The sequence below is a fragment of the Pan paniscus genome, chromosome 10 (genome assembly GCF_029289425.2).
Source record: "Pan paniscus chromosome 10, NHGRI_mPanPan1-v2.0_pri, whole genome shotgun sequence".
NCBI classification, from domain to species: domain Eukaryota; kingdom Metazoa; phylum Chordata; class Mammalia; order Primates; family Hominidae; genus Pan; species Pan paniscus.
Genome location: NC_073259.2, coordinates 86417495 through 86561673, shown reverse-complemented (window position 1 = coordinate 86561673; position 144179 = coordinate 86417495). Strand labels below are relative to the sequence as shown.

The 144179-nt window shown below is 36.9% G+C and overlaps 1 long non-coding RNA gene across 2 annotated transcripts; it reads right to left on the bottom strand.

Annotated features, from left to right (window-relative positions):
- Positions 1-50866: 50866 nt before the first annotated feature.
- On the bottom strand, positions 50867-130906 carry LOC117975491 (uncharacterized). 2 transcript variants are annotated; one of them, XR_008620446.1, is made up of 5 exons: positions 130747-130906; positions 61711-61835; positions 61280-61454; positions 58056-58263; positions 50867-51210 (listed from the first exon to the last, which is right to left on the bottom strand). It is a non-coding gene; the product is annotated as an uncharacterized LOC117975491 (long non-coding RNA). The 2 variants fall into 2 exon arrangements; XR_004665756.3 differs by lacking the exons at positions 61711-61835; positions 130747-130906 and adding an exon at positions 103229-103303 and having other exon boundaries at positions 50907-51210.
- Positions 130907-144179: the final 13273 nt, after the last annotated feature.

Below are 144179 nucleotides of genomic sequence, written 5' to 3'. Positions count from 1 at the left end.
GATTTTATTTCTTCTTCACTTACGAAACTTAGATGGCTGGATATGAAATTCTGGGTTGAAAATTCTTTGTTGAATATTGACCCCCACTCACTTCTGGGTTTTAGGGTTTCTGCAGAGAGATCCACTGTTAGTCTGATGGGCTTCCCTTTTAGGTAACCTGACCTTTCTCTCTGGCTGTCCTTAACATTTTTTCCTTTGTTTCAACCTTGGAGAATCTGACGATTATGTGTCTTGTGGTTGCTCTTCTCAAGGAGTATATTAGTGGTGTTCTCTGTATTTCCTGAATTTGAATGTTGCCCTGTCTTGCTAGGTTGGGGAAGTTCTGGATAATATCTTGAAATGTGTTTTCCAACTTGGTTCCATTCTCTCCATCACTTTCAGGGACCCCAGTCAATCATAGGTTTGGTCTTTTCACATAGTCCCTTATTTCCTGGAGGCTTTGTTGGTTCATTTTCAGTCTTTTTTATTTCCTAATCTTGTCTTCACACCTCATTTTAGTAAGTTGATCTTTAGTCTCTGATATCTTTTCTTCTGCTTGATCGATTTGGCTGTTGATACTTGTATATGCTTCATGAAGTTCTCATGCTGTGTTTTTCAGCTCCATCAGGTCATTTATGTTCTTCTCTAAACTGGTTTTTCTAGTTAGCAGTTCCTGTAACCTTTTGTCAAGGTTCTTAGCTTCCTTGCATTGGGTTAGAACATGCTCCTTTAGCTCAGAGAAGTTTGTTATTACCCATCTTCTGAAGCCTATTTCTGTCAATTTGTCAAACTCATTCTCTGTCCAGTTTTGTGCCCTTGCTGGAGAGGAGTATGATCATTTGGAGAAGAGGGGGCATTCTGGTTTTTGGAATTTTCAGCCTGTTTGCGCTGGTTTTCCCTCATCTTCACAGATTTATCTAATTTTGATCTTTGAGTTAATCTTTGAATGGGGCTTCTGTGTGAGGGTTCCTTTTGTTGATGTTGATGTTATTGCTTTGTTTGTTAGTTTTTCTTCTAACAGTCAGGCTCCCCTTCGGCAGGTCTGTTGCAGTTTGGGGGAGGTCCACTCCAGACCCTATTTACCTGGGTATCACCAGCAGAGGCTGCAGAACAGCAAAGATGGCTTCCTGCTCCTTCCTCTGGAGGCTTCATCCCAGACGGGCACTGGCCTGATTCCAGCTGGAGCTCTCCCTTCATGAGGTGTCTGTTGACCCTTGCTGGGAGGTGTCTCCCAGTCAGGAGGCATGGGAGTCAGGTACCCACTTAAGGGGGCTGTCTGTCCCTTAGTAGAGCTCAAGTGCTGTGCTGGGAGATCCGCTGCTCTCTTCAGAGCTGGCAAGCAGGAATGTTTTTAAGTCCACCGAAGCTGCACCCATAGCTGCCCCTTCCCCCAGATGTTTATCCCAGTGAGATGAGAGTTTTATCTATAAGCACCTGACTGGGACTGCCACCTTTCTTTCAGAGATGCCCTGCCCAGTGAGGAGGAATCTAGAGAGGCAGTCTGGCCACAGCCGCTTTACTGCACTGTGTTGTTTTTGGCCCAGTCCAAACCTTCCAGTCTTCTTAGCACTGTCAGGGGAAAACCGCATACTCAAGCCTCAGTAATAGTGGACTCCCCTCCCCCGACCAAGCTCGAGTATTCCAGGCCAACTTCAGACTGCTATGCTGGCAGCAAGAATTTCACGCCAGTGGTTCTTAGCCTACTGGGCTCTTTGGGAATGGGACCCACTGAGTGAGACCACTTGGCTCCCTGGATTCAGACTCCTTTCCAGGGGAGTGAATGCTTCTGTTTTGCCCCGGTTCCAGGGGCCACTGGGGTATGGGAGGAGAAAAAAAAATTACTGCAGCTAGCTCAGCATCTGCCCAAACAGCTGCCCAGTTTTGTGCTTGAAATCTAGGGCCCCAGTGGTATAGGCACATAAGGGAATTTCCAGGTCTGTGAACTACAAAAACTGTGGGAAAAGCATAGTACCCCAGGGGGGCCAGGTATCACAGTCCCTCATGGCTTCCCTTGGCGGAGAAAGAGAAGCTCCTCTGCTCCTTGCACTTCCTGGGTGAGGGGATGCCCCACCCTGCTTCTGTTTGCCCTCCATGGGCTGCACCCACTCTCTAACCCGTCCCAATGAGATGAGGAGGGTGCCTCGGTTGGAAATGTAGAAATCACCTGCCTTCTGCATTGGTCTCACTGAAAGCTGCAGACCAGAGCTGTTCCTATTCTGCCATTTTGCCAGCACCAACAAACTCTGTTTTTTTTTCCCCCAACTCTTTGCTTTTAAAGTATGCATGTGATCAGGTCGGACTCACTGGATAATTTCTTTATTTTCGAGTCAACTGTACCATATACATAACTTAACAGAAGTAAAGTTTATCAGGTTCACAGATCCAAGAATTACATAGGCTGTGTACACCAGGGAGATGGGAAATCTTCAGGGAAAACTTAGAATCCTGCCTAACATACCTGGTGAAAGATACTAAATTTCACACAAACTGTATAACATACAAACTGTGAAACTCTAAAACTTCTTGAAGGAAATATAGGAGAAAATCTTCCCAGTCTTAGGGGAGGCAAAGATTCCTAAGGCAAGGATACACTAAAATACTAACCTTAAGTTTAAAAAATAAAAAATTTGACTTTATTAACAAATACATTTGACTTTAATGATTTTAAAATTATTAAAGTTTTTAATTTCTGCTTGTTGGGAGACATTAAGAAAAATAAAAAGACAAGCTAGAAGCTGGAAAATTATATTCACAGTATACCTGACAAAGGCCATGTATTAAAACTATATAAACTCATGTTTCAATAATAAAAGAATATGAAATTATACTCACATAAAACATACAAATGTCCATTAAGTACATTAAAAGATGCTAAAATTAAAGACTTATAGTAATCATTTTGAAAGGTGGCCCAAATATTCCGTTTTGGCATAAGAATCATTTTGAGTTAAAGGCACTTAAGAAAATAGCAGATGCAACAAGGGCAATCTGATCTTCCTTTTTCTTCTTGAAAGCAAGAGATGAAACTCCCATGTAAAAGATAGTATCCCTATATCAGGAGGAAGAAAGATACTCTTATCACCAAAGATGGGGAGTCTAGGCCAAGGAAAATCTGCACAAAGCAACCTTGGTAAACTAACCCTCAATATCTCTAGTCACTTCTCCATAATTAAATATCCTAGCCCATGTCCCTGTGTTTTGTCAGGTTTTCACAATTTGCTACTCGTCCAATTTAGTATGTAAACATTCAGCTCTAACTGCTTCTTTGGGTCTTCATTTTCCTATGGGTACTCCCACATACATGTAAAATTCTGTATATTTTAATAGATTTTCTTTAGAGAGTCTTTTTTCCTGTTAATCTGTTTTATGCCAACTAAATCCTCTGGCCTACTTGGAGACCATAAGAGGGTGGAGGTAAAGTTTTCCTCCTTTAGAATGTCATGACGATCCTTACTACATGCCCACAAAACAGCCTAACATAAAAAACACTGACAATACAGTGTTGTCAAGGATGTGGAATAAATGGAACTGTCTTGCATCGCAGATGGGGATACAAAACAGTGCAACCACTGATTGGCAATTTTTTATAGAGAAAAACATACTCTTACAGAGTGACTCAGCAATCCCATTTCTACATATCTATCCAAGCAAAATGAAAAACAAGATTTAAACAAGAGTTTATTGTAGCTTTATTTACAATAGCCCAAACTGAGAGCAACTCAAATATTCATTAACAGGTTAATGAGTATATTAGTTTACGATTGCTGCATAAAAGTTATCCCAAACACTGGTGTAAAGCAGTGTCTATCTGTACATCATGTTATAGTTCTGTAGGTCAGAAGTCCAGACAGACTTAGCTAAATTATTTGCTTAAGGTCTCACAAGGCCAAAATCAAGGATGGACTCTCATCTGAAGTGTCTGCGAAAGAATCTGCTTCCAAACTCATTCAAGTCGTTGATAAAATTCTATTTTTTTTTTTTTGTAATTGTAGGAATGAGGTTTTTCCTTTCTAGCTAGCTTTGGGTTGCTGTTGGTTCCTAAAAGCTACCCCAAGTCCATGGTATGTGTCTACTCCTTCTTTAAAGATAGCAATGGCAAGTTCAACCCCCTTGCGTTTTAAATCTCTGACTTCTGTAAACCAGCCACTAAAAACCTTCATTTAAAGGACTCTTGTGCTTCAATTTGACTCTCTGAAATAATGCCCTTTTGCCATGGAATGCAACATAATTGTAAGAGTGATATCTCCTCATATGCCCAGGTTCCACTTACACTTGAAGAGGAGGGAATTTTTACAAGAGTGAGGATCTTTGGGAGCCATTCATAGAAGTCTGCCTATCACAATGAGTAAAGCAATGATAATTCTGTACCGTGAAATACTATTCAGCAATAAAAAAGAACAGACTACTGATACATATAGCAATGCTTAAACTGTAAAACAGTCTGCTCCATGAAAGAGACAAGACATAAAAAAGAGTACATGCTCTATGATTCTATTTTTATGAAATGCTAGAAAGACAAATTTAACCTACAGTGACAGAACATCAATGTTTGCCTAGGGATGGTGGAAGAAGTTGACTCACATGGTGCATGACAGAACTCTTGAAATGAGAGGAATGACTTTTATCTTGATGGGGTGGTGGCTACTACCTATTTTATGTTTCATATTAAATTTATAATATTCATATTTCATATTAAATTTATTTACAGTCATGTGTATTTACAAAAAAGTTCTAAAAAACACATAAATTTTGGGGTGTAATTTGGCAGGTACTAGAAAAATGACCCCAAAAGATGTTCACCCCTAATCCCTAGAACATCAGAACAAGGTAAAAAGGACTTCATAGATGTAATTAAGAAAAAGAGGGGATACTGAGATGGGCTATTAACCTGGATTATCCAGATGGGCCCCGTGTAGTCACAAGGTTCCTTAATAGAGAAGCTGTGAGAATAAATATAGAGTATCAAAATGATGCCATGGAGGTTCGAAGATGCTAGCTTTGAAGAAGCTTGCTTGGAAGATGTAGGAAGGGTCCAAGAGTCAAAGAATGTAGGGAGACTCTAGGAGCCAAAAAAGGAAGGAAATACATTATCTCCTAAAGCCTCCAGAAGGAACTCAGTATGCCAATACTTGATTTTAGTCTAGCAAACCCATTTTGAACTTCTGACCTCTAGAACAGAGGTCTAGACAATAAATTTGTGTTTTTTTAGGCCACTAAGTGGGTGGTAATTTGTCACAGTAGCAACAGAAAACTAATTCAGTTAACTGACAATACCATTCACCTCTTCTACTGTTGCCATTGTTGTATGTTTATTATGCATTTTAATACCTGGTAGTGCAAACCCTCCAAATCTATTTTCCTTTAAAAGTTTTATCTTGGTAACTTTTATTCCTATTTTAAAAAATTATACTTTAAGTTCTGGGGTACATGTGCAGAACGTGCAGGTTTATTACATAGGTATACACATGCCATGGTGGTTTGCTGCACCCATCAACCTGTTATCTACATTAGGTATCTCTTCCAGTGCTATTCCTCCCCTAGTAGCCCCCTACCCCCTGACAGGCCCCAGTGTGTGACATTCCTCTCTTTGTGTCCATGTGTTCTCATTGTTCAACTCCCACCAGTGAGTGAGAACATGTGGTGTTTGGTTTTCTGTTCTTGTGATATTTTGCTGAGAATGATGGTTTCCAGCTTCATCCATGTCCCTACAAAGGACATGAACTCATCCTTTTTTATGGCTGCATAGTATTCCATGGTGTATATGTGCCACATTTTCTTTATCCAGTCTATCATTGATGAGCATTTGGGTTGGTTCCAAGTCTTTGCTATTGTGAACAGTGCAGCAATAAACATACCTGTTCATGTGTCTTTATAGTAGAATGATTTATAATCCTTTGGGTATATACCCAGTAATGGGATGGCTGGGTCAAATGATATTTCTAGTTCTAGATCCTTGAGGAATCATCACACTATGTTCCACAATGTTTGAACTAATTTATACTTCCACCAACAATGTAAAGCCTTCCTATTTTTCCACATCCTCTCCAGCATCTGTTTCCTGACTTTTTAATGATTGTCATTGTAACTGACATGAGATGGTATTTCATTGTGGTTTTGATTTGCATTTCTGTAATGAACAGTGATGATGAGCATTTTTTCACGTGTCTGTTGGCTGCATAAATGTCTTCTTTTGAGAAGTGTCTGTTCACATCCTTTGCCCACTTTTTGATTTTTTTTCTTGTAAATTTAAGTTCTTTGTGTATTCTATTAAGTTTTTTGTTAGATGGATAGATTGCAAACATTTTCTCTCATTCTGTAGGTTGCCTGTTCACTCTGCAGAGCAAAATAAACTATTCCTATTTTTTACAGAAAAATTTTATAAACATTTTACAAAGTCAATATTAACATGACTATTTTAATTGAGATGGCATTAATTTAGAGGAGAAAGTCTATCTTTACTGTTGAATATTCATAGAATACCCTTCATTTAATCAAGTCTTCCTTCATGTTAATCAGTAAGGTTTTATTGTTTAATTTTACTTGATTTTTTTCTTAAGTTACATTCTTTTTTGTTTGTTTGTTTTGAGATGGAGTCTTGTTCTGTTGCCCAGGCTGGAGTGCAGTGGTGTGATCTTGGCTCACTGTAATCTCCGCCTCACAGGTTCAAGCGATTCTCCTGCCTCAGACTCCTGAGTCTGTGAAATAATCTGATTCCAAGTTCATTCAAGTTGATAAAATTCTGTTTTTTGTAGTTGTAGGAATGAGATTTTTCCTTCCTAGCTAGCTTTTGACTTTGGGTTGCTGTTCGTTGACTCCTGAGTAGCTGGGATTACAGGTGCGTGCCACAACGCCCGGCTAATTTTTGTATTTTTAGTAGAGACGGGGTTTCACCATGTTTATCAGGCTGATCTCGAACTCCTGTCCTTGTGATCCACCCACCTTGGCCTCCCAAAGTGCTGGGTCTTCATTAAGTTACATTCTAATGTTATGGATGTGAATAGAATCTCCCAAGATTGCACAGTATGTAATATCCTGAATGTACCATTTTATATTTTGCCATTTGGACATCTGAGTTAGCTTTAATTGTTTTGTTAGTACAAATTCTAATGCTATTTGTATCTTTGTACTTTTTAATGTGCCAGTTTTTCCCTTAGGTAGTAAAATTTCGTACTATTTTAAATTTTAATAGAAACTGCCAAAATCACTTCCAAAGTATTCTTTCTTCCATCTGAGACAATATTTAATATATCAAAATATTGTCAGCGCTTTAAATTTATTGTCAGTCTGATAGAGTATTACCTTGCATTTTTCTTATTACTAGCTTAGGCTGAGCATGTCTTTATATTGTTACTAGCTACTCATATGACCTTTTCTAAGAGTTGTCATTTTTCTAGTGGGTTTTTCATTTTCTTAGTGGTTTAGTTTATTTAACAAATACACATTGTGGTTATTATGTGCCAAGTACTGTTCTAACAGCTTGAAAAGTATGAATTCATTAAAACTTATAACAACTCTGTGAGGTAGGTACTATTACTATTTCTATTCTGCAAAATGAAGAGACTGAGCCTAGAGAAGTTGAAACACTTTCTCAGGGTTATACAGATGGTAAGTAGCTGAACTGGGATTCAAACTCCTGCGGGTGGCTAGAAAGTCTGTACTCTCATTTACTATCTTATATACAAAGGTTTTCTTTAAATCTATTGTCTGTTTTCTATATCACAGATATTTTTCACAGTATATTTGTTTTTGAATATCATTTATGTTTTGACTTAGTCATATATTTAAATCACATATCAGTCTATTTAATTACACATGCCTATTTTGATTTGATCACACACCAGTCTACACAGTGTTTTATTTAGGAAGGAATTATCTACTGAAAGTCAAAGATTTTCTTCAATATTTTCACCTAATTTTTCAGTTTTGCTATTTATATATAGGTCTTTAATCAACCTCTTCAATAGTGTGACATATATTGATTTTTCTATGTATACTTTGTAATCAACCAGTTTGGAGACTGATAGAATAGCTTTTCAGTTGATTATTTTTGTTTCCAAGTGAAGACAATTATTTTATCTGCAATGATAATTTGTGATCTCATTCCTACTGCATTTTCTTTTTTACTGCATTTTATGGAACTTTTGGAACACTATTGAATGATATTAGTGACAGTATATTTTTTATTGCTGAATATATCGAAAAATATTTTCAGTAATTCAACATCAAATATGAAGCCATGTTATAGTCTTTTTTTAAATTTAATTTATTTTATTTTTTATTATTATTATACTTTAAGTTTTAGGGTACATGTGCACAATGTGCAAGTTAGTTACATATGTATACATGTGCCATGCTGGTTTGCTGCACCCATTAACTCGTCATTTAGCATTAGGTATATCTCTTAATGCTATCCCTGCCCCCTGCCCCCACCCCACAACAGTCCCCAGAGTGTGATGTTCCCCTTCCTGTGTCCATGTGTTCTCATTGTTCAATTCCCATCTATGAGTGAGAACATGCAGTGTTTGGTTTTTTGTCCTTGCAATAGTTTACTGAGAATGATGATTTCCAATTTCATCCATGTCCCTACAAAGGACATGAACTCATCATTTTTTATGGCTGCATAGTATTCCACAGTGTATATGTGCCACATTTTCTTAATCCAGTCTATGATTGTTGGACATTTGGGTTGGTTCCAAGTCTTTGCTATTGTGAATAGTGCCGCAATAAACATACGTGTGCATGTGTCTTTATAGCAGCATGATTTATAGTCCTTTGGGCATATACCCAGTAATGGGATGGCTGGGTCAAATGGTATTTCTAGTTCTAGATCCCTGAGGAATCGCCACACTGACTTCCACAATGGTTGAACTAGTTTACAGTCCCACCAACAGTGTAAAAGTGTTCCTATTTCTCCACATCCTCTCCAACAGCTGTTGTTTCCTGACTTTTTAATGATTGCCATTCTAACTGGTGTGAGGTGGTATCTCATTGTGGTTTTGATTTGCATTTCTCTGATGGCCAGTGATGATGAGCATTTTTTCATGTGTTTTTTGGCTGCATAAATGTCTTCTTTTGAGAAGTGTCTGTTCATATCCTTCACCCACTTTTTGATGGGGTTGTTTGTTTTTTTCTTGTAAATTTGTTTCAGTTCATTGTAGATTCTGGATATTAGCCCTTTGTCAGATGAGTAGGTTGCGAAAATTTTCTCCCATTTTGTGGGTTGCCTGTTCACTCTGACGGTAGTTTCTTTTGCTGTGCAGAAGCTCTTGAGTTTAATTAGATCCCATTTGTCAATTTTGGCTTTGGTTGTCATTGCTTTTGGTGTTTTGGACATGAAGTCCTTGCCCATGCCTATGTCCTGAATGGTAATGCCTAGGTTTTCTCCTAGGGTTTTTATGGTTTTAGGTCTAACGTTTAAGTCTTTAATCCATCTTGAATTAATTTTTGTATAAGGTGTAAGGAAGGGATCCAGTTTCAGCTTACTACATATGGCTAGCCAGTTTTCCCAGCACTATTTATTAAATAGGGAATCCTTTCCCCATTGCTTGTTTTTGTCAGGTTTGCCAAAGATCAGATAGTTGTAGATATGTGGCATTATTTCTAAGGGCTCTGTTCTGTTCCATTGATCTATATCTCTGTTTTGGTACCAGTACCATGCTCCTTTGGTTACTGTAGCCTTGTAGCATAGTTTGAAGTCAGGTAGCATGAGGCCTCCAGCTTTGTTCTTTTGGCTTAGGATTGACTTGGCGATGCAGGCTCTTTTTTGGTTCCATATGAACTTTAAAGTAGTTTTTTCCAATTCTGTGAAGAAAGTCATTGGTAGCTTGATGGGGATGGCATGGAATCTATAAATTACCTTGGGCATTATGGCCATTTTCATGATATTGATTCTTCCTACCCATGAGCATGGAATGTTCTTCCATTTGTTTGTATTCTCTTTTATTTCCTTGAGCAGTGGTTTGTAGTTCTCCTTGAAGAGGTCCTTCACGTCCCTTGTAAGTTGGATTCCTAAGTATCTTATTCTCTTTGAAGCAATTGTGAATGGGAGTTCACTCATGATTTGGCTCTCTGTTTGTCTGTTATTGGTGTATAAGAATGCTTGTGATTTTTGTAGATTGATTTTGTATCCTGAGACTTTGCTGAAGTTGCTTATCAGCTTAAGGAGATTTTGAGCTGAGACAGTGGGGTTATCTAGATATACAATCATGTCATCTGCAAACAGGGACAATTTGATTTCCTCTTTTCCTAATTGTGAATACCCTTTATTTCCTTCTCCTGCCTAATTGCCCTGGCCAGAACTTCCAACACTATGTTGAATAGGAGTGGTGAGAGAGGGCATCCCTGTCTTGTGCCAGTTTTCAAAAGGAATGCTTCCAGTTTTTGCCCATTCAGTATGATATTGGCTGTGGGTTTGTCATAGATAGCTCTTATTATTTTGAGATACGTCCCATCAATACCTAATTTATTGAGAGTTTTTAGCATGAAGGGTTGTTGAATTTTGTCAAAGGCTTTTCTGCATCTATTGAGATAATCATGTGGTTTTTGTCTTTGGTTCTGTTTATATGCTGGATTACATTTATTGATTTGTGTATATTGAACCAGCCTTGCATCCTAGGGATGAAGCCCATTTGATCATGGTGGATAAGCTTTTTGATGTGCTGCTGGATTCGGTTTCCCAGTATTTTATTGAGGATTTTTGCATCAATGTTCATCAAGGATATTGGTCTAAAATTCTCTTTTTTGGTTGTGTCTCTGCCAGGCTTTGGTATCAGGATGATGCTGGCCTCATAAAATGAGTTAGGGAGGATTCCCTCTTTTTCTATTGATTGGAATAGTTTCAGAAGGAATGGTACCAGTTCTTCCTTTTACCTCTGGTAGAATTTGGCTGTGAATGCATCTGGTCCTGGACTCTTATTGGTTGGCAAGCTATTGATTATTGCCACAATTTCTGATCCTGTTATTGGTCTATTCAGAGATTCAACTTCTTCCTGGTTTAGTCTTGGGAGAGTGTATGTGTCGAGGAATTTATCCATTTCTTCTAGATTTTCTAGTTCATTTGCGTAGAGGTATTTGTAGTATTCTCTGACGGTAGTTTGTATTTCTGTGGGATCGGTGGTGATATCCCCTTTATCATTTTTTATTGCATCTATTTGATTGTTCTCTCTCTTTTTCTTTATTAGTCTTGCTAGCGGTCTATCAATTTTGTTGATCCTTTCAAAAAACCAGCTCCTGGATTCATTAATTTTTTGAAGGGTTTTTTGTGTATCTATTTCCTTCAGTTCTGCTCTGATTTTAGTTATTTCTTGCCTTCTGCTAGCTTTTGAATGTGTTTGCTCTTGCTTCTCTAGTTCTTTTAATTGTGATGTTAGGGTGTCAATTTTGGATCTTTCCTGCTTTCTCTTGTGGGCATTTAGTGCTATAAATTTCCCTCTACACACTGCTTTGAATATGTCGCAGAGATTCTGGTATGTTGTATCTTTGTTCTCGTTGGTTTCAAAGAACATCTTTATTTCTGCCTTCATTTCGTTTTGTACCCAGTAGTCATTCAGGAGCAGGTTGTTCAGTTTCCATGTAGTTGAGTGGTTTTGAGTGAGTTTCTTAATCCTGAGTTCTAGTTTGATTGCACTGTGGTCTGAGAGACAGTTCGTTATAATTTCTGTTCTTTTTCATTTGCTGAGGAGAGCTTTACTTCTAACTATGGTCAATTTTGGAATAGGTGTGGTGTGGTGCTGAAAAAAATGTATATTTTGTTGATTTGGGGTGGAGAGTTCTGTAGATGTCTATTAGGTCCTCTTGGTGCAGAGCTGAGTTCAATTCCTGGGTATCCTTGTTAACTTTCTGTGTCGTCGATCTGTCTAATGTTGACAGTGGGGTGTTAAAGTCTCCCATTATTATTGTGTGGGAGTCTAAGTCTGTTTGTAGGTCACTCAGGACTTGCTTTACGAATCTGGGTCCTCCTGTATTGGGTGCATATATATTTAGGATAGTTAGCTCTTCTTGTTGAATTGATCCCTTTACCATTATGTAATGGCCTTCTTTGTCTCTTTTGATCTTTGTTGGTTTAAAGTCTGTTTTATCAGAGACTGGAATTGCAACCCCTGCCTTTTTTTTGTTTTCCATTTGCTTGGTAGATCTTCCTCCATCCTTTTGTTTTGAGCCTATGTGTGTCTCTGCACGTGAGATGGGTTTCCTGAATACAGCATACTGATGGGTCTTGACTCTTTATCCAATTTGCCAGTCTGTGTCTTTTAATTGGAGCATTTAGTCCATTTATATTTAAAGTTAATATTGTTCTGTGTGAATTCGATCCTGTCATTATGATGTTAGCTGGTTATTTTGCTCGTTAGTTGATGCAGTTTCTTCCTAGTCTCAATGGTCTTTACATTTTGGCATGATTTTGCAGTGGCTGGTACTGGTTGTTCCTTTCCATGTTTAGTGCTTCCTTTAGGAGCTCTTTTAGGGCAGGCCTGGTGGTGACAAAATCTCTCATCATTTGCTTGTCTGTAAAGTATTTTATTTCTCCTTCTCTTATGAAGCTTAGTTTGGCTGGATATGAAATTCTGGGTTGAAAATTCTTTTCTTTAAGAATGTTGAATATTGGCCCCCACTCTCTTCTGGCTTGTAGAGTTTCTGCCGAGAGATCAGCTGTTAGTTTGATGGGCTTCCCTTTGTGGGTAAGCCGACCTTTCTCTCTGGCTGCCCTTAACATTTTTTCCTTCATTTCAACTTTGGTGAATCTGATAGTTATGTGTCTTGGAGTTGCTCTTCTCGAGGAGTATCTTTGTGGCGTTCTCTGTATTTCCTGAATCTGAATGTTGGCCTGCCTTTCTAGATGGGGAAGTTCTCCTGGATAATATCCTGAAGAGTGTTTTCCAACTTGGTTCCATTCTCCCCGTCACTTTCAGGCACACCAATCAGACGTAGATTTGGTCTTTTTACATAGTCCCATATTTCTTGGAGGGTTTGTTCATTTCTTTTTATTCTTTTTTCTCTAAACTTCCCTTCTCGCTTCATTTCATTCATTTCATCTTCCATCACTGATAGCCTTTCTTCCAGTTGATAGCATCGGCTCCTGAGGCTTCTGCATTCTTCACGTAGTTCTTGAGCCTTGGCTTTCAGCTCCATCAGCTCCTTTAAGCACTTCTCTCTATTGGTTATTCTAGTTATATATTCATCTAAATTTTTTTCAAAGTTTTTAACTTCTTTGCCTGTGGTTTGAATTTCCTCCTGTAGCTCAGAGTAGTTTGATCATCTGAAGCCTTCTTCTGTCACCTCATGAAAGTCATTCTCCGTCCAGCTTTGTTCCATTGCTGGTGAGGAACTGCGTTCCTTTGGAGGAGGAGAGGCGCTCTGCTTTTTAGAGTTTCCAGTTTTTCTGCTCTGTTTTTTCCCCATCTTTGTGGTTTTATCTACTTTTGGTCTTTGATGATGGTGATGTACAGATGGGTTTTTGGTGTGGATGTCCTTTCTGTTTGTTAGTTTTCCTCCTGACAGACAGGACCCTCAGCTGCAGGTCTTTTGGAGTTTGCTAGAGGTCCACTCCAGACCCTGTTTGCCTGGGTATTAGCAGCGGTGTCTGCAGAACCACGGATTTTCGTGAACTGCGAATGCTGCCGTCTGATCGTTCCTCTGGAAGTTTTGTCTCAGAGGAGTACCCAGCGTGTGAGGTGTCAGTCTGCCCCTACTGGAGGGTGCTTCCCAGTTAGGCTGCTCAGGGCTCAGGGCTCAGGGACCCACTTGAGGAGTCAGTCTGCCCATTCTCAGATCTCCAGCTGTGTGCTGGGAGAATCACTGCTCTCTTCAAAGCTGTCAGACAGGGACATTTAAGTCTGCAGAGGTTACTGCTGTCTTTTTGTTTGTCTGTGCCCTGCCCCCAGAGGTGGAGCCTACAGAGGCAGGCAGGCCTCCTTGAGCTGTGGTGGGCTCCACCCAGTTCGAGCTTCCTGGCTGCTTTGTTTACCTAAGCGAGCCTGGGCAATGGCAGGCATCCCTCCCCCAGCCTGGCTGCTGCCTTGCAGTTTGATCTCAGACTGCTGTGCTAGCAATCAGCGAGACTCCGTTGGCATAGGACCCTCTGAGCCAGGTGCGGGATATAAACTCCTGGTGCGCCATTTCCTAAGCCAGTCGGAAAAGCGCAGTATTCAGGTTCGAGTGACCCGATATTCCAGGTGCTGTCTGCCACCCCTTTCCTTGACCAGGAAAGGGAACTCCCTGACCCCCTGTGCTTCCCAAGTGAGGCAATGCCTCGCCCTGCTTCGGCTGGCGCATGGTGCGCTGCACCCACTGACCTGCGCCCACTGTCTGGCACTCCCTAGTGAGATGAACCCGGTACCTCAGATGGAAGTGCAGAAATCACCCGTCTTCTGTGTCGCTCAGGCTGGGAGCTGTAGACTGGAGCTGTTCCTACTCAGCCATCTTGGCTCCTCCCCTACCACCTATAGTCTTTATTAAAATAAATACAGTGGTTCAATTAGTTGAACAAAACTAAAACATAATTTTTCTTCCTTTTAAATATAATTCTTAAGAATTTCTATTTACCTACATTGTTTGGCTGGTTCTAAGATGTGTTATTTACATGAATTTGGACAAGGTACATAATTATTCTGGACTCTTGCATCATCTACAATGTGAAAAATAATCTAGATCTAAAGTATTAACATGAAAAATGAGAAAGTACTTTATAACTGGAAAGCTGTACAAATGTTAGTTTGCATTATTATTATTACATGCTAACCATTCCAACTGTATTGTATGCTAATGCAGTTTGCTTAACAACCCAAATAATTGAATCATGGAAGACAGAATCTCAGCAGAGTTGTTTTAGATCAGAGAATCTTTCCTAGCCATCCCTCAAGCTCATATTATAGACCATCTTATGTGGTGCTGACTCCAACCACAGGAGTGAGTAGGCAAGCCCTCAACAGTAGTGAGCATATGGTAAAATAGAGGGGTAACGACTAAGTATATGGGAAGAGTAATACATATTACTTTTTATGTGCATATGACCATATTGCAGGATGCATGCCATATTCTTCCACTGATTCTTTGGATCCAGTATTTCATCATTTTCACTTTGTGCAGACCTGCTTGTATCTTGGAAATTTGCTCCTCCTACTCCTTCCTCTATCCCTTACTTGGTAGTTCCAGATCTTTCTTGATAAGAAGATCTATTCTTATATCTCGATCGATGTTTTAATGTTTAGATTGAGTCATTTGATCTGTGGTGTTTTACTGTGGCAGTCTTTTGAAATTCCTCTACGTCCATTCTTTGAACGGCCTAGATTGTTCAGAAAAACCAGCCCTTGTACTAGAGGCTATAAAACAAGTCATGTTGCAGAGTTATACTCTCCTCCCCTGTTCACCTAATCCTATTTTTTGAAAATAATATGTACTTCATGTTGTATTCTTAGTCAGTATATATTTCTCTACATATTCAAAGATGTCCCTGATGGTAAGAAGAGGATGCTAAGGTTGCACCAATCATGTATTCCTTATCAGGCTGAACACTGCTTAGGAAAAAAAGGGAAAAAAGGTTTATTTTAGGACATCAAGTATTTGTTAGTAGGCCCATTTTTTTTGACATGTTCAATGTCTTACATTTAAATAGAGAGATTCACATTAAAAGATGTGATTAACTATAAATATCAGTTCATTATCTGTGAAATTGAGTCTCTTATGTGTGTTTCCTGGGTTTCAATAGGTTCTTTAAAGTTCACTTTTAAGAAAGATGATTATTCATCATGCTGTTTTGTTCAAAGTACTAAAATTGTTCAAATGTCCTCTGTAAAATGATTGCTTATTGTACATGTTTGTTGTTCATGTAAGAATATTTGAGAGGGAGTGAGCGAGGGAGGGCAATGAGGTAAGAGAGGGAAGAAAGAGAAGGACAGTCAGGTCTTAGAAAAGAAAAATCCCTTATAATAACACTGCTGCTATGTGGTCCACGAATGTCTTATTTCAAAGTCCATCTACTTAGTGGGCACTCAGATATTTGTTAAATTATTGTACAAACTAATAAATGCCATTTCCACTATAGAACACTGAAGAGAACAAGATAATTAAGAAATTGGATGAGTAATAGGATGAAAAAATACATTAAAGAGAAATTCTAGACTTGAATGAGACTGTAACTGAGGGGAAAAATCAGAATAGGAAAAACAATCAGGTGGTTTTAAATTTGAATTTGTTTGCTAATTTCAATATTGTGCCACCATAACAATCTCTTTCACAGGCCCCTTTTCATTGATTTCACTCTAGATGTACAAACTAAGACTGCCTTTGCTTTAGACTATTATCAGTTATATATGTCATTTATAATATAGTACGTGATTATTTGGCAGTTGTATTCATATGTGCTAAATGTCGAGCTACCACTATATCAGGGTTTTAAAAATATAGTCAGTCATGTGATAGTAGCTTCCTTGAATTAATATACTCTCAGGAAATACATTACTGCAGTTTATACTTCATTTCGACTAAATATATATTTTCTTGCAATCGTTGTGAAATAAATATCCAGGCTTTATATCTGTGAAAGTCTCTAAAGGTTCTACTGTCAGGGAGATCTATTGTAGAAAATGTCAACAGGAACATTTTTATATGTTCACGGACTTTCAGCAATTCTCAATTAATTTCATGATCAAAATTTACCATTCTTCATCCCTTATTATAGAACACATGGCATAGTCCATTTTAAGAAAGGTAAAGGGGATCAAAATTCTTTCATTCCACAAAGGTTTATTTATGACATGGAAAGTACAAAGTAATTTCAAAACAAGCTTTTGAAACACATGACACTACTTAAGTAATTTGTATATTTCTTATTGGCTCAACAAATACATGTTAACTAGCTGCTAAGTTTTAGATGCTGTACTGCACACTTTGAGTACAAAATAAATAAAATCCTGTCCAAAAGATATCCATAATAAGAGACAGGCACATCACAATGATGAAGAAGACAATAATTCTAATAATTAATATATGTTATAGTTTACTTGTATTAAATATATAAGTAAACTTAATATATAGAATTATATAGAATATATAATATCTATTGAGAAAATGCTTTGTTCAGATACTATGATAATCCCTTTCATAAATGATCTAATTTAATCCTGATGATTCTGAAATTTAGAAAATATTATCCACATTTTACTACTAGTAAAAATGAGGCAGAACAGTTTAATTTCCTTCTTGGCATTGAATGGCACAATGCAGGGGTTAAGTATGTGGACTCTAGTCAGAGTGTATGGGTTCAAATCCCTGCTCCATAACCACTTTATGCCGCAGAAGCCACATGGGTAAAGAAGGGATGATAAGAGAACTAGCCTTATAGGGTTAAGTACAAGGAATATGTAAGTCAGAACTTGCAATGTGCTTCAAGCAGGTCCTCCCATGTAGGACAAGCTAGTTGATATTATTTCTCTAAGAAAAGGAACAGAAGTAATTGGGTTAAGTGAATGAGGCAAGAAGGATAATTACTGCATAGAACAAAAGAGCTGTGAAAAGCTTAAGTTTTCTTTTCCTTAATAAACTATCAGGTAAAGGAGTGGCTGATACACAGACAGGGGCAAAGTGAATAAGGGAGCATATATTGTACAGGAAATTGACTGGGGTAACATATTATAAGGCCAGCATGTGATTAGACTGTGATTTTTCATTTGTACTTTCTGCCATTCAGATAGAATTAGCACTAAATGTGGATGGCAGAGAAGCATAGAAAAAAGAAAACCAATTCTATTTTGCCAACTTTTTATTTTTTTAATTCCAGAAACACTACTCTCACTTTTTATTATAAGGAAAACTGCCTTTAGTTTATATTCTCTGTTGACTACAAACAACAGTCATGGGATCTAAGATTTCTGATGTATCTTATGGCTTTTTATGCACAAAGAAAGATTTTAATAGTTTTTTTTCCATTAAATCAATCAACAAGTGACTGTTTTACGGTCCATAATTGAAGGGTGAAACAAAAAGAAACTTAGTTGAATTATTTCAAACAGATGTGGGATTGAAAAGATCAATGCAGTTTTAATCTTCTAGGCCACTGACCCTGTGGTGGCAGTATTTTGTTTGAATAAAGATGTATACAGAGAAAAGAGTATGGGTTTTGGAGCCAGATAGATCTGGATTCAAATTGGCCTTTGACATTTTCCTACTGTGTACTCTCAAGAAAGTTGATTAACCTCTTTGGTTTCCAATATTCTCATTTGCAGAATGGAGATATTCATTCTCGTAGTTGGTTAGAAGGTTGAATTGATGTGCGCATATAAGTCATCCAGATCAGTGATTGTCAAGTAGCTTTGGCTTCATACATACTAGTTTCCTTCACCATCTTCCAATTCTTAGGATGGGATTTGTTTCTCTTCAATAACTTAAAAACATTTTTAGATGATAACAGCAAGGCAGAAAATCATAGTATCATAGGAAAAATAAAAAAGACATAGTAAAATAATTCATTTTTTTCTTTCTTTCTTTTTTTTTTTTTCAGACAGAGTCTCTGCTCTGTCGCCTAGGCTGGAATGCAGTAGGGCAACCACAGCTCAATATAGCCTTGAACTCCTGGCCCAAGCCATCCTCCTGCCTCAGCATCCTGAGTACAGGCATCACCACCACATATAGCTAATTCTTAATTCCTTGTAAAGACAGGGTTTCACTATGTTGCCCAGGCTGGTTTCAAACTCCTGGCCTCAAGGGATCATCTCACCTGGTCTCCAAAAGTGGTGGGATTTCAGGACTGAGCTACTGCACCTGGCCATTAATTCATTTTCTTATATTCAGCCAAGTTTAATTGACCTCCATATATGTGTGTGTGTATATATACACACACTTGAGGTTAATCAACTTTCTTGAGTGCACACGTGTATGTGCGTGTGGAAATACAGAGGCAGAGACAGGGAGGAGGAGAAAGGGGGAGGAGGAGAAGGAAAATAAGTAGTTTCTATGCATTAAATCATTAGAAAAGTAAGATCTCAAATTTTAGAACAGTATCAAAGTATAGTCATAACTAAGTACACCTATCTATCATTAGTACATCTTTTAAGAAATATAAAGTCATGGCAACTTTATATTTGACTCTATGCCTTACTGCAATAGGAGTATCTAAATAATCCAGATAATCCAACATGCCTAGACTGTCTGGTTTTCCAAGCCTTCCATAATCCTGGCTTTATTTTGCTGATGGTTCTTCATGCCCACTAATCTATGATATGTACTTTTTGCTCAAATAGTTTCACCCTCTCATAATCCTACAAATGTGCCAAAAATTTGTCTTGATTCTGTTTATTAAAACATTTCATTTTTCTAACCTGAAACATCTTCTTATCTTTTCTGTTTACCAAAATTTAATCTGCTAGCAAAATCAAGCTTAATATGTACATAAAATAATATTACATTATTTTCAACATACAATTTCTCAAACGTTTATCCAGGGTAATTTTTTTACTAACATAGTGAAAAATAAGAACAAATCTTTTCCAATAGTCTATCAATATAAAGATCTAAGTAATAGTCTGGTTTTTATTATTTATTATATCTGAGTTTCCAAATAAGTTTTTATCTCGGGTTTTTGGAGACAAAACTAATTTCAAATATCTGTTTGTGGTCCCCATAAACCATTAAAATATCCTAAAAACTCCATCATTACAGCACTTAAACTACCTTTCCCAGACAGTTTCTCATATCCAGTAATGGCACAAAAATAATTTATTGGAACATGGGTCCTGATTTTGGTTTTGTAATATATGGTTATACATTTATATAACACAATACAGTAGTTTAAAATAGATGGAACTTGCATAATTTGCACAGGCTTGCATGCTTGCCAATATCCTCAGGCTCTTTTGTATTACCTCCTTTGTATATTAACATTGCATTGTTTAGGAATTATACCTAGAGTTCATCTGGGATAGAACAGACCCCTACTAGTTGCTTGCTGATTAACTAGATTGATTATTGATCTGATTGGATGGAAAAACAGAATGAAGTTTCTATTAGAGCAAAGCTTCTTAAGGTCAATGATTTTATGAATATAAATTTAATAATATAAACCATTCTGAAAATGGCTGAAAATATCCAGCTAAAGTAACATAGAAGAAAATAAAACATCAATTTCTGATTCCATGTTTTTCTGAAATTTATGAATTTTTTGATCATCTTCTATAAACAATGAAAACTACTAATTTGTGCAAACTCAGAACTTTATCCCCTCTGCACTAAGAAGTGATCACTTCTGTGCTCTCCAGGCCTCACACCAAATTGATAATACGCTATGCTTGCAGCAAAAAAATGGTTCTCCTGCTTTCAGGGTTACATCAGAAATCTTTCTTTCTCATTTCAAAAATAGTAAAAACATAGCCTAGAAAATTGCTTTGGAGGTGAAATAACAAGACCTTTGTTTATGAGAAAAAGACCAAGTATGTCATTCTCTTGCTCTGCCCTGGGCCAAACATGTTTATGTGCTGAAAGGGAAGAATCCTCTTCTTCTTACCTAAAAATGTATAGCTTTGTACATGTGCCCTATCTAATATCCCCTTGGGTTAGAACTGCTCTACGTGCTCAGTTTGACTGTTTTCACTCAACTGCTTCCTATTATTTATATATTTTTTAAAAGCCAACGCAGTTTGTGCATAATGTTAAAGTCTAATGGAACATTCATGTTTTATATTATATAAATTTGCTTATAGTTTTCTCTACATCAATGGTATCTCTCTCCTAATAATTCCCCAAATTTCTAAGAAATCATTTTTAAAAGGAAAATATTTGTTTGAACTGAGACTGGGATCTCAAAGACAAGATGTATGAAATATCTTAAGAAAGCAGTTTGGAAAATTTCTTGTCAAGGATGATTCCATGACCTTTTCTATTTAAAATCTATAGGAGGGCTTGTCATTTATCTGAATTAGGAAAATGATTACTTGAATGTAGAAAAAAAGAAATGTTGCTTGTTAAAATTCATGATTCATATAAATAATAAATTTATATTATTTTCTTGTAGGGTTTAGTAAGAGCCCTATGATTATACTGGGATAGACATTATATTGTAAACAGTATTAGTCAATTTAATTGAACCAATTTATTACGAAAATGTCAAAGACTCTTTCCTTCCTGTTGGAGAAACAAAAACTTCATGAAGTTCTATACTAAGAACAAGCTTTTCTATGTCCTGTCTGAATTGTAGAGATTTATATGAAACAGTTAATCCCAGCAGATACAAGTAAAGTATATGGTTTACAAACCTTGAGGCAAATCTTAAAATACGTGGTCTATGCCATGTATTTAAATTTTACCCAGATTTTATCCGATTGGTTTAAAAAAACAACTGATTATCCTAGTTGACTGGAAAGACAGCTCTATTTTATTTTATTTTACTTCTTAGGATTCAGAGTCTTGCTCTGTCACCTAGGCTGTAGTGAAGTGGTACAATCTTGGCTCACTGCTACCTCCACCTCCCGGGTTCAAGGGAGCCTCATGCCTCAGCCTCCCGAGTAACTGGGACTGCAGGCGCGTGCCACCACACCTGGCTAATTTTTTGTATTTTTAGTTTCACCATGTTGACCAGGCTGGTCTCAAACTCCTGACCTCAAGTGATCTGCCCACCTAGGGCTCCCAAAGTGCCAGGACTAAAGGCATGAGCCACTGCGCCTGGCCAAGAGCTTCTTTTAAAATTATTCCTCCCTAACTCATTTTATGAGGCTAGCATCATCCTGATACCAAAGCCTGGCAGAGACACAACAAAAAAAGAGAATTTTAGACCAATATCCCTGATGAACATCGATGTAAAAATCCTCAATAAAATACTGACAAATTGAATCCAGCAGCACATCAAAAAGCTTATCCACCATGATCAAGTGGGCTTCATCCCTGGGATGCAAGGCTGGTTCAACATACACAAATCAATAAACATAATCCAGCATATAAACAGAACCAAAGACAAAAACCACACGGTTATCTCAATAGATGCAGAAAAGGCCTTTGACAAAATTCAACAGCCCTTCATGCTAAAAACTCTCAATAAATTAGATGTTGATGGGACATATCTCAAAATAATAAGAGCTATTCATTACAAACCCACAGCCAATATCATACTGAATGGGCAAAAACTGGAAGCATTCCCTTTGAAAACTGGCACAAGACAGGGAGGTCCTCTCTCACCACTCCTATTCAACATAGTGTTGGAAGTTCTGGCCAGGGCAATCAGGCAGGAGAAAGAAATAAAGGGTATTCAATTAGGAAAAGAGGAAGTCAAAATGTCCCTGTTTGCAGATGACATGATTGTATACTTAGAAAACCCCATCGTTTCAGCCCAAAATCTTCTTAAGCTGATAAGCAACTTCAGCAAAGTCTCAGGATACAAAATCAATGTGCAAAAATCACAAGCATTCCTATACACCAATAACAGACAAACAGAGAGCCAAATCATGAGTGAACTCCCATTCACAATTGCTTCAAAGAGAATAAAATACTTAGGAATCCAACTTACAAGGGATGTGAAGGACTTCTTCAAGGAGAACTACAAACCACTGCTCAATGAAATAAAAGAGGACACAAACAAATGGAAAGAACATTCCACGCTCATGGATAGGAAGACTCAATATCGTGAAAATGGCCATATTGCCCAAGGTAATTAAAAGATTCATTGCCACCCCCATCAAGCTACCAATGACTTTCTTCACAGAATTGGAAAAAACTACTTTAAATTTCATATGGAACCACAAAAGAGCCCACATTTCCAAGACAATCCTAAGCCAAAAGAACAAAGCTGGAGGCATCACGCTACCTGACTTCAAACTATACTACAAGGCTTCAGTAACCAAAACAGCATGGTACTGGTACCAAAACAGAGCTGTAGACCAATGGAACAGAACAGAGCCCTCAGAAATAATGCCACACATCTACAACCGTCTGATCTTTGACAAACCTGACAAAAACAATCAATGGGGAAAGGGTTCCCTATTTAATAAATGGTGCTGGGAAAACTGGCTAGCCATATGTAGAAAGCTGAAACTGGATCCCTTCCTTACACCTTATACAAAAATTAACTTAAGATGGATTAAAGATTTAAATATTAGACCTAAAACCATAAAAACCCTAGAAGAAAACCTAGGCATTACCATTGAGGACATAGACATAGGCAAGGACTTCATGTCTAAAACACCAAAAGCAATGGCAACAAAAGCCAAAATTGACAATTGGGATCAAATTAAACTCAAGAGCTTCTGCACAGCAAAAGAAACTACCATCAGAGTGAACAGGCAACCTACAGAATGGGAGAAAATTTTTGCAATCTACTCATCTGACAAAGGACTAATATCCAGAATCTAAAATAAACTCAAATTTACAAGAAAAAAACAACCCGATCAAGAAGTGGGAGAAGGATATGAACAGACACTTCTCAAAAAAAGACATGTATGCAGCCAACAGACACATGAAAAAATGCTCATCATCACTGGCCATCAGAGAAATGCAAATCAAAACCACAATGAGATACCATCTCACACTAGTTAGAATGGCGATCATTAAAAAGTCAGGAAACAACAGGTGCTGAAGAGGATGTGGAGAAATAGGAACACTTTTACACTGTTGGTGGGACTGTAAACTAGTTCAACCATTGTGGAAGACAATGTGGCGATTCCTCAAGGATCTAGAACTAGAAATACTATTTGACCCAGCAATCCCATTACTGGGTATATACCCAAAGAATTATAAATCATGCTGCTATAAAGACACATGCACACGTATATTTATTGCGGCACTATTCACAATAGCAAAGACTTGGAACCAACCCAAATGTCCATCAGTGATAGAATGGATTAAGAAAATGTGGCACATATACACCATGGAGTACTCTGCAGCCATAAAAACGGATGAGTTCATGTCCTTTGTAGGGACATGGATGAAGCTGGAAACCATCATTCTCAGCAAAGTATCGCAAGGACCAAAAACCAAACACCGCATGTTCTCACTCATAGGTGGGAACTGAACAATGAGAACACTTGGATGCAGGAAGGGGAACATCACACATCAGGGCCTGTCATGGGGTGGGGGAAGTGGGGAGGTACAGCATTAGGAGATATATGTAATGTAAATGATGAGTTAATAGGTGCAGCACACCAATATGGCACATGTAAACATATGTGACAAACCTGCATGTTGTGCACATGTACCCTAGAACTTAAAGTATAATAATAAAAAAGATTCTTCTGGCAAAAGATATTAAGAGGAAATGGGCTTCGGAGAACCCAGTACATGAAGATGTGCAAAATGTCTTGTATAGCCTTTTTTAGTTTGCCTTTATTGCTGTATTGTAATAGATATTAAAATTGATATTGATGAGTGTCAAAAAAAACCTTAAAATAAAATAAAATTATTAATAAGGCATGAATGGGCAGATTGTCCCAAAATTTAAGCCAGGCAGCAAGTAGTAATACAATGCAAGTTTTCACTTCAACTAGAAACAAATGGTAGGGAAGCAAAAGTGGTGAGCTTCTAGAGGTTGTTCCAAGGTTTACAGGAAAGGAAGCTGCTTTGGGAAGCAAAAGAAGAAAATCTCTAGTTTCTTTTTCACCAAATTTTAAGATTAAATGGAAGATATAGTAACAAGTTCAACCCACTCAAAGGCACATCCACATTTATCTATTTAATTTCTACTATGTACATGCAGTATCTAAAATCAAAGCAAAATAAAACAACTAGTGGTAAGACCCATAAACTGTTTAACAGTATGTAGTGCCCTTTTATCCTCAACCTAAAGTTGAAAAAGTTGAGTCTTTATTGCCTTTTCCCCCAGGAGATAATAGGACTAGGTGTTCCAGTGTTAGAGAAACAATGGAAGTCAGAAATTTCATGTCCCTGCACCTTTCTTCTGCTGTCTCTAGCTTATGGGACTGTAGGATTTTCCCCAAAAGTTCCCATTGCTCTAACCAATTGATGACGGAGGTTAACAGTGGAACAAAGACACCACTCATATATTTCCCCAACCACTCATATATTTCCCCACTTTGTGAGATTGACAATCTTATTAATATAGAGATTTTTCAGATATCTAGGTAAAATATTTGTGTTACTGAGTTGACTTTGGGTAACTCTGCAATACAAGAATTACTTTTGTTACAGAGTACACAAATATATTTAATGTTAACATATTAAAACTTATTTTTGGCCAGGCGCGGTGGCTCACACCTGTAATCCCAGCACTTTGGGAGGCTGAGGCGGGCGGATCACGAGGTCAGGAGATCGAGACTATCCTGGCTAACACGGTGAAACCCCGTCTCTACTAAAAATACAAAAAAAAAAAAAATTAGCCAGGCGTGGTGGTGGGCGCCTGTAGTCCCAGCTACTCGGGAGGCTGAGGCAGGAGAATAGCATGAATCCGGGAGGCAGAGCTTGCAGTGAGTGGAGATTGCGCCACTGCACTCCAACCTGGGCGACAGAGATTCCATCTCAAAAAAAAAAAAAAAAAAAAAACTTATTTTCTTATAAAGCTTTAATTGTATGAAAAAGATTTAGAAATAAATCCTCCCTCCCCAAATTGCACATAAGTATAATAAAAATCAGCAAAGAAGTTAAATTAAAAATGTGTCTATAAAGAAAGAAACTGCATTTTATGGCCAACTTATTTCTCCTTATAGTGTACAGGGAACAACGTTTACTTTTACCGCCACAAACACTGACAAAATATCCCTCTGAGTTCTGGGATGTAAGGACTCTCTTGAAGACTTTATTAAAAACAAGTCCACGCAAAAATCTATTCCAATACACACATGCCACTGGCCCACAAGGTCACTGACTGTTTTTTAGAACACTTTAGCAAAAGGAATTCAAAAAATGCCTGCTGAATAACAAAAACAAAACAAAATGAAACAAAATAAACCATGAGTTATAGTTTGATAGCTAGTTTTGTCACATTCAAAAAAGTAAATGAATTAAATGATACATAAAATTACAACCATTTGCTTGTTTGATAATTTAGACTGTCAAAAGTGGTCAACATTCATGAAATTTATGTTTAGTGTGTCTAATTCTTGCAATCTAGATTTGTAGGTGCCCTTCCCCCCAAATTTCACAAACTAACATGTATGGATTGGAATCAAAATGAACTCACACATTTCATTGTTCCCACTTATAAAAGTAAAATATCTCTGTGGCATATACTATCTTTTGTATGTATTAAATATTAAAAATTGTTTAAGAATAAATAAATTACATTTCATTTCCATAGGGAAATGTGGATACTTCATGATCTTGAGAAGAGAATCCAAACCAAGTATTAGAGTAAAATGAAAAGAAATAGAATGTGTTATCTTTAAAATTACATAAACCGTATTTAAGTAACATCATAGGGATCCCCTCATGTGATAGTTTGATTTATTTTGATCGAGAAAATATACAATAATACACAACTACTAGAAATGTGTACTTCATTAATCGCAGCGACATATACAAACATTTAAAAATAATAGTTGAACAATATTATGAATACAGTTATATTGAAATTTTAAATTACATTTAAATCAGTGGATATCTGAACCCCTAGAATAACTGTTGTCAGTCTGAGGCCAAAGGTTGTGGATTGCAAATTTGGAAGCTTTGCTGCAAGTGAGAAACTATAGTTGTTGAAAAAAGATATTTCCCACCATTGCTTAGCACTTTGTGGTTCCAAGACATTAAGTGAATGAATTGGCCATGTACAGTGTTACTGTGGATTGAAGATGCATCAATACAAGTACATATTCAAAAGAATAATAAAATCACAAAGAATATTTCTTTATTCCCCTCTTACTTGATTTCTCTGCAGCATGTAAGAGTAAACCATTGTCTCCTTTTTGACACTGCTTCCTCTCCAGGCTTATAAAATGCCATTTTAACTTGGTATCCCTCCCACTTCTCTGAATCTCCTGTCCATATTTCTCCCTCTCTACCTTGTTTTTAATATTGGGGTTCCAGGGGCTAATCATGGACATTTCTTCTCATCTCTCTCTGCCATCACCCTGTATGTAATAACATAAAATCCATTGGTTTTTTTGGAAGAAAACAAAGCACCATTAAGCATAAACATTTATTCAGAAGACCAAGACATGTGATTGGGAGGAAGAGCAGAATTCTTAAAATCTTTAGCAAAGAAGGCATCTGAAGTTCAATTAAGTTTCAGGAATAGTTGATAAAATTGATTCTCGAGAGAGGGATGGTTCTTGTGGTTTAATAGCCACTGGTTTGGTAATTTGAGTTTGAGAGGGTGGGACGGACAGTTAGTGGGTAAGGTCAAATTCAAGAGCGGGTAGGAAAAAAGAGCTGCAGGTTCCAAGGGGATGCAATGGACATAGTAGAAAAATGTTAATCCCTCTAGGTGTCTTTCAATTTAATTGTCATAATCCTACCAAGTACCAATATTTATTGCTTCCATTATACTTCTTTTCAGCTATTTGTGTTTATAATCACTTAATATGTGAGCAGACTATTACAGTTTAAGTAGAAACTAATTTCTTATTGGGTTTTGCTCTGTAATATACTGTAATTAAATGAATTAAATAATTTTATTCCAAACACATTTTAAAATCACCTTGAAAGAAACAAGTTTTGATCTAAAACAATATTCTTGTAAAACGGATATGCACTTTATATATGCCCAAAGCGCTGGAAAATTATGACAGTTAATGATAGTCTCCTGGTAAAAATATGAAAAGTAGTGTGTGTGTAGAAGTCAGAGTGTAAGGACTCAAGTAAACTGTGGGTAGTGAGGAAGTGCAGTAAGTATAGACATTTATGTCTGGTAGAGAAGAGAAAAAGATTGGAGTAATAACTTAAGGAGTCAAATGGAAATGTTTCTTAGAATAAAGGGGTATATTCGTGTTATTAGGCAAAGGAAAAAGAGGTTGACGGGTAGAATAGTTGATGGAGTGGTATCTCAGCAGATATAGGAAGTGATGAGAGCAGGAACAACAGACGGATGCAACCCATGTCAGATGAGCTTCATCTTCTTAGAAATGCTGTCAGTAGAATCATTTTCTAAGAGTGAGAGAGGTAGCGGAGGGGAGTGAAACCTTGGGAAACTGAGTAGAATGGGAATAAGCAACAGATGTCTTTGAGGGTCCTTTTGAGAGTCACTAGTTCAAGCTGCATGTTGACTGCCAGCTCCTGTTAAATAAGGACCCGTTTGAAGCACACAGCAGGAACCTTTGTATGGTCCAGGAAAATAGCATGCTAAGCAAATTAATAACAATCTAAGGGTGAAAACTTTGAACTCATAAAGCTATACTATAATAAACATGGCAATAGACAATGATTATGTTCGTTTCGGCTGATTCTGTGGTTTGAAACACCTAGGCAGGATCCTCAAGATTCTAGGAAATATAGGTATATATCCACTTTTCTCTATTCCTGTAAGCAGTGTATGTATTTCAAGATAGATAGAGACTAAATTTCTTCAATGTTTGATAGCTCCCACTATGGCACGTTAATCTCCCACCAATGCACACATACACACATACACTGACTTTTTGTTATATATTAGCTTTTATTCAATGAGTTTAAAGTTATCACCTGGTGACTCAAAACTTAACGGATGCATATCTACTTTCCACAACATATTGAGTAATATTCTAATAGCTGACCCAGGGATAGTCTTTATGAATGTTATAGGTATTATAAATATCTTACTAAAGTTATGCATAACAGCATATTCAGTTATAGGTATACTATCAATAGAATGCAGAAACATGATTCAATGTAACAATCACAGTTAATTCTGAAAGGAGATCACATAAGAAATATCAGCATATTTTTCATAAGGAACAGTTATGACAAAAGACCAAGGCACAAATATGGTGAGGACGACTTAGGGGAGGGGGTGAAAGTGGATGCAAATTAAACCTTGGACCTCCTATAATGCTCTGAGACATGGAGTTCTTCTTTAAACCTCTGGATGTGAAGGGAGAACAATAGACATCCTTTAAGATATAAGCCTAGCTCATTAGTATCCTTTAATTTATTAATAAATCTATGCAAACACAAATGAGAAGCTCCTAGAAAGTCATGTTTATACCACATAACCTTACCCCTATGTTCAACTGTATTGAACTCATTGTACACTTGACCCAAGCTTCCCTCTCCTGGGTTTTTCTCCCTTGAGAATCTGGAATTTAAAAATAAGAAATGCTCATTTAAAGTAAGCTAATTTTATTTTATTTTTATTTATTTATTTTGAGATGGAATGTCACTCTGTAGCCCAGGCTGGAGTACAGTGTTAGGATCTCAGCTCACGGCAACCTCCCCTACCAAGGTTCTACCGATTGTCATGTCTCAGCCTCCCGAGTAGGTGGGATTACAGGTGCCTGCCACCATACCTGGCTAATTTTTTTTTTTTTTTTTTTTTTTTTTTTTTTTTTTTTAGTAGAGACGGGGTTTTTCCATGTTGGCCAGGCTAGTTTCAAACTCCTGACCTCAAGTGACCCACCCACCTTAGCCTCCCAAAGTGCTGGGATTACAGAAGTGAGCCACCACGCCTGGCCAAGTAAGCTAATAAAAAAAAAAAAAAGTCCTTGATATGCCTTTCAGATAAGTCTTTCCATATTCATTCATAGATACAGGAATAAGAAAGGGTTCAGTATTTGTTGTATGTGGTAAAACATAGACAAAATGCACTATATTGTTTGCCTAAAAGGTAAGATTAATGCAATCCTAGCAAACATATGGCTGCTCTATGAGAAGTTTCCACTTCAGACCACTGAAAAATTCAGACTTGGCATTCTTAATGTGCTGCATATGCTTGTGCACACACACAACTGTTCTGAGTACAAATCATTTCACAGGGATATGAAAGGAATGGATCACTGGAATGTTTTTGAGGAACGGATCCAATTTCTTGATGAGATGATCACCATTTATTGCTTCCACTGAATGTTAAATTGTAGAGACATAGACTCAGCAGGATTAAACACCAAAATAGGCTTCAAATGAAATTCTTGACATATCTCTCCTTGGAGGCCATTAAGAGGACTGACAAGTATTTAACTTTTAGAAGTGTTCAAAGCTGATGAATACCTGGGGAAGTGGATGAAGCAGAGTTGAGATAATATAAAAATGTTTAAACATAATTTTTCCACAGTTCTTTAAAGTTTATGGTGAATAACTTTCATCTGTTAAGCTCATAATAGTATTAATTTACTAAAAAATACTGAAATAAATCTTGGATGTCAGCAAGACCCCCATCTCTACAAAGAATAAAAAAAGTTAGCCAAACACAGTGGCACACATCTTTAGTCCCAGCTAAGCAGTGGGATCCCTTGAGTTCAGGCATTCGAGGTTGCAGTGGGCTATGTATGATTTCACGACTGCACCCAAGCCTGAGTGAAAGAGGGAGATCTTGTCTCTAAAACATTAAATGATAATAACAATAATATGGAAAAGTTTTAAATCAAAATGAGAATTTGGCTTTTTCCACTATGACTTTTTTATTGTAATAATAATAAATCAAAACAAATAGCATTTATTGAGACCTTAATATATACATGCCTTCCAGGCATCATACTGAATCCTTCCATTTTATTTAATTTTGAGGATAATTTATTCAACTCTCACTATTCAGATAATAAACAATTATCCTATGACAGACACAGATGTGAGAAGTAAGACTCAAGTTAAATAACTTGCCCACACCCAACTCCTAAATGACACGGTTGAGATTTGAAGCAGTTTTCTGACTGACCACAAAGCTCACGTTCTCCTAACCACTCTGCAGTATTGCCATTATTCCCTGTCCTACCTTCTAACAATTAGAATTCAGTTTGATAAAAACATATACTATTGTGACCTCTATGTATGCCAAAGTTCTGCAAACTTCTCCAACTTCAGTGTAACTTAATGAAGTAGAACAAATCAGTTTATCCATGTTATGTTCTATTCAGAATTTGTGGCATTCACTGTTGTTATCTTAGCTTTGTTTACTCTCTGTTGTTCTTACTGAAACTGCTTCTCACCTTCAGACAGTTTTCAGCAGCAGTAAAATCAATCTTTGTGAGGCTATGCTATTAAAAAAAATTGGGAGGTAAGATACAGAAAGATGTATTTAAAGCACATGATATTTTCCATCCTTTCTCTTCTACCTTCAAAGATAGAATCCAGCGTATAGGGATTTTCCACATCTGAAAAAAAATCTATTCTGACAGTGTATGCAGAAATAAAATTCTACTAAAGTACCCATTTTCTTCTCCTAATTTTTTAAGTGTAAACTACTATAAAATTCAAAGGGAATTAAGTTTTCTTTTGTCTGAACAACATATTCAATATGCAATTTTAGTTCTTCAGTTTCCCATTATGGGGCTGGGTATTCTGCATATTTATCCCCTTAATTCGACATGGTATGTCTAGTCTAATAACATGAATCTTCCCTCTTTTTGTTTTTGGATGGAGACACAAGATTTGGTGGTGGGTGACAATGGCTCCAGTGACAGTGTGCAATTAAGAACTTTGTGCATAACTCGTGGAAATCCCATTTTTACTTTGCACACGTGCCACAGAATTCCAATTGAGTGTTCCCTAGCCTCTGGGGGAGAGAGAAGAAATGCTTCAAGAAGTATTTTTAATTCTTAGAGCATTTCATTTCAGATTTCTTAAATCATTAATTGATATAGGTCCTATAAAGTGCCTCCATTTAATCAATTGCTTTGGTTTATGTTGACACTGATTTGACTTTAGAACTAGATTCCATTCCTCTTTCTTGGTGTCCATAATAAAGCTCTCATGCATTTGCCCTACTCAGGGGACAGGTCATTTGTCAATATCATTTCATGCAGCTTAGTATTAATGATGTCTTTCACTCATAGGATGATGCTATTTATTTGCAGAAGAAAAAAGACTCAGATGTTTCAGATAACAATAATCCATTGGCAAACAATGTAAAACAGAAATTTTGATTATAGAAATTATTGAATTTTTCTCTTTCTCACCCCTCACCCAAATAATTCAATAAATAAGAAAAAGCAAGCAATTTATTTTAAAGCGAGCAGATGGAGATTGGAAAAGTCTGAATGGATAGGTAAAAACACTTGATGCCCTGGAGGAAGGGAAGAGACCTACTAATTAATGAAAAGAAAATCTGGTCCAGGGAATGGGAAGAGAATAATTGCTTAGTTTAGACAAAGGCTGAAGTGAAAGGGAAGAAACATACGGGAAACCCCCAAACAGGAGAAAGCCCCAGCCAGGTAGATAAAGTTGGTATTTTTTGTGTGTGCCAGTGAGGGGAGAAGACAAGACTGTAAGAGACAGTGGCTAGCCAGGGATAGGTGATGCTCAGGAAAGGCCTTGTTAGGATGGTATGACTTGTATGCAGTAAACTGGACCAGAACTACCACTACCATGAAGGGAGAGAGTACTAGGTTTATGGCAGCAGCAGGAAGCAGACTGTTCCCAATGATGGCATGAAGTTTTCCAGTCTGTTGAGGCTCCTTTCCAGTGTCTTCTCTTTTTTCAAGGAAGAGAGTCTTCTCTATGAGGTAGTGTCGCCTTGGGCCTAAGGGTAGTTGTAGTGCTAATGATAGCACCTATATATTTCAGATAATATGTGGATTCCCTGGCTGACACATGAGTTCTTGAGAGACTAGGGAAAGTCACTTTAGCCATTTGAGAGCCAGAGATCCTAAAGGACAGGCAGAAAGTAGATGGAAGTTGTTATAGACCTCAAGTGCCCTTTACCTGTCCCCTAACACACATTATTTTGTAAACAATAGAAGACATTCTGAGATGTCCAGGCTCAAAAATAACCTTGTATTATTTAGTTATATATCTGTCTTTTCCCCAGCTTAGTAGTCATGAGAAATTATAGCATTACAAGGTTCTCCCCCTACATAGAGTCTAGCATGCCCTAATGATTCAGAATGTAAATGCCTAAGTTGTTTATATGTTGCACATAGAGAAGTCCATTCAGTTCCTTTCTGGGGTTCTCAAATGTCCCTATTGCATATCTAGTTCTGTCAAATGGCTAAGTGGCCTGATATAGTTTGGCTCTGTGTCCCCACCAAAATCTCATCTTGAATTGTACTCCCATAATTCCCATGTGTTGTGGGAGGTAATTTGAATCATGGGGGTGGTTTCCCCCATACTGTTCTCATGGTAGTGAATAAATCTCAGGAGATCTGATGGTTTTATTAGGGGTTTCCACTTTGTATCCTCATTTTATTTTGCTGCCACCATATAAGAAGTGCCTTTTGCCTCCCGCCATCATTCTGAGGCCCCTCAGCCATGTGGAACTGTAAATCCAATTAAACCTTCTTTTCGTCCCAGGTTTGGGTATGTTTTTATCAGCACGATGAAAATGGACTAATACAGTAAATTGGTACCAGTAGAGTGGGGCGTTACTGAAAAGATACCTGAAAATGTGGAAGTGACTTTGGAACTGGGTATCAGGCAGAGGTTGGAACAGTTTGGAGGGCTCAGAAGAAGACAGGAAAATGTCAGAAAGTTTGGAACTTGCCAGAGACTTGTTGAATGGCTGTCACAAAAATGCTGATAGTGATATGAACATCAAGGTCCAGGCTGAGGTGGTCTCAGATGGAGATGAAGAACTTGTTGGTAACTGGAGCAGAGGTGATTCCTGTTACAACAAAGAGACTGGTGGCATTTTGCCCCATCCTAGAGATTTGTGGAACTTTGAACTTGAGATGATTTTTAGGGTATGTGGTGGAAAAAATTTCTAAGCAGCAAAGCATTCAAGAGGTGGCTTGGGTGCTGTTAAAAGCATTCCATTTTAAAAGGGAAACTGTGAAAATTCAGGAAATTTACAGCCTGATGATGCAATAGAAAAGAAAACCCCATTTTTTGAGGAGAAATTCCAGCTGGCTTGAGAAATTCATGTAAGTAACAAGGAGCCAAATGTTCATCCTTAAGACAATAGGGGAAATGTCTCCAGGGAATCTCATAGGTCTTCATGGCAGCCCCTCCCATCACAGACCTGGAAGCCTAGGAGGACAAAATGTTTTCATGGGCTTGGCCCAGGGTCCCCATGCTGTGTGCAGCCCAGGGACTTGGTGCCCTGCATCCTAGCTGTTCCAGCTACTGATAAAAGGGGCCAAGGTACAGCTCAGCCCATGGTTTCAGAGAGTGCAAGCTCCAAACCTTGGCAGCTTCCATATGGTGTTGAGCCTGTGGATGCACAGAAGTCAAGAATTGAGGTTTGGGAACCTCCACCTAGATTTCAGAAGATGTGTGGAAACACCAGGATACCCAGGCACAAGTTTGCTACACAGGCAGGTCCCTCATGGAGAACCTCTGCTAGGGCAGTGTGCAGAAGGGAAACATAGGCTCAGAGACCCCTTCCCCTCCCACCCACAGAGTCCCCACTGGGGCACTGCCTAGTGGAACTGTGAGAAGAGGCCCACTGTCCTCCAGACCCCAGAATGGTAGCTCCACCCACAACTTGTACCGTGGGCCTGGAAAAGCTGCACACACTCAATGCCAACCTGTGAAAGCAGCCAGGAGGGTGGCTATACCCTGCAATGCCACAGGGGCAGAGCTGCCCGAGACTATGGGAACCTATCTCTTGCATCAGCGTGATCTTGATGTGAGACATGGAGTCACAGGAGATCATTTTAGAGTGTTAGAATTTGACTGCCCTGCTGGATTTCAGACTTAAATAGACCCTGTAACTCCTTTGTTTTGGCCAATTTCTCCCATTTGGAATGGCTGTATTTACCTAATACCTGTACCCCGATTGTATCTAGGAAGTAACTGGTTTGCTTTTGATTTTACAGGCTCATAGGTGGAAGGGACTTGCCTTGTCCCAGATGAGACTTTGGACTGTGGACTTTGGGTTAATTCTGAAATGAGTTAAGATTTTGATGGACTGTTGGGAAGGCATGATTGGTTTTGAAATGTGGGGACATGAGATTTAGGAGGGGCCAGGGGTGGAATGATATGGTTTGGCTGTGTCCCCAACCAAATCTCATCTGGAATTGTACTCCCATAATTCCCACGTGTTGTGGGAGGGACCTCGTGGGAGATAATTTGAATCATGGGGGCGGTTTCCCTCATACTTGTTCTCATGGTAGTGAATAAATTTCAGGACATCTGATGGTTTTATCAGAGGTTTGCATTTTTGCATCCTCCTCATTTTCTCTTGCTGCCACCATGTTGAGAAATGCCCTTTGCCTCCCGCCATGTTTCTGAGGCCTCTTCAGCCATGTGGAACTGTAAGTCCAATTAAACCTCCTTTTTTTCCCAGTCCTGGCTATGTTTTTATCAGCAGCATGAAAACAGACTAATACACAGTCATTTTAGTCTAGCTTTGTTCTCTCTTGATGATGGCGAATTATGCCCTAAGTAAAAAAGATGGGTTCTTTTCCAGACTCCTTTAGCCAAAGGGTCAAGGCATCTTTGTTGCCTGGTTGTCACATTTCTAGAGGTTTGCTCACTCTCAGTTCAATGTCCAATGTAGAAACTACACCTAAACTACCCCAAATTTTGATCTAAAGTTCTCTCAACTCTCTTGTTGTTGTTGGGAGTAAAGCTCAGAGTCACAAAGAAAACTAGCACTTAAAGGATTTCTCAGTGAGACAAAATTTGCTTCTGTAGAAGGGTGCTGCTTGCAAGTCTGGTACCCACAAGCACACACCAAATAAAGGAGGGAAGGGGTTTTTATCCCTAACGCAGCTTGTCCCTGCCACTGTGTCCTGCCTCCATTGCCTGGAGTTAGACCACACAATCTAAGCTGAACTCGACTGGCTAACTTGAGAGGTGCAAAACGGTGGTTACACTGGTGGGAAGGGCAGTTTTGGTGGGAGGAGCCATGAGTGGGTAGCAGATGTGGTCACTGTAGATAAGGACCGGCGGGAAGGTTGTTTACTGAAACTAAGACGGGGTTACAAAGGATAAGGAAGTTTGTTTGGCCTTGGAAGTAAGTAGGGAACAGAGAACAAGGATGCTGAACAAGCCAAACCTTTGAAGAGGAAATTCTTTTGTATCTGTATCTCCCCTTTTGTATATTTTGTATTTTGTATTCTTTTGTATCTTTTGTATCCCCCTTTTTAATTTTTATAATTTTTCCTCTTCAAGCCCTTTAACATGTTTTGATTTTGTTATTCTACTTGGTCCTCTAAAATAAAAAGCTCATGTGAATAAGGAGGGGGGAAATCAGGCGGGTTTTTGATGAGAGCTGTTTCTATACGTTTTTGTCTCAGCCCTCAGGCACAGGGTATAATTCAACATCCCATGAGAATGAGTACATTTATGGCAATTGCAAGAGAGGTTAATATCAAGGACACTAGTCCATTTACTAAACCACTTTTCTATAAAATTTGTGAAGGGGTCATTCCAGAATTTTTGGCTTGTTCAGGTGATAGTGAGGTGTGAAACCTTGTAAAGCTTTGGTAATTCTTCCACTGCGGCCTGTGTTGTTGGGGATCAAAGGACAACATTGGATTCCAATCATAACACAGACTTCACTTTTTTCTGCTGGGATCATGTCTAGTGCTATTCTATTTTCCCAAGCCATTTGACTGGTGGGTCCTAATTATTCAGCTATTCTGTTGATAGCATTCGTAGTATAATTAACAAATTGTTTTTGGTTGTAATAGATGTAATTTATCCAGTCAACATTTTTATTGTTGACCACCAGAACAACATGGACTCAAGCCCTGTAGCTATTTGATTTTGAGCTTTAAATTCATCTGGTACTCCTCGTGGGACTCCAACAGCATCTATATAAACAAGAGGGTCAAAAGATCTGGGCGCGGTGCTTCTTTTAACTCAGTTTTGATTTTCTTGCTGTGTTGGCGGAATGCCAGAGTGAAAGGAATGGCCAATTGAACTAGAGCTCAAGTACCACTCCAATTACTTGGCAGATAATAGTGATTTCCCGCAATACCACTATACGTTTGTTTGGGAATGAGTAAGGGCAGCTTGACTGGTAAGTTCTTGGAAAGGCTCAATTTCATTTCACCCTTTTGGGTCTCCTAGAGATGTTAATTTCTCCCCCTGCTGTGAAAGACACAAGGTAAAATCAACATCTGAGGCTGGAGGCTGGGTGGCTCTCAGAGGCTGACCCACAGAGCCTTTGACTTCAGTCTTGGACGCCTTGCTGCCCCAGGCTATGGGGTTTTGAAAGAGATTTACCATGCAGCTCATGCCCAATCGGTCAGAAGACCATCCTAGTGGGAAAGGGACTATTTGAGCCTTCCTGCCGCACAAGCCTAACAGTCACTTTTGTTTAGTGTGCGAACAGAATATTTAATACATTCCAACCAGGCATTTGTATCTTGGTATGCTGTTTCAACTGCTGAAGTTTGTCCTAAATCTCTAGTTTCTACAATGTCGACTGTGGCTTTGTTATTGGAAAAAATAACAGTTTGATTGAAAGAAGGCTCTGGAGAAGAAAGGGAAGAGGGTGGAGGATCAATGAAACACATTTCAAAAGATCCTATTGGGCCTGTTTGAGAATGAAAATCAGCTCCTAGGCCATAGAAGTGACCTAGAGTGGGGTTAGTGTCGGTGGAGGTGGGGGCAGTGATAGAGATTTGCACAGTGTTACACTGCTGAAGCTGACAGAGGGAGCTATCCTTTAGTAAAGTGGATATAGGGTTTTAGATCAATGCAGCTTCCCCGTGGGGAGGTCCAGGCTTGATACTCAGTAGTCCAGAGTACGTTTTCCCAACCATGACAGACTCTCCACTGACTGTACCATGCACTTTAGGTATAACAGTCAATATTATAAGCAGTTTTGTTTATTCTGGAGAGGCAAAGATACTTATGGATAGAGGCTAACCCCTTTTGGCTTTGGAGATCCCCACAGGGCAGAATGAGACAAGTGTGAAAAGTGGTAACTTGAGGTAGGCTTGATCTAGTTACGTTAATAAGGTGACTAGTTACAAAGTGAGGAAAGGTGATAGGTTTTTCTTAGCTTTAATTTGGTAGGGCTTTCCCCTGGAACAAGGCCCATGACTGTGGAGGTGGCAACACTTTGACTCGGGTATAATGAGTCCATCCTTTCTCTGCTGTCTGGATGATGGTTACAGTGGTCAGGAGCACTAGGTAAGGTCCTTCCCAAGCTGATTTGAGCTTTGCTTCTTTCCATCCTTTGATAAGGACATGAACCCCAGGGCTGGTGCCTGTGCTAAGAGACTTTTGGTTTTAAGAGAAGAGAAAGTGGAAGATAGAACAAGTATATAAATTTTGAGGAACTGATCTATTGTTTCAAATGTAGGAACATCAGTAGTGGAATGTAAAGAAGGCAGCCCATATAGCATTTCATAAGGGGATAAGCCAACATCATTACAAGGGGAGGTTCTGATTTTTTTTTTTTTAATTGTACTTTAAGTTTTATGGTACATGTGCACATTGTGCAGGTTAGTTACATATGTATACATGTGCCATGCTGGTGCGCTGCACCCACTAACTCGTCATCTAGCATTAGGTATATCTCCCGATGCTATCCCTCCCCCCTTCCCCCACCCCACCACATTCCCCAGAGTGTAATATGCCCCTTCCTGTGTCCATGTGATCTCATTGTTCAATTCCCACCTATGAGTGAGAATATGCAGTGTTTGGTTTTTTGTTCTTGTGATAGTTTACTGAGAATGATGATTTCCAATTTCATCCATGTCCCTACAAAGGACATGAACTCATCATTTTTTATGGCTGCATAGTATTCCATGGTGTATATGTGCCACATTTTCTTAATCCAGTCTATGATTGTTGGACATTTGGGTTGGTTCCAAGTCTTTGCTATTGTGAATAATGCCGCAATAAACATATGTGTGCATGTGTCTTTATAGCAGCATGATTTATAGTCCTTTGGGCATATACCCAGTAATGGGATGGCTGAGTCAAATGGTATTTCTAGTTCTAGATCCCTGAGGAATTGCCACACTGACTTCCACAATGGTTGAACTAGTTTACAGTCCCACCAACAGTGTAAAAGTGTTCCTATTTCTCCACATCCTCTCCAGCACCTGTTGTTTCCTGACTTTTTAATGATTGCCATTCTAACTGGTGTGAGATGGTATCTCATAGTGGTTTTGATTTGCATTTCTCTGATGGCCAGTGATGGTGAGCATTTTTTCATGTGTTTTTTGGCTGTATAAATGTCTTCTTTTGAGAAGTGTCTGTTCATATCCTTCGCCCACTTTTTGATGGGGTTGTTTGTTTTTTTCTTGTAAATTTGTTTCAGTTCATTGTAGATTCTGGATATTAGCCCTTTGTCAGATGAGTAGGTTGCGAAAATTTTCTCCCATTTTGTAGGTTGCCTGTTCACTCTGATGGTAGTTTCTTTTGCTGTGCAGAAGCTTTTTAGTTTAATTAGATCCCATTTGTCAATTTTGGCTTTTGTTGCCATTGCTTTTGGTGTTTTGGACATGAAGTCCTTGCCCATGCCTATGTCCTGAATGGTAATGCCTAGGTTTTCTTCTAGGGTTTTTATGGTTTTAGGTCTAATGTTTAAATCTTTAATACATCTTGAATTGATTTTTGTATAAGGTGTAAGGAAGGGATCCCGTTTCAGCTTTCTACATATGGCTAGCCAGTTTTCCCAGCACCATTTATTAAATCGGGGATCCTTTTCCCATTGCTTGTTTTTCTCAGGTTTGTCAAAGATCAGATAGTTGTAGGTATGCGGCATTATTTCTGAGGGCTCTGTTCTGTTCCATTGATCTATATCTCTGTTTTGGTACAAGTACCATGCTGTTTTGGTTACTGTAGCCTTGTAGTATAGTTTGAAGTCAGGTAGTGTGATGCCTCCAGCTTTGTTCTTTTGGCTTAGGATTGACTTGGCGATGCAGGCTCTGTTTTGGTTCCATATGAACTTTAGTTTTTTCCAATTCTGTGAAGAAAGTCATTGGTAGCTTGATGGGGATGGCATTGAATCTGTAAATTACCTTGGGCAGTATGGCCATTTTCACGATATTGATTCTTCCTACCCATGAGCATGGAATGTTCTTCCATTTGTTTGTGTCCTCTTTTATTTCCTTGAGCAGTGGTTTGTAGTTCTCCTTGAAGAGGTCCTTCACATCCCTTGTAAGTTGGATTCCTAGGGATTTTCTTCTCTTTGAAGCAATTGTGAATGGGATTTCACTCATGATTTGGCTCTCTGTTTGTCTGTTGTTGGTGTATAAGAATGCTTGTGATTTTTGTAGATTGATTTTGTATCCTGAGACTTTGCTGAAGTTGCTTATCAGCTTAAGGAGATTTTGGGCTGAGACAATGGGGTTTTCTAGATATACAATCATGTCGTCTGCAAACAGGGACAATTTGACTTCCTCTTTTCCTAATTGAATACCCTTTATTTCCTTCTCCTGCCTAATTGCCCTGGCCAGAACTTCCAACACTATGTTGAATAGGAGTGGTGAGAGAGGGCATCCCTGTCTTGTACCAGTTTTCAAAGGGAATGCTTCCAGTTTTTGCCCATTCAGTATGATATTGGCTGTGGGTTTGTCATAGATAGCTCTTATTATTTTGAAATACGTCCCATCAATACCTAATTTATTGAGAGTTTTTAGCATGAAGGGTTGTTGAATTTTGTCAAAGGCTTTTTCTGCATCTATTGAGATAATCATGTGGTTTTTGTCTTTGGCTCTGTTTATATGCTGGATTACATTTATTGATTTGCGTATATTGAACCAGCCTTGCATCCCAGGGATGAAGCCCACTTGATCATGGTGGATAAGCTTTTTGATGTGCTGCTGGATTCGGTTTCCCAGTATTTTATTGAGGATTTTTGCATCGATGTTCATCAAGGATATTGGTCTAAAATTCTCTTTTTTGGTTGTGTCTCTGCCAGGCTTTGGTATCAGGATGATGCTGGCCTCATAAAATGAGTTAGGGAGGATTCCCTCTTTTTCTATTGATTGGAATAGTTTCAGAAGGAATGGTACCAGTTCCTCCTTCTACCTCTGGTACAATTCGGCTGTGAATCCATCTGGTCCTGGACTCTTTTTGGTTGGTAAACTATTGATTATTGCCACAATTTCAGCTCCTGTTTTTGGTGTATTCAGAGATTCAGCTTCTTCGTGGTTTAGTCTTGGGAGAGTGTATGTGTCCAGGAATTTATCCATTTCTTCTAGATTTTCTAGTTTATTTGCATAGAGGTGTTTGTAGTATTCTCTGATGGTAATTTGTATTTCTGTGGGATCAGTGGTGATATCCCCTTTATCATTTTTTATTGTGTCTATTTGATTCTTCTCTCTCTTTTTCTTTATTACTCTTGCTAGCGGTCTATCAACTTTGTTTATCCTTTCAAAAAACCAGCTCCTGGATTCATTAATTTTTTGAAGGGTTTTTTATGTCTCTATTTCCTTCAGTTCTGCTCTGATTTTAGTTATTTCTTGCCTTCTGCTAGCTTTTGAATGTGTTTGCTCTTGCTTTTCTAGTTCTTTTAATTGTGATGTTAGGGTGTCAATTTTGGATCTTTCTTGCTTTCTCTTGTGGGCATTTAGTGCTATAAATTTCCCTCTACACACTGCTTTGAATGCGTCCCAGAGATTCTGGTATGTTGTGTCTTTGTTCTCGTTGGTTTCAAAGAACATCTTTATTTCTGCCTTCATTTCGTTATGTACCCAGTAGTCATTCAGGAGCAGGTTGTTCAGTTTCCATGTAGTTGAGCGGTTTTGAGTGAGATTCTTAATCCTGAGTTCTAGTTTGATTGCACTGTGGTCTGAGAGATAGTTTGTTATAATTTCTGTTCCTTTACATTTGCTGAGGAGAGCTTTACTTCCAAGTATGTGGTCAATTTTGGAATAGGTGTGGTGTGGTGCTGAAAAAAATGTATATTCTATTGATTTGGGGTGGAGAGTTCTATAGATGTCTATTAGGTCCGCTTGGTGCAGAGCTGAGTTCAATTCCTGGGTATCCTTGTTGACTTTCTGTCTCGTTGATCTGTCTAATGTTGAGAGTGGGGTGTTAAAGTCTCCCATTATTAATGTGTGGGAGTCTAAGTCTGTTTGTAGGTCACTCATGACTCGCTTTATGAATCTGGGTGCTCCTGTATTGGGTGCATATATATTTAGGATAGTTAGCTCTTCTTGTTTAATTGATCCCTTTACCATTATGTAATGGCCTTCTTTGTCTCTTTTGATCTTTGTTGGTTTAAAGTCTGTTTTATCAGAGACTAGGATTGCAACCCCTGCCTTTTTTTGTTTTCCATTTGCTTGGTAGATCTTCCTCCATCCTTTTATTTTGAGCCTATGTGTGTCTCTGCACGTGAGATGGGTTTCCTGAATACATCACACTGATGGGTCTTGACTCTTTATCCAATTTGCCAGTCTGTGTCTTTTAATTGGAGCATTTAGTCCATTTACATTTAAAGTTAATATTGTTCTGTGTGAATTCGATCCTGTCATTATGATGTTAGCTGGTTATTTTGCTCGTTAGTTGATGCAGTTTCTTCCTAGTCTCCATGGTCTTTACATTTTGGCATGATTTTGCAGCGGCTGGTACCGGTTATTCCTTTCCATGTTTAGCGCTTCCTTCAGGAGCTCTTTTAGGGCAGGCCTGGTGGTGACAAAATCTCTCAGCATTTGCTTGTCTGTAAAGGATTTTATTTCTCCTTCTCTTATGAAGCTTAGTTTGGCTGGATATGAAATTCTGGGTTGAAAATTCTTTTCTTTAAGAATGTTGAATATTGGCCCCCACTCTCTTCTGGCTTGTAGGGTTTCTGCTGAGAAATCCGCTGTTAGTCTGATGGGCTTCCCTTTGAGGGTAACCCGACCTTTCTCTCTGGCTGCCCTTAACATTTTTTCCTTCATTTCAACTTTGGTGAATCTGACAGTTATGTGTCTTGGAGTTGCTCTTCTCGAGGAGTATCTTTTTGGCGTTCTCTGTATTTCCTGAATCTGAACGTTGGCCTGCCTTGCTAGATTGGGGAAGTTCTCCTGGATAATATCCTGCAGAGTGTTTTCCAACTTGGTTTCATTCTCCCCATCACTTTCAGGTACACCAATCAGACGTAGATTTGGTCTTTTCACATAGTCCCATATTTCTTGGAGGCTTTGCTCATTTCTTTTTATTCTTTTTTCTCTAAACTTCCCTTCTCGCTTCATTTCATTCATTTCATCTTCCATCGCTGATACCCTTTCTTCCAGTTGATCGCATCGGCTCCTGAGGCTTCTGCATTCTTCACGTAGTTCTCGAGCCTTGGTTTTCAGCTCCATCAGCTCTTTTAAGCACTTCTCTGTATTGGTTATTCTAGTTATACATCCTTCTAAATTTTTTTCAAAGTTTTCAACTTCTTTGCCTGTGGTTTGAATGTCCTCCCGTAGCTCAGAGTAATTTGATCGTCTGAAGCCTTCTTCTCTCAGCTCGTCAAAGTCATTCTCCATCCAGCTTTGTTCCGATGCTGGTGAGGAACTGCGTTCCTTTGGAGGAGGAGAGGCGCTCTGCGTTTTAGAGTTTCCAGTTTTTCTGTTCTGTTTTTTCCCCATCTTTGTGGTTTTATCTACTTTTGGTGTTTGATGATGGTGATGTACAGATGGGTTTTCGGTGTGGATGTCCTGTTTGTTAGTTTTCCTTCTAATAGACAGGACCCTCAGCTGCAGGTCTGTTGGAATACCCTGCCGTGTGAGGTGTCAGTGTGCCCCTGCTGGGGGTTGCCTCCTAGTTAGGCTGCTCGGGGGTCGGGGTCAGGGACCCACTTGAGGAGGCAGTCTGCCCATTCTCAGATCTCCAGCTGCGTGCTGGGAGAACCACTGCTCTCTTCAAAGCTGTCAGACAGGGACATTTAAGTCTGCAGAGGTTACTGCTGTCTTTTTGTTTGTCTGTGCCCTGCCCCCAGAGGTGGAGCCTACAGAGGCAGGCAGGCCTCCTTGAGCTGTGGTGGGCTCCACCCAGTTCGAGCTTCCCCGCTGCTTTGTTTACCTAAGCAAGCCTGGGCAATGGCGGGCGCCCCTCCCCCAGCCTCGCTGCCGCCTTGCAGTTTGATCTCAGACTGCTGTGCTAGCAATCAGCGAGACTCCGTGGGCGTAGGACCCTCCAAGCCAGGTGTGGGATATAGTCTCGTGGTGCGCAGATTTTTAAGCCGGTCTGAAAAGCACAATATTCGGGTGGGAGTGACCCGATTTTCCAGGTGCGTCCGTCACCCCTTTCTTTGACTCGGAAAGGGAACTCCCTGACCCCTTGCGCTTCCCAGGTGAGGCAATGCCTCGCCCTGCTTCGGCTCGCGCACGGTGCGCGCACCCACTGACCTGCGCCCACTGTCTGGCACTCCCTAGTGAGATGAACCCGGTACCTCAGATGGAAATGCAGAAATCACCCGTCTTCTGCGTCGCTCACGCTGGGAGCTGTAGACTGGAGCTGTTCCTATTCGGCCATCATCTTGGCTCCTGGAGGTTCTGATTTTTAACAAGGCAATGGGGAGGCATTTAGTCCAGGGTAGCTGGGTCTCTAGGACTAATTTCGTTAGGTGGCTTTTCAGAGTCTCGTTCATTCTTTCTATTCTTTCTGAAGAAGATGGATGCCAAGGGATATGGTATTCCCATTTCATGTCTAGCACCTGGGCTAACTTTTTAATGACATGTGCAGTGAAATGGGTTCCCTTGTCTGAATCGATGTTTTCTATTAGTCCAAACCTGGGTATTATGTTTTCCACTAATGCCTTAACTACATTACTGGCAGTTGCGCTTGAGAAGGGAATAGCTTCTACCCAGTGAATAAAGTGGTCTACTATTACTAATAAGTACTTCAGGTGACTGATTGGGGGCATTTCGGTGTCGTCAATTTGAACACTGGAATGGTCTTAGCCCTGGATCCCTTCTCCCGAAGGGTGATTTTCTCATACTCTGCTTATTGGTCTTTTTACATATTAAGCAACTATCTGTAACCTGTTTGGCTAGGGTATAAATTCCTGTACACCCATAGACTCTCAGAACTGTATCACACCTAGCTTGGGGTCCCCAATGAGTCCCTGATGTAGTTGAGATAAGATTTCTCTCATGAGGGGTTTGAATAAGATTTCTCTTTGATCTGGTAACATCCCTTTTCTGAGTTTTCCTTGTCTCCGATTTTTTATACTTTTTCAGTGGAAAAGAAAATAGGGATTGCAGTAGGAGAAGGAAGACAAGGAGTTAAGTGAAAGATGGGCATTTCAGAGGAAGCAGCTTGTTTAGCTACTTGATCTGCAAGGTTATTTCCCCAACTTTCAAAAGAAAGACTCTTTTGATGTCCAGGGACATGTACAATGGCTATTTCTTCTGGCAACTGGAGGCTATTTAATACTTGGGTGATTAATTCTTTGTGGACAAGGTCCTGGCCCTTACTATTAATGAGACTTAATTCAGTCCAAAGGTATGGGCTACTCCGAAGGCATACTTAGAATCAGTGTAGATGGTCCCTTCCTGGTTTTGCAAGAATTTTAAAGCTTGGCTGAGTGCAAATAGTTCACAAGTTTGAGCAGACCAGTTATTAGGCAATCTTCCTGATTCTATTTCTTTCAGAGTGTCCCCATCAATTGTTAAATACCTATTATACCTTTTTCCCTTAACCACCTGGGAAGAGCCATCTATAAATAAGTGCTGCCCTGTTTTAAAAGGGGTCTCCCTTAGATCGGGCCTGACTTTCATGTGGTAGTCGATTAAATCTAAACATTTATGCTCTCTTTTTAGGTTTGGATTCCCTGTTAAGAAACCCACTGGGTTGAGTGAATTATTAGTGGCTAATGGTATATCATCTTTTTCTAACAGAATAGCCTTGTATTTCAAGATTCTTGAGTCCGTGAGCCATCTACCTAACTTTTGGTTTAAAATAGTCCTAACCTGTTGAGGTGTGCTTACTCTTAATTTTCCCCTGAAGGTTAATTTTCTGCTTTCTTCAGTTAACACTGCAGTAGCTGCAATAGATTGGATACATTCACAGATGACTGGCTCTAAAACTTTTGATAGGAAGGCCATGGGTTGCTGGCAGCCCCTGTGCTCCCGGGTAAGGCCTCCTAAAGCTACCTTGTTATTCACACTGATAAAAATGAAATGGTTGTTCTAGGGAGGGTAAGGCCAGAACTGGGGCAGTTATGAGCATTTCTTTTAGCTCTTCAACCTGATCAATCTCATCAGAGGTCTGCAGGAGACGGTCAGGTTTCCACTGGGTAAGTTTTTGGTAGAGAAGTTTAGTTTTTAGTGCATTTGAGCCAATCTGTAAGTGGCAATATCCAACTGACCATAAAAATTTTCTGAGTTCTTGCTTAGTTTGAGGTAAGGATAAGGACACGATTCCCCCAACTCATTCGGGCCCTATCCTTCACTTGCCTCCTCCACTTATTAAGTGTCCTAAATATTTAACTTCAGGCTCTACATACTGAAGCTTTCCTTTTGAGATCCATAACTCCTTGAATTGTAAATGGTTAGGAATGTGTGTAGAGAAGCCAGCTACTTTCTCTATAGCTTTACCAGATATGAGAAGATGGTCCACATATTGAAGCAAGCAGAGGTGTTTTGGAATGGAAACTTTATCCAGAACTTGTTCTAAAATTTGGCCAAAAAGGTTGAGTCTGTGAACACTTGGGGCAAGACTATCCATTGATACTGTTGCTTTCACCCTGAATGAGGATCTTCCCACTCAAAAGCAAATATGTCTCAGCTATCTTCAGCTGAAGGGCATGCCCAGAAAGCATCCTTTATATCTATCAACGTAAATCATTGATGACTATATGGAATTTTGCTGAGAATGGTGTAGGGGTTGGGGACAATGGGGTGGGTGGTCTGGACTGTTTGGTTAATAGCTCTGAGGTCTTGTACTAGCTGGTATGATCTGTCTGATTTCTGGGGTTTTGTATTGGGATTTTTGTAAGGGGACACAGGGTTCAAGGAGCCTGTCCTTAATTAGGCCTTCAATTATAGGTTTTAACCCTATTCTGCCCTCTAGGGGGGATAGGGTTTCCTTCTTACAACTTCCCTGGGGGTTTTTAGTGTGATGTGTATTGGAGGGACTTGAAGTTTCCCTCAGTTTCCTTCCCTTGACCATACATCAGGAAGAGTATATTTTTCGTCTGCAGTGGTGAGTAGGTTTAATGAGGTGAGAAATCCTTTAGAGCCAACTTGTAGGCCTATGCCTAATTTTAGCATTAAGTCTCTCCCTAATAAATTAGTTCCTCCTTCAGGGATTAATAAAAATTGAATATGAATTGACTGATCTTTGTATTTGACTTCTGTATTTTCTAAGATTTTTGCCTTAAATGCTTCTTCTTTTACTCTGGAGATTAAAAATTCTTCTGAGGAGCAAGTAACAAACAGAAGAGTGAGCCACTCCTGAATCTACTAAACAGATGATGAGCTCATGTTTAGGTCCCAACTCTAAATTTATCAAGGGCTCCTGGTGGGACTTGAGATAAAAAAGACAGAGCCCCTGACACCCTTATTCTTCCTTGAAAGTCATGAGTGGAATGGCTTCTTTCTCTTTTTCCCATTCAAGGCATTCTCTTTTGAAGTGACCTATCCTTCCGCATTTGAAACATCTATCTTCTTCCTCCGTCTCTGTTCTGGGATTCTTTGACTTTGCTCCCCCATACTCTTTAGAGGGCCTGGTAACTGGGGGTCTGGGTCCTGGTTCTCTAGATGGAAGCTTGGACCCTTTATAGTTCCTGGCCCCTGGTGGCTTTGTTTAGAAGGGTATGGATTTGGAGCCATCTGTTAGAAGGTAGATAATACGAGTTTTGTTTTTTGTTTCTGCTTTTCTTCATCTCTCCTCACCTATACCTTTTGAGCTTCTCTGAGAAGTTCATTTAGGGGATGGTCTTCCCAATTCTCTATTTTCTGTAATTTCTTTGAAATGTCTGACAAACTTCATGACAAAATGGAATTTTAACATCCCTTGCCCAAGGGGATCTTCTAAATTTAGGCCTGCATATTTCCTCATTTGCTTTTTCAGTCTGTTTAGGAATTCCAAAGGGCCTTCATCCTTTCCTTTCCTTGCTGTATATCAAATGCTTTAGAGAGATTTTGAGTCTGGGGCACTGATTCCCGAATTCCTGTTATTATCATTTCCCTTAAATCTTGCATAATTTTCCCAGTGGGCCACATTGTTATTGTCCCACTGGGGGTCTTGGGCAGGGAACTTTTGGTCTGTGGTAGGAACATTTTGACCAGGAAGATGTTCACATTCCCAGACTACCATAGCAGCCCTACCAATCAATCATACTTCTTTCCTCCCAAAAAAGAGGATACCTAAGATGGACTTTAATTCGACCCAAGTATATAACTGAGGTCCTAAAAATTGATCAATTTGATCTACCACTCTATAAGGGTCATGTAACAGTGGTTTGAGTTCTTTTTTTAAACTTCAAACTTCTGAACCGGTGAGGAGAGCATTTATGAAGACAGTGGCTCCCCCTCCCTGTGGCACCTCTCTTAAGGGGAAGAAAGTTGAAATTGATACTTGGGTGGCAGGGGCAAGGGAAGTTTTGAATATCCTTTTTGTATTGTATTGCTCTGTCTCATGTTGGAGTCCTCTTAGGGACAGGTAAAGGACAGGCTCATGAGATGATAAATCCAAAGAGTCGGGGTTGTAAGGAGGAGGGATAATGTGAGCAGTGGAAGGATCTAGAATGGGATTTATCATGGCAGCTGCTTCCTGAGGGGAAGGGTTGTGGGGTACCGAGTGGGGGAAGATGGTCTAGGGGATCCCATGCATTAGGGTCTTTAGGCATGGGGACTAGCTTGTCTGACTTTTCCTCTTGAGGTGTTAAATTGAAATTTTCCCTTGTTTTTAAGGGGAAAAGGAGGACAGGTACCTGTTTCCAACAAAGCGCATTGTCCAGTTCTTCTTGAGAAACCAAACTTCTATCATTTAAATATTGAACTAAAAGCTGACACATTACATCCTCGTTTGACCCAAACTTCGGCCAGAAAATTGAGGGTTTGAGGATGGGTCCCTGAATCCCAATAATACAGCAATACTTTATCATTTGTTGCTTTTTCTTGTGTTTAGTACTTTCATTATCTTTCCAATATTTTAACATGAGAACCAGGGGACTATCAAGGGGAATATGATTTTTGTTAGCTCTATCCTTCTTACTCCCTGCCTTACTTGGGGTATTTCCTGTCTTGGGTGCTGTTTAAGCTCAATCCCTCATACTGGAGATTTCTTGCCCTCCCTTCTTTAGAGGCTGGCTGAGGCATAATCCCTTGTACTAGAGATTTCTTGCCTTCCCTTCTCTAGAGGTTTAACCCCACCTGCTGCAGGTTCCTTGCATTCTTCTCCTTTTGTTTCATCCTCTCTGGCCACTTCCCCAGCGGGAATATTTCAGGTTCCTCTTAGAATTGGCAGGTCAGTATAAATCCCTGAGGGGACCCCCGAAGAGCTGCACTAAGCTGTACGAGGTGACCACGGAACTGCAGATTGGACTCACTTCACACAGCAGTAGTGCTTGTTACCATTCATGCACTTTAAACCTCCAAGATATCCCCAACCACCAAGGATATACTTTGTTGCCCCTGCAACGTTTCTTACCTTGGTCTGTGCACAGAATTACCTGGTTGCTGCAGTGTTGATAGACAAAGCTTTTTCTCCCTAAATTGCTGAGAGCCTGGATTTATTCATCACAATGGGTAGGTCTTGATCTCCAGCCCCTGAGGCCAAAGCAATGAGGCAGTGTGACATGTCTCCTCCCAGGAGGTGACCAGAGACCCTTCCCTGGAGGAGAATGGGATCCCACACAAGCCCCCAGAATTGTTGGAAGTAAAGCTTGGAGTCACAAAGAAAATGAGCAGCTAAAGGATTTCTCATCAAGGCAAAATTTACTTCTGCAGAAGAGTGCTGCTTACAAGTCTGGTCATGACGAGAGTGCACTGAACAAAGGAGGGAAGGGGGTTTTTATCCCTAATGCAGCTTGTCCCTCTGTGTCCTCCCTCCACTGGCTGAATTTGAACTGCACAATCTAAGCTGAACTCGATTGGCTAACTTGAAAGGTGCAGGAAAGTGGTTACACTGGCAAGAAGGGCATTTTTGGTGGGAAGAGCTATTGTGACAGTAGGAGTAATTTATAGAGTGGGTAGCAGATGTGGTCTCTGTAGATAAGGACCAGTGGGAAGGTTGTTTACTGAAACTAAGACAGGCACAAAGGATAAGGAAGTTTGTCTGCCCTTGGAAGCAGAGAACAAAGAACAAGGGTGCTTAACAAGCCAAACCTTTGAAGAGGAACTTCTTTTGTATCTGACATTGTCAATAAAGGAATGGGGGGGATCATGAATGGGAGGCAAGAGGTGGAGGTGAAGGCAGGGAAGAGCTAGTATCAAAATTATCCACTACTTTTGGGGTTAAATCACTTTTAAATTCTTAGAGTTTCAGAGGATGGCATGGCAGTGATTTGTCTATAATAGACAGAGGCTTGTGCACTGAGCTGAAGCTTCCCAAGTATAAGATGACTTAGAAACCCAATAATTAGTGTGCTCTGTCAATCTCTAGGCCCATCACAGAAACAAATAAATTTAAGCAGACTGTCGACAGAAAAAATAAAATCCAGAAGACAACCTAGATTGATGACCTAAGAAAATCATAAATATGTGGATGCATCTAAACAAGCAATAAATGGATAATGCAATGGTAATAATAATTTGGGGGCTAAAACCAAAATTGTTCTGCTACAATTAAAAGACTGGGAAACAATAATATGTAAACTGAAAAAGTTGTTGGGCGTAAAAAATTACTAAATTGTTCAGAAGAAGCTTAGAAATATAATTTACTTTAGACATAGTTAAATATGCATGTTAAATGTTTATGGCCATTGATTAAAAATCAAGGTATAACTTACAAACCAGTAGAGCAACACATATATAAATATCTCAAGCATTTCAAATGAGGTACTTTACTTTAATATTAAAAAGAAAAAGCAACATATATATTGAAAGCTAGGTCTAATAATACTAAATGCAAGTATATTGATAAACAGTAAATATTAAGTAAAATGATCAGTTAAAACAGGTATTTTCACATTGGATTAAAAAGATTTACTATATTGCATTTATAAGAGACACTTTTTAAACATAAATAATCAGAAATATTAAAAATTAAGGTTTGTAACAATCAGATGTAGCTATATATAGTCTACTATCAAACATAATAGACTTGAAAAAAATTACTGAAGATAAATTGAAACACAGCTAATTTAAAATTTTAAATCATAAGGATTACATAATTCTAAATAGTTTGCACTTAATATAGATTTTAAATGACATAAAAGAGAATTACAAGAAGCAGCTGACAACACTAATTCAAAATGAAGAAAGTTTCTGCACGTGGACATGGATTTTAAAACATTCCTCTCAGTAGTTGATAGGTCTGTGGAAAAAATGAATAGGATAAAAGCATATATTCATATATCATAAACATGCATAGAACATTCAAACATTGGAAAATAGATGTTTCTCAGGAACCAATGGAATATTTATAATAAATAATGGGACATTTATAAGTCATTACAATTAAGGTTTAATTCATTGTAAGCCTTAAACAATACAAAAAATCCCACACCAACAGATTGTGAGTTTGCCACCCATACCATTCATTCATGTCTTAGAAATATAAAAATATGTATTTAAAGTATTCAAATTCAACAGATGCCAACTTTTAATGGGTGAGAATCAGGAGAGGACTAGAGAACTTCACCTTGACTGTAAGGTTTTGTTTCTAAAATCTGGTGCTTACACAGGTATCCATTAAAGTCTTCTTTATGCTTTTTTTTGGTATGCTTATCATATATGATTGATAATAAATGGGCTGGGTGCAGAGGCTCACACCTGTAATCCCAGCACTTGGGGAGGCCAAGGTGGGTGGATCACCTGAGGTCGGGAGTTTGAGACCAGCCTGACCAACATGGAGAAAGCCTGTGTCTACTTAAAATTAAAAAAAAAAAAAAATTAGCTGGGCATGGTGGCACATGCCTGTAATCCCAGCTACTTGGGAGGCTAAGGCAGGAGGATTGCTTGAACCTGGGAGGTGGAGGTTGCGGTGAGCCAATACTGAGCCATTGCGCTCCAGCCTGGGCAACAAGAGTGAGACTCCATCTCGGAAAAATAAAAAGAAAAAAAACAAATTCTCTGGGTATTATGAGAGAGTACAATTCATAACAACATATCCTTTCTGTAAAAAAAAGTATCTTGTTTCTAACTCCCAGATATAAATAGAAAATATGAAAGATAATTTTATGCTTAAGTATATGAAGAAATGGTAAAAAGTGAACCAAAACCATGTGAAAGCAAAATTGGAAACAAGCAACCATTGCACAGGATTAGGTCCCACTTGAATGCAGCAGCAGAAACCTTCCACTATATTTTTTCCACAAATTGTATTATGCCATGTGTTAATGAAAATTCTGGGTAAGAAAAGTTCTTAGTGAAAGAACTTTAGGGAACATTACACATTGTATCTCCTCCTGGAGAAATCATAAGGCATATTATTCCATGAAATGTCTCTGAGAAACTAGCTGTAAAATAAGCCTGTTTAGTTTTGTTTAAGTTCAGTTAAGTTCAAGTTTCTAAAACTCGTTTGATTATAGAATCCTGGTTTTAAGGAATGCCTACTAGCAAACTTTCAGAATATTAATAATCTATTGAACATAATTTGGGAAACTGTGCCCTAAACCTTTATCTCCTAGAGTCATAACTAAATAGGAAATAATTGTCATTTCTGTAGTTTAAGAGAGAATTCTAAATGTAGAACAGGATTTCTTAACCATGAGATCTTTGCTTATAGCTATCTACGAGACAGCAGATATTTTTAATTTGAAATATTTTAATTTCAATTTTATTTTTCATTGATTGCAAAAGCAAAACATAGAAATCTAATAAAATAGGAAAACAAAAAGGAAGAAAATAAACCTATGTGAAATGATGCTATCCAGATATAACCACTGTTGTAGTTACACAGGGAGGATGGGCCTCATCACATATATTTTTCTAATGTACTTCTCCAGAAAGCTTTGCCCAATTGAAGCATCTCTCCGTCTCTCTCTCAACCTGATTTTTGTGTTTTTCTAAAAATAATTTATAATCTTCTCAGAAAAGCCAGCAAACACTTACCATCTTAATCAATTTAAGCAGACTATTTAAAGCTCATCATGTGGTTCATTCAGGATCTATGTCAAAGGCTGAGTTCCAAGGAGACATCTACAGTCAGTTAGGGTTAAATAATTGTTCCCTTACCAAAAGAGCAATTCGGGAGATCCATTGGTCAGTACTGCCGTTCTTTTATCGACGTAACCTTTATTTCATTCATACATTTATGCAATCATTTATTTATCTACTTAACTAGAAATCCTATCCATTTAACCAGAAAATAAAGATGTATATTTAAGACCAAAAAAAGGAAAATAAAGGTATATGCTCTCTCTTCAAACTAAACTGGATTATACAGGCATGGGTGTAGCATGGTAAATGTGTAGGGGAAAAAAGAGAGGAGATCACCATCTCAAATTTGTCTTGAGTCTCAAGTAAAGAAACAAAACCATAAGAGTCAAACATGATTTCATTAATGCTGGCAGCTTTCCAGAAGGAGCAAGCCACATTCCTGGCTGATCAGAAAGAGGCAGATTTGGCAGCCCAGGGAGAAGCTGCCAAGAAGTGACTCCTGACTCCCACACTCCAAGATTTTGAAGGTAGGAGCAGGGAATGGTGTCCGTGGGAAGGCTGTGCCAAAGGGGAAAAGGGATGTCACAACAACCTGCTTATTATGTTCCTGACTTTTGAAAAAATATTATTATAATTTTTAGAGACAGTGTCTTGCTCTGCCACCCAAGTTGGAGCGCAGTAGCACAATCATATTAATAGCTCACTGCAGCCTCTAGCTCGCGGGTAGCTGGGACTACACACACATACCATAGCCACCAGCTATTTTTTTTTCTTTTTTGTAAAGACAGAGGGTCTAGTTTTGTTGCCTAGGCATACCTCAAACTTCTGGCCTCTAGCAATCCTTCCGCCTCAGCCTCCCAAAGCACTGAGATTACTGGCAGCAGCCACCATAGCCGACCACCTGACTTTAAATTATTTATGTACTTGTACCCATGTGGCTGATATCAAAAAAGCAAGCCAAAACTTCCTTTGCTACTCCCCCACCCTCAAAGAAAGAATTAGTCCAGTGGAGTATTGTTTCACATAACACGTAGAGAATATAGTTAAAATTTATTCTAAATAGTACAATTTGGAAGAAGAGAATTCTGAGTTAAAACTATCTTAATTTGCAGTTTAGAGGTTTTCCTACTACTTAAATACATAATACAAATCGGTAATTCTTGCTTTAGAAAGTACTGTGCCAGCAACCTTGTTAGGTAAACACTGTTTTCAATTATCTTAATTTTTTTAAAGAATGCATTGATTTAAAATTATTTAAATGGGTAGAACTGCAAGTATAAATAGAAACGTGTGGTATATATGGTATCCTATGTAGGGTATCCATTTCCCTGTTAAACTTATACTTTAAGTTTATTTCACATGCCCCTTAATTTTCACTTATGACCTTTGTAAGTCATCATTCACATAGTTCACATAGTCTACCACCATTCCTAATTAGCAGTACAACTTAATTACCTAAACTTATGTCTGTTAACTTCTCCAAATTCTTAGTTATGAAAAAATTAAAACAATTTGGAGAGAATGGCCATACTCTGAGCCCCAGCCAGATGTACCTAAATCAAACATGAACACCATTTTAATATTTATTTCAAAGGTAGGAAATTAGAGGTATGAGAGTGTGCGTTTGCAAGATTTCTGTGTTGTGTTCAGGCAATTTCAGAAATGTTTTAAAGAAGGCAAAAACCAGATAAACATAAATGAAAAAATTTCTAAGTGCACACTTAATAAACATGCCATTTGAAGCCTTCAGGAAAAAGAAATTGATCTATTTTTAGTAGCTAGGCATTATTTCTTAGCCATTTGCAGATCTAATGAGCTTAAAAGTTAATCCTTCAGTTTCTTCAAAATGTTAGCACATTTAACCTAATTCACAAAATGTTCTCAGGTCTAAATCTGTCAACAGATTATTAAGAGACGCAGTGACTTTTCTTCTTGCTACTCTGATAGCATTGCTATAACCTCTAGTGTCTTTAATAACACACAGTTTCCAGTTCATAAATACAGTACAAAACAATGCATATGCTATTTTGTTATAAAGGACACAGGCAAATGAGAGAGATGCATAGGGTAAGATGTGGTAGGGAGAGTGCATGGGGCTTCCATGCCCTCTCTGGGCATGCCACCCTCACAGTACCTCTATGTGGCAACAGCTTGGGAGCTCTCTGAACCCTATTGTTTAAGGTTTTTTATGGCAGTTTCATTAAGTCACTGTTTTCCTGAGTTCTGTGAACCACTCTAGCAAATTATCAAACCCAAAGAGAGGATTGTGAGAACTCCTGTTTAATAGCTTGTCAGTACGGGAGGCTCTGGACTTGTGACTGGTGAGAGAAATGAGGGTAGTTTTATGGGACTGAGCCCTTAATCTGTGGGGTCTGTGCTAACTCCAGGTAGTTAGTGTAAGAAGTGAGTTAAATTACTGGTGTCAGCTAAGAACTGGTTGGTGTGGGAACCCCTACTCATATTTGGTATCAGAAAAGTTGGGAGAGTGAGTATTAAACAATTTTTTTCTTACTATATACAGTAACCAAAATATGAGCAAAATCCTTAGAGAATCAGAGAATAGATAATTCATCCTTGGAGAGTTAGAGAAAATATTATTGGAAAATGTATATTTGAGCTGATCAAAAAATGAGTGGGAATTTACCATGTACACAAAGGCAAAATATCATGAAAGGATGGGCAAATGGTGAGACATTCAGCTTGTCTGGCAGTAAACTGTATGGCTGTGGAACAGAGTGACAGCTGACACCAAAGAGAGTAATCAAATGCTCATTGTGAAGCAACTTGAACTTCGTGATACGGAATCTGCACTTTTGACTAAAGATGGATCAGTTAGCATCCATCGGTCACAAGCTACAGCAATCTCAAGTAAAATTGTCTCATGAGGGTAACTTCATGAAACAGTTACTGAGTTCACATTGGGTTCCCAAGACTCATTCTATCTGACATCTCTGCTTTCCTTCATGATGGTTTTATCTCAGGCTCCACCTGGTGGCAAGAAAGCTGCCAGAGACCTCTAGCTATATTCTTCAAATTCTAATCCAAAAGGAAAGTGTCAATTTTCCATAGCTCTTTCAAGTGAACAGACAGCTACCATCTGCTGCAGGGCCACATCCTCCCAAGTTCTACTCTGTGCAGGATGAGAGTGCCTCTTCTCTGTAACTATATTACACAACTCAAGGTTCAGTCTGATTGCACCAATTTGAGTGACAGTCCCATCCCTGAACAAATTGCTGTGCTGGGGTGTGGGAGTGGGGAGCAGGGGGACTTTGATTGGTCAGGACTGGCTAAATACCCACTGGAAAAAAAATGACTGTAGCTAGGGGAATTTGGTACCCTTGTTAAAAAGGCAAAAAATGGGAAATGGAATGCTGAGTGTCAGAAAAAAAAGATGAGACCTTGGATTAAACCAATGAAGTTTCAAGAGGAGAAAGAAAATATAATATAAAATCATTCACTTAGAATATATTGGTCCTCAGAATTATCAGATGTGGAAGGGGAGGGAGATAGAGAGGTTGATACTATTTATAGGCCGCAACTGGAACTGATGTTAGAGATATTTTCAGGATATAACTCACACTTTCTCCAGATAGTCCCTGTGCTCATCAGACTCTAATGAGTAGATTCTAAATCTCTGTGAAATAATTAAAACTACTAAAATATTGATAAACTTGCACTAATACACCTGCAAATAAACTCATGGGCATACATTTTCTTAGATTCTAATCTATGTGCTCTTAATTAATGCAATGTTAATTAAACATGTGTTTATGATACTGTTATTGCCATTATAGCTGATTTTTTAGCTGAAATATTTTTAAAAGGATATTTCTATGAGCTCTTGCAGAGAAAAATGACTCCAAATCTAATGTTCTGTTATTTGATTTTAACTATTAAAAAATCTTTGAGATAAGTTTCAACAAAGAAAATTTTAATCAAAAGGTTTTGTTAAAACTAATTCCAAAAAATTTTCTGCTTATCTACTTTTAAGAATATGAAAGATAAAATGTAAATTTTAGGGCTGATTTATCAAAGGATTCATCATAAATGGGACTTTAGTCTTGCCTACTCCATTAGGCTTTCAACTTGTTGCTCATTATTAAAGAAGATAGAATGTTTTATACACAATATGCAAGCAATTTAAATTACCTAAATGAGTCCCTTTAAGTAGCTGTCATCTCTGTCTCTGAACATTCCCCATCAGAGCAATTCCAGATCCCATTTAACTATGCTATTCAGCATTTTACTGACGCACCACTTTCATGATTATCTACACATTTAAAACTTAGTAATTCTAGACTTCAAAAAGGATAGACAACAAAAGTCAGCTTTGTAGATATTTGTTACATAAAATAAATTTGTGAGAAAGTTCTGTGTTTAAAATGTATTTGATACCTATTGGAGGGCAACTACAAGGTAGCCAGTTTTAATCATGCTTTTTAGATTCAGTAACTTAAAGGCTAACGTAAGAGGGTGCACCAGATGGGATACAAGATGACTCCACAGAACTAAACAATGCCTATGATATGTTGTGGGGAGCTCTAACTAGAAACAACCACTGGCCCACTAAGAAGAGACTCGCCTAGGAGGTGAACTTGACAGAGACCACCGTCTACATATACAGAGTTCTTGGCCCTCTATTAAAAAGTTTCTTCTCTGCCATTGGCTAAGGGAGAAATAATTGAATGCTCAGAGGGAGAAGTTAAGGGCTGCTCTTGGCTTGATGACATACATGCCCAGTAGTTTCACATCTCCGCTAAATAATTTCAAACATTATGACCTTGGACTTTCAGTCTCTGTGCCTCATTTGTTAAATTTGTTAAATGTGGTCAACAATGCCTCTGCCTCCAAGGGTTAAACTCAAAATATTTATCAATTAGTTAAGGCACAGGCACATACCAATCAGAAAAGAAGTGTGACCAATCAGAACAGTCTTATATGGTGAATACCAGCTTAATGTCTGCCTTCCTTTCCTCATACAATTGATATAGCAATTAAGTGAGATAGCTGTGAAAGCTATAATCGCACATTGTATCAGAAGAGACTCAAAATATTTACCTTATTCTTCTACTTCTTCCTGTTTCTTATCCTTCTTCAATGCACAAGAGTAAGATTCCAAGCACATTCTCCCATTCTTAATGGCAACATTTTTATCCAAGCACATCCTCTTATTCGCAACGGCAATGCTTTCCGAAAGTCCTAAACTTGGATAAGGCTTGAAATGTGTCTGTTCAACTCTAGGGACTACAGAGAGAAAAATTGTTGCCTGTAACATAGAGAAGTTCAAAAGTTTATCATTGGTTCTTATCTCTCTGTATGTGTTCTTTTTAAATTCCCACGAATTATCACCTGAGTACTAATGATTCCCAAATCTATCCAGCCCAAGTCTCTCAAACTATGTCTTTAACAGCTCCGTTTATATCATTCATTTATTTAACAAATATATATTTAGCAACTTCTAGATGTCATGACATTGGTGGGCATTGGTTATTGGATAATGAACAAAACAATATACCCAAGCCAGAACATGCCCCCAAAACCTCTTATCTTTCACAGGAATCAGTTCATTTTCCTGCCTTTCCTAACTCAGTGAATGGTAGCACCAATCAACCAGTTGCCCAAGCAAGAGTTTCAACTGTTATATTCAATTCCTCCCCCTTACCGTCCAATACTCCACATAAAATCCACTTCAATCATGAAAGTGTATTCTTCAGAACAGAATATTATCTAATGAGTACTTGTTAGGACCATCTTGCTCAATAAGAGAAAGAACATTTGTAGTTTTATACCCCTTTTAATAACTTTTTTTGCCACTGTGTTTTATATTCAAGGGTAAAAATAAAAGCACATTTACCCAGCACACAGGAAAACTTTTCCTCTCTTACCTCTTTTTCAGCATCCTGAAGTGTTATTGCTCTGGCCTCTGTGAACTCCATGGTACCTTTAATGATCATTTTGATATTGATTCTTCCTTGAGATGTGTTCCACAGCAATTGTGACCTCTGACATCCCATTTTTCCATTGAAATGTATGTTTCACTCCTGCTTAGAGGCAACCTACATGTTTTGTCTTTTGAAGCTGAAGTCTCAGCCTAAAATTTTCTTTGCTCTTTATATTCTATCAGCAAGAGGCAAGGTTCAGCAAGTGAACACTGTTCTCTTGGTGGTGTTATATTCTATTAGAGTTTGCACAACATATGAAATTGCAGGCTGAAACAGTGGGTCAAATACATAGTAGCAACTGCTGGGCTTTGAAAAGGCTTTTTTTTTTTTTTTCACTTTACTAAAAAATTCTGCAAGGCCCACACTGTTCTATCGCAGCTATATTCTTTCTCTGAATATTCAAACTTTAGCTTATGACTAGGAGAATTTCACATATCAAAGAAAGTTCAGGCAGGTCCAAAGAAGTACCTAAATATCTAAGTGCTATGATTGTCATTACAAGGCAAGGAACAATATAAAAACTAACATTTGCCCCATGACAGCAGCTGCATTTTTTTAAACCTATTATCACCTTATAGCTTTTGTATTTTTCAGAGCTTTGAATGGATACATAATCCTAACAGGATTTACTCATTCATTTAACAAATATTTACTAAGAATATCCTGTGAGGCTATGAACCAAGCCCTCTTTCACGTAAGATACAGAAATGAAGAGGTCAAGCTCATGGTGCTTCACTTCTTTTGTGTAAGGGCAATACAGAAATGAACTCAAGTTCATGGTGCCAATTGAATATTTAAAGAATAAAAAAGAATATGCATAAATAGCTTATTACATTTGTTTCCAGAAAGATTATCCTTCACAGTCCTCAAAATGTACTTTCAGTTTTCTTCTTGTCATTGGCCTGAGTTTAATAGTAAAATATTGGGAAGGGATCCATATGTGAATTTCTTTCACAAGGAAGGACAATACCAAAGAAAGGTAAAGTCAGGCTACCTTATGAAACCCAAGTGAATTTTGTCATAGTCTTCTGTTACTTCATTCAATGAATATCACATTAGTACTGAAAATGTATCAAATACTGTACTACAAACTAGGGTTGTGACTGCAGTTAAAGCAAAGTCCCTGTCCTTAAAGAACTTAAGTAATACAACAAATATCCAATTACAAAATGGGAAGAGTTCTATAAAGAGATAAAAGACCTAATTTGGAGCCAAATAATCCATGCTATGCCCGTTGTATTTGTTTGTTGTCTAAACTCATAATTGCTCTATTCTTGAAAGCATAGAGCTATTAAGAAGTTGGAAAGTGCCAACTTCAGTCGGGGGAAATTTATAGGGAAATCCCGGAGTATCTTTGTTCCATGTACCCATGCATCGATTTATAACCCCCACCTCCGATGATATTCCCATGAGAATGGATGAGATTTTCCAAAACTTTTGAGTTGTTCATACTTTTTGGTTGTCAATTTTAATTTATTCCCAGCTGGAGGAGCATAATGCCACTTTCTCTGATTGTTGAGGCAGTAATTTGGTGTCATGATAGAAGGATTCAGAATAACAAATCCACCATGTGACAGTCTTTAGCCTCCCTGCATCTCAATGTTCCTGTTCTGTAATATGGGACTATTTAACTTCCCCTGTAGGATTATGATGGAGATTATAATTTTAGTACTAAATCCAGTCTTGTACCTAAGAGATTCAAAATACATATCTTCCTGTTGGATGTTTGTGTGTGTTCTTTTCTTGTAAAATTCTCTAATTGGTCTCCTTTTGCCCATAGTTTCATCTCCAATTCAAATCATGTACAACGGGCTAGATGACATCTCTGTTGGGTTATGTCCCACCCTCTCACCAATCTCTCTGCTTCTACTTTTAAGTCTATACCGACCAACCAAAGCAATCCTTCTTAAATAGAAAACGGATATGTCATTCATTTATTCAAAGCACTTCAATGGTTTCCCATTGGAAGTAGAATAAAAATCAAAGTTCCAACCCCTCTGAGATCAGATTCCTCTGGATTACCTTCATGATTTGTATCTCCTACAAATCTCACCTAAACTCACCCCATTTCAGCCACTTGGTCCACTTTGCAGTTTCTGAACTGTACTTACTCTTTCCTCTGATTAAAATATTCTTCCTAAAATATCTACTTGGCTCATTTCAACTCCTTCAGTTCTAAAACTGTACCTCATAATTCTGTCCTTTGGCTAAGATAATCCTTTAATTATCCTATTCAAAGCTCTTTATTAACTCCTTCTTTGACATCAGGATACAGGTAAACATTTTAGCAATACACACTAGAGATTCCCCAGTCAGGCATAAGCATCACTGTAGACTCACCAGCTACCCCACTGTGACTTTTGCTGCAACTTGTTTCTCTTCTGTGATGATTTTCCCGTGAAGACTCTTACAGAGTCTTCTAGGTTATAATTACAGTGCCTAAATTCAAAGCCACATAATGTCTGTTGGATACAGACATTGCATCCACTTTACATCCGCTGTTAGACATTTTGATCTGAAAAACAAAAATGAACAAAAAATTGTCCCTGTTCTGATCATGCATATGCCTTACCATATACGCTGTTGTTCTCCATCACAGCATTTCAAGCCGTGTTCCACTGCCTGATGTTTTGCTCCAGGATTTTTTAAGGACATTTTTTAATAACAATTTTGTTCCCCTTATTACTCATTAGTAACTTCTTGGGTATTTTGCTCTCATTAGCCCTTTGTCCATATCCAGCTCAGTGGAGCTGAAAAGCAGAAAGTCTTACTTCTCTGCTAGTAGACACTGTCATCCAATATTCTACCATCACTCTTCCAAGTTTGCCACTTGATGACTTGTGGATAACTCCGAGGTAACTCATCCAGAAGCCTCTTTGAAGTCTCTGACAGTGAACTAAAAAGTACAGATAAACTGATAAAAATCATTATGGGTAAATATATTTCTGTATTTTAGGTTTATTCTTTCCACTCAAGGCCATGATAATGATTAGATTTCACTCAGCTACATTTATGACTCCTATTTATTTCATCCATTTGGTTGCCTACAAAATATTTATCATCTATTTCTTTTCACACATTGCTTATTCCTAGGAATGAAAATAAATAAAGCTTACTGGCTGGCATAGAGTAGACACTCAGTTGTATTTTTAAATGAATAAATAATTAACGACTGGGAAACACAGTATCTATCTACAAGCACATTATAGTTGGTAGGAAAGATAGAAAGGCAAACACAATATAGGAACATAGCCTAAAGCACAGGGCTTTTTTTTTTTTTTCTTCCAGGGTCTTTCACTCAACTTACCATGATGTTTATTATTTGTCATTTAATGTTGTTCTAAGCAAATAATAATAATATTTTAAATTATGAGGATGAGTTATATCACTCACCTTTGCAGCAATACAAATTTTAAATGTACATGTAAGAGCATTTAACTCATGTAGGGTATCCCTGAATTACATAATTTGTATTTCTTAAATCATATGTGCATATATATTCTGTACTCTTATCAGAACAATGGAAATGTTGCAAAAACCTAACTCATCTGTTTTTATTTTACTTCTTGATACACACACATTCTACCAACACCATATTCAGGCTAAATGAAGAAAAATAAAAGAATGAAAGAAAAAGGAATTATGGGGCCCTATCTTTCCCTTTTCTTCTACATCATAATTTTTAGCCAATGTGGTTAGCTAATATAGGAAAGTATCTATTTGCCCTGTAGGCAAATAGAGTTGCAAGCAAAGTTGGGCACACATATTTTATTTATCCTTCCTGCTCACGATCCTTTGTTCCTTTGAACTTCATTATTAAAACATATGTTCAAAGATAAAACTATTAAGAACTTCCAGATCACTATAGCACAGCATTCAATCAAGTGCAAGGCTCTCATATGTGTGAGATCTGTGCAACTGCACAGGTTGCATGCACATAAAATGTGCCTTGGTTCTAAGGCACAAAAGTATGAACCAGAGGTGTGTTCAGGGAACTTTGCATGGCCCAGCTCTGAGGAAGCCTCAAGTCTAAAGGGAATATAACTGAAGGTGTGGCCAAAGAGGTAGAGAGGGTTGGATATCTGTTCCATCAGTTTACTAGTTGTGAGACTTTGGGAAAGTTATTTATATTTCTGAGCCTCAGTTTCCTCATCTATAAGGATGGAAAATAAGAGTAATTCCCTCAATAGGTTGTTAGACTTTTAATAAGCACACCACACATACTAGCTATTATAACTTCTGGAATCATTGATCCAAACATTTACTAACCACACGACACACTTAAAAGCTAGTAGAGATTGTAAGAGCAGGGCTTATGAAAAAACCTGAACATGGCTAAAGAGGACTGTCAAAACAACTTTAATTGTGGTGAGAGAGCATGGAAATGACACTCATCATAGCAAAAGATGCTACTGGAAATGGACCAGCTGGCCAGCTAAATGTTTCATTCATTAAGAAAAGAATCAGGGCATTTGCCAGCAACATGGACAAAAGCAGAAGATTCAGATAGATTTCACAAAATTTGTGAAAATTTAAGATGTTTTTTTTCAAAAAAAAGTAGACCACACTCTTAAGGGTAGGAATATATCACTCTTTAGCAAAATTGCTTATTAAAGAAGATATACAACAAATATCTTAAAATCAGACACTGACTAGAATCTTGGTAATAGACTTCAATATACATTTCAGTGAGGTTTTAGTTATGATAGATGTAGGCCCATATTCTTATAAATGTTAATGGCCCATATGTACAAATTGGTCCATTTGCCAATAAGCACATTTATTTGTAAGCTGGCCAATTCTGTCTATTCAAAAATTCAAGAAAACATTTAGAATGATTTACAAGCATAAAAATTATGACCATTCTTACTGCAGACAATTCGTATAAGGCATTTTCACTGTAATGGGAAGTAATTGTCACCTGCAAGAGACTTTTGCTTTTGTTCCACTACATTTCATTTTCTACCCAACAGCAGATTTTAAAAATTATAAATCAGATATCACTTTACTGCATGAAACACTTCAATAGCTTCCCAATGCAATGAAAATAACATCAAAACTACTTAATATACCATTAAAGATTAATATTATCTTCCACTTCAGGTTATAACCATCTTTCAGTAAATGTATTTCTCTAAGCAGGTCCCTCTTCCTGTTTGTGGAAGATACTACCAAGCACCTTCCCTTGAATCTAATGTTACTTTGGCTCAGAATTCTCTGGCCCCAAGTTTGCTCATAGCTGAGTTCTTAAATCCATTGAAATCTCAGATAAAATATCATCTCAAGAAAGCCTTCTCTGGTTCTGTTAGCAAAGATGTTCTGCTTCCAGCTCATCTCTACCCCGTTTCCATGGTTATTATTTTATAATTCTCAGAGCACCTTTTATTCTTTCTTAGTATTTTGATGTTATTATTGGTCTTATCCTAGAATATACTCATGAAATTTTTCTATTTACTACTATATCTCCATCATTCATAATCATCACTGGCACCTATTAGGCATTTATCACGATAAGTATTTGACTGAATAAATGACTGAATGAAGAAACTGCCTCTGCAATTTTATTTTTAGCTTTTTTTATTCTTTCCATTATAGTTTACGCTGCTTTTCAGAATATAAACAATTACCCATTTGATGTTCTAATTGATTTCTGTGAAGGAGAGTTAACATTTTATCTGGTTTCAGGAAGGTTTTGGTGTTGTATCCTGTATGAGCAGGAAAATATAGCTTACTCTATAAAATGCACACCAAGAAAAACAATCCAATTGTTGCAGATAAATTGAAACTAATATTAAAGCTCCAAATGCTGCCTTAACTATGGAATATTAGAGGCTACAGCTATAAACAAATCAGTCTAGTGGGCAGAAATCATTCATTCATATGCCAGTCCTACAAGGTCTTGCTCAATCTCATTAACTCTGTGAAGTGTCTCCAGAGTCCTCCATTCTTCTCAGTTAAAATTAATCACTCTTGAATCTAAGTTTCTACATATACTTTATACTTAACTTTTGTTTCAGTGGAGAATTATATTTAATTGTTTAGGTATCTGTCTCCTACTAGAGACTGATAAATCCTTTGGGACTAGGATCACATTTACTTATAGTCTAGCCACAGTGACTATTACACATAGTATAAATCAAATATTTTAATAAATTTGACGTTTCTAAAACCCAAAAAAGTCCACTTTAGACCAAGTGTAAAAGTGCGTTGATAAAATTCACTAGCCTTGGCATATATCAGTTTGTAGGTTTAAAACAAGGGTCAGCAAACTATGGTCTATTGTCTAAATTTTGGGTTTTATAGAGTCCACAAGCTAAGAATAGTTTGTGCATTTTTGAATAATTTTTTTAAAATGAGTTTTTCATGACATATGAGAATTATATGAAACAAAAAATCCAGTGACCATCAAATGTTCTATTGAAAGTGATGAGTTTCAGGATGCACTACCTCAAACTATGGCACTGTGACATTTGAGAAAATAGCAGAAGCAAAAAGATTACTCTCTCCTTCCCTTGTCCTTCTCCCCTGAAGCAGGTCATAAAATCTAGGAAGGATTTTCTGACCTTCACTTGAAACAGTAAGACCCTTAGAGGTACCTGTTCTACATCTGTAGGAAAGGAGCATCCTCATCTCTGAAGATAGAGGGAAACAGAATAATCAAAACAAATGGGGCTTCCTAAGATTTCCCCATTTATTACCATTAAATCATATCCCCTTTGTCCAAACCTATTGCTGCATTTGCCTCATTATACTGTCCTTTTTTTTGAAATCCAGGAAAAGCCAACCAGCATTAACATCAACACAGAACTTAAGTCTGATAAGAAATATGTACCATTGATTATCTCTGAAGCCTGCTACCTGGAGGCTTCATCTGCGTGATAAAACTCCAACAACCCATTATCATCATAACCCAGACATTCCTTTCTACTGTCTCCAGGTCTTCAAATAATAACTTAACTTTTTCAACCAATTGCCAATGAGAAAATATTTGAAATCTACCTATGAACAGGAAGCCCCTTCACTTCAAGTTGTCTTGCCTTTCCATATGTAACCAATGTACATCTTACAGGTATTGATGTATTCTGTCTCCCTAAAAAGTATAAAAGCAAGCTTGCTGGGTGCAGTGGCTCACACCTGTAATCCCAGCACTTTGGGAGGCCAAGGAGAGCAGATTGCGAGGTCAAGAGATCAAGACCATCCTGGTCAATATGGTGAAACCCCATCTCTACCAAAAATACAAAAATTAGCCAGGCGTGGTGGTGCATGTCTGTAGTCCCAGCTACTTGGGAAGATGAGGCAGGAGAATCACTTGAACCGGGGAGATGGAGGTTGCAGTGAGCTGAGATTGCACTACTGCACTCCAGCCTGGGTGACAGAGTGAGACTCCATCTCAAACAACAACAACAAAAAAGGCAAGCTGTACCCTGACCAACTTGGGCATATGACATTAGGTCCTCCTGAGGCTGTGTTATGGGTGCATTCTTAACCTTGGAAAAATAAACTTTCAAAATTGATTGAGACCTGTCTCAGATACTTTTGGGTTCACAAGCTAATACAATAGTCAATAGCTTACATCAACTTAAAAACTTTTTCCCCTATAAAGCCACTTGTAACTGCTACTATGGAGCATATATATCCAGGGCAACTTGAATCTATGTCTCACGGGTTGCAGTCCTCAAACTTGGCCCAAATAAACTCTCTATTTATATTAATCTAGTACTATATTAATTTTTGTTTCTTTTTTCTGATTGATATTTCAAATAAATTTGGTCACAGCCACCATCAGGGAATGGCAGTTTCCCAATGGATCAAAACACCTGAAACTGGTGATCAACAGCTTTCCCAGTGTTACCACTGGGTCCTTGCTCACAGAGTTCCCAAGATGGTGGCGGGCTGCTTCCAAGATGGTGGCAAGCCTCGTGTTCTGTGACCTGGGGGTTCTTGGCCTCACGGATTCCAAGGAATGGAATCTTGGGCCATGTGGTGAGTGTTATAGCTGTATTAGAAGCCGTGGGTCACGGAAGAGAACTGTGGAACCCAGTGACTAGTGTTCAGCTCGATTAGGACGAACCTGGGCGCTTAGTCATGCAGGAACAATGGCAAGCCTTTAGCCCCATCTGGAGCGGCAATGGGCACCTTGCTGGATCAAGAGCACAGTGGACACCCTGCCAGATCTGGAGTGATGGAAGTCTGCGACGCAGTGGTGGATGGCGAGCGAAAGCTCAGCTCAAGCGTAACAAACACGGACCAGAAGAGTACAGTTGCAAGATTTAATAGAGTGAAGGTAGAGCTCCCATACAAAGGGAGGGGACCCAAAGGGGGTTACCGTTGCCAGCTCGAATGCTTGGGTTTATATCCTGATAATTGTCCCTCCCACTGTGCTCTCAGGCAACAGGTGATTGGCTATTCCTTTACCTCCTGTTTTTGCCTAATTAGCATTTTAGTGAGCTCTCTTTCCTACCTGACTGGTTGGGTGTGAGCTAAGTTGCAAGCCCCATGTTTAAAGGTGGATGTGGTCACCTTCCCAGCTAGGCTTAGGGATTCTTAGTTGGCCTAGGAAATCCAGCTAGTCCTTTCTCTCACCAGTGAGATCTCAGGAATTGGGCAAGTGGGCTCGAGCATGCCATTAAGAAGCAAAATGGCAAAGTTTAACTGGTATATGAGCTTCTGGGGGCATTCCACTGGAAAAGGGGAGAATGGCTCAGGTGAGCATCCATACAACTCCAGTAAACACACTGCACATGCTCACCTCCCAAGTGCTAGCTGGCCACCACACATGCGAGCAGCTCACACTAAGGGAATAATCAAGGGAAATGGGATGCGAGATTCTGGAAGTATGCCAGCATATAAAACCCCAAGTCAAAGGTCAAACCCCACACTTGTACTCCAAGATGCCTGCTTGGCCCTCTTCCAGGTGTACTCTACTTTTCTTTTCATTCCTGCTCTAAAGCTTTTTAATAAACTTTCACTCCTACTCTAAAACTTGGCTCCATCTCTTTTTCTGCCTTATGCCCCACAGTCAAATTCTTTCTTCTGAGGAGACAAGAATTGAGGTTGCTGCAGACCCCTACGGATTCGCTGCTAGTAGCTTGGATACTCACCACCTCTAACAATAAGACCAGTAAAGCCTAAAAAGTCTACTATGTGAACTCCACAAAACAGCTCTGCCAGTCCTTACTCAAAAACAAAGAATCGTGTTTATTTTCAGGCACCATAGGAAAGGATTGCCCTCTCCCAAGCCTTTCTAACGCCCTCCCTCCACATAACCCCTGAGTATGGTCATCTCATATTGCTCATATAGAAACTCACAAGAAGGCGTATTTGTTAGCCCAGCACACCAGACTTTTACAAAGTCTATTTTGTAAAAACAATGTGATGTTTTAGGGAGTAAATCCAACATCTCTCCTAATTCATTACCCTTGTAAAAATGCTTCAGGATCACTACAATTGACTTTCAAACTGAGGGCATTCCCCTTATTGTTATTTAGCTAATTTAACCTGACTTTTCAAGAAAATGAGATGTACTGTGAAACAGCCTGAAAGAACACCTAATGCTTATCTCAGAGAGTGCTGTTACTCCACTTGACTCTACATCTTGAAATAAAGTCAATTTTCTTGTTAGCTTACAAAAGAGAAAGAGAAGGAGTGTGACCAAAAGCCTGTGGTCTATAACAGGAGGAAGTGAGAGAGAAGGGAAGAGAGAGATTTGTTCTTAAGCTTTATGAAACACCAGAATGAGTCAGTTCCCATTTTGTTTACTTGATAATAGACTTCAGGAAGAACACAAAGGTAGTACTCAGAAAATTAGCAAGTCACTTGTAACCAGATAGTTTTCCTGAGATATGTCTATATCTTTTGTCCTCTACTTATTCTTTGACTTCCTTGCTTCCATTTTCAGTGCTCAACGCAAATCCTGAAAAGTGCTTATCCAAAAACAAACCTTCCCATTTCTAATTTTCCAAGTAAATCAACAAATTTGAACCTCTGACAGAGCCAGTGAACTGCTACACAATACCACTGTCCTCAATTAACATCTTCTCTAGGCAATTTGCACCAAATGAAGTTCCCTTTGTGTCCAGCCGAAGTTTTAAGGAAATAAAATGATAAAATGGAGAAATCTTTTAGATTGAGCTTGTTCGGATAACATCTAAGGGGCCGTCTTTTTTTACCCACTCTTCTTCAACTCCAAAAAAGAAGCAAAGAGGCCTTAAAATATATCCCACCTGTTGTGAAGTAATCACTCTCCAGGTTGATCAGAAATCCTATTCTATGATGGTTAGTAGACCCCGAACACTGCATCTTGTAGAATAAGTGAGGCACCACCTCTCTGAACACAGTTTGCATCCTTTTAGGAGGAAAACAATTAAAACATTCTCCCAGGCACTGAAACAAACACTAAAATTTTAAATCACAAATTCACCAAAAACACACAGACACGCACGCACATATACCAAATGAATATACATATATATTAATATATCTAATCAGAGAAAGACATTTGTAAAATAGCCCTGTAAATTAAAAACATTTCTAGTTATAGAGTAATGTAAAAGTAGAATGCTAACAAGTGAATTTCCCTGTAGCTTGATCACTCTAAAGAGAAATAGCAATTAGATACTATTTTTCTCAGACTTGTAGCCAGGGAAGAGTATTTTACAATTTCAAAGCTGAAAAGAAGAGCTACATTATAGAGACATATCAGCTGATAAAAGTAATGCTGACCAGGAAGCTTTTATTTTCAAAATGTTTTATTAAACTATATTCTATTCTAGACTATGGTGGGTTTTTTAATTGGATTACCCTCCAGGTGCAAAAGTGAGCCTATTGTTCTGCCACCTTTTCCTCTGAGGGAGCCCTAGGATTATTAACCTTCTCCATTAGGAAAGACAGACAATATCCTAATGCCTAGTTTGAAGGGATAGTTGGTGTCTGCAAACCTATAGAGAGACTGGCAGAATGTATATTCATTAATTCAACTGATATTTATTGTGCTGTGGATACAGCAACAAACAAAACAGACAATTCCTACAATTGAGAAGCTTACCTTCTAGTTGACGGAAATAGATGATGCATAACAAGCATAACAAGTAAATAACAGCATATTAAAGATGACATGTGCTATGAACAAAAGGAAGGCATAGAGAATTAAAGTGGGGGAACAGTTGTTATGAGTTTAAAGGAAATAGTCAAGACTGGCTTCATTGAGAAGATGACATTTGAATATCTGAAGACCAAAAATCTTGGAAAAAAAAAAAAAGACCCAGGCAGAGAAAACAGCCAGTACAATGGCCTTGAGTTTGGACTATGCCTGGCATGTTTAAAGAACATCAAGGAAGCCAGTGGAGTGACAGTAGATTGTGTGAGGGTAAAGTAGTCAACAAACAAGTTAAGGTAGAGGTAGGAAGATGATGTAAGCAGTTAAAGTAATAATCTGAAAAATAGATGTGGTCCCATTGGCAGACTTTGAGCAGAGGCTTAAAGATACTGCTTTGCTGGAGTTGTAATTGTAGGGCATATAGCTTTGAGAAGGCATGAGTGTTTTAGGACCTGAAATTTATTCTCATACATGAAGCATGACTTGTCTCATATGAGGTGTGATAGTATAAAGATAGCACAGTTAAGACTTTTTGTTTAGAACACGGGAGAATTAATGAGTTCCAGGTTTGCTGAGTGATTCATGAACCACTTAATCTTTCTATGCCTCCAAGAGGTTGTAAGCAATAATGCTAGTCACCGCGTGTAGGTCTCAGAAGGGTTTGAGAAACTAGGGAGATGATGGAGGAAAGATAAAGTGTCAGATCAATATGAGTTGTCTTATAGCTACAGAGTTGATGACAATCTTATGTATGTTCTAGTTGACACAACAATTATAGTGTTTTCTATCAGGATCCAGAGTGTCTATGCTGAGGCTAGAAAGTCAAATTTTTAGAAGATTGTTACAGTTGTGAGAATGATAGGATATAAAGTATATATAATTGAGCTTTACAGTAATAGTGTTGTAAAGGTGCTGTCAGGAGGCCACTATGATAGATGTCAGATAAATCTACCGGATGGAAGACTCAAAAGTGTTAGGCCAAATGTGGAAGAAGCAGCTCAAGCCGAAGTCAGGCATGTCACCAATGTTAAGTGACAAAACTAGCTATTGGAAAGCAAAGAAAGGGAATAAGAATTGCCCTTATAAAAATGTCTAATTTGTTCTACAAAGACAAAAGAACAGATTTTTGTTAGTTAACAAAATGTAATGGAATCAGATTTTTTAAATGTCAAAAATGAGAGTAAAATGTTTCCTAAGATGATAGCTACATAGCAAAAATATCAATATGATAAATAAAAATGGTAGGATAACATAGATGATCTACCAACAGACTCTCTTACATGATGTGAAGGAAGCTGGAAGTTATCTAATCAAAATCCTGCAGATCACATTACATAGAATACCAATTATGAAAAACAAGTTGCTCTATTATACTTTCTTTAGAGAGCATATATTTTTTAATCAAATAAGTTAACTGTAAGTAAAAGCATTGGCACCCTTTTCCCATATCAGACTAAAAGAAATAGGTTTATCAAATATCTTCTGTAAATGGAGGCTGAGTGGGATAGGGATATGAAATAAAAATGTTCTGGTGCTAGAGGATAAAGACTGAGGACAGTGTTCCCCAAGGTGGCTTGCTTAGAAGTTTTGGTTAGAAGTAGGTGGGAGGTTCTGTAATCAAATATATTTGGGAAATACTTGTTAAAAGCACATCATGCTTCAAAAATAGGCAAACGAGATAATAGGATAAAATGGTGGGCCACTTAAAGAATGGATGTAGAACCAACTAGAAATCCAGTGAGAGCTAATTTAAGGTGGCACTATACAAAAGGACTGGAGAGTCCTTCAAAGAAAAAGTTACTTCTTTAATAGTCTTGATGAAGACTCTTGTCATAGACTATGAAAAAATTATTTTGTGTTCATAGCGTTTTAGACTTGAAAATACCCTGAAGAATATCGGATTTCCTCTTTTACAGTCCTGTGCACTGAGACTTCAAAAGGTTAAGTGATTTACCTAAGGCCATAGAGCCAAAATTTGAAATGAAATTCAAGTCTTCAATCACAATATTCTTTTACTTCAAAACTTCTAAGTATCATGAAAAGAATGATAGATTCTTGCAATAAATATGGTATTATCCTCTTTTTGAGGTAAGTTATTTCTAATGCATTTTGCCATGAGAACTGCATTTTCCTTCTGTGGCAGAGAATCTCCTTTTCCTAGCAAAAAGCTCTTTGTACCTACACCAAGCATTCCAAAAATACAGATGCACTGAATATTTGATCTGTGCTTTCATTTTTTAAGTTTCTACCATCATTTTATCATCAATGAATTTTTATCAGTGTTTACAGATCTGAAATAACTACAGAGCTGATATTAGGAAGATATTATGATAATATAGGTCATAAGACATAGCTACAGGATAAATATAGATCTGATACGAGAAATGTAGAATGAGACAGAAAATTCCAAGTCAATAATCTCACCAATACTGAAAGATGCACATACAACCAAATAATTACATGTAAAAGATGACAACTGAATAAGTTCTATAATCTAGTTAACAGTATTGTATCAATGCTAATTGCCATAGTTACATAAAATGACAACACTGAGGGAAGCTGGGTGATGGACAGGCACACCCTATGTATTGTTTTTGCAACTTTTGTAAGCCTATAATTATTTCAGAATAAAATGTTAAAAACAAGCAAAGAGAAAAAAAAATGCCATAATTCATTAACAGGATCCAAAGACCTCCCTAAACTGCCAAAGAAGTACATGGAACAGAAAAGATTAAGAAACCCTGGCCTAATCCTTCTTGGTAACCACAAGCAGAGGTGAGGCTCAATCACAGGCCTGGGTATCTTCCAGAAAACTACTTCGAGTTGACAAGATTCAAACAAATCCATTTCCAGGAATTTTTGTGTATCTTTTTTTCCTTATATAATGGTTCAGGTCACAATTCCTCCTCTATCCAGAAGAATAGAAAGAAAACTTTTGTAGTGCTTTTTGCTGAATGATTGCAGACTATCTTTCTGGACCACTCTTACCCCCACTCTCCCTAATTTAGTAAGCAGGTAAAACTAAATGAGATGAGGTTGGCAAGAACTGCCAATCCAAGTTAAAAAGAAAAGAAAAGAAAAAGCAAACTATAAAAGAGCTGATCTCTCCTTACTTTTGCCATCTAATTAATGTGTCAGTTCTTTCAAGACTGAAGACAGAATCAGGAACATGACTTACTGTTGAAGATGTAAGAAATATTTTTCTGATTCATTTTATCAGAAAATTTAAGTTTTATATTAAGAAACATTAGTAGGTCATATTTTATGCTCATAAATATGTATCAAGGATTTTAAATATTTAACATATTATATTAATAAATATATTGTTAAAATAGTATAATCTAAAGATGTAGCTTTCAAAATTCTTTTTGTAAATAATACAGTGCCAAGTAAATAAAACAAATATAATGTTTGGAATCTATATGCATACCAAAATGTACCTATGAACATATGTATTGTTTACACCAGAAGGAGTTGAAAAGAAACTTAAATTTCTCTAAATAATTTTTGCCTAAACTTCAACAATGGAATATAACTTAGTATTTCAAACATGAAATGTAACTTTTAGAACTGAAGCTCATCCTACTTGATATTTTGAAAGGGGAACAAATTTTAATATTCAAATTTCATTATTTCTCCTCAGTGAAAACATGCCAAACAGGTTCACATCCTTCAATTTCAATGTGAAAATACTTCAAAAGCATTTTGGAGCCATTTTTTTTTCTTAATTGTTAACTCTGAATGCAGAGTACATTCAGTAAACTAGTTTTTCACACAACGCCCCAGTTGTCATTCCATTAGTTTCCTAGGGCTGCCATAACAAATTACCACAAACTAGGTAGCTTAAAACAACAGAAACTGATTCTTTCTCTGTTCTGGAGACTAGAAGTTTAAAATCAAGGTGTTTTTAGAGTTAGTTCCTTCTGAGGCTCTGAGGGAAAATCCACCCTATGTTGTTCTTTGACCTCTGGTGCCTGTCTCAATGCTTGGTGTTCTTTGGTTTAGGGCTGCATAACTCCAGTCTCTGCTTTTGTCTCTCTGTGTCTTCATTCTCTGCCTGCCTTACTCTCATAAGGACACCAATCCTTGGATTTGCTGTTCAACTTAGATCTGGAATCATTTCATCTCAAGATCCTTAATTACATCTACAAACATGTTATTTCAAATAAAGTCACATTCGCAAGTCTTAGGGAATATAACGACATATCTTTTTGATTCAACATAATTCAACCATTGTTGATTAAATAAGCCATTATTGAACCTACTGCAAACAGAATTTTATCTTAGAAGTAAACAGGAAAAAAAAAAATGGTAACCTCTGTTTGATCACAAATAGTATGGGCTTAAGGTTTGACCATGTGGTAATAGTAATATCATGCTGTACATATGTAGGTTTTTATTTTTTAAGAGTTTACAGAGGGCTTTCAGATTCACTCTCTTCAATATTTACCACAAGCCTTAAAGATAGTTTTAATCTTGTTCTCATTTTACAGATGGCAAAGTGGATGCTAAGAACAATTAGTGGATGCTAAGAAAATTAGTGATTCATCAAAGTCAAACCAACAGAACATGACAGCAAATGACAGGATTGGAACTCAGTCCTGGAACTCGGGTTGATTGATTGCAGGAAAAGTGCTCTAAATGATGAGAACTTTTCTACTCCCGGCCTGATATAATGCTAAGCAATAAAAAGAAGCTAATGTCTTAATAAAGCCAATATAGTCAGGTAAATTGTTGCCAGTAATAGAGTTTTAGCAACATACCAACAAAAATAATTAAGCCAGTTTCTGAAAATAACTGAATAATATAATGTAGAGTAATTGTTGACTCACTCCAACAAAATTGTCGAGAAAACCTCAGTAAGAGGTTCAGTTTGTTATTTTCATTTTTTTACTTTCAATGTACACATAACAGCACAAATGATCCATGTCTGGATTATTTAGTTGATGGTGGTTGATTGCACCTTTATTGGGGAAAATGAGGTCTGGTGATTTTTATATTACTACTCTCTTTTGCCTTGCGGCAGGGTTCCTTTCTTATCTCCTGGACAAAGCTGATGCTATATTTATCATGTGAGATTCTGTAAAGAACCACAGATAAAGTTTTTGGCACCTTACATTGTGTGAGATGTCGGCAGGATAAGATTTCAGTTCTTTAATTTTTGGAAATCCTGCATTTTCCATTGCATGGAAATAATGGCCATAATGTCTTGCTTTTATATAAGCAGATTTAATGGTTAGATCTTTGAATACCAGATTTTGTGAAGTATGCCTATTATCTCCCCAGAAATATTGCCTTCCCATCTCTGTCATAAAGTCACATGGATCTGAACTGTTCAAATCTTAAATTTGAAACTCTGGATTAGAACATTCCAAATGATATAATGAATCTCTCTAAACCTGCATGCGTCTTGCACTCAGCAGGCTGACTGAAAGAAAACATGGAAAGTGCCTATTAAGTTTTAGTCTAGAAGCATTCTACAATAAAGTGAGTTCACTGAAGTTGATTTCCAAAGTCAGCTACATTAATCACTAGGTTCTTGGCTGTTAGGTTCTGCATGATTGTTGCCCAATATGTAAAAGAGGCTAGGTAAATCTCACCAGTTCTTTGACAAGCAGCTGTTTTGTTCTTTATTACAGAACAAAAATCTCACTGAGATATGAATTTTTTGATCACTCAATGTCAAGCATGTCAGGAAGTATTATTTTATAATATAACTTTCACTTTCTTAAACATTGAAAATGGTGAGGTGCAAAGGAATATGGAACAAATTGTGTGCAGAGGATAAGGTAGAGATGTTAAAAGGATATGAGAGAAGAGTGGTCTTCGTAGCCATGAAGAATTTTTCTTTTTCTCTCCTTCCTCTCTCCTCTTCTTTTTCCTTTCTTTCTCCTTCCTTTCTTAATTCCTTCCTTCTGTCCTTTCTTCTTTCCCTCCTTTCTCTCTTCTACCCTTTCCTTTTCCTTTCTTCCTTCCTTCCCTTTTCTTTCTCCCTTACTTTCACAGTAATGGAAATGGCTATGGTTACTAGTAACCTGACCCCAACCATGAGACACAGAAATAAGCCTGGATGATTCTCATTTGATAGGATGATCAAATAGTTCATAGTTGTAAAAAGTGTTATGATAATGGGAGACATTTCACTCTTGTATGCATGCATTCAACAAATGTCTAGGATTACTACTATGTGTCAAACAGTACATTGGATACCAGGGACTCAAAGGTGAACAAGATAGGGAGTTCAGGATCTATAGAGGATCCAGAAAATAAAGGAGGAAGCAAACAAATTTTAAAAAATCAGATCCAGTTATGATTAGAGGTCTAAAAGAAGGAATTTTGTATTATGGAGAGTAATAGAGTATAGTAGGATGACCCAATTTCTATGATATACTCAAACACATAGGAAAAGTAATTGTCCAGTCAATTTAATACTATTTGGCATAAAATAATAATGTGCCTAAGATAAGCAGATTTTCCAATTAATAAAATAATTCTTTGAATATCAAACAGTACAAATATTATTTTCCTAAAGGAATATAAAACTATATTCTTACAAATGAAGGTTGATTGTCATTTATATAAAGTACTAGTTATTCAACATAGGTGATACAACACTGAGTAAGACATAGACTGTTTGTGAAATTATAATTTATAAAAGGATACTTATACACAAATAACTACAAAAAAAGGCTATGGTAAATATATGAACAGTAAAAAAAAAAACAGCCACAGTAGATCACAGAAATTATTCTTTTGCAACAAAAACATATTATGTCATTCCTCTGCTCAAACCTTCTAATGGCTTCCTTCCTCACTCAATATAAACGTCAAAATCTTTGCAATGACCTTCAGGGCTCTACACAATTTGGCTGCTATTGCATCTTTGACCCCATCTCCCACGACTATTCCCCCCTAGCTCACTCTGTTCAGCCACATTGAATTACTTGCACTTTCACAAAGCACCAAACACCATTCCACATTCAAGCTTTGAAATTATCTTTTCCTCCAGATATTCACATGGCTAACTATATGACTGTCTTCCAGACTCTGCACAAATCTCCCTTTAAAGGAGGCTTATGATGACCCCCTTAGACTGCTATATTGATTGATTGATTTTACTGTACTTGTTATCTCTGAGTGTACTGTGAATGCTACTCAGGTGTCATATGTATTGTTTATTGTTAATCTCTGCCAACTAGAATATTAAACCCCATGTAGATAATGCATTTTACCTGTCTCGTTTCCAGGGGTATTGCAAGTGTCAGAAAAATTCTGATACAAAGTAAGTGCTCAATAAATATTTACTTAATGAAATAATCAACTGGAGATAAAGGCAGTGAAAGAAAATCAGAAATGGCTTAATATATGAGGCAATGCCTGGAAGATAAATAAGAAATTTGACAAGAAGGGATGATCTTCCTAACTCATCTAGCTCATTTCAGATGATTACTTTTTCAGAATGTGAAGGACATTTCTCAAACACAGATAAGTTCGAAAAATTTCTTTATGTAACTGGTACATTGGATAAGTGTGACTCATGGGATGTGATCATAAAGCAAATTTATTTTAGTCTCCCATTGTCCCTTAAATGTATTTAGTTGTTTCATTTTCATGGGCTGACAACTCAGACAATATCACGATTCTGTTGGTCATTCTCAGAAAATGGTCACTTGAAATCAAAGCTAACACCTAAGTTTTGTAAGAAAAATTTAAGTTCAACTTAATTTAATACTAAGATTTATCATTTCCTCCCACCCGTCAAATCCACCAGAAGGTGGAGGATTAAGGCCAGGGAGGAGGAGGAGGAGAGAGCTCACAGTACAAAAAAAACAGCTGGGGAAGGAATGATTGGGCTTCGTTCTCTTTCCATCATCACAAATATCTTACCACTCTAGAGCTGGAGCCTGGGAGAATGGAGGACAAGGCAGACCTTATTTAACTCATGGTGTCCCCAGTTGGTGTTCAGTGGGTCTGACAGCTGTCTAAAGTATACTCTTTCCTTCATTAATACTTTTATGTGCTCCCAAAAGATTGCTCAATCACTGATGATCTTTTAGCCTCTAGTCCCTAATCCCAAGCAAAAGAATTTCTATTATGAGTAGTCAATTACTCCTCCCTCAACCCACATATACTAGACATGAGAAAGTGAACTCTGTTTGCTCCTGCAGGTAGCCCTTTACCTAAACCCTAATGTAATACTCCTAGATTTATTCTAATTCCTGATCTACATGTGGGCCAAAGAAAACACTCAAGCATTCAAGCATTCTTTGACACAACAAAAGCAGCTTCTTTTTTAGCTCTAGCTATTGAACTAGCTATCCAGCCATTTTTCTGCTTTCAGAATTTTTAAAGTGGAAGCCAACTATCTGGTCTCTGTTTACCCCTCGTCTGTTGCAGAAAGTGTCTATTAAAATATTTAAGTAATCTTAAGCCCTTCCTTTTTAAAATTAAGAAAAAGCACTCCAACTCTATTATAGGCGGAGCTGAGATTACATAGCTTTTCAGTCCTCTCTCAATCTCCGCTTAATGAACCTTATATACTCATGATAATCTTTTTATTTTCATCATTAGGAGAGAATTTATTTTTAAAGCGTCACTTAAACTACAAGGATGTCCATTAAACATCTCAATTAAATATTCCAAGGGAGAAGCCACCTTATCAAAATGTCCACTTAATTCACCCAAACGTCTCAAACCCACCCTCTGCTGACCTTCTCTAAGTTTTTTTCTGTTTTAAAAACAAGACAAAGTAGACAGATACATGTTGGTAAATGCTGAAGTCCATATTATCATAGAGACACAGTGTACTCTCAGAGCCCAAAATGCAGAGAAAGGAGGAAAAAAGCTGTAACTCTCTGTGCTACCACACAGAGACCTAGCACCCTCCAGCTTCCAGCAGAGTGAAGGGAGCAGGTTTTTCTTCTTTCCCCCCAAGAGCTCAGTGGTGTTGATTCCATTCAGTTTTTGATCAGACAGGAAGGGATAAAAATGAATTTGGAAAATAAAGAAGTAGAGACTGTTTTCCCATAGTATTCTGCTCAAGGTATTTTTCCCCCAAAATAGGTTGAGAACCATGGTGTAGAGAAAAGAGACCTCAAGAACAAGGCAACTGAGCACAAGAGGAAAGAAAGACAGACTGATGATTTTTTTAACCAGTTTAAGAGGGGCAAACCTGATCCATGGGCAATTCCTATTTGTAAAGTTCTGTAAGACGGCCTGTCTCACTGTTTACTTCAGTATCTTATCTGCTTTGATATCTATTTTCTTAAATTCTGACCAAAAGTTTCATTTTAATATCCAATTCCGTTTTTTAAAAATTTTCTCTGCTTCTCCATGGCCCATCAATTAAAGTCCAAACTCCTGAACTAACAATCATACATTTACAATATAGCCTTTTTGCTTTCCAACTTTGTTTTCCATCATGCAACTTTAATACTTCCAAGTCTGATAGTCTTTAATTCATTTATCCAAGAAATATCTATTAATATTATAGTAGAAATATCTACTATGTTCCAGGCCATGTTCTAGAATTTGCTATGTGTACAGCATGGATGAATATGACAGAGTATTTGTTTTCCCAAATATATAAAAAAATGTTATGCTTTTAAAGTATGTTGTCTCTACTCCATAGAATACCATTTTACTCTTCTCTGGATGGGAAACTCAAATTCATCTTTTACCTTACTGTTCTGACGTCATCTTCTCCAAGGAGTCTACATTAAGTTCTTTGGACAGAATTCACCACTTTTTAATCTGTGCTTTTATTGATTTCAGTCAGAATATTATTACTATGGGTTTTAACTGAACTGGTAAGAATGTTGTATTAGTCAGGGTTATGTAGAGGGACGGAACTAATAGGATAGATGTATATATAAAGCGGAGTTCATTAAGGAGTATTGACTCTCATGACCACAAAGTGAGGTCCTACAATAGACCATCTGCAAGCTGAGGAGCAAGGAAGCCAGTCCAAGTCCCAAAGCTGAAGAACCTGGAGTCCAATGTTTAAGGGCAGGAAGCATCCAGCACAGGAGAAAGATGTAGGTTGGAAGACTAAAACGGTCTACTCTTTTTCACGTTCTTCTGCCTGCTTTTATTCTAACCATGCATGCTTGCAGCTGATTAGATTGTACCCATACAGGTTGAGGGTGGGTCTGCTTCTCCCAGTCCACTGACTCTCCTTTGGCAACACCCTCACAGACACACCTAGGAACCATACTTTGAACCCTTCAATCCAATCAAGTTGACACTCAAAATTAACCATCACAAATGCTATATATGTATTGTGGGCTGTATACCTGAGTCGCCTGCAAGTTAATAAGATACATTTTTTTTTAATTTCAAATAACCAGGTATTCTTGACTTATAACATAAGCTCAATATATATTTGTAGTATTATAATGAACTGGGAAGGAAGTGCCTTCTAGGGCATGTCTGTAAGTTGGCACCCACATACATGCTTGCAGACAAGCGGGCCAATCTATACTATGCTTTGGGTAGTGGAAGATAAGGCTTTAAATGTGAATTGGCTCAATATTGGGTTATTGTGACAAGCCATGAATGCTATGAAGGGTATATAGTTAATTCGACACACAAAAGAGACATACTTAAAGCTTCTGAAGAAATCCATTGTTGGAGCTTAGATTTAAGAATAACCTGACAATAATACATAGGTTGCTTTGAAAGAGGACAATGCCAAGAGAATGGTTATTAACGTAATAAAAGGGTAACATGAGAAGGAAAAGCACAAATGTAAATGAAGCATCACATGAATTATTGTGGAGCTGATAACTGTAACTTTATAAAATGATCGAAGAAAGGAAGAGTAACATACTCTGACTGATGCTGGATGATCGGCAGAATGATAGTACAATTGTGGGAGTTTAGAAGGGGAAGAAGATGATGATTCTTAGTCTAGTTTGGACATGTTAATTCTGTGCGAAAAGTGAAACACTCTATTAAGATTTTCAGGATGCACACTGAAGCAGTGGTAACTTCATGGATTTCTTTATGAAGGATGTGGATAAAGAATTGCAAAAATCTGTGACAAAACCCAGAAGTTTTTATAAAACGACATAAAATATACTTTGATTTTTTAAAAGATAAATTACCAAAAGAACAATAAAAAGCATATGAGAAAGTTCTAATTCAAGAAAAGGAAAACAGGGTCTGACTCAGTAGATTCCCCATTCTAAGGAATTAAGAACAAATCATTGAAACATTGCCAACATGAAATAGGAACAGATGACAAAGATGAGGAAAAACTCTTGATAAAGAGAACACATATTGAATTAAAAAAAACAGTTTAGTCTGAATCAATAATTAGCAGACTTGACATTGCAGAAAATTTAATTAGTGATTTACAGGACAAAACTGGGAAGAAATAGAAAAATCCAAAGACAAAGGGCAGAGAGTACGCTAACAGAGAAAATGAAAAAAAAGTCAAGCAAAATGAAAACCAGGCTTATAAGAGATACCCCCAAAAGGAAGTAGACCAAATGGAATGTAAATAATAACCCAATACATAATTCTAGAAAATTATCCAGTTTTAAAATATTGTATTTTGGGATTGAGAGACCAGTCATGTTCCAAGCAAATTAATAACAAAAGCCACACAATAAAAGATTGCTCGGTGACAGTGGCAAAGTTTAAACATAAAGAATGCTTCAAACACAGAAAAAGCAAGATGTAGAATGCCCCCAAACTCCTTTCAAACACCAAATGCCAGAACACAAGCAAACCATATCCATACGGGTTGAGAGGAAAGATCATGACTCATAATTTATATATTCAGCAAAGCTGTTGTTCAAATATGAAGGCAATAGCTGGACCAATCTAGTAAAACTGACCATTATTTTGAAAAAAGTTTTTCTGAAAGGAATCATAAGTGATTGACAGACAAAACAAATAAACACAATCAAGGATGGTAAACTGTGGACGGGAAGACTAGTAATGGACATTGAAAAGAGTTAGTTATACAGAGAATATATTTTAAAATGTGTGGCAAATGTATTTGCAAAATATTATATGTGCACACTTTTTGTTGAAAAGATTTTTAACATTTTTAATAGCTAGCTATATCATTTGAAACCAGGCAGGGGTTGGTGTAGACCTAAATAGAAACTTTAAATTCTTTATGCTCCAAAGCACTACAGAATCTTCATTCTTTCGACAGGGAAAATAAGATAGAAAGTATTAAGATTTTTGAAATTTGAAGTAGGATAGTAATTACAAAATATGTGCATAATATAAAAAAAATCAGTCATCACAAAGCAAGCAAAAATATTTAAAGGAATGAAAACTAAAAAATCAAAATATAAAATACAGAAAGGGCAAAAATTAAAAATTATTACATCTATAACATACAATTCTGTGAAAAGGCCATATATGCAAAGTAGCCACAAATGCCTAAGAAAAAGGCAGACAAATCGTTTGTTGGTAAAAGGTGTTTTATTGGGGGAAATTACAGGCAGAAGCATGGTCTTGGGTGGCTGTGAGACAGTTAGATCTTTTTACCTGCTAACCCAGAACCAGGGATTATATGCAATAGGGAAAATGTTTAAGTGCCCTGTGCAAGACAATTAAAGGCAATCCTCCAGAACAGACAATAATGCTATATGCATCATAGCCTATAATTTGTGCAGTAACATCAAGGTTGACATATTCTTACACTAAGGATAGTAAAGTAGGAATCAGGAGACATTCACAGGACTGGGGCTAATCAGAAGTTGACATGGTGGATTAACATCCAAGATGGAGTCACTTTTGTCTCCACACATACAGAGTATTTTATTATGTGCCATGCCTTCTGTAAGTGTCTGTGACTCATTTAATCCTCAAAATTGCCATATAAAGTAGATTATATTATTCTTTCATTCTTACAGATGGAGAAGTTTTCACTGTTTTATTCCTTGCCTGATGAGTTCTTTATCTTGTACCCATTATGGAAAACTTTTCCTAGTCACCCAATTCTAGTTTAGAGATACATGATATATTTTTACAGCATATAGCATTTCCTTGCTACTACAATTCCATTATAATTATCTGTTGGTTTATATCATCCACTAGACTATAAACCTTGTGAGGGCAAACACTGGGCCAATTTAAGACACTATTATGTTCTTAGCGGAAGACACAAATTTGACATGAGAATAAATATTGCTTGTGGGAATAAATAAAAGGAAATAATAAGTGACTGGCAAAAATGTTAGAATTAAAATAATGGACAAATTTACACAGGCAAATAGGATTTTAAAGCATCAAGAGTAGCAACATTAGGAATAGACAATGTATAATTTAATATGCATCAAATGTACGAAGCAGCATTTTATAAAAGAAAGGCATCTTCATTGAAGGAAATAGAAAAAAAATTATTCCCTCATTAAAACAGCATCAGAACGCATGCAGTCATATCTGTAGTAATTCGAGGGCAATTGGCAAATGCTCCATAACACTGGGCAACTTAATATATGTTATTATTTATTTTTATACTAAATAGAGTGTTTTAATACATACTTGACAGGATTAAGTTTATATATTTTGACACTAAAACCACAGGAATTTTTTTATAACCATGGAAACATTTTTTAATGGCTCATTTGAGAGATTGGAAAGAAAACCTTACCAATTCACCCTAAGTTCATCAGTGGTTACATTTCAGGTTATGAGTCACTCTAATCTCTTTATGTACACCCCAAAATTTTACAGTTAATATTACTTCTACTTACAGATAAATTAAGCTCAGACATTTAAAAATTGAACAAAAATGCAAAAAGAAGAGTAAGGCAGATGGAAACTATACAGACTGTAATGTTTGGTGATTAGGAAATCACTTATGAGTTACTGAGAGAGAATGTTGAGAAAGATGCCAGATCACATGGTACTATAAAATAGAGAAAAAGAAGCAGAAACTCACAGATCTTCCTGCAAAATATTTGGTGACTGAAGAAAGGTGATAGAGGAAAGTAGCTTGAAAGTAATCCAGATCAGGGTAGGAAATTTCATTTAGAATGAAGAGACATGAATTTACTATTATAGACAAAGGAAAAGGGTCAGTACAGAAGGATAACTAGCCTGTGGATGAAGAGAGGATAGTTGCTCAAAGTCTAAGAGAATGTAGACAATGACAAATCATGGTTTCAGACGTGGATTGTAATGTTAACCAGAGAGAGATGCTTCTTCAAAACAAAAGGAAATAAAGAGTGTGCTTATACATATATGAAAAAAAATGTGGACATGAAGAAGGAAAAAAAATGAGCAGTGATCTGATCCATCAGGACATTCAAATTTTCTGAGTCAGGTAAGAGCATAAGATAAAAATAAGTGTTGGGGAGAGGCAGAGGAAGCAAAAGTGAAGTTAGGGAGTTAAAGGAGTAAAATAATTATGTGACTGAAATATGAAATAGAATAAGATTTATTATCCTTCTTTTTTCTTCCCCTACATTCATAACTCTCTAGAATTAGTCACTATTTATATTTACTTATTCTTCATACTCATCCAAGTACCATACACACCACACCACTGAATTTCTACATCCATCTACAGTCTTCTTAAGATATACATGCTCATCTTTTTAACTTTTCAGTAACATATGTCACTGGTAAATACTCCTTCCCTATTTTAGGGGATTTGCTTACTTTTTCCTCCATGACTGTCTCTTAATATCCCTTCTAAATTGGAAGTCAGGCAGTTAGAGAGGCAAGTCAGTCTAGAATTACAGTGCTTAGGAGAGAGTTTAAGATGTATGTAATGATTAACATGCACAGAAAATTATAACCAGGGAGGGATTTTGATATTTGACTTACTGAATTTCAGAGATTACTATAGTATGTAGGTGGCTAAGATGGAAAAAAAAAAGATTATCTTTGGATGAAGGAAATATGTTCTCAGAGATTTGAGAAGTGCCATCAAGATTATTTGTAAGGTTGGCAAAACTGACAGGTAAAGCTGCTTTTACAAGCAGACCACGATTTACCCTCATTAAAACAGGTATACTGCTCTCTAATTTTACAGTCTAAATTCATACATGTGTTGGTAGCAGCTGAGCTCCACAACATAACCCAGAAACTCAGGTTGTCTGTATCTTGTCCCTCCACTATCCCTAGGGTGTTTTTACCCTCCAAATAGTCCAAACTCTAATTTCATCACCATGTCCATGAATTTGTCTGCAAGAAGCAGCAAAGAGGAAGCTTACAGCAAGTAGCTGATTGGGAAGCAAAAAGTAGTGCAGCTCTTATGTTCATAGCCCATTGGCCAGAACTTAGTCACATGGCACATGTGAATAAAACGAAAAAAAGAAAATAGTTGCTAGGAAGGTTGAAATATATAGTCTCCTGCTAGTCTCTTGCTAATAAAACTAATGAAATTCTTTATTAAAAAGAAGAAATGAAGACTGCAGATTGGGATTCTAAATAATTGGAATAAAATTGACAATCTCAAATACAAAGCCAAACTACAGGTAAAAAAAAAAAAAAAAAAACCTGTGAAATAGATGTTGAAATCAGTGAGGAAGAATAATTGAATCTTTCTCTGGCAGGTAGGCCAGTGATTTCAGAACAACAAAGGAAGTTGCCATAAGTAGACTGCATGAAGTTCTGTAAAGATAAGACCTTAGGTTCCACCTTAAGAATATTAAACTCTTTCTAACTTCATGAGTTTCAGTGACTTCGAGTGGCAGAAAATTTAAGAGATGCAGTATCTTCGGAGAGTAATGACATATAATCCACACATTCATGGAAGAATGGAGACCTGAAGTTTTTGAAAGGGAGTCAGCAGAGAGGAAAATAGACATGAACAGGTATAAAGTACAATGGGATGCCAGTTCTGGAGATAAAAAAAAATTAGGAAAAATAAGATAAAGATATCTACTTGTAGCATTCATATTAACGTCCAGGATAGGATAAATAGGATGGAGGCTGAATACATTGACAAAAAGGTAAGTGAAATGATCTCTTCTTATCTAGGGCTTTTTTTTAAATCATTTTTTAAAATCTTAACAGCCCTTTGTAAAAATATTACTATTAGCAAACTTAACTTTTTGAATTTGAATAGGAATGATAAATGGAGAGGAGTCAGAGCAAGATGAATGGACAAATGTAACTCTCCAGCGATCATCCCCACCTGCAGGAACACCAAATTGAACAACCATCACACAAGAAAGAAACTTCATTAGAACCAAAAATCAGATGAATGATCATAGGACCTGATTTGAAAATCACATCAAGGAATGACGCATGGAAGAGTACAGTTAAGACAGTTGTGAATTGCTGACACCACTACTCTTCCATACCCCAGCAGTGGCGGCATGGCATGGAGAGAGAATCTGTGTGCTTGGGGGAGGGAGAGCAAAGTGATTGTGGGACTTTGCATTAGAACTCAGTGCTGCCCTATCACAGTGGAAAGCAACACAGCAAGATTTGGCAAGTATCCACAGAGGGAGCATTTAGACTAGCCCTAGCCATAAGGGAATTATCCATTCCAGCAATCGGAACCTGAGTTCCAGCTAGCTCCACTACTGTGGGCTAAAGTACCCTAGGGTCGTAAATAAACACAAAAGGCATTCCACGCCACAGTGAGTGCAATCCCTGGACAAGTTCGGGTGCTATGCTTGGCTTGCAGCCAGTGGATTTGGACTGCATGTGACCCAGTAAGACACCAGCTGGGGCAGCCAAGGGAGTGCTCACATCACCCTCCATCCCTGCAACAGGAAGCAGTGCAGCTCACAGCTCCAGGAGGAGAGATGAGAGGAAAGAGGACTTTGTGTTGCATCTTGTATATCAGCTCAGCCATAGTAAAATAAAGCACTAGAGTCCTGAAGCCCCTATACTAGGCCTTATCTCCTGGATGACATTGCTAGACCCACCCTGGGCCAAAAGGGAACCCACTGCCCTGAAGGGAAGTACTCAGTCCTGGCAGAATTCACCACCTACTAACTAAAGAGTCTTTGGGCTCTGAATAAGCATCAGAGATAACCAGGCAGTAGCCACCACCAGCCTGGAGTGGTGGCCATGGGGAGAGTCTCTTTTTACTTATGGAAAGGAGAGAAAAAAGTAGGGAGGACTTTGTCTTGCAACCTGGGTTCCAGCTCAGCCCCAGTATAATAAAGCACCAAGCAGATTCCTAAAGCCTCTAATCAAGGTCCTAGCCCCTGGACAGCACTTCTAGACCCATCCAGGGGCAGAAAGGAACCTGTGGCACTGAAGAGAAAGACTCAGTGCTGCCAGGATTCATCATCTGTTTATTAAAGAGTGATCAGACCTTGAATAAACATCAGCAGTAGCCAGGAAATAGTCTCCACAGGCCTTAGGCAAGACACAGTACTATACTGGCTTCAGGTGTGACCCAGTGCAGTCCCAGCAGTGGCAGCCATGGGAGAAATTGCATCCCCCTCCCCACAACTCCAAGCAGCTTAGCATGGAGGGTGTGACTCCATTTGCTTGGGAAGAAGTAAGGAAAGAGAACAAGGGACTCGGCTTGGTAATCCAGGGAGTTCTCCCAGATCATACGCAAAGCCATTAAGGTGGTACCTCTATGAGTCTGCAAGAGTCACAGCATTACTGGAATTGGGATGCCTCCTAATGCACATACGGCTGCAGGGACCAAAGACTTAGGTCACAATGCAATTCCCTTTTAATACATGGGAAGTTTTCTTAATAAGGACAGGTATAAACAAGCCCAGACTGCAAAGACTAGAATAAATACCTAACTTGTCAATGCCTAGACATTGATGAACATCCAGAAGCATCAAGACTATCCAGGAAAACATGACCTCATCAGTGAACTAAATAAGGCAACAGTGATCAATTCTGGAGTAATAGAGATATGTGACCTTTCAGACAGATATTTCAAAATAGCTGTTTTGAGGGAGCAGCCCAATAGAATCCAACATAATACAAAGAATTCAGAATCCTATCAAATAAACTTAACAAAGAGATTGAAATGATTAAAAAGAATCAAGCAGAAATTCTAGAGCTGAAAAATTCAACTGACAATCTGAAGAATGCATAGGAGTCTCTCAATAGCAGAATTGATCAAGCAGAAGAAAGAATTGGTGAGCTCAAAGACAGCCTATTTGAAAATACACAGAGGAGTCAAAAGAAAAAAATAATAAAGCCTGCCATCAGAATATAGAAAATAGTCTCAGAGGGCAGATCTAAGAGTTATGAGCCCTAAAGAAGAAGTAGAGAAAAAGATAGGGATAGAATGTTTACTCAAAGATATAACAGAATTTCTCAAATGTAGAGGAAGATATCAATATTCAAGTACACTAAGATTATAAAACACCAAGCAAATTTAACCCAAATAAGACATTTGGGTTAAATAACCCACCTCAAGACATTTAAAAGTCAAACTGCTAAAGATCAAGGATAAAGAAAGGATCCTAAAAGCAGGAAGAGAAAAAAATAACATATAAGAAGCTCCAATGTTTCTGGAAACAGATTTCTCAGTGGAAACATTACAGGCCAGGGGAGAGTGATATGATATATCTAAAGTGATGAAGAAAAAAATATAATACTTTTATCCTTCAATATTATATCCAGTGGAAATATCCTTCAAAAATGAAGGAGAAACATAGACATTCCCAGACAAACAAGAGCTGAAGGATTTTGTCAACACCAAACCTGTCCTACGAGAAATCCTAAAGGAAATTATTCAATCTAAAAGAAAAGGATGTTAATCAGTAGTAAAAAATAATCTGAAGGTGCAAACTTCACTCGTAACAGTAAGTCCACAGACGAGGAATATTATAATACAGTAGTTGTGGTGTGTAAACTACTCACATCTTGAGTAGGAGGACTAAAAGGTGAATTCATCAAAAATAATAGCTATATCAACTTTTTAAGACATAGACGTATAATAAGATACAAATAGAAACAGCAAAATGTTTAAAAGAGGGGATATAAAGTGTCAAGTTTTATTAGTTTTTACTTTTCTTGTTTGTTTTTGCAGAGTTAAGTTGTCATCAGTTTAAAATAATGGATTATGTTATTTGCAAACCTCATGGTAACCTCAAATCAAAGCCTACAAGAGACACACAAAAATATAGAGCAAGAAATTAAAATACACAAAGGAAATCACTTTCACAAAAAGAAAACAGGAAGAAAGGAAGCAAAAAAGAGAAATCCACAAAACAACCACAAAACAAATTAAAAATGGCAGTAGTAAGTCCTTATCTATCAATAACAACATTGACTGGAAATAAACTAAACTCTCCAATCAAAAGACATTGAGTAGCTGAATGGGTTAAAAAACAAGACCTAATGATCTGTTGCCTACACAAAACATACTTTACCTATAAAGATATACATAGACTGAAAATAAAGGGATGAAAATAGATATTTTGTGAAAATGGAAACTATAAAAGAGCATGAATAGTTAGATACAATAGATTTCAAGACAAAAACTATAAAAAGACAAAGTCATTATATAATGACAAGGGTTCAATTTAACAAAAGGATGTGACAATTATAAATACATATACACCCAATACTGTAGCACTCATATATATGAAGCAGATATTATTAGAGCCAAAGGGAGAGATAGGTCCCCATATAATAATAGTTGGAGACTTCAACACCCCACTTTCAGTATTGGATAAATCATCCAGATAGAAAATCAACAGAGAAACATTAGACCTAATCTGCACTACAGACCAAATGGACCTCATAAATATTTACAGAATATTTAATCCAATGGCTGTAGAACACATATTACTCTCCTCAGCACAGGGATCATTCTGAAGGGTAGACCATATGTTAGACCACAAAATAAGTCTTTAAAAATAATAAAAAATTGACATCAAGTATCTTCTTTGACCACAGTGGAATAAAACTAGAAATTAATAGCAGGAACTTTGGAAATGATACAAATACATAGGTATTAAACAATATGCTTATTAATGACCAATGGGTCAATGAAGAAATTAAGAAGGAAATTAAAAAAAAATTCTTGAAACCAATGAAAATGGAAATGCAACATACCAAAACCTCTGGGATACAGCAAAAGCAGTACTAAGAGGAAAGTTCATAGCAATAAGTCCCTACATCAAAACATAGAAAAACTTCAAATAAACAATTATGCATCTTAAAGAACTAGAAAAGCAAGAGCAGACCAAACCCAAAATTAATAGGAGAAGAGAAATAATAAAGATCAGAGCAGAAATAAACAAAATTGAAACAACAAAGATATATACATAAAAGATCAAGGGAATAAAAAAAGGTGTTTTGGGGGTTTTGTTTTGTTTTTTGTTTCCGAGACAGGGTCTCAGTTCAGTTGCCCAGACTGCAGTGCAGTGGCACAATCTTGGCTCACTGCAGCCTCAGTATTCCCGGCTCAGATCATTCTTACACCTCAGCCTCTGAATAGCTGGGACTACAGGCGTGCACTACGATGCCCAGCTAATTTTTTATATTTTTAGTTGAGACAGGGTTTTGCTATGTTACCAAGGCTGGTCTTGAACTCCTGGACTCAAGTGATATACCCACCTTGGCCTCCCAAAGTGCTGAGATTACAGGCATGAGCCACCACACTGGCCGGGTTTTTGAAAAGTTAAGCAAAATTGACAAACGTTTTGCCAAACTAAGAAAAAAAGAGAGGTGACTCGAAATCAGAGATGAAAAAGGTAACATTACAATTGATACCACAGAAAATCAAAGAATCATATGAAACAAATGAAAATGGAAACTAATATGAACAACTGTATGCCAATAAATTGGAAAACCTAGAACAAATAGATAAATTCCTAGAATACAACCAAGATTGAACCCATGAAGCAATGCAAAACCTGAAGAGACCAATAACAAGTAATGACATCAAAGCTATAATACAAAGTGTCCCAGCAAAGAAAAGCCTGTAACCTGATGGCTTCACTGCTGAATTTTACCAAACATTTAAAGAAAAACTATTAACAATTCTACTTAAACTATTCCCAAAAACGGAAGGGGAGGGAATACTTCTAAACTAATTCGCTGAAGCCACTATCACCCTAATGCCAAAACCAAACAAAGACACATCCAATAAAGAAACTGCGGGCCAATATCTCTGATAAATATTCATACAAATATTGTCAAGAAAATATGTGCAAACTAAATATAACAACACATTAAAAAGATCATTCATCATGACCAAGTGGGATTCATCCCACGGATGCAAAGATGGTTCAACATATGCAAATCAATAAATATGATATATCGCATCAACAAACTGAAGGAGTAAAATTATATGATCATTTCGATTGATACTGATAAAGCATTTGATAAAATTCAACATCTTTTCATGATAAAAATAACCTGAAAAAACTGAGTATAGATGAAACATACCTCAACACAATAAAAGCCATATACAACAGACTCACAGCTAGTATCACACTGGGGAAAAACTGAAAACCTTTCTTCAAATATCTGAGACATGACAAGTTTGTTGTTCACTACTGTTATGCAACATAATACTGGAAGTCCTAGGTAGAGCAATCAGACATAAGAAAGAAATAAAAGGCATCTGAATTGTAAATGAAGAAGTCAAATTATTCTCATTTGCAGATTATATGTTTTTTTTTTTTTTTTTGGAAAAACCTGAAGACTCCACCAAAACAAACCACCACCAACAACAACAAAAAACAAAAACAAAACCTATTTTAACCAGTAAGCAAGTTCAATATAGCTGCAGGATACAAAATCGACATACAAAATTCAGTAGCACTTCTGTATGCCAACAGAGAACAATCTGAAAAAGAAATCAAGAAAGCAATTCCATTTACAATAGCTACAAATTAAATACTTATGAATAAATTTAACCAAATAAGTGAAAGATCTCTACAATGAAACTATTAAATATTGATGCAAGAAATTGAAGACAACACAAAAAATGGAAAGATATTCCATGTTCATAGATTGGAAGAATCAATATTGTTAAAATACCCATACTAATCAAAGCAATCTACAGATTCAATGCAATCTCTATCAAAATACCAATGATATTCTTCACATAAATTGAAAACAAATACTCCTAATTTTTATATGGAACCACAAAAGATCCAGACTAGCCAAAGTTATCCTGAGAAAAAATAACAAAACTGGAGGAATCACATTACCTGACTTCAAATTACAATACAGAGTTATAGTAACCAAAACAGCATGGTACTGGCATAGAAACAGACACAAAGACCAATGCAACAGAATAGAGAGGCCAGAAATAAATCAATACATCTACAGTGAACTCATTTCCAACCAGGGCACCAAGAACATACAATAGGGAAAAGACAGTCTCTCCAATAAATGGTGCTGGGAAAACTGGATATCCATATGCAGAGGAATAAAACAAGACTTCTATCTCTTGCTGTATGCAAAAATCAAACAAAAATAGATTAAATACTTAAATCTAAGACCTGAAACTATGAAATTACTACAAAACGACATGGGGGAAACTCTCCAGGACATTGGCCTGGGCAAATATTTCTTGAGCAATATCCCAAAAGAACTGGCAACCAAAGTAAAAATGGACAAATGGGATCGCATCAAGTTAAAAAGCTTCTGTACAGCAAAAGAAACAATCAATAAAGTGAAGAGACAACTCACAGAATGGGAAAAAATATTTGCAAACTACACATCTGACAACGGATTAATAACCACAATATATAAGGAGCTCTAACAACTCTATAGGAAAAAAAAAACTAATCTGATTTAAAAGGGGGCAAAAGATCTGAATAGATATTCCTCAAAAGAAGACATACAAATGGAAAACAGGCATATGAAAAGGTGCTCAACATCATTCATCATCAGAGAAATGCAAATGAAAAGTACAATGAAATATCATCTCATTCCAGTTAAAATGATTTTTATCAAAAAGACAAGCAATATTGAATGCTGGCAATGACATAGAGAAAAAAGAACACTTGTACACTCTTGGTGGGATGATAAAATAGTATAGCTACAATGGAGAACAGTATGGAGGTTCCTAAAAAATCTAAAGATAGAACTAACATACGATCCATTAATCCCACTGCTGGTATATACTCAAAAGAATGAAAATCAGTATACTGAAGAGATATCTGCACTCCAGTGTTTATTGGAGCACTATTCATAATAGCCAAAATTTGAAAGCAACCTAAGTATCCATCAACACAGGAATGAATAAAGAAAATGTGGTGTGATGCATGTTCACACTCATAGGTGGGAACTGAACAATGAGAACACTTGGACACAGGGCAGGGAACATCACACCCCAGGGCCTGTCATGGGGTAGGGTGCAGGGAGAGGGATAGCATTAGGAGAAATACCTAATATAAATGACGAGTTAATGGGTGCAGCAAACCAACATGGCACATGTATACCTATGTAACAAACCTGCACATTGTGCACATGTACCCTAGAACTTAAAGTATAATTTTAAAAAAAGAAAAGGAAAAAAAAAGAAAAGGGTTAGCAAGATAAAACGTAGGAATCCTAAGGCACTATGACTTTTAGTGCTTCTTAAAAACTCCCAAATTCTGTGCCTGACTTATAAGAAAAATTTGAGTGGAGACCTGAGGACACTGCAAAAGACTAAAGGATGAGAATTGGCTCATTTATTTTTATATTCAGAATTGTCATTTGTTCATAAATACTATAATAATAAAAATTATCAATGTTAAAAAAAAAAAAGAAAATGTGGTATGATATGGTTTGGCTGTCTCTACCCAAATCTCATCTTGAATTATAGCTCCCCCAATTCCCACATGTTGTTGGAGGGACCCAGTGGGAGATAATTGAATCATGGTGGCAGGTCTTTCCCCTGCTGTTCTCACGATAGTGAGTAAGTCTGAAGAGATCTGATGGCTTTATAAAGGGGAGTTTCCCTGCACAAGCTCTCTTCTCTTGTCTGCCACCATGATTGTGAGGCCTCCCCAGCCATGTGAAACTGTGAGTCCATTAACCACCTTTCTTTTGCAAATTGCCCAGTCTTGGGTATGTCTTTATCAGCAGTGTGAAAATGGACTAATACACGTACATATACACAATGGAGTACTATTCAGTCATAAAAAAGAATGAGATCATTTGCAAGTTTTGAATAGAAATAGAGGACATTATCTTAAGTGAAATAAGCCAGGCACAGAAAGACAAACTCTGCATGCTTTCATTCACTTGTGGGAGCTAAAAATTAAAACAACTGAGCTCATGGAGATATAGATTAGTGGTTACCAGAGGCTGGGAAGGGTAGTACAGGTTGGGGGATTGTTAGAAAATGGAGATGGTTTATGAGTAGAGAAATATAGTTAGAATGAGTGAATAAGACCTAGTACTTCTAGTACTTGATAGCACAACACGGTGACTACAGTCAGCAAGAATTTGTTGTATATTTTAGAGTAACTGAGGGAGTACTATTGGAATGTTTGTAACACAAGGAAATGATGACTGCTTGAGGTGATGGCAACCCCATTTACTTTATGTGATTTTTGTACATTGTATGCCTGTATCAAAATCTCATCTACTTCATAAATATTTATGCATGGTATATATCTATAAAATTAATAAATTAAGAAAGAAATGATAACTATATTCTAGTTATATGATATCTAAGGGTAACAAATAGGGCAAAATTTTAATTATTGGATGAGTTTATAATACCAATCATCTTGAACTGGACTCCTGGTAAAACCAAAGGTACTTAGAAACTGTCATTGCCAACTGCTATCCCTATTTGATGGCTGGACCTTCTGTGTTGGGGACAAGGATGGAGGACAATGAGGTAGAATGGAGTACAAACATTGCCTGCTTGTTCAGGGAATTTTCCCTGGTAAGTTTACAGATTCTGGTATTGGATTTCTTGCTGATGGTGACCGTGATGTTTGAAGGATTTTAAGCAGGAGGTAACATGATTTGGTTTTCATTTAAAAGAGTTCACTGTAGTGGCAGAATGAACTGATGGAAATGGGATCAAACTAAAAAGAGGGGGAACAGTTAAAAATTATCAGTAGCAAACTAAATACTAGAAGATACAATAGGAATTGCTTTGCCATGTAGGCTGGTAGGACATCACTATGAACACTGCTTATCAATATACCATAAATGTAAATAAATACAACTTAACTAAATAATAGGCAACAAAGCATATACTTTATATTTTATAGTGGGTTCAGAAGAATCCAGAATTTTTGAATATTATAGACAATGACATTATGGGGGTATTTTTTATAAATTCACAGGTTTCTTAAAAGGTCTGAAAGGTTGGTTAACATTTTAATACAACATGGAGAAACGCTGACAGCAGCAATGTGCTCATGAGAATGTATTTAGTCTTATTTCTGTTGGAGAAGCTTCAGTGCTATGCTTTTAGAGATACAGTGCTTTAGTATGTCCCATCAAATTTTGCATCAGAATACTTGAAAAGTCTCATTTCTGCTATTCAGTGACCTCTTGGCTATACACTAATAGATTTCCAATCCACTGAGAGGCAAAACCCTCACAGACACTTTTGAAACATTCAAAGCTATGATTAAATGTGCCTTTACATAAAAAATCAATCTTTTTAAAGGCATTCAAGGGATTTGCTCTGCAAAGCAGAGACTATCATGCTAGCCAGGCTCTCCTAGACTTCTAAAATATCTATCTTTTCCTTCTGCAGGAAGTCATTATTCCAGGGACTGTTTATAGAGGCAGATTTTCAAAGGCCTCCAAACTCCAATTAAGATCATTTTGGCTTAAGAACACCCTCTCATTTATTACAGGATTTTCTTTAAGTACACAAAGGTTGCATGCTGTAAGTGTAACAATCATCAATTAGTAGATTTGCCTTTTTTTTGTACTTTGGTTAGCTAAACAGCACAGTCTTTACTTTTATAAACGTCCAAGTAATAATTCACAGATTTATCTTTTTCAAGTCACTGTGGAACGTCCATAAAGTAAATAATATTTTGCTTTCCAGAATTGTCATAATAAAAGTAGATTTAGCTAGCATTTAATGAGTTCTTCATATACATAATGTCTTTTGTCAACACAGATAATTGAATTTTTTTTTTTGTAGTGCTAATGGTTTCCTATGCTTGTTAACCTCAATTCTTCTAAAAGATATATAAGTTTCTTGGGGACAAGGATCCCATCTACTCCTTTGCTTAATTTCCATACTACATTTAGCAGAGTTCTAGCGATTAGTAGGTAATAATGAACACTAACAATAAGCCTTTAATACTAGAAGAAGTCCAATTTCATGTTTAAAAAGTTTTTTATTTGCAAATAATACATGGAATTATTTGCAAATAAAATAATTTGTTGCAATTGTATTGCAATGAATTATTGCAATACAATTGCAATGATGAAAACCTATTCAATTCAATACACAGAACAGTAGGTTGAAACTGACAAGTTCTGTCATCATTGATCTGACACTTTCTGATCATTCACAGATTTTTGTTTTACAACTACAATATTGAAGCAGTCAATGAAACTTTTTGTCAACTGTCCTAACTGTCATATTGTCATATACACCTCTTACAGGTGTATTAATGTCATTCTGTTATAATAGTTTCAGTGGTATCATTCTGTTACATCCTAAACTTTCATCTGTGCCCGCTCCTTCATTAAATATTGGGTCTGTATGCAGTTTCCCACTACATCTTCATTATGTTCCAATATAATTATTTTGTTAATTTGCTAAGAAGCCATATAAGTGAACTTAAATTAATGAAAGTGGTCTGCACATGATCACAGATTACTTGGCAGAAGATGGCACAACACAAGCCAAAGGAAGACATAGATCATTTATCTGTTTGTAAGAAGTAGGCCCTCAAAACCACTGGCAGAGGTTCAATAGGAATGTAGAGTAGAAACCCAGGAGAAAGTGATAGTGGGCTCACATCCCCAACAGAATGATCCAGAATCTAAAACTGGAAGCAAACCTGGCCCATCTTCTGTCTCAAAATCTCCCATCTTCCCCAAATAGGTGGACATCCTTATCATACATCTTGTTGTCCAAGCCATCAATATGATTTCTACTGCTTTCTCACAGCCCACAGTTAACACGTACTGTTGATTCTATTTTCTTGATATCTTTTAAATTACTCTAATTCTTTTCATCCCTAGGGCCACCATACATATTCTGTCTGTTATTATAATTTTTCTGGTATACTAAAAAGACTCTTAACTCATTTTCCTGCCTCTAGGCTTGCTTGCATTCCCACATTGCCTCTACCATTTACTTTCCAAATTCATGATCATGTTCATTTTGGGTTAAATATCATTCACAGGTTCCCCATAGCTTCCAGATAAGATCAAAATTTCCTAGAAGGATATTCACATTCATTTACAATCTAATTTATGGACCTTTCCAATCTCATCTCTCACCCTTGCCTTGCTTACGTTGTCTGTTCCAATGATCATCTACTTGCACTGTGGCTCCTGGCTGCCTTAACCACCCTTCCAATCCATCTTCTTTATCTGGACTTCTACTTAAAAAGCTCCCATTAATTTTTTATGTTTTATTTTTTCCAGGCTTTATGCTATCTAAAGAACACTCTGTTGCCATAACCTCTATTTCATTTTGTCTACAATAAAGTTTGGAATCCTAAATTTCAAAGAAAAATTAGATTAGAAAAACAGTAAATAAAATGGGCATTGAATTGTGTTAGGGTCAAGAGGAAACAAAAATGTAAGTTCTGCTCCTTGGAAGTGTCAAAGGGAGGGAAATTTATGAAACAAAGATAGTGTCAGTGCCATGTGTTAAATAGTGCTTCACTCTTTTCAATCAAGCATAATAATATTCAAACTGGAAACAGTAGACTAAGAAAGAGTAAAAAGTCAAAATAGGTGTAGTGGGTTTCTATTACTGCTATAACAAATTACAGCAGATTGTGTTAAAGCAATACAAATTTATTATCTTAAATTCTGGAGGTCAGAAGTCTAAAAATGGATCTCGTTGGGCTAAATCAAGATGTCAACTGGGCCATCTTTCTTTCTGAAGGCTCTAAGGGATACTGCATTTTCTTGCCTTTTTCACCTTCTTGAGGCTGCTTACGTTCCTTGGCTCATGTCCTCCTACTATATCTTCAAAACCAGTAATGACTAGTCTCTCTCACATAGAATCACGCTGACATTCACTCTCTCATCTTCCACATTTCAAAGCCACTTGTAATTACATTTGGCCCGTGGAAGTATCCAGGAAAATCTCCCTATTTTAAAGTCAGTTGATTAGAAACCTTAGTTCGATCTACAATCTTAATTCCTCTTTGCTGTGTAACCGAATATACAAGTTCCTGGGATTAAGATGTAGACATCTTGGAGGTGGGGGCATTATTCTAGCTACCACAATAGATAATATCATAAAATCTTCAAAGGAAGCTGGGTTTGTATAGAGTGAAGTCTTATGATTACATATGTGCATTTTGTAGCCAGAAAAGCCTGGGTTTAAATCCTAACTCTCCTCACCAAAAATTAAAAATAAAATAAAAATTAAAAAATCCCTATATAGAAGTCTCCTAATATTGAAACCTGAGAAAACTAGGGCTTTAATCTGTCAGGGTTATTGGGATACAAGTTTTTCAAGCATATAATCTCTTCTCACAACGACTATGCTATAAGATGGAATAATAATGGAGTTGTTTTAAAGATTATGTGACTCAAAATGTTAAGTATAAAACATATAGAATGGCCTTTAGCATGTTCGAAGAGCTCGATAATGATAATTGTGGGTATTTTATGCCTCAGTGAATGGTAGTGGTTATTATGAAGCTAAAAGAAAAGTCATTCCCTTTAAACATACCAGAAATTTGAGTTAGATACAATAGGAAAATATTACAATTATTTTTAGATAAGAAACCACCCTTATTTAGAAAAACATCTAGATGGGTGCTTTCAGTATTATGAAAGCCAAAGTATTCTGAATGTAATCCAGGAGAATAGAATGCTCTGAATAATACAGAAATACATCTAAGAGTTTCCTTCAGGCAGCTGGAATAGGAGGAGGTTTTTGTGAAGACGTACAAGACCCTGGGAGTAGAGAGGGCTCACCTGTCATGCAAAGAACAGAGGCCAGATAAGAATATGGGTCAGTGATATATCCTCCAACACAGAGAAAATAAGAAAACAAATCCTGATAATGAAAACGATAAGTTGTTCCGTGTTCAGTGCTGTGCTATGCACCCCTCTGTTATCAAATTTTTAATCCTAATTATTTTAAATTCTAAAATGTTAGTAGAAGGAGACTCCCATCAACAACCTTATTTTAGCGGTGTTATGGGGAATCATGTATAAGAAGTCAGTATTCAGCTCAGGACAAACAGCTCAGTTTGCAATAACACATGTTCAGATCAGGCAAGACAGAGAAGCAGAAGCCAGATGGGGAATGATTTAGCAGAAATATGAGACAAATTTCTTTCTCTCCAAATACACTAAAAGAAGGGGAATGGTGTGTTTGTTCGTGTGTTTGTTTTTGAAGCGGGGTAAGGCAGAGGGAGTTGTCGATTCCTGACCTCGCGTGTATTCTGTTACAGAGATTAGACCTATCTAGAGAGTAGGTGTTATTATTTTAAATGATTCATCTTATGATGATGATGATGATGATGATGACTGCTTTCATTTTTATCATTTCCAGATGATCTACCTTATTTTGGAATTAAGAAACACTTGAAGATTATTCTCAGAAATGCCATAAGGGATATTTAAAAATCTTGGAGCACACAAGAAGTACAAGAGGAATGAAAATGTCATGTCTTAATTTTCCAAAAAAGAGAATATTTTAGTTTTTAGTATATAAAGGCATATTAACAAACCTTCACACAAATCTAAATTTTATTACTAAATTAATTGATTACACTTTGTGTTTACTAGGTCACAGGGAATTTCAGTGGGTTTACTCAGCAAAAGATTTCATGTGAAATACATTTTTCTATTCTGAAAGGTTTTTTAAGATTTTCAAGGCAACTAAGAAGTTTTCTAAAAAGACAGTGTTTGTAATACAGGTAAGATACAGTAGAAAAAGTTTCTTCCAAAGCGTAAACTTTTCCCACATAATAAATTTGTGTTTTGGGATGTTACCTGAATCTCTTCAGATCATTAAGTTATAAACATAGTAATATAACAAGTTTTCTAGAGGTCTAAAAGGTTTAACATGTGGTATAAAAATACCTGCTGTAGCTAAGATGCAGTATTTCCCAGTCTGCTTGAATACATCTTGTTTCCTATGATAGAAATGTTGGAGGATTCTTTAGTTCTAAGATCTACTATACATGTAGAACTTAGCTGATAATACTTTAAATCATATTGCACAACTGCCGAGTATTTAGGAGAGTAGTAAACATATTTCTGATTAAATCAAAACTCAGTTAAATCAAGACCTAATTAAATTCCAATTAAAGAAAAAACCTTTGAAATAAATGTATATAAATACATTTACTGGAGCAACTTTAAGATACTCTCAGTCATCTTTGTCTACTGGTATTCATGCTTTTGTATAATCTCCTTCCCTTAAGTGTAACAGGGTTGTGACTTGCTTCAATCCAATAGACTATAGCAAAGGTGATGAACTGTCACTTCCATAATTAAGTTACATAAGATTATAACATCTGTTCAGCTAAGGGACTTTTTCCCTTGCTAGCTTTCATAAAGCAAATGGCCATGTTAGGGAAGTCCACACAGCAAGAAATTGAGAGTGACCTTCAGATAAAAGCCAGCAAGAAACTGAAGCCCTCAGCTTAACAATCCACGAAAAGTGAATGCTGCCAATGACTTCATGAATTTGAAAGTAGATCCTTCCCAAGTTTAGCTTTTACATGAGACCCCATCCCTGGCTGAACAATTTGATTGTGGCCTTGTACAGAACTCAGCCAAGCTATGTCTGGATCTCTAACCCACACAAAAAGTAAGATAATATTCATGTTAAATATTTGACTATTATTTTGAGACAATTATTAATTTTCATGCAGTTGTAAGAAGTACTACGAAGAGATATCCTGCATGCTTTAACCAGGTTTCTCTAATGGAAACACATTATGATACCGGAGTATAAACTATCAACCAAGACATTGACATTGACACAATCAAGATACAAAAAAAGATTCCATCATCACAGGATCCTCATGTTGCCCTTTTACAGGCACACTCACTTCCCTCCCTCCCTCATCCCCTTCTTAATCTTTGGCAGCCACTGATATGTTCTCCACTTCTGTAACTTTGTCATTTCAAGAATCTTTTATAAATAAAATTGTAGTATTTAACCTTTTTGATTTTTTTTCACTCAGTGTAATTCTCTAGGGATTCATCCAGGTAGTTTCATGTCACAGTGGTTTACTTCATGATATGAGAAAAACCACAGATTGTTTAACCCTTCACCTTTGAAGGGCATGTAGATTGTTTCCAGTTTTCAATTATTACCAATAAAGGGACCATAAACATTTAGTACGGATTTTAGTGGACATAAGTTTTCATTTTTCTGGAATAAATGCCCAGGAGTGCAATCACTGGGTTGTATGGTAATGGCATGTTTAGCTTTTTAAATAAATTGCCAAACTGTTTCCCAATGTGGGTGTGCCATTTTACTTCCCCACCAGCAATGAATGTTTCTCTGCACCTCCACCAGCAATTGGTGTTGCGTGTATGTATCTATATGTACTTACATACACATACACATATATTTTACATATAATGTATGTTTGTGTCTATGTGTGTATATGAGATATATGAACACATATATAAAAATCTATATATATATTATACACACACACATACACAAAGGGTCTCACTCTGCCATCTAGGCTTGAGTGCAGGGACCCTATTATAGCTCACTGTAACCTGGAACCCTTGGGCTCAAGTGATCCTTACACCTCAGTCTCAACTCCCGCCCCAAGGTAGCTAGGACCATAGGCATGTGCCAGTAAACCTGGTTAAGTTTCAAAAATTTTTGGAGAGATGGAACTTGCCCAGGCTGTTCTCAGACTCCTGGGCTCAAGCAATCTGCCTGCTGTGGCCTCCCAATGTGCTGGGATTACAGGCAACAGCCCACCTCACCTGACCTGGGAATTCTGATAGGTATGTAGTGATATCTCATTTCAGTTTCATTTTCTGTTATATTGAACATCTTGACATGTGATCACTTGCCATCTATATTTCTACTTCGACAAAATGTCTCTATTTCCATTTTTAAACTGCCCATTGCACATTTTCTCATCAGTTTGCTTATTTTTTCTAATGTTGATCATTCCTTATATGTTCTACATACTATTTATTTGTCAGATATTTGGTTTGCCAATATTTTCTCCTACTTTGTAGCTTGGATTTTGATCTTTTTAACAGGATCTTTCCCAGAGCAATAGTTGTTAATTTTGATAAAATCCAACTTATTATTTTTTTAATTTTCTGGATTGTGCTTTTAATGTTAACTTTAGGAATTATTTTCCTAATCTTATATCCTGGAGATAATCTTATAAGTTTATTTATCTAAATTATATAGTTTTATGTTTTACATGTAAGTCCATGATTCATTTTGAATTAGTCCTGCAAATGACAAGAGACTTAGGTTGCGGTTAGTGTTTTGCTTGTGGATATCCAATTTCTCTAGTGCCATTTGTTAAAGAGGCTGTTTTATCTCTATTTAATTGCTTTTGCACCTTTTTCAAAAATAAGTTGGGCATATTTGTATCCGTTTTTTCTTGGTTCTCTATTCACTTCCATTGATTTATGTCTATTCCCTCCACCCAAAGTCTTGTTTATTTCTCTCTACTTTTCAGAGTCAACTCATATTTGTTTTATTTATAATATTCAGTGATTCTACTTTTACTTAGCAGGAGAAACAGCAAAACACATTGATTCCATCTTCCTATAAAAATGGAAGTCTCCAATATATGTTATTTTAAACTTAGTTTGTAGTAATATTGTTATGTAACAATAAACAATACAACATATAAATAATAGTATGTCTCCAGTAAGCACCAGGAGGTAAGTATTTATCCCAGGGTATCATCATAATCATTAAACTAGGTAATGTTTAATAAATTATCTAATACATTAACAATACCATGCAAATTATACCTATTTGCATAGTGGTAGAGGATAAATGGATGAGGATTCAAACCCCTACTTCTCCAACTATGAAAAGTATCCACTTGTATTAGCCTGTTCTTGCATTGCTATAAAGAACTAGCTGAGACTGGGTAATTTTTAAGGAAAAGAGGTTTAACTGACTCACTGTTCCACAGGCTCTATAGGAAGCATCGTTGTGGAGGCCTCAGGAAACTTACAATCATGGCAGAAGGCGAAGGGAAGCAGGCACATCTTACGTGGCTGGAGAAGGAGGAAGAGAGAGCAGGGGAAGGTGCTACACATTTTTAAACAACCGGATCTCATGAGAACTCACTCACTATCACAAGAACAGCAGGGAAATCCACCCCCATGATTCTATCACCTCCCACTAGCCCTCTCCTCCTTCAACACTGGGGATTACAACTCCACATAAGGTTTGGGCAGGGACACACATCCAAACCATATCATCACTAATTAATGTTTCTGAAAGCTAGTGTTACATTACAACCACCTGAAGAGCTTTTAGAAAATTACAGATCCCTGAGCTTCCATCTAGATTGATTAAATAAAAATATCTGGGCTTGAATTCCTTGAGTTTGTATTTTTTAAACTTTGTCAGTGATTCTGATGGTCAATGAGTTTTGAGAACCACCGCTCTAAAACTTTCTGAAATTTCTTCTTGTTCTATAAAGTGAGGATAATAATATGATAAGGATATCTCTGTCACAATTTGATGTAAGACATATAAATAACTTAACCTAAATCAGGTTCTCAGCACTGTATCCTCATATAGAAGTAGAACGAGTATGCATTTTGCAAACGAGTTCCTAATCTAGCTGCAGTATTTCCTAGGTCTGGCACAGTCAAGTCATAGGACTTTGGAGACTCAGTTTCCTCATTTCTCATAGGACCTTGGAGCCTCAGTTTTTCTCCTAGTACTTAACTCTTGGAGCTGGTGTAAGGATAAAATTAGATAATGTGTATATACATATTTCACACATTGCAGATGCATTTGTTCTCGTTCTTTCTTCCTGAAACATCTCTGCAAAACACAAGTGTAATCATCCTTACCATAATATAAAGTTTAATGTGGAGCTTTAAATTTTAGGAAGGGAAAAAACACCTTCCCTTTATCCAGCCATCTGGATGCTACCAATAGTTCTATGACTTCTTCCAGGGTTGGCCAGTGTTATAGTACGGTTTGTAGAGGTTTCACCATTGAGGAAAAAGTAGGCTTGTCTTTCAGTCTTCAATGCTCAGACTTTGCTTCTTCCTTCTTCTATACTACATATTTTATTCTCTTTTCCAAGATAGTACACCCTTGTTACAAGAGTTACTGATTTCAATGGACAATATGTCATCCTCAAGATGTCTCTTCTAACATTCTAGAATTGTTACACATTTAAAAGAGTTCTAGTGCATCTGAAAGGTTGGGAATGTCTTCCCTAAAGTAGTAGCAGCCTCATTAATTTCTGGGATATGCAATAAAGGAATTCTGAGACATATCTCTGTATTATCTGTCCTTTCTTTTAATCTGATGATATTTGTTCAGAATCTACTCAAGTGGGTTAGAACATGTGAAACAGACTTGTGGGGACTGAAAGATATAATGCAAACCCCAGAAGTGCCCTGGTTCAGCCAAACGCATACACACATACATACAAACACACACAAACACACACATCAGAACTCATAAACTGAGCATTTTGACTTTGACTTAGTAAACAAAATGGTTACCCATATTGTCATCAATCTTAAAGTTTGGTGGATTGCAGCAAATCAACAATTTTTGGAACTTTACAAAATTATTATCTTCCTGATATAATTAATTAAACTGCAAAATTTTAGTTGATCTGCTGTTCTCTTTAGATCTGGTGTCTGTGTTGTGTAAGCATTATTACATTGTACAGTCTAATATTTGAAATTACACTGTTACACCAAAATAGAAGTTGAAATGAACGATTCATTACAAAAGCTCTAAAGACAAAACTACTCATTCTCCAATAAATGGACAATAAAAAATGACAAAATATAATTCCCAAAGGAAAACAATTATATTTTCTACTCATGAGTATCAATAGAATGATGTCATATTGCGAAAGTAGGGTAATAAAATGTCTTATTTTAATAAGCTACTGCCAAGGAATTTCAGGAAAAGAATATTTTGCTACAACAGAACTGAGTCCTCCATAAGTAGAGATTATATTTTCTAAACAGATACTTTTGGTTAGGGTCTGGGTTTAATTTTTGGCCAGCTTTCAAATGCTTTCTTACAAAAGAATTAATTTTAAGTGAATCATGATTTTCTTTTCATTCTCAGAAGCAGTTTTGTGGGATTGGGGTTGAAGAAGATGAAAACAGATGGATCAGATACTAACAAAAGCATGCAGCAGGAGGACAAAGACGACTAGCATCAAGAGCAGCGATTTGGGGTTCCTGGATTTTTGACTTATTTACCATCAAAAAGCCTAAACCTATTGATTTCCTTGAATCTAAACAGAAACAAAATGGGCTCTCAACTATTCTAATCTAAACTAAGCTCCTATTTTCCTACTGGAAAGTACTATTAACTTTCCCCTGAGAAAGATAGGTTATATGAGAGCCGAATAAATAAGGCTCTATTTAAAGACCCTAAGAGTGCATACAATGAACAGAAAAATCAATGTGAGCCCCTTTGACAGCTGAAATTAGATGTCTCATAATGTTTTGCTAGCTTCATAGAGCATTGTATATTTTCAAGCTACCCTCTATGCCTTTGTGCTCCTTTATATTTATTTGCCTCTCTCGTTAAAAATACAATTTTGCCCTTTTGCTAACATTTCACGGGCTTAGGGACTTACTTTTAAGACCTGGCCACAAAGCTTTGAATTGGTGGCACAGGCATTGCTAACAGCAAATTAACCTGGAAGAATATGGGCTTTGGGTTTATTCAATAGCACATTACCAATGCTTTTTATTTTGAAGTGTTGCCTTATTTTCCTTTCATGTCACATGGCACCTAAGCAAAAAATGTACAAAGGCTGCAGAGAGTAGCCTGGAAGAGACAAATGCTTTGTGATTTTACAGTGTCAGTAACATTCTCATGTCTAAAGATACGGAAGTGAAATGTGAGGCACAGGTTTTTCAAGTTAGGAGAGGGAGATAGAAAACTATTTAGCTAGATAGTTCAAAATCAGGTTTCTTAGGGACAAAGGAAAACTACAAGAGGAAAGCAATTCATTGAACAGATGGACAAAGAAATATGTTATTTAATAAAATATCTTAAATACCAGGGGTACTTTGCTAAACTTTCCATACCTTACCCTGAAAACTGAGTTTATTTTTAAGCAAAAAGAATTAATAAAAGATTCATTTCTGGCAATATTTATTCTATCACCAAATGTTACAGCCTATAATAGCCTTTGAAGCCCTATCCTGACCACTCATTTAAAATCCAGTGTCTTGCTCCAACACAGCATTCTGATTCTCCTTAACTTACTCTACATTTTTCTTTTTGTGCCTTCTAACATAACTATAAAATGTACTTATTTTTATATACTTTTTGTTTATCACAGATCTCCTTCTACTAAAATACAAAATCTATGAGGTCAAAGGCCTTGGTTTTACTTACTGATATATCCCATGAGTGTAGAATAATGCTTAACACAATATATTTGGAGAATGAAGGGATAAATTAATGAAGAGTAACATGATACACATTAACCGGGATCTTTTTTCCTGATGTATACAAATCAACCCACTGGGGGCTGACGTCATTGTTAGTATCGGCTATGACATTTTCTCTCTGTATTTGCTGTTTGCCATAATTTACTTTTTCTGCCTTCATTTTACAAATGTAAATTCTATGGTATAAAAAATATTGCCCTTTCTCTCAGTTTCAAGGGTATTAAGCAATAAAGCCAGAAATAGACTTAGGACTGTAGAGCATTATAGGTAAACTTTCTTGTCGCAACATCATAAATAAATATGTCCAGGAGATCACCCACAACTCAACGAATTAAAATAAAGAACATAAGAAGAAAAATGAAAAAAAAGATTATATCATTTTGCATTGGTTTAATGGACCAGCAGAATCAAATATGAAAATGCTGAAAAAATTTAGAGAAGAAACCCGACAGCTCTAGAGAGAAAGATTGTACCTCATTACTAAAGTTCTAAACTTCAATAGAGAGGAATGACAGATTTCTGTTTTAAAAAATGATTCTCTGTGACATTTCAGTGAGTTGTCAAATCTATAACTTCCCTTTTGTGAACTGCTGCTGGAGGACAGATGCCTTTCCTGTGGGGGTTACACCTCTGTGAGTGGTTAAAAAGAGAAGGACGAGCTTCCTGCACACGGCACCACTATTCACTGAAGAAGGTTATTTTTGTGCTAAATCATCTGCACCAAACCATATGGTTGGAAGAAAATAGACTGCTAGCCAATATATAGCATCTCCAGAGGGCCTAGACTGGCATAAGATGCCTGCTGATTTGTTTGCTATTTGAATAGATGCCTTCCTTTCCTTGGCTCAATGAAGAAAATTGTGACTTGGGGCAAATAATTCCACCAAAAAAATAGAATGGAAAAGAATGTCACCAAGTAAGAAATACCTCCCAGTATTTTTATATCTATGTTCATATTTTATTAAAACTTCTATGTGTTATTCAGTGCTATTTGCTGACCGTTATATTCCTTTAACAAAGAAATTATATGAGTTTCTCTCAATCCATCATAATACATGTTATGGTCTGAATTGTGTCCCAATCTCCTTAACCCAAAATTGATGTGTTGAAGACCTAATCCTCAGTACTTCAGAATGTAACTGTATTTGAAGATAAGGTCTTTAAAGAGGTAGTTAAATTAAAATGAGGTCATTGTGATGGAGCTTAATTCAGTATGACTGATATCCTTATATGAAGAGGAAATTTAAGCCCAGACATATAAATAAAGAAGACGAATATGAAGACATAGGGAGATGACAGCCATTTACAAATAGGCCAGGTACAAATTTCTCCTTCACGGCCTTGAGAAGGAACCCTGCTGACACATTGTCTTTGGACTTCTAGCCTCCAGAACTATGAGAAAATAAATTTCTGGCCCCTGGCTTCTATGCCACAGTCCTAGAAAACTAAAACAAAACACACAAATCCAAAAACTGTCTCTTCTGGATTAATGAGAATAACCAGCAAACTGATGGAGGGCAGGTGATTTCTGCTTCTATAGAAATGGCAAGAACCAAAGAGCAGTACCTTTGTAGAAAAACATCACCATTGTGATTTAAAAAGCAAAACATTAAGATTACATGAATTTCAAAGGAATAATAATTACCAATTAATGTTTGCAACATAATTTTGCCAATACTCTTTTGTTCAATTCTGACAACGCTGTGAAGTGGGTATGTAGATTTCAATCTGCAAATTGACTTGTCCAATTTACACAGCTGGGATTTGAACTCAGATCTCCTACCTTTAAATCCTATTCTATCACAATGAAACCTCTCTGCTCTGATTTCAACTGGGTTTAATTTCTTTTGTGTTAATTGCCTTTAATGGAAGAAGTTTTCTCTTTCTCTTTTCTTTTTAACCTAAAGACCACGTTACTCATAAGCAATAGAAATACTGGCAATTGGTGGTGTATTCAGGTTTTCTTATTGCCAATAATTTAAGATTATGAATTATTTTTTCTTATAATGACAATTCATTCAGCTTTTCAAAACAATGAAATCATTTAGTCTCGTGAACTCGTAATCTGTGTCTTAAAATTGAATGGTAAAATGTTATTCACTATGTATGTGTGAAAGATGTTATATCATTATGTATTACCCAAGATGTAAAACAAGAATGTCTCAATTATTTAAGAACACAATTACTCTCAGCATAATTATTGCTACATTCATTGTTATGAGGCCACAAATGATTCATTTAAATTTTTGTAATTTTCTATGTTGTTTTATAATGAGAAATAATGTTTAGGATGAGGGAACTGTAAATTTCTAACATCAAGTAGTCAATTTTATCAAGTATACTTTATAAGTCAAGAAAATAGAGATATGTTTTCATTAAATTTTACGCCAAAAACATTGAAATAAATAACACATTGTGTTTTTATATCTCATTTATTACTTTCTACTTTCACTGAAGTTTTGTCTGTGTATGTCTTATATTTTACTGATTAAATCTCTGAAATCAAGATTCATATCTGCTTCATCTTTGCAACTTCTATTTTGTTTGTAGTACTTGCTCAATAAATATTTAATGAACATCAAAATAGTTTTCCATGTATCACAGTTATTAAAAATATGAATTAAATAAGAATAATCCACTTTTTTTGTATCAAAGAAAACTGGGGCATCAAAATAAGAGTATTTATACCATAGTCAGATTTTAAACAAAGTGTTAACAACAGATGGTAGTGTTCTTTCATCTGTGTTAAACAGATTTTTTCATATTAACTTATGAATGGTGTTCATCAAATTTCTATAGCATAAGAAAAGTTTTCTTCTTTAAAATTTCGGCATTTAATCTGTGGCTTAATAAACTAAAGTCGATTAGTCTAGCTTATTTATGCCATCATCTTGGCGCATTGGACTCCCCTGGGATATTTGTAAAGTCACAATTCTTTCCTGCTGTTTCAATTAACGCTCTAGAACACTCATTATCTTCACTAGAAACTATCTTTGAAACCGTAACATGCTTCAGCTGGAGATATGTTATTTGATTGTTCAGAGTTAAAAGGCTTAGGGTTTTTATTAAGGGACTCACATGGGGATGAACATTACAAGTAGACGAAGACCTTGGCCAAGACATTCAGAGAAACTGATCACCAAGTCCCTCCCGCTGCTTAGCAAAATAACCAAGTCCATAATTAGGGCATAGCTAAGGTTAAAATGCTAGCAACATACTTTTCCAGCTCTCTAAATGAGACAGCCTTTGCTTTCCAAATCATCTACCTCATCAGCTGGGGTTACGAGACCTGCTTTCTCACTCTGCCTACCCTTTAGTTGAGAAAGTAAAAACAACTCTTTAATCTTTCCCCATTTGACTACATGGCTCCAGCCACCAGTCAACAAGGTTTATTGAGCCCCTTTTCTATGGAGATTCTGGGTGGCCATGCGGTATATTAGCACACACACCCAAAAAAAGGGAAAAATTATGTTTGCCTTTGAAGAGCTCCAAATATGAGAAATCCAGGAAAGATGTTAATTCCTGTATCACCCTATTCTTTTATTGGAATGTACAGAGAAAGACACAAAGATCAATGTGAATAAATGCTGCCAAAAATATTTTCTTCTATTGCATTGGGTATACTGCAGTGAGAAAAACACATGGAATAAACTGAGAATCCTCAGCTCACACAAATTGGCCTTATTTTTAGGCAAGTACGCCACGTGAATTTGCAAACGCATTTGCTGAAAGGTGACCTCATTAGGAAAATCAGCAACTACATGCTATAAAGACATGAAATATATGATAAAATGGTTCTATAAATATGCAGCCCTTACTTTTTTAGGCAGAGACTAGTTGACTACAGGTAAAATCAGTGTTTCTCAAAATCTCATCTTCTTTTAAACAAACTAAAATTTTAACATAGAGATTTGTGGGAATTCTGATCAAAATGTTTTATTTCCTGTTAAAAGGTTTGTTTTTTTTGTTTTGTTTGCTTTTTGTCTTCTGATTTTTGCAACCTCATTCCACTAGTGGAAGTGCAGTGTTTTGATAAACGGATAAAGACAATGTATAACAACTCACTGGGAGAAGGAAACCAATTTCTAAAACCATTTTATGATAACCTGAATCTCTCCTAATATTTTTTCTCTTGATGTTCATTATGATTAATAAAGTTTCTCAATGTTCTTGAGATTGATTGGCTTCATCACAGGCAATAAATTTATTCTAACTAAGTTCACTGAGTGCTATCCCCAACATGATTTTTGCTGTCTTATCACCCCTCCCTCCTTCTCGATTTCTCTGTCTCTTTCTCTTTCTGTCTCTCTCATTTCACAAATTATTTAGAGGGAAGGATAAAAAACTAGAATGAAGGTGATTCAGAATTAAGAACTATGAAAGGTAATTTGTCAAATGTTGACCTCTGGAAAGTAGGGACATACTTAGTTTTTGGCTAATTGTTTGATTATGAAATCAGGGTAGTCAGTTCTGAAACAAAAGTTATTTCACAAAAGGAAGCACTTTAATAACCAAAAGAGGGAAAAAAAAGAGAAAAACTGATATGTTCTGTAGTTGATATTAATAGGTATTTTATTAAAGGCAAGGTGAACTAACTTTATAAAACATACTCTGATGCCTTTTCTGTAAAAAATATGAATCATTTTAGGACATTTTATGCATCTGTAGGCTCAGACACTGACTTAAGTGTTATAAGCAGTTCATTATATTTTTTTGTGAAGAAAAGGGACATTTTATTTCTATCATTTAAATTTCTGTAACATTCATGCTAGACAGCTTATTGTAAGTTTAAAGTATAGAATAACAGTGTGCACATCTTTAGGATGTTAGAGATTTATTTCTGGTCTGCAAATAGGGGATTGACTAGAACCATTCATTAATTCCACAAATATACAGTCAGCTTTTTCTGGGTTTTAGGTATGTACAACGTTGAGGAAAATGTGATCCTTGACCCAAGGAGCTTATAGCCTAAGAGAGAAGTTACAGGACACGCGCATATTCTTATTATTAAATAAAACATTCAAAATCATTAGAGGTTAAAAAGTGCTTTTGAATTTAGAGGAGTAAAAAATATATACATGGAACAGTTATCAAAGGTTCATTAGGATGGGTCTTAATATTAAGTCCTTAATGTTTGGGCAAAAATTAGATGAAATCAATTGAATGAGTTTGGAGGAGTAACAGTAACAAGAGACTAGAAGAATGAGAAGGTAAGTATGGTCCTTGACAGTGAATAATCCCATCTGACTAGAAAATAGAGTACGGGAAAAATGAAGACAGAAAAGGAAGCTTAATAAAAATCTTGTACGTTTCTTGAATGTTGAGCTAAATAATTTGGACTTTATTCCTCAAGTAATTAAGAAGAATGAGAATTAGTATATATTGCATTATTATGCACCTTCTTTTTTTTTATCTATGATGTTTTTATTTATGACTACCCTCCTTTCCATTTAATTTTCTTATCAAATACTACTGTTCTTCAGATCAAGACTAGAAAGGAGCAAATCTTTCCCCTCCCCACTGCTGATCTGTTTTGTTGGTTTGTTTCTTGCTGCCATGAATTTTCCTCTTTCTAGTGGATGTGCTGATTCTCATCCACTTTTTTTTTTTTTTTTTTTAATTAAAGTTTTAGGGTACATGTGCACATTGTGCAGGTTAGTTACTTATGTATACATGTGCCATGCTGGTGCGCTGTACCCACTAACTCGTCATCTAGCATTAGGTGTATCTCCCAATGCTATCCCTCCCCCCTCCCCCCTCCCCACCACAGTCCCCAGAGTATGATATTCCCCTTCCTGTGTCCATGTGATCTCATTGTTCAATTCCCACCTATGAGTGAGAATATGCGGTGTTTGGTTTTTTGTTCTTGCGATAGTTTACTGAGAATGATGGTTTCCAATTTCATCCATGTCCCTACAAAGGATATGAACTCATCATTTTTTATGGCTGCATAGTATTCCATGGTGTATATGTGCCACATTTTCTTAATCCAGTCTATCATTGTTGGACATTTGGGTTGGTTCCAAGTCTTTGCTATTGTGAATAATGCCGCAATAAACATACGTGTGCATGTCTTTATAGCAGCATGATTTATAGTCATTTGGGTATATACCCAGTAATGGGATGGCTGGGTCAAATGGTATTTCTAGTTCTAGATCCCTGAGGAATCGCCACACTGACTTCCACAATGGTTGAACTAGTTTACAGTCCCACCAACAGTGTAAAAGTGTTCCTATTTCTCCACATCCTCTCCAGCACCTGTTGTTTCCTGACTTTTTAATGATTGCCATTCTAACTGGTGTGAGATGATATCTCATAGTGGTTTTGATTTGCATTTCTCTGATGGCCAAAAACCAGTTATTTACATAGGCTATGTAATTTAATTTCCTCATCAACCTCATAATGAGAGCAATTTACACACAGGAGTCTGTAAATGGGATTTAAGTGGCTCTTGTTCCAAAGCTCCTTTACACGACTTCTTTGTGGTCATAAATGACTTTGAGAATTTCATGAATGCTATGGAACTTCTTTCCAAAGAAATGCATATGTACACATATAGAAATGCATATGTACACATATACACAAAATTTCTCTTATAATTTCACGGTATTTATTAATTTCCATTTTCATTCCCTGTTAAAACACTCTTGCTCCACCCAAAGATATCTCTCATAAGGCAATGCATTTCCTTCTGATTCCATGATCCAGTAATATTTCAACATGGGAATATATAAAATAATACTATAGAACTGAGTTTTCAATGAGGCCATTATGTTTCCTATTGTATCAATAAAAAAGAATGTGTAAATTAAATGATTAAAACAATGTAATAATTTCACCCCAAATTTGAAAGTGTTCATCTTATAAAACAAAACAGATTGGTCTAAATCTGAACCAGCTCACATTAATTTGAATTTCTTCAATGTTTTATTAGCTTTTGTTTTACTTGTCTTAATATTTTTATCTAATGTTTTCCCCTTTTAAAAAATTTGAATATCCTATTTTTACCCATATCTTTCAATTTAAATATAAACATTTTTCTTGGTTGGAAATTTTTGCATTTCAGTTGCTTAGCCATTTTGTCCTTAAGGTCTTAGGGACAAAATGGCTAAATCTGAGTCCTGAATCTCTATTGCTAGCAATGTGAATCTGGACACATTACACACACTGCATTTTATTTAAAACCAGAAAACTCTGTCAGGTTCTTTTCCTGAAAATTGGGAATAATAGTAATTATGCCCTTCCTTAAATGATTATTAAATGTAGAAAATTTCTAAATGATCGAAGTAGTTTGATATCCATTATATCCATTACTATTCAATTCATGACCATTCTTTAAAACCTAGTTGTAACAGCATTAAGTTTGGGAATTTTTTTTTTTTTTTTTTTTTTTAAGACAGAATCTTATTCTGTCACTCAGGCTGGAGTGAAGTGGCATAATCTCGGCTCATGGCAACCTCCACCTCCCAGGTGTAAGTGACTCTCCTGCCTCAGTCTCCCAAGTAGCGGGGACTACAGGTGCACGCCACCATGCCTGGCTAATTTTTGTATTTTTAATAGAGACAGGGTCTCACCAGCCTGTTTTGTTGGCCAGGCTGATCTCGAACTCCTGACCTTAGGTGATCCACCTGCCTCGTCCTCTCAAACTGCTAAGGTTACAGGTGTGAGCCACTATGCCCAGCCAAGAAACAACTTTAAAAGGCAAATATTTAAGAATAAGAAAAAGCATAGTTTAAAAGATAAATATATAAATAATAAATGATATAAGTGATATAATAACAGCTTGATATAAAATGTTAGGAAAACACAGAAGAAGTAATGACTGAGTCCTGGAATAGTGCAATAAAGAGGTAACATTTGAGTGGAACCTTCCAGAAGGGGTTTTCTAGGTTGACTTAGCTGACTATTAAACTAATTCTCCATGTAAAACAGCAGCTTCCTGTTCTTGTATAACATATTAGCCCATGGAACATGCTTTAGAATATGAACATTACAGAAGCAAGAGAGAAATGCTATATTTTGATTTAAATGCTACTTACTGGGCCATTCATATGGTTGAAAACATGCAGTATCTTTTCAGTTACATTGAGAAGTGCATACATTGCATTTGTTTGAAATTCAGGTATTAAAGTCAGTCATGTAAATGACATTTTAAAAAACAATGAAACGAATGCATTACTTGAGGGGTCAAATATATTTTGTATTGTCAATCAGTTTGAAAATTCTTATGAGTAATAATTGCCAACTCTAAACCACACAAATGACATTGTTTCTAAATATGCCACCAAGGATGGGTGTCTCTCCATGTCAATTTCCTCCTTGATATTGCACTTGTGTTCATCAGAGCTTCTTTTAAATAAAATATTTTAGGTTTAGGGGTACATGTATGTGCAGGATTTTTATATAGGTAAACTGCATGTTGTTGGAGTTAGCTGTGCAGATTATTTAGTCACCCAGGTAATAAGGATAATACCCAATAAGTATTTTTTAAATCCACTCCCTCCTCTCACCTTCCACCCTCAGAGTAGGCCCCAGTGTCTGGTAGTTCTCCTCTTTGTGTCCCTGTGTTCTTGTTGTTTAGCTCCCACTTATAAGTAAGAAGATGCAGTATTTGGTTTTCTGTTTCTGTATTAGTTTGCTTAGGACAATGGCCTCCAGCTCCACCCATGTTGTGGCAAAGGACATGATCTCATACTCTTTTTTTCCAGGTAAAATTATTTTATTTTTTAACTTTTATTAAGTTCTGAGATACATGAGGTTTGTTACACAGGTAAACTTGTGTCAGGTGGGTTTGTTGTATAGATTGTTTCATCACCCAGGTATTAAGCCTAGTACCCATTAGTAATTTTTCCTGATTTTCTCCCTCTTCCCACACTCCAGTCTCCAGTAGATCTCATTCTTTTTTATGGCTGCATAGTATTCCATGATGTATATGTACCATATTTTCTTTATTCAGTCTACCAGTGATGATCATTTAGATTGATTCCATGTCTTTCCTACTGTGAATGATGCATGATTAACATACATGCATGTGTCTTTATGGTAGAATGAATTATATTCCTTTGGGTATATACTCAACAATGGGATTGCTGGGTGGAATAGTAATTCTGTTTTAAGTTCTTTGAGAAATCGCATCAGAATGGCCATTGCTAAAAAGTCAAAAAATAACAGATGCTGCAAGGTTGCAGAGAAAAGGGAACACTTACAAACTGCTGGTGGGAGTGTACGTTAATTCAGGCACTGTGGAAAATAGAGCTGCTTTTCTTGCTCTGCCAGGAATCAGTATAGTCATCTAACATTTACTGAGTCTTTAATCTGTACCAGTTACAATGCTAAGCATTCTGTAATGTTTTACTTTAGTTTTCTCCGATTTTACAGATGAAAAGTCAGATTGAAAGAGATTAAGCAATTTACTCAGAGTCAAGAGCAAATTCTGTTAAAGGACGTAACTGAAATTTGAACAAAGGATGTATAATATATTCACTCAGTGTCCAGGAAATAAATCCTGAGATGCCTACAGGTAAGAGTGAGGCATACATTACACAAAAGATCCAATCCAAGCTCTACATGTTTCTGTGGAAGCCCAAGGTCTCCAGGATTAATAAATAAATAAGCAGCAAGATATTCAATGCCATTTTAAGTGCATAGATAATTGTCTATTCAGCAGAGAAAGCCAACACACCTCTACTAGTTAGAGCCAAGGATTATCAGATGGTAAGCTGTGGGTTTCCTATGTGTAGGTTATTGAGCTGCAACTGTTAGTGCAGGGCCAGGGGTCCAGGCAGTTCAGAGGAGCATCAAGTCTCTTCTACCTGGAACTTTTATCCTTTACTCACCCAAAAAGTGACATCATCACCATGCTAACAAATTAATGTGTGCTGTAACTGCCAGCTACCTGAATACAACTGAATGGCTCTTATCAATGTGCAATTTTTATCAAAGTAACAGGAAGATTTTATCCCAGTATTACCAAATGATATAGGATTTTTCTACATGGCATGAGGGCTTTCTAGCCTAGATACTTTCTGATAGCCACGACCTACCAAAGTGTCTTCTAGCGAGAACCTAGGATTCAAGGTAGCAATCAGAAACACTAAAATATTATTTTCTTAATTAAAGAAAGAATGAAAGAGTGAGGTCAAATTTAGCATATATTGATGATCACCTACTACCACAAGCTTTAAGGTCAATGATTACATCTTATATATTCTTGTATTCCCAAAACCTAAAAAAAGTGACATTGCATAGTGAATATTCAGTAAACATTTGTGGAAGGATTCTTTGGCCTGTTATTTATATACTATCACTGAATTTAAATTTCATAAGGCTTTGAGATATGCTATTAATATTTCAATATTTTTAATGAGGTGATTACATTTTTTCCAAGAAAATCCAGCTAGTTACTGACTACATTGAAATTCAAAACCAGACCTTCCTACCCTACCTCTCATTTTGAAGGTAACACCAGTGAATTCGATGATTCAAAAATGTATACCTAATGATCAAGAATTGAACGTATATGCAGTACCTACACACTATGAGACATATCATGAGACATTGTTAATATTCATTTAATCCTCATAAAAATCTTTAGAAGTATTATTTCAACTTAACAGAAAAAGAGAGCTCAGAAGTGTAGAAAAACGTGTCCAAGGTCAGACAATAGAATATGGCTACTTACTGTGTATCACTTTATATATATTAGTTTCTCACGAGCTAGGAAGAATTTGAACCCCCAGAGTAAAATTCCAGTGCCCATATTATATTATTCTTCTTATGCTTACTCAGTGAGTTTTAATTTCCTGAATTTGATATTAAATATTTGGATTCAAATAGCTAAAACAAAATAGCAAAATCCATAAGACATAAAATTCACAAGTACCTCTCATATAAAGACTTAGAGAATTATTTACAGTATTTCTTGAACTTCACAACCTGAAATACACACTTCATCCTCATCTGTGAAATCTCCCTCTTTACTTGGCCTATTTTAAATATTAATATTTAAACCTAAACCTCAACTGCAACAAAATACCATTTGATCCTATGTTTATAAATAATATAATACAAAACATTCAAAATAGCAAAATGCTCACCATTACATTGAAGATGTATTAGCCAATTCAGATTAGATGTTTGTGTACTAGTTCAACAGGACAGTTTAAAAATCAGATTTTTATTTAATGTAAAGTATGATAAGCAATAGCTATTTTGATGAGTCCATTTCTAGGTCAAAATTGAGGGTAACAAGACAGGGCCCTGCTTTGATAACCTTGGACATTTTGGAGAAAAGAAATAGTTATCTGTCTTTTCCATAACTCCACAATGAAGATAAGCCAGAAAGAAAGTATGGCTATACATGTTTCGCACAGAGTATGATTTAATAGAGATTTGAAAAATTAAAAGTAAATAAAAAGGGGCACCTTCTTTCTCCCACTACATTGTATATTTGCAGGTCTGTCATTGTTTTCTCCTCTGGTTTGTGAGCTCCTGAGCATAGTGATTTATGTTTATGTTGTTATAAATCACCAAGTACACAAACCATGCTCCAGAAATATATAATAAGATGAACAGGAACACAAACATTACAACAAGAAAATGAAGTCCACAGTGACTCAACTTTACAATTCATGTGTGCCCTTCCATTTCCTCTGGCTCTAATTCAAATTGTCAGGATCTCTGAGCTTCTCTCCAAACATCAGCTCTTTCCATACACCTAAGGACTAACCTTTACCTTCAAATTTCATGCTTAGAAACACTCTATTTTTAACCAAGTCATTATAAAGTAGCAACTATTACTGGTGCTAAATTTATGAAATTCAACAAAGATCCATTAAGTAGTAAAAAAATTAATAGTGGTAAATTGATCAACTTCTAACAACTGCCCCAATTCTATGAAAATAAGTGAATAAATGAAGAATTATGAATCCAGAACAAGAGAGGGAGGTTTCCAGGAGAGCACTTACACACAGATTACTTGGAACTAGAATATTAATGCCAAATTACATTAAGTGATTTTCATATGCAAAAACAGAGAAATATGTGAATATATTTCTTCAAAAGTGAATATGTTCCTTCAAGAGTCCCCAAAGTTGGATATAGCTGTTTTAAAAAAATTGGTGATTGAAAAATGTCTACCAAATTTTTGTTGCCCTTTCACAACTATTAAATCACATATTTATAGCAAAGAATCAGAGACTTCTGTGATAGTGCCTCCCTGTTAATTATTCTTCAAAATAACTTTTATTACACAATCCATTTTAAATTTAAAAATACACTGGACTCTAGTAAAATCTGTTATAATGAATAGTTATGCCTATCTTTCAGCTGATCTGGCACAGGTATAAGCCAAGATTTTATTTGGCAAATTGGCAAATAACAATTTGGTTCTAATTTGAATTCTAATGGAAGGGCAGTTTCTGTCCCTCCCTTCAAACTTCAGCTGTTTTTTTCCAACTCCAAGCGTATAGATATTACATAGTTGTTTAAGTTTTAGAAACATAAACATGCACTTTTTTTGGCACGTGTAATTGATACAATTAGGTTTTCAAGATGAAAAGTTGTAAAAAAAAATTAGTTTGTAAATTGATAAAGTCATCAGCTATTTTTAAAGTTCTAACCTCCATCCTAAAGGGGATACGTAATCAACGAGGCTGATTGTGTTACTCTTCACATACATCTGGTCCCTCCCCTTCCCTGTGAAAGGTTGATGCATCACCATGCCGTTTCACAAATTTGGCCACGTGACCTGTTTGGGTCAGTGAAAAAGGAGCAAATGTTATCACTTTTGCGGCCCAGCTGTAGGAGTGAGAGCATGGTTTGCATGCTCTCTCCTGCTTTCGTTAACTCACTTATCAAACAGTGAGCAGCTAATGGTTCATAGATTCTAGAATAAAGACAATGTAGAATAGAGCCACAGCTGCCCCACAACAGGCATGTAGCATGAAAAAGAAATAAATCCTTTTATTTTTGTAAGCTACTAAAATTTTGTGGTTGTTTGTTACCACAGAATTACTTGGCCTATCCTGTCTAATATATCTGTTCAATATACCTTGAAAATGGTTGATGCTTTGTTTAGAGAGAATGTTTGGCCATTATTTACCATCAGAACCTCTAAAATAATTTGTTCAACAGGATCATTTATCATGAGGAATTAACTGTAAACAGATGAACACATCATTGTTACTGTGGTCAGGTAACAGGACATAGAAATAGTTTTGCCTTAAAAATTATCTTAAATCTGTTAAATAAAATAATCACACCCCAGCGTAACCCATGTCTTTATAATAACATGAGATTTCCCGTTTTAGAATGTTTTCATACGGAGAGCCAAGAGTAAAGAACACAATGAGTAAACCATGTTTAATTATTTGCCTTTCTGTAAGAAGCACGTACATTTATTTATTTTTTTCTAACAACAAAAAGCACCATTCCTTACTCCAGTGAAAAAATAAAACACAGGAAAAATGTTGTTTGGTTCAAAGCCCACATTTTCCCACTTCACTTTTCATTTTGTTCTTTAAGTGCTGGTACTGAGGAGTGATTTTACTGTGTAAACAGCTCAGTATTTCCACTCATTTCTAGTTGTTACCAACGGCCTTTTATGGTGATTTAAGAGAATTCTGTTCCTGCCACATAACATATTTAAGCCAAAAGGAAGCATTGAGGTGTCATGTCGTCAATGGTGCTAAATTCTTAATCCCTTACATATGCACAAATATGCAGTGTCAATAAGAAATGATTTTGGTATCAGTAATACTGAAAGAGAAAGTGAGAGAGAGAGCACACAGAAGGCAGCCTGGTTCCCTCAGAAAGGAACTGACATGTTCTGTTTTATCACATTCCCTGTAAAATGTTACAAGATATACTCTAGAATACACTTTTTGTGTATGATTTACAATTAGAGAATTCTTCTTTTACATTAAAATACAGATAGATTTTCCAGCTCAATAATTTCCCCAAAATCTCAGGCAATAAAACAGCCAATTGGACCAACTTGAAAAGATAAAAATACGAAGATATTTTCTCTAATTGAGCTACACTGTGGAGGCCTTAATTGTATGCTGTGTTTAAAAAGATGATCTTTGCCACCAACAATATTCATATTCTCTCTGTAGATGGCAGATGATTAGTCTCCAAGAACACTGTGATAAATGCCCTGCTACACTAGGAATCGACTGTTCTAATGTTTGAGGACATGCTTTGTTTTCATATCTGTATCAACACAAAATCTTCATTTACAAGGTCTGTCATTTCAACTTACTTGTGAGAAATGATTTCCTCTCTTAGAGATTGTCAGTACTCATCTTAAATTCAAGTCATCAACAAGGACAGCAAATGGAGGAGAGTTCCTAATGACTTCCTAATGCCAAGAATATACAAACATCTTATTCTAGAAAAAGATACTATCAGTGATTATCGCCCTAAGAAAGGGAAAAAAAAAAAAGACTTTCAGAAACACTCTCAGTTCAATGAACCATATCCTACCTTTTCTCTTTCCAGAAAAATAAAATACATATGAATGAATGATATAAAAGAGGCCAGGTATATCAATGCCGTTTCAATATTGAGTGATTAGTCTTTGGAAGTTCTTCAAAGGCAGCTAGGGTGAAGGAAAATTTCTTGATTCTTGAGAAAATTAGTTGGAATTACAATGATAAGAAATTACAATAAGAAATGAGAAATGTGCAGGACAAAGAAGCTAGGCTCCTTTCACTGAAAAACCAGATAAAAGACAAAGCACAAAACTTTAATGATGCTGATTAGATGCCATTCAGGGACAGCCTCAGAAACTGAAAACTCCCCACTTTTGTAAGCATGGGGAAGATACTAAAGAAAATAAGAAAATTGTCTCAACCCTAAAAAATATAGTACACTACTCTGAACTGAAGGTGACAAAACATCCTATTTGGATGATTATAAGATATTTGGAGTAAAGATGTTTTCCTAAGACAAACTAATATGTAGTCAAGAGAGTATTTTAATAGGACTATATTATTTTCAATAATATTTGAATTGATAGGTGTTATCATTTGATAAATAAGCCTGATCTTAGCCTAAGAATCAATCTTATTCAGGGAATATATAATCCATGTGTAACCATGTGTCTAAATGTGTTTCTTCTGTGCTGTGTTTAGGGCTTTATGACATGCTGATCTCAATCCCTAGCCATGAATATGGCACCTTGGGAAAGGCTGGCTGATGACATCTTGAACTGGCAGTTTTCACCTCTGAGATAGGCTTGATTGCCCTGGCCTTTAAATGTCAGGGGCTGTGCAGGAAAGGTCGAGACTTTGCTCTTAAAGATCTAGCAGCTCCAAGATCTTCCCTGCTGATGAAGAAAAAGCAAATATTTTGTATCTTTTGAAATCTAGAAAATTTACTCTCCTCAAATTAAACAGAATGGGCAAAAACTTATCTCTATTGTCCTTCAACTCAGAGAGAGCTACTAAACGTAGCAACTTTCTTAAAGCTAGCTTTTAATCTCCAGAAGACACGTCTGAGGCATGTTATTAAAAGGATAAAAAGGCCAGACGTGGATCCTCACACCTGTAATCCCAGCTGTGAGGCTGGGACGGGTTAATCACCTGAGATCAGGAGTTTGAGACTAGCCTGGCCAACATGGTGAAACCTTGTCTCTACTAAAAACACAAAAATTAGCTGGGCATGGTGGCCGGCACCTGTAATCCCAGCTACTTTGGAGGCTGAGGCAGGAGAGTCACTTGAACCTGGGAGGTGGAGGTTGCAGTGAGCTGAGATCATGCCACTGCACTCCAGCCTGAGCAACAGAATGAGACTCCATCTCAAAAAAAAAAAGAAAAGAAAAGAAAAAAGGTTAAATCTTAGATAAGAGGTGTTACCTGGAGTTGCAAAGCAGACATTGATTAACGGTAAATGTGAAGAGCTTATATTCCTAAAGAAAGAAATATTTTTATCCCTATTCATCTAGGATATAGGCTCCCCCTTATAAAAATTGCTTTAACGTTTAAAATAGAAAAAGAAAAAATAATTTTATCTATAGAAAAAGGGACAAATATAGCTCATTAATATTTTGGTTGAACTTTCATAGTCATGGAAGTATTTTAATATGACAATATTATTTTCAATAATACATAGCTATGGAAGTAGAATGATAGTTAATTGAAATCATTTTTCTAGAATAGCACTGTCCCCCCCAAAATATAACAAGAGTTACTATACAATACAATTTTCTGTTTTGTTTTTTTCTTTTTTGAGACACGGTCTCACTCTGTTGCCCAGGCTGGAGTGCCGTGGTGTGATCTTGGTTCACAGCAACCTCTGCTTCCTGGGCTCAAGCTATTCTCCCACCTAAGCTTCCCAAACAGCTGAGACTACAAGCACATGCCACCACACTTGGCTAATTTTTTTGCATTTTTTTTTTTTCAGTAGAGATGGAGTTTTGCCATGTTGGCCAGGCTAGTCTCAAACTCCTGGACTCAAGGGATCTGCTCGCCTCAGCCTCCCACAGTATTGGGAGCCACTGAGCCTGGATGCAATTTTAAATTTTCTAGTAGGTATGCTAAAAAGGTAAAAAGAAACAACATAAATAAATTTTGATATGTTATTTAACTAATTTTATAATAAATAATCAGTATTAAAACAAATTTATACTGCCTTGGTTAAGTTTGACTTTAATGACTTGAAATAAGAATAAAAAGTCCCTCAGTTGCAATAGCTGCATTTCAAGAACACAATACCCACACGTGCCTAGCGGCTCTCATAGTGGACAGTACAGTATTGGAACACATCAACGTGAAAACATGCACATAAGAGTTGAGGAAAGGGAGGCTCAGATTGCATAAATGAACTTTTTAAGGCTACCCAGCTAGAGAGAGTAAAGCCACCTCAACTGGGATCGTTTTTCTAAGCTCAAGATATTTCTTTTAAGTAACGTTGTGTTGCATTCTAATGCACTAAATTTTAATTTTACACACCAAAAAAAAACAAAAAACCTTTTGTAGTTCTTAACAGTGCAGATCAATGAAGACTAATTCATTGATTATTTGGAAACTCAGAGGTTTCCAAATGGGCCTCTTTAAGACATATTCAGCAGCTCTGCAGGCTGATTAGGAGAAATGGACACTCTTAGGGGTCATATTTTATTCTTTCACTGAAATCAGCCAAATGTCCAAATTATCACAGGTCTCCTCCCTATGTTTTTCTTTCTCATTTTAGTTGGCCATTAGGTTTGTGGTTTTATTAAGGTTCTTGTGGCAGTGTCAGCCACATTCCAGAAATCAAGTGCATCTCATACCATATCCAGATCCTTTTTTAAAGTGTCCTTCCAGACAACTGACCACAGGCTGAGTCACTCAGTTAACTCAGCTGTAACAGATGATGGATCTCCTTCACTATGGGATCTCTCATCCATCATAAAGCACACCCTGCTCTCTATAGAGATAATACATCATTACAGGGCTCAGGGATATAAGAGAGAAGAATCACAAAGAATAATACACCAAAGAATGTGTTTTGTCAGCACAAGATAGAGCCACATCAAGCAAGCAAACAAAAACAGAATTTTCTTCAGGTGTGAGTACATTTGCTTTATAAAAATCTTCTTTTCGATGCCCCATTTTGTCTGCTGTAAACATGCTTTGTTGCTGCATAAAATTAAGAGTCATCCTTTGTGTTCTCAGACCTTATATCTCTTTCATTGAATTATCCTCTAATGCCCTGGACTGTACTGGAAACTGTCCCAGTGCCTTGTCAAATCCTTTTATTTTTGTTATGAAGCAGGTTTTACCTGAAGGAGATGCCCATTTGTTGCCAAACTTAATTAAGGAAAGTTGGATCTTTTAGAACAAGAAAAGCATATGAGTGGCTAAATAGCAAAGGACATTTTATGTGTTTTTTCTACAGCACTAAAACAACACCATGTTCTTTCCATCTAAGTAAAAAGACAAAACAGAACACTTCTAACCCCTGCTGACGTTGTGCACATTATTTGCTCATCGTTATCCCCACTTAACAGGTGGAGAAATTGAGATAGTGAAAGATAATTGGAGCTACCTAGTGCCACAAAATAGAAGACAGAGCTAGAAGTCATTAACTTTCTCAATTTCCACAGCATAGCTGAGGCACTGTGGTTTTGAAAAAGAACAGATGGTAAGTGAAGGCAAGAGCTGAAGATGAGACCTTCCTTTAGTAACTCAGAAAGCTGTGGAATGCTATTATGCATGCTAAGTAGGATAGACACTCCATATATTGAAAGCAAGCCATAGTGCCTTATTATGAGGTTATAAAAAATATATCCCTCTCAAAAGGGTGGCCTATATTTATATTATCTTTTAGTGTCCTATTTTCAGGGGACCCAATTCAAAGAAAGCTTTTGTTTGTTTGTTTGTTTTAAATAGTGGGTGGTCTTTTCAGTGATCTGTTCTGAAAAGAGCACCCACTGTTCACCCCAAGTAGTAGGCTACAATTAGATCTTTTAGATGGGTTTCTCTAGTTTGTTTTTGTTTTGTTTTTTTGTTTTTTTGTTTGTTTGTTTTTGCCATTTAGTTCTGTAGTGCATTCAAAAAAATCTAATCCACAAATAAAGTCCATCTCTTGTTCCCAAATAAATTCTAACCTATTAAGGTGCTCCTTCTGTCTCCAGAAACCTTGGAAACAAACTTTTTACTGTCATGCAAACCTGAGAACCAAGAAGTCTGGATATTCTTCTTTTATGTACTATTTTTCATGTACCCATGACTTTTGTGTGTTTGTGTGTGTGTGTGTGTGTGTGTGTGTGTGTGAGATGGAGTCTCGCCCTGTCACCCAGGCTGCAGTGCAATGGCATGATCTCGGCTCACTGCAACCTCTGCCTCCCATGTCCTAGTGGTTCTTTTGCCTCAGCCTCCCAAGTAGCTGGGACTACAGGCACGCACCACCACACCAGGCTAATTTTTGTATTTTTAGTAGAGACAGGGTTTCACCATATTGGCCAGGCTGTTCTCGAACTTCTGACCTCATGATCCACCCACCTCGACCTCCCAAAGTGCTGGGATTACAGGCATGAGCCCACCGCACCCAGCCTTGTTTTCTTGATATATCAAAGAAAGGATACTTTAAGCTATGAGGCATAATTTCCTTCTGCCATACTCCCATCACTGATATTTCATTTTAATCTTATAATAACTTTTAATTCTATGTCTACAATTAAGACAAATTATTCAACTTTTAACTATATACTCTAAAACTACACTAATACAGTAACACTGGCCATATGTGGATATTAGCACGTGAAAAGTGACTAATTCTAGTGGAGGTACACTGAAGTGTAAAATGCACATTGGATTTGAAAAGCATTTAATACAAATAAAAGTAAAACATCTCAATTTTTATACTGATTACACATTAAAATAATATTTGAATATATTAGGATCAATAAAACATTTTAAAAATTAACTTCACCTTTTATTTTTAACTTTTTAAAGTGGCTATCAAAAATTTAAAACTGCATATGTGACTCACATTTTAGTTCTATGGGATAATGCTACTATAGAGCAGGGGGTGGCAAGCTTTTCTTGTGAAGGCCCAGATAGTAATATTTTAGATTTTGATGTGACTATACGTTCCCTATTTTAATTATTCAGCTCTGCCACTATAGCATGGAAGTAGGCATAAACAATACATAAACTAATGAGCAGGCTGTGTTCCAATAAAACTTTATGGACACAAATTAGAATTTCATATAATTTTCATATGTTATGAAATATTCTCTTTAACTGTTTAAAAGTATTTTTTTTTTAAATCTCCTTTCATGGTACAAAAAAAGTCTCCTTTCATGGGTCAAAAAAAGGATTCAGAATGGTCAGTCAGATTTGGCCCACGGGATGTAGTTTGCCAACCCTTGTTACAGAGTATATGTTACAAAAAGTTTGATGTGAGAGCAATCCTGTCATCCACCAAAGCCCATTATTCCTGTCAAAGAGAACCAAGTCCTGTTATAAAATTGGAAAAAGAAATCTTAAATGAGGATGGCTGGGATGAAAGTAGAGGTAAGGATACTTGTTTAATTTCTCATGTTCCATAAATCACAAACTTTTTTATCTTCAGGAATTAATGCTATCATATTTTATTCCAGATATTCTTATGCTAGAATATTTTATGCAACTTTTAAAAAATGGAGGAGATGAAGAAGTTGAGACAGAAGGTAAAAAAGAATTCACAGATGTTAGTTAATTCTTCTTCCTACATTTCAGTTGCCCTACCTATTGTACAGTAGGTGCATCAGCTGGTGGGGCTGAAAAGAGAAGTCAGCAGAAGGTGGTACCTTGGCAGAGTTGAAGAGCAGATGAAGTTTGTTATTTACATTTCTCCATCCCTTCTATCTTTGCCTATTAACCTCTGACCTCACATAGTTTATAGTCTAGTAGGGCAAATAGACTTTAAGCAAATAAACATGTATCATTTAAAAATGTGAAAACGTGGCCGGGTGCGGTGGCTCATGCCTATAATCACAGCACTTTGGGAGGCCCAGGTGGGCAGATCACCTGAGGGCGGGAGTTCCAGACCAGCCTGACCAACGTGGAGCAACCCCGTCTCTACTAAAAATACAAAATTAGCCAGGTGTGGTGGCACATGCCTGTAATCCCAGCTACTAAGGAGGCTGAGGCAGGAGAATCGCTTGAACCTGGGAGGTGGAGGTTGTGGTGAGCCGAGATCGCGCCATTGCACTCTGGCCTGGGCAACATGAGTGAAACTCTGTCTCAAAAAAAAAGTGAAAACATATGAAATAAAAGAGCAGGCACAATAGAATGGTGTTTCCCAAACTCAAACGTGCATACATAACCTGAAGATTTTGTTAAAAGGCTGTACATGATTAAGTAGGTCTAGGTGACGCCTTTCATTCTGCATTTCTCTCAGGCTTCCAGGTGATGCTGACATTTTGATCCTTAGACCACATTTTTTAAAATGCAAGGTTGACAGTAAGAAGTACTTTCGTCTTTTTTGGTTCACTGATGCATCTTAATTACCTAGAACAGCACTTAGCAGACAGTAATCACTCAAATATATTTTGAATGAATGAAAGTTGATAAAGAAGAAAATAACATAGATATATCGTTTAGATTGAGGTATCCAAAAAACGTCTCTGATGGAGAAATATTTGAGCTGAGCTTGCATCCAGAGCCATCTTACCTTCCAAATGCTACCATTGCATCCCTCTTTCCTCCACTGTTTATTCCCAACTCTAAGAATGGGTTCTCATAAAGGACCCCAAATAAAGATGGAGATTATGGATAATAGTGAAATATGTTGCCACTTCTGTGGCATCTTTTTTTTGCAACATCAGTGTCATCAGTGTCTGGAGAAGGAACAGTTTCAAAGTAAAGACTCTCTAATAATGGAGTTCAAGGACTAGTGGCAACCAAATGGGGACGTATTTGGTGTCAGTGTCCTTTTGATCATGCCAAATATGAAAACTACTACAAGTCTGTACATAAATGTAGTGATACAACCATTAACAAGAATGAGCGACATTTTTTTTTCTGTAAACTAAGTCTAGCAGTTATGACTAGCACTATTTTCCCTCACAGAGGAACTGATAGAATAGTGGACTCCTAGAGATGTAAAGAACCTGAGGGATCATCTATTTCAATCACTTTCTTAAGGTATTTTTTATTTCCTATTCAACCTTTAAACGGTTATGCAATCTGAGCTCACAAAACAATCCATTCTATTGTTAGTACCTTGTAAATGGTACTAAGTTGTATCATTAATAATTTATCTATTCCTAAATCTTTTATTTACTTGTTCTGATTCATTTATTCAACAGATATTTTAGTGCCAACATGTTGAGATAAGTGCAATCATTCATGGGCCTTGCGTATATCTTCCTGTCCTCTGGAACCCATCAGAATAAGTCTGATTCATCTTCCCTGTGACAGTGCGCCATAGTTTTAGAAGACTGTTATTCTTAAAGATGTGGGAAACTGTCCATTTATCTTTATGAGACGTTATTTCATTTGGTCACTCTGTCATAAGTGCCACATGCCAGTTGCTGTCTCAAGTGCTTGGGATATTGCTCTGCACAAGACAAACATGATATCTCTCCTTATAGAAATTATAGTTTATTGAGTAGTGCATGCATTGAACAAGTTAATACAACATTGGATATTTTTTATAAGGCAAGAAACGATACCATGAGATCTAGATAGTAAGAGAGTAGGATCTCTAAAAACTCAGCCTTTACGTTGAAGCCTAAAGGACTGAGGTTGAACAGAGTGGGAGAAAGAATATCCTAAACCAGGGAACAGAGAGCGCAAAGACCCCATTTGAGAAACAGAATGTCATATTTGGAACAAAAATGGCTATAGCATAGTGTGGGAAGGAAAAGTTTTATGAAATAAAGCTGGAGGAACCAGGTCTTGAAGGGCATTGCAACTTAATTTGAAGGCTTTTTACTTACTTGAGCCAAAAGACATGAAGGTGAGGAGTTTTAAGCAAGATAGACACAATCAAATTTGAATTCTATAAAGATTGCCCTGACTTCAGTGTTCAGAATGGAATGGAAGTGAATAAAGTAGAGACAGGGAGATATGCCAGTGTTTCTTAAAATGTGGCATGCATATAAATCATATGAGGATCTTGTCAAAATGTAGATAAGTAGGGTTGGGTGAGCCCTGAGATTCCACATTTCTAACAAACTCCCAAGTGCATGAAGAAGACTGTGGGCTGAGAGATGATGGAAACTAGATAAAGTGATAGCAGTATAGATGAAGAGAAGTGGATGGATTCAGGTGAGTTTTAGAAAACAGATTCAGTAGGTCTTCACATATGATTTGATGTGGGATAAGAGGGAAAGGATGTTCCCCAGGTTTCTGGCTTAGCAAATGGGGAGTTAGGGTCATGATGTCTTTGACCATTTTATGATTGAAAACATGGCAAAATCTCAATTATTTTCAGCCTTTCATAAATATAACAAATTTCCTCCAGTCAGCTGTCTTGGTCCATGAACTCTCATGTATGTATTCTAAGATGTGTTAAGTGGCTTAGAAAATGCATAAGTATAAGTGTATTGCCTTGATATGGGATTTCTGTTTTTTTAAAGACAAACAATCTGGGGATTAGCTTTCTGTATACATAGCAACTTGCACATCCAGTAACTATATCTTTGCAGGAGTGCAGATCTGTACTTCTACAGTGCACTGTGGACTTCAATGGCTTGCCTACCAATGGGGTCTCTTTTGGCTTTAGCAGCAGAAGTGGGTAACTAGAGATGAAAAGGCTCATTTCCTAAGTTTTTACTACTGGTGTGGCAGTAAGAATGGAAATCACATTTCTGTGATGAGCCGACATGGTTTTTAACAGCTAGCATTCTTTCTCCACTCCCACAGCACATTCTCTGGCAGATTTCTGTTAAACAGAAGAGGCAATGTAAAGGTCTGATTATTATAGATTTCTTAAAGTTTAGCCCACATAACAATTGCACTCAACCTTTCTAGAACAGTTGAGAGAAGAGAGAGGAAAAGAAAAGTCTGATGTATTGAAACAACAAAATCTCATTGTGAGAGACACATCTGTTCTCTCTCCTGTCTGAAATATAATACCATTTTGTTTTATGAACAAAATGTTTATCTGTTGAACTATTCAGGCACAGGGATAATGAGCAGGTCCTAGACTTGTAAGCTGACTTGGAGAGTTAAAATATTCTTGGTTGCTAAGCTTTAAAAAGGTGGTTGTTTGTGGTATATAATCCATAGTTTTCCATCTGCTTAAATTGAAGCTGACAGAAATTCAAAGTCAATGCCTTCCTTATAAAGTGATCCTTTGTGATGTAATTACAGAATAAAATCTCTAGGCTGAAATAGGATTTTCTCCCGTGGAGATAACATTAAAAAGAAATAGAGATACTAATAAACAATCTGAGAACATAGATGAGTAGCAATGAAAGGAAGAAAAGTCATTTCTTTAATTCTCTTGAATGCTGTCAAAAAATAACAGCACTCAGCTGAAACAAGCAATTTAAACTAGGCTACAGGAATTGAGAAAGCCAACTGAGGTATTGCCAAAGTCCCAGGAAAAGACAGTTGTCTTATGACAGAAGACATCATTATGGTACCTGCCCAGCACGCAACACTGCTCTCTGTCAATTTGCCTGCTGAACAGGATGGGTCCCTGTGGAGAAGATGATTCTATTTCTTTCTTCCTGGATTCATGAAGAAACCTAATTTCTCAGCCTTCCTTGTGTTTAGATCACCCTGTGATTAAGCTCCAGCAACAGAATGTGAGTAAAAATTATGAATGCCACCTCTAGTCCTGGCTTCTAAGAACCCTTCCAAGAACTCCTCCACCTGTTCTGTTGCTTCACCCATTGGCTGCCCAGTTGAAGAAGAAACAATAGAGAATTCTGACATCATAGAGGAAGCCAAAGCTATAAAAGCCACTGACTGTGGTGGTGTTGTTACAGCAATCAGGTACAGCTGACTAATAAAGTCCGTATAGCCATATGTTTGCCATGTGACTCTGGGACCCAAGTCAATTTCACTGAGGGCAAGAAGTTCACTTTTACTGAGCCATGTCCTGATTCCCATGTCCTGGATAGAAGAGTTCAGTGCTCTTGGCCCCTGGAACTGAGGACATGTCAATTTAGAAGCTTGCAGCAGCCACATTTTTTCACCATAATTTCACCCATAAGTGGGTGGAACAGATAAAACCAGGCTGCTGAAGTGATTAACAAGCCAGAGTGCCCATGAGAAAGACCATGAGGCATGCTGTGAAATGTGTCAAAAAAAGCTTAGTTTCCTGAAAGTTTGCTTCTTCCTGATTTGCTTAATAAATAAATCTTCTTTTTAATTAACAGGTTATTTATTTTTAATTTTTAGCATGCTCCATCTAGTTTTTACGAACTAGTCAACAAGATACCTTTTACTTATTTAAATTCATGTGACTGATGATCAAAGCTGGGATTTGGGACAGTTCTTAAAGCAGGCCTCAAAACCAGGCCACTTACTGCTCTTCTTTCCAGAGACTCAGGATTGAACTTATTCTAAAGAAGATTCAGGAACTCAAATCATACTGTTTCTGTTAAGTAATGCTGGCTATTCTTCCATTTTGCAACTGGAACCAAGAACCCCAATTCTATCTGGACTGCCTGTTGCTTTATTTCAGATTGCATGGTTTCTTCAGAACAGGGTCCATTAGCTAAACAAAGACCCTGCGGGCTTCAGTGGTGGGAAGAAAGAAGGAAAGTGTTAAGATATTCTGATTCCTTTAGGAAGAAGGAAGGAAAGAAAGAAGACAGAAGTAAGCTGTGAAATATAAAAAATAGATCAGAGGCATCTGGAAAGAGAAAAAAATGAGGCAGAAAAAAAGGAAAACAAGGAGAAGGAAAGGACTGTTGGTCAGGTTTATCACTGCTCGTGGGCAGGCCAACAGACACTGAATGAAAAAAGAAGTTGCCTCTGTAAGCCTCTACAAGTCTAATCTTCAAAACAAAACACAGTTATGAGAAAAAGAAGAGGTTCCTTCTGTGTTTAGAATGTTCAGGAAATAGGAAAGACAGTCTGTTAATATAGCTATTTCTTGTATAATTTTAAAACTGTGTCTGAAATGCTATATATACATATATATGTGTGTGTGTATGTGTGTGTGTGTGTTTGTGTGTGTGTGTGTATATATATATATATATATATATATGATAGAGTGGAAGTCTACACACAGATAGAAAGGGCAAGTAAAATTTTGCATGCTACTAAATAGGACCTTTAGTTAGATAAGATAATTTTTGAACTAGTTGGCAAGCCAATAAATGATTTTTAAGCGATGATCACAGTTACCCCCGTTTTGTTCTGGATTTTGCGGCCCTCTCTAAGCTCTCTGTCTCTAGTTTCTTTTATGCTCAATTTTTCTTTCATAAAGCAACCAGAATGATATGTTGACAGCAAAAATTTGACTATTCGTCCCTGGCATAAAAATCTTCAGTGACTTTCTATATATTTTGAGGAAGCAAAATCTTATTAGCCCAATACAAGTTGTCCTTAGCATATGTTTGGACCTACATTTTTATTTTTATCCCATTTGCAATCAGACTGAGCTACTACATCCTTCCCCTAACATTTAACATGTTGTTACCTTAGCCTGAAGCTGCCCTTTCTATCCTCCTCTCTCAATACATCACTGACGGTCTTTAAAGGGTATCCTTTAATAGCAACTGTTAGTTCCTTTATTGATCTTTGCTTCCTCTTAACCCCATGACATTTTTTTCTCCTTTGCCATGTGTTACTGACATTGCTATATGACAAGCAGTTTACTCAATTAACTCATTTTCTTCAAAACAACCCTATGAGATAAGTATTCTCATTATCATTTGTTTTATAAAGAAACTAGAATGTAATCTATCCAAAGACACAGGAATGTTAGGAGTCAAAACCAAGATTTGAATCCTAGTATCCTGGCTCCGTAGCCCACTATCCTCACCATGCTGCCTCTTTCACAGCTCATGTTCTGTCCATGGTTATTTGCAATTTATCTCTCCCACTAGAATGTAAACTCATTGAAGGCAGATATATCTTGTTTTTGTTTCCCAAGCAGTGATTATAGATTAAAGTGCATATATGCATGTATAGATTTTTCCTTAATTGGATAGAGAAGGATGGTATTATATTTGGAAGTCTATATGCATTATAGACAGCTACAGAATATTACACTGCAATGAAGTATTCATCTGAGGTGCCTCTAGTAAAGGTAGATAATCAACTCATAAGCAGCAGATAAAATCATCTACACTCTGTGGTTTAAAAAGGGGAATATTCATTTTTGTTACTCAAAATCTTTGTGTCCTGAATCCTTTTTCTTACTAGAAAATGTGAAACAGGAAAGACTTCATTAGACCTAAATGTGAAGGCATTTTCAGAACATAAAACTGTGACCACATTCCAAAATTTTGTTTTCCTGTCCTTACTTCTTCTACTTTCACATCATTACCAATATTCTTTTAGTATAATTAATCTACAAAACATCATTCATCTAAAATATGGTGGAAATGTAAAGAATTCACCCTAGTTCCTTTGACCATGCAGATGACCAGATATTGTTTTGATCTAAATGGTTCCACTGAATTTTTATCATTAAACTGGAATGACCCTTTTCCTGGCTTCTTTTCATGCTCTCCATCTGAAGCTATTTGTATTTGTTTGTTGATTTTTATATGCCTCATAAGCAAGTCTCAGCAATAGCATAAGCAGCTTATAGTTCTTTCAATGAAGGTTATGGTGCATGCTGTCCATTTCATTTGTATCTTTAAAAAATAATTGCTGAGAAGCGTCTTAATCCTATTACATTTAGTAAATGTTTTCAAATTCTGATAAAATAACATGTAAAATACTAATTAAAAGTATAGATGATTTTTCTGATAGTTTTTAAAACTTTCATTATTTCATTAGATTACTTTGTGTGATGGTTTTAATTACTATTTACTGGACACAATGCTGCACAAGCAGGCAGAAGTGGATCTCTGCTGTGCTCACTTCAGAATGAGCTATCTGTCTCTCATTATTCAAGTCTTGTTACATTAGATTCGTAGCATACTTCCTCCAAAAGGAAGAAACATGGCACAGAAAATTGCGATGGAGACAATATAAGAAAAGCTCATATTGCCTTTTTCCAGAGCACCAGACCAGAACATTCTAAACTTGGAATGCTGCACTGCCATCTGGGGGATAAAAATCTTCATAGTACATTTACTGTTGAGCTGAGATGGAGGGGTGAGATTCCACAACAATCACAAGAAATAGGGAGCAATGGGAATTTTTCTAAAATACAGTGTGAAGTCCACCATTAAATTTTGGGTTATTTTCCCGAAGCAAAAAATATGTATCTAAATCCATCCCTATCCTTTAAAATAGCATTCTGTCATGATGATGTATTACTTACTTTTATTGATTACATTTTATTTTCTTTAAATCATAATTTGAACCTAAGGAGTTTTAGAAATTATTTAGCATATTTCCCTTATTGCAGAGATGACGAAATGGAGATGCAAGTATTTCTACACTTTGCCTTGTCACATAACTAGCAGTAGATCCAAGAGAAATACATCTCTGATTTCCCAATTGAATGTCTTCTCTTCTGCAAGATACTGTTCCCAACAATATCAGAACTTAGATGCTTCTCCACCTGGTAAACAGCCACTTACCCAGTCTCCCAAAACACGTGTACAAGTAAGTCAACAACCGTGTTGATTTTCAGATTCCATTACATACATTCCTCCAGTGGAAGGCAAATAAAGATATTAAGGTGGAAGAGTAAGTGGCAATGATTAATTTTCTGTACTTATTTTAGAGACTAATGTATTTGTTTGTTATTAATCTTTTGGTATTTATCTCCCAGAGTCCAGAGATGTCACTGATTTTAAAAAGGAAATAAAAAACTTTGGTCAATAATTACCATTATAATAAATAAAATCTAAAATATGTTAATTTGGTTTTTGTTGGTTTTTGCTTAATAACATAACTAATCATTGGGTTATATGGGAAGTAAAAAATAAACCATAAGTAACCAAAAAAGGTAGCTTCATGTGGTCAAGTAATTTTAGTATTTTTCCATTAATTTTTAACCTATTTGTTATATGTAAGTAATAATAACATCATTCCTTTACTAATCTATTTATTAATGTTGTATTATTCCTATTTTTAAAGGATTGGGCAATTCATTGATATGAACTAAAGTCATCTTTCCCTGCACTAAAATTCAAAATTCCTAAGTCATACTTTCTAATAAATGGGATTTCCAAGGGTCTTATTCTTATGCACAGGGAATAGCTGCAGCTTCCTGGGAATCCCTCCATGGCTTCCTAGCATCTGTCCAAACCCTAAGAATAATAGGTAAGATACCTTAGTCCCTAGCCATGCCTTTAGTAGGCTGCAAACTAGAGAGTTCAAAGTGCTTTAAACTTGAAGTGATTGAATACAGATCTTATTTTTAGGGGAGAATGACAGCATAATTACCATGGAGAGACACTGAGTTCATGAGCTCTTGATCCATTGAGGTAGCATGAAGAAGAAAACATTTAGGATAAATGAATGAATATCATATTAAAATAATATTAAGAGAATATAGTAGAATAGTTAATATATACCCTTAAAAATTGTAACCCACAGCAAAAGTACATTTTACTGCAACTACACACATATATATGCATAAGTTAAGCATAGGAACAGGTGTTCCTATGCTATAACAGAGAGATATGAAGTAAAGAAGTTCATTTCTCTCATGAGAAGTTCCAGATGGAAGAATCAGGCCTGGAATGTTGAGCTAGGTTTCTTCTCTTTTGGTGTCTGGCCTTCCTCATTACACCACATTTTTGTCTAAGCTAGGTGCTTCACTGCCCATCACCATGCCACACTCAATCAATGACAAAAAGGAAAAAACAAAAAAGAGGGGACTATTTAATAGATAGACATGATTTAATATTCTTTTTTTTCTGCTATAACATTAATACCACAGACTGGGTAATTTATAAAGAAAAGAAGTTTATTTAGCTTATGATTCTGGAGACTGAGAGGTCCAAGAGCATTGTACCAATCTGGCAAAGGCCTGAGGTGGCAAAACGGTAGAAGGGCAAGTGAGTGTGAGAGAGAAAAAAAACGGGCCAAACTTCCACAATAACTAACCCACTCCTGCAATAACAGCACTTGTCTATTCATGAGGCCAGAGCCCTCAAGACCTAACTACCTCTGAAATGTTCCACCCTTTAATACTGTTGCAATAGCAATTAAATTTCAACATGAGTTTTGGATGGGTTATTCAAACTACAGCAAGGTCATACTCTTGCCTTAAAGTTCATGCAATAGAAGTTATACGTTTCAATTCAGTTCATATCCTACTGGCAGGGCTTTATTATGCAGTCACATCTAGAGGTACAAGGGACTGGAAAATACCAGTTTTAGCTGAGTGGTCATGAGCTGAGTTAATATTCTATTACATGGAAAAAGATGTGTAGGCTAGGGTAATGCTAGCTTCTATTTAAAAACAAAAAAGAGAGGTCTCCTCAAATGAAAAATAGGTCAAACACAATCAAAGTTTATTTCTCATCTGTGTCTGGCATTTGTCAACAGAAATAGGCTTATACTGGCTCTGCCATCTTTAATACATGGGTTCCATTGCTGGGGAGGTGAGAGAGGTGTTCTCTTCTTTACATGGTTGAGGAAGTAAGAAAAGAGGATGGAGAAAGTATTCATGTTTCTTAAACACCTTCACCAAGAAATGACAGATTTAATGTGTCATTTTTATATCATCCATTGGCAAGCAGTTTTGTGGTCCTATTTAGATGCAAAAGGGGCTTAAAAATGTCCCTGGATAAGCACCTACTTCCCAATATCAACTCTGTAGTATGCATGACAGCATGAATTTGGGTGGAAAGGTAGTTTTCTCTGGAATAGAAAAGAAGAATGAATATCGAAGTCTACTTCAGTCTCTGCCATCACTGCCGATTTAGGTCACACTTTTCAACGACAATTAAAACATGCTCTTCCCCATCCCACCCTCCAAGAGAGACAACTGAAAAGTTCTATTCAGGTCCTGTATCTTGCTAAAGTTATCTTTCCCCTGCTCCCCAACCTAAACCATAGTGGTGAATAACAGGATAGACATAATATTTAAGAAGCTCAATTTTTAAAAAGGAAGAATAGAAACAATACAGCAGTAACTGGATTCAATATCATGGCAGTGGAGTAATTTCCTATGTTAAGCTATCTGGAAGCACTTTGAACCACTCTCTGCTGCACACCTTTCTTCGTTATTATCCTATGAATTTATGGCTTTGCCTTTAGGGAGGTTCTTGCATATCCATTATCTCCATGGCCAGATATGAAGTAGACATTGGAGAGTCTTACCAACTTGGTATGACTCAGAATGCTGGCAGGCTTCTTCCTGATGGTTGGTACAGGTTTAGGGAGACACAGTTTGCCTGAACGGGTAGGCTATGACAGACTTTTGTAAGCCTGGCCCGAGGTTTCTTTGGCAATGCAATACTGCAAAAACCTTTGGTAGGTCCACAGACTCTATTTCCACCAGTTCTGGTTGCAAGTAAATAAAGCCAAAGTTCTCATCTCTATGTTGTTTTTTAGCCTGAAAACTTTGGCCTTTAGTTACTTGCTTCCATGTCCTGTCAATTTCCTTCTTGCTCAATTTAATAGTGACCAACTTAAGGAGAAATAAAACAATTGGTTTTAGTAGGAAGGCAACATTCTTAATCTAATGTTTCCCACTGGGCTGGCTCCTATTGTCTGGCAGTCTTAATGGTTTTGTCCAGCCTTACTTATCTTCTGCTAAGACTATTTCTTGATTTAGAGACTCATTTTATCACTGCCTCAGTTTGGGCACAGAAGCCTTTGTTTTTCTGTCAGAACTGATTTTTAAAGCCCTGAATTATAAGACTCTCAGTCAATTTGGATCACAGGCCAAAAACAAGTAAAGAAAAATAAAAACCCCAGAAAGCCTATCTTACCACAACTACATTTTTTTCCTTTTCACCTTGCAAGTGACTAGTTCTAACTTGAGTTGTCTCTCTAGTAAGACTCTGCTATGTGGAAAAAAATTAAAAATTAAAAACAAAACAGCCAATGCAGGCAGCAAGAGTATAAGAGTTAAAGGCTTGGTTGGCAAATGGTCTTATGTCCAAGATCTCTCCAAGTCAACTTTCTAAAATGTTTTGCCATAATATACGTACTGTCAACAGCTATCCAGTCCAATATCTGTGTCCTCACTTCCTGCCACCTAGTCACTAAGCCAATATAGTATTTTTAAGTGTTGTTCCCATGGCCCACTCAATTTAACCATGATCAGAGACAATCCGAAATAAAGCTTAAACAAGACAGATGCTTGTTTATGTCTTAATTAGAAGTCAGCTAGGTGGTCCAAAGATGATATGGAGGCACCATAATCATCAGGGTTTCAGGGTCATTCAATCTTCTTGTCTTGCCATTTTCAACACATGATTTCTATTTAGTGATACAAGTTGCTACTTCAGCTGTCACCACTATGTCTGCATTCCAGCTAAAATAGAAGTCAGGAGAAGAAAGAGGCCAAATTTCCTTCTCTCAAAGGCACAACCCCAAAGCAGCATACTTCCCTTCTGTTTATATTCTTTCAGCTGGAAGTCACATGGTCTTTCCCAGCTAGAGGGAGGCTGGGAAATGTAGTCAAAATGCAGCTGTCTATCATTTAAGAAGAAAAGAACAGGTATTTGAGGAAAATCCAGCAGTCTTTTTCATTTGTGTATGTCACTGAAACAAAAATTTAACACAAAATCTGCCCTAACTATTTACAATACCCCCTGAGATTTCTACTCAAGTCCATCTAGTAAAAATGCTGATCAAACCCATAAAAATAATTTCTCTACTTATTAATGCATAAAACCATCAATATGTGGGTCTAGAAGGCAAGCTTAAGCACCATACCCTTCATTCTAATTCTGCATCTTTGATTATTAAAAGGACTCTTAACCTTTAGGGATAATCTCAGTTTGTAGAAGACTTCAGGGACAAAAAACACACCTACTCCCAGATACAAGGCAAAATAACTAAAACAAAAAAAGAAGAATGGAAAAATAAATCTGTCTTATCAGCCTTTAATTAGAGACTAAGTCCTTCACAATTAGAGATAAAAAGCTTAAAGAAGATACAAAGACCTCGAGGTGTTAACCATGACTCCAAATTAGTTTCACTAGGTTTTATATCCTGCAGGGTAATAATAATTTACTAATTTTGCTATTCAAAATAAATAATAATACCCCTATTATCATACCCAAATTCTTAGCATCCCTCTGAGCTAACAGTCAGATCCTTTTCAGACTGAATTTATTGCCAGCATATGAATAGGATCTAGAAAATTGGCTGTCTTTTCTTAGCACAGGTCTGAGGGTGTACTCCATATGGTTTCACAATAGAAAAAACACAAATTTGCATCTTTGAAGAACTAATTATTTTGCCTTTTTTGATTTTTTCAAATTTAAGATTAGGAATTGTATGGCATCTTGAGGAAAATAAACACCAATTCTCAGTGGATAAAAATTTTAAGAGTGAATATGGTTTTGCAATTGTCCAAACAAAAATGAATGAATCTTAGACAACATTTAATTTAAAAAAATATAGCTTGAGGCAATATATTGAATTTTCAGGGGAGGTGTTGGTGCTGAACTGTGATGCTTCTGGGCTTTAAAGAAAATTATTATTTAAATAAAATTGCTTGTAAAATAGCATAAGCCACTATGATTTTGGGTTGTAGAACTAGGAGAACAAATGCAACATATCCTAAGTATTTCCAAAGCAAATATAAAACAGCAACTCCATTTCAGAATAATGTGTTATTTGTCCGTTGTGACAAGCTAACAGAGAATCTCTGCTCCTTCTCCAGCAGCCTCTTCTGGAATGAGGAATCTGTCTCACATTTATCACTTTTCATTCTTCTTTAGTTCAACTGAACTTGGTAATTGATGACTACCAGTCTAATATCTCCAGTATTTTCACATAAAATAGTATAATATGCAGAAACAAATTTGCCATTGACAGTTAGGAGATGCTGTTTCATAAAGTACAGATTTTCTATTAGCACATACTAAAAGACAAAGGGCAATTCCTAACAGATGGCATTTAGATAATTATATCGTAGAGTTATGTCTCTCTTTTATGTTCGCCCCCTCCTTTATCCCTACCATGCTTTCCTTTGGCCACCATAGAGTGATGTCAAGCTGACCTAGCTGTGTTGTTTGGCTCACACAATCTGCACAGTGACCTACATTAGTTCAATTAATACATGTGAATGTTAGCTTCAAATCTCATCCCTCTTTATTTTGTACTGGAAGCCTGAGCAATGCTCAATCAACCTAAATATTGTGTGGCTATGGCTCAAACTTTTGTTCATGGCATCTGCTTTATCTGGAATTAGTTTTCTTTTGGTAATCACACCCACTTTTCTCCTGTGTGCTCCCTTACAATGTCATGTTAACCTGGAATTTGTATTTAACACATGCACTGTAATTACTGGGTTTTATACCTGTCCTTTTCTTTAGATCATGAATACATTAAGAATCTGTTTACACCTACTTAATCTTGTTTATCCCAGCATCCAGAACAGTGCCATACATAATAACACCTTAATGAAGCCTTCTTAAATGAAGTCATAAAGTCAAGAATATGAAAGCACTCATGACAGCCAGAACACACAGTGCCATGGAGTGGGAGTGGAAGGGATGGGTAGAGTCTAGGGTTTTGGAGAGGGAGAATGCTTCACAAACTGTGTTACAGGAAAGTCTCCATTAAACATTCACATCTTGTATTCTGACTCATGGACATTTTCCAAACTTAAAGTTGATTTGGATGCAATTACAACTATATTTATACAATATAGAAGTACTGGATTGGGTAAACATATTTATTCTCTCAATTAGCAAACTGAGATTTTGTCCAAGCCAAGTAACAGGCATCTTAAGTATGAGAATCTGATACTAAATGAAGTTTTATAATCTGATGTTTATGATCTGGCAGCTAGAGCACCTGAGACAGCTCACATTGGAGACTTCCTGGTGACTGGTATTTATCTTTGAAGCCATCAAACAACCTTCCAGAAGAGCCTAGAATTGGTCTTTCTAAGCACTGTGGAGAAGTCAGTAGAAGGGACTTTGCATTCCAATAAAAATGTAACAATAGAATATTTGGCTGAATATTGAATTTACTAAGAACATATAATACATAATGAAGAAAAGCAATAGATAAATGAATTTTTGTAACCAAACCCCTTTCATGTGTGCTTTTGTTTTATATCTTTCTGTAGCATCTTAAGTTACAGCTATCATTTATACAGTTTTCTCTTAGGCAGACTTTAATTCATAAGAACCAAGACATGAACTGAAATAATATGGGCTACCTTAAAAGGCATTCACTCACATGGTCTTATATTATTTGCAAAAAAAAAAAAAAAGTAAAAAAAGGAACTATAATGGAAAGGCTCCACTTTGGTCTCACTTTCTCTGGAGAAGATATGAAGGCAAGAAAATCTGTTTTCTTCTTGGGAAGGTTTGCCTGAGGCATTTGCTGAGTCAGACTGTTAAGAAGTGTCATTCCTCTTTTTTGCTCTTTCTAAAATGCTGGAGTTTTTTTTTTTTTTTTTTTTTTCTTCCTTTCTTAATGTCAGAGAGGGATTATTTGGGGGAAAAAAACAGCAAACAAAAAATTACTAGATAAAGAACATGGATCATGAACATCACAAGGGGTGCCTGCAGAAATTAGCCCCAGTACAAACCCACTGCCAATTCTGCATGGCATGAAACTTCCTAAGGAATTCAACCCTCCTCATAACTCTGCTTTGTCTTACAACTTGCAAGACACCTACACCATCCTAAAAAGTGTACTTAAATAGAGTATATACATACATTTTCTTTATTCATTTATCCATTGATGGACATTTAGGCTGATTTCACAGACTATTATGACAAGTTTTGCAATAAACATGGAAGTGCAGATATCTCTTTGACATATGTATTTCATTTCCTTTGGATATATATCCAGTAGTGGAATTGCTGAGTTATATATTAGTTCTATTTTACTACAAAGCCATAGTAACCAAAACAGCTTGGTACTGGCATAAAAACAGACCCAGAGACCAATGGAAGAAAATAGAGAGCCCAGAAATAAATCCATGTGTACAGCCAACTCATTGTTGACAAAAGTGCTAAGAACACACAATGGGGAAAGGACAATCACTTGAATAAATGGTTTTGGGAAAACTAGATATCCAAATGCAGAAGAATAAAATTAGACCCTCCTCTCTCACCATATGGAAAAATAAACTCAAAATGGTTTAGACTTAAATATAAGATCTGAAACTATGAAAGTGCTAGAAGAAAATATTAGGGAAAAACTCCATGACATTGGTCCACACAATGGTTTTTTGGATATAACCTCAAAAACCACAGGCAACAAAACCAAAATAGAATTCGATTGCTTATTCACTTGTTTAGAAACCGAACTCACTGAGTGCTTGGTATATAGCTCATATACAAGGCCCCCTGAGGCTACAGTCACTCAAGACAAGTTGCTCATCATTCAGTACGTTCAGTAACAGGAGACAAACATGTAAAGTAATACAGTACATTGGCCCTCTGTATCCATGAATTCTTCATTTGTGGATTCAACCAATGGCAGATCAGAAACATTCGGGAAAAAAAAAAGAAGGCTGTGTCTGTGCCAAACGTGTAAAGACTTTTTACTGGTAGTTATTTCCTAAATAACGTAACTACTATTTGTATAGCATTTACATTATATTCAGTATTATAAGTAATCTAGAGGTGATTTAAAGTATACAAGAGGATGTGCATAGATTATATGTAAATGCTACATCATTTTATATAAGAGGCTTGAGCATCTGTGAATTTTGGTATCCACAAGAAGTCCTGGGACCAATCCTATATGGACACTGAAGGACAACTGCATATATAATCAGTTTTTCAAGCGCTCAGATAGCAGTATTTCAGCATACAGTGGAGGACACAAAATTCTACCAATTTGGCCAGTAAAGGCTCCATAACATGCAACACATAGAGAAATGTAGAAACGACCTAAACGTATAATGCTAACAGATAAGACAGGTAGAGTAGTCAGGGAGCTAATCCAGTAGTCTAGGAGAAAGATAAAGACCTGAATGAATCAGGGACAGTAAGAATGGATAGAAAGTGGTAAAACCAAGAGATGTTAATGAGAAAACACATATAAGCTCTATCTCTGTCTGGCAAATAGAAATTGCTAGATATGTTTTGGCTATATTTGTTGTTTAATTCATTGTGTACAAACAGATTACTTTGAATAAAGTAGTGGGCTCAGGAAAAGCCCTTGATTGTTTAAGGAATGAGTGAGGATCCTTCTATTTCCAGTAATATAACAGCAATAATGGCAATAGGCCTAAGCATGAGGGTCCCCATGCATGAGCCCTGCACACTGGAGGGCCTGAAATGGTCCTTCCCTTCTTCCATTCATCTTCACAAGGTAAAAAAAACATGTGTTCATGGAGACCCGATTGTCAGAGTCTCTGTCTCTCTTCTAGAGCATGTTCCTGGGACACAGGAACCAAAATTCCCTGCCCATATGACTTCAGCCTGTTCCACAGCATACTTAGGTCTCCTCCCTGCATTGGTCATCTTAAAGGCAGCCTGAGCCACTGAGCCACTGCTGTTCACATCTCTCAGCTGGAAGGGTAGCTAAGGAACAGCTATTTACTGGGGCAGGGATGGGGCCTACATGAATGAAAATGAATGTGGTATCTACATGCAAATGGGGAAATCCCCTATAGTATGGGATGGACACAATGATGGTAGAGAAGGGAAGTAGATTGCAGGCTATAATCCAGGGGCTTTGGGATAGGGGCTGGTTTTCTATGTGCAACTACATTCCAGTACAAATATATGAAAAGTACAATTCTAAATTCGAGCCTTACCTTCCATGTCATTATGAAGGTTTAATAGTCAAGACTGGAATAGAGAAGATATTTAATGACTTAATTTAT